Here is a 140,609-nt window from a genome sequence, read left to right on the forward strand (position 1 = left end):
AAGGAAAGAAATGACAGCACATCCCCTTGGAGTCATTGAACCAAGAGAGAGTCCAGATTTTAATTCTCTGCTTCATGCTCCCGGAGACCTCCATCCCTTGTCTGTCTACTGTATGCGTGTGAATATGGGCCTGCTTAGAGGCTGTCTTGTGACTCTGTCTGTCCCTGTGTCTGTTTGTCCCTGTGTGTGAGACTGTCTCTTCTGTGTCTGTGTGTTCAGTGTCGGTGTGTCTGTTGTTGGATGACTGTCTGTCTGTCCCTCACAAAGGGTTTCACTCTCTTTTTTGAGTTATTGAGCAGTATAGAAAGTATCATATGGGGGAAGAAACTGGATACATTACTGAGCATTACTGAAATCTTTTGTTGTTGTTTTGATTTTCTTTCTTTTTTTCCTTTTTTTTTTCTTTTTTCGTTTTGTTTTGTTTTTCGAGACAGGGTTTCTCTGTGGCTTTGGAGCCTGTCCTGGAACCAGCTCTTGTAGACCCTCAAACTCACAGATATCCGCCTGCCTCTGCCTCCAGAGTGCTGGGATTAAAGGTGTGCGCCACCACTGCCCAGCCTGTTTTGATTTTCAAGACAGGGTTTCTCTGTAGCTTTGGAGCCTGTATTGGAACTCTCTCTGTTCAAGGCTGGCCTCGAACTCACAGAAAGCTGCCTGTCTCTGCCTCCCAAGTGCTGGGATTAAAGGCATGTGCCACCACTGCCTGGCACATTACTGAAATCTTTAGCTGAGTTTTACAGGAGGCTGAGTATTTGGCGCCAATGGATTCCAACTGAATTCAGATAATAAACATCATTGTTTATCAACCAGTATCCATAAATGGATGCTCTCAACCTTGGTGTTAGATTTAGAAAGTTACTTTCTTTCTATCTATCTTTCATTTGTTTTTTGTTTGTTTGTTTCTGTTTTGTTTGCTTTGCTTTGCTTTGCTTTATTTTTGAGACAGGGCTTCTTTGTGTTGTCCTGGCTGTCCTGGAGCTCACCCTGTAGAACAGTCTGGCCTTGAACTCAGACATCTGATTCCTTCTGCCTCCTGAGTACTGGGATTCACCTGTTCCCCACACCCAGCTGGGCCTGAATCCTTCCTTATCTACTACGACCCAAAAGACTGACAACTTATCTGAACTATGGCTCTCTAAAGTCACTGGCAAGGACTTCAGTCCAGGTCTTAGGAGTTAAGGTCTAGAGGCTGGAGATGATCCAGTGGTTAAAAGCACATACTACTTTTGCAGAGGACCAGAGTGTGGTTTCCAGCACCCACATCATAGTTCCAGGTCCAGGGGATCTGACACCCTCTTCTTTCTCTGTGGGTACCTACAGAACATGAACATACACACATGAGTATACTCATCCACAGTTACACATAATTCAAAATAAATACATCTTTTTTACAAAACGATGTCCCACTAACACCTAGTCTGCGACAGCAAGGAAAGCCATATCCTAAGTAGGGGGAGAAGAGCCATCTTGCTGTTTCATCCTTTACCAGCAGGGAAGTAATGAAGTTCTAGAGATAGCTTTGAAATCAGATCATGGGGGGTTCAAAGCTTCATTTTGACACTCCGATGCTGTGTGTCTTGAGGCAAGCCACTTTAATTCTTTGAACCTCAGATTCCTCATTTGAAATAATGAGGCAGGTTTTCTAGGCTTTGGATTAAATAATAAAATGAAGGCACCTAAAGGTGCCTTGCCTATCTCTGTTTGCACCCTTCCTAAGACAGTCTTATCTTAAACCCATTCAGAAGACAGAGAAAATCCAAACCACATTATCTTGAGAGCAACTAATAATACATGTCAGTGTCAGACATGGTGGTGCAACACACCTTTTATCCCGGCACACAGGAGGCTGAGGCAGAAGGATTGCTATGAGTTAGAGCTATGAGAGTCTCAGCCTCATGAGATTCTGTCTCAATCCTCTACCCCAACAAAACAATGAAAATAAAGCAGGAGCTAGATAGATGGATGGCTCAGTGAGTAAGAGCACTTGCTCTGCACGCAAGAGGACCTGAGTTCAAATCCCCAGCATAACATCTTGTGGAAAACCAGTCACAGCCACACATGCCTGCAACCCCAGCACTGGAGGGTGGAGGCAAGCAGATACTAGAAGTTTGCTGAGCAGCCGGCCTAGCCTAAGTAGAGAATTTCAAGTTCAGTGAGAGGATCTGTTTCAAAAAAAAAAAAAATCCATGAGCTGGAGAGATGGCTCAGTGGTTAAGAGCATTGCCTGTTCTTCCAAAGGTCCTGAGTTCAATTCCCAGCAACCACAAGGTGGTTCATAACCATCTGCAATGAGGTCTACAGATCATCATCTGCAGGCATACATAGACAGAATGTTGTATACATAATAAATAAATAAATAAATATTTTTAAAAAATAAAATAAAAATAAAAAATCCTAGCACTCACGAAGCAGAAGCAGATGTGTCTCTGTGAGTTCAAGACCAACCTGGTCTTTAACAGTGAGTTTCAGGCCACCCAGGGCTACATAGTAAGACCCTATCTCAAACAAAACAAAGCAAGTATTAGGGGAGGAGCGATAGAAGAGGACACCCAAAGTCCTGCTTGGGCCTCTGCAACACGCATGCATGAACAGAACACACACACACACACGCACACACGCACATCTACTGCACACACTAGATAATTAATGAGTGAACATACCTCCCACCCATCCCAACAAAGCCTTCGTCCGGCACATTATCCTTTGCTCGGCACTGGATCCATCCAGTTCACACCTGGCCCTTCTCCTCAGCAAGCATGTTCTCTGTGTTGTGAAAATCTTCCCCCAAGATGCTGTGTCGCACACTGGGTATACATGTCTCATCTTGTCCCTCTAAGAGGCAGCTGTGAGCCTAGAGACCCACACAGCTCACCCCAGGCCATATAGCCAGCCGCAGCCTGGTCTAAGGCATTCACAATCTCAGCACACTTGGTGATGTGATTGGAGCATGACAAGTCCTTCATCGTGTGCCTTCGGGATGCCCAGCAGCCTCTCTGTTCTCTATCCTCAGCTACCAGTAGTATCTGTACCCAAGCCATGACAACCAAAAATGTCTGCAGGCATCATCAAGTGTCCCCAGTGGTTAAACCAGTCCACTGGAGAACCATTGGCCTGGAATGCTGTGTGCTCCCTAGGGTGGTTTAATATTTCCTTTTGAAAATGCAACTTCAAGATCAAGCAATATTATTCTTCCTCCCCTAACATACAGCACAGTCTCTTGAAAGCAAATAGAATCTACATCTCTGGTGTTGGTGTTTGGAGGTTGGGGGGCGTTGGTGAAAAAGTCTTGTGTAGCCCAGACTGGCCTCAAGTACAGGAGTCATGGATGATCTCAACTCCTGATCAACCTGCATCCACCTCCCCAGTGCTGGGATTCCAGGTGTGTGCTGGCACACTCAGCCCAAACCAGGCTTCCATTCCTGCCTTTGATATGTTTCTCGGTGTACTTCCATGATGATAGGTGAAAGGAAATGGAAAAAGAAATATTTGGATTCCAGCCCTTTATTCCACTGAACTTTGGGAAAATCTCCACCTTGCACACACTTCTTCCGTTTCTCCGGCTGATAAGTCCACTTATAAAAACGAAGCTTAGCTGGGACCAGACATACACACATCCACGGAAGCACCATGATCAGGACCTTGCTGCTATCCGCATTGGTGGCTGGAGGTAACTTCTGTCTGGTGAAACTGGGACCAGACACTCTTGCCTTGTCTTGAGCAGCTGTCCCCTCTCGGGTCGGTCCCTCAGTTATAGGAAGCTTGGAGCAGGGTGTAGGATGACACACTCCTACAACCCCAGCCATGGGGAGGCTGAGACAAGAGGACCACAAATTTAAAGCCCGCTTCAGTTACCTGACAAATTCAAAGACAAGTTGGGAACTGGGACGAAGTACCGACTCCCGGACCTATTAGATCTCCCCAAAGCAAGGGTTTCCCGCGGGGATTTGGGTATGTCCACAGACACCAACTGGTGCAATCCTCTCTCTTCACAGCTCTCAGCTGCGGGTACCCCGCTTATGAGGCCCAGCGACATGTGAGCAGAGTAGTTGGGGGTGAAGAGGCCACACCCAACAGCTGGCCCTGGCAGGTGAGTCAACCACACCGGTGGGTCTGATATTCAGGCAAACATGAGGACTGGCAGAAACACAGAGGGCAACCTGGGCAGTTTCACCAATACAATACATTCCTGCAGCCTCGGCCAGTTTGGAGGTTGAGAGACTTCAAAAAAGAGTGCCAGAGGCCCACTTCTCTGAGACACACATTTGCAATGCCTGCTGATCTAAAGTTAGATGCTCGCTGGCTCATGGGGTTACCCTGTGAGTCAGTAGACACCTCTCCTATGCTTGAAGGGAAGAGTCAGGGCTATTTATGTAAATTAACTCTTAATTACACTGTCACCAATGAAAATAACTGTTTCCTTACACTGATAGAATCATAGTGCTGTCAAAACTGAAATTTGGCGCAGGCACAAATGACCAGATCTTTCATAGGACATGTGTGACCTTTATAATGGGTATTTTAAAAAAAAAAGGGGGGGGTGCTGGAGAGATGGCTCAGAGGTTAAGAGAACTGACTGTTGTTCCAGAGGTCCTGAGTTCAATTCCCAGCAACCACATGGTGACTCACACCCATCCATATGAGATCTGGTGCCCAGAATACTATATACTATATATAAATAAATAATTTTTTTTAAAAACCTCTTACCTGGCATAATTTGCACTTAGTTAAAAAGTTGGCTGTAGAAGAGAAGTTTTGTTGCTGTTAATTGTTTCGAGACAGGCTCATAGGCTTGTAAGACCTGACGTAGAAAACCATACCCAACACCAAATACATGCTTTTATATGTATTGTTTTTGTGGGTCTTGGTTTCTCTGTGTAGCTCTGCCTGTCCTGGAACTCACTCTGTAGACCAGGCTGTCCTTTAACAGAGATCCACCTGCCTCTGCCTCCCAAATGCTGGGACTGAAGGCACATGCCGCCATTGTCCAGACTAGTTTACATTTTTTAAAAGATTTATTTATTTACTTTATTATGAGTGCTGCATGTACACCTTTATGCCAGAAGCAGGCATCAGATCTCGCTCGAGATGGTTGTGAGCCACCGTGTGCTTGCTGGGAATTGAACTCAGGTCCTCTGGAAGAGCAGCCAGTGCTCTTAACCATTGTGCCATCTCTCCAGCCCTGTTCTACCTTTTTTTTAAATGTCAGAACCACGTCTGTTTTAAAATAGCTTTCCTGGGAAGCTGGAGAGGAGGCTCCAAAGTGAAGAGTGCTTGCTACTCTTTCAGAGGACTCCAGTTCAGTTCCCAGCACCAACGGAGCAGCTCACAATCTAGAACTCCAGTTCCAGGGCATCCAGTGCCCTCTTCTGGCCTCAAAGGGCACTAGACAAAGCACATGGTGCATATACACACATGAAGGCAAACATTCACACACATAAAATAAAAACCAGTAAGCATTATCTTTTTATATTCAATTGCTTATTTATTTATTGTCTATTTAGATAGGGTCTTACCATGTAGCTCTGGCTGTCTTGGAACTCACAATGTAGACCAAATTGGCCTCAAACTCAGAGATCCACCTGAGCGCTGGGATTAAAGGCATGTGCCACCATTCCCATCCTAAGCGCTGTTTGTATGTGTGGAATAGGTAAGCTCTTTCCATAGGTCACATCAGAAAATTAATGGTCCTGCTGGCATTGCTGCACACAGCTGCCTTTGCTTGCTCACATGTAAAATGGGCATGATAAGTAGTAAATGGTACCCTGTGGACTCACAGGAGTGATGAGAAGTGACCCTTGTGCTCAGCTCAGAAAGATGTGTGACACACAGCAACGGCCACAGTATCTAAATACTGTTCTATTGGAATTATTAGTGATGCTGAGAGCCCTGTCCAAGTGGTTCCAGTTTTCCTGAAAAAGGAACTGGGACTCTGAGTGGTCACATAACAGCCCAAAGCCACCCTGTTAACTTGGGAAGAGTCAAGAATCAAATCTGATTCAGAGGTTGAGTACGTAGTTCAGTTGGCATTGACAGGAAGTTCTGGTTAGATCTGCATTGCCACATAAAACTCTGGACATGGCGGTGCATGAACGTAATCCTAGCATGTGGAAGGTGGAGGCAGGAAGAGAAGGAGCTCAGGGTCATCACCTTGGGATATGTAAAATTGCAAGCATTTTTTTAAAACAATTGATTTTTTTGGTTCCCTCCATGTTGTAGAAAGCTATTTCTTTTTTCTTCCTTCCTTCCTTTCTTTCTTTTGGTTTTTTGGTTTTGTTTGTTGTTGGTTTGTTTTTCGAGACAGGGTTTCTCTGTAGCTTTGGAGCCTGTCCTAGAACTCATTCTGTAAACAAGGCTGGCCTCAAACTCACAGAGATCCATCTGCCCCTGCCTCCCGAGTGCAGGGATTAAAGGTGTGCACCACCACTGACCAGCAGGAAGCTATTTCTTTACTTCTCGATAAATTTACCTTCAAAACTAAAAGCAATGTCTCAGTCCTGGCTTTTCTGCCCAAGGGAAAAAAGTTTCTATCCACAGGGAGATTTTGTGTATTTTAGATTGGAGCAGAATCCTTTTGAGTATCTTTCTTCATTTTATTTATTTTTTTAGTTATACTCTTTTATGTGCATTTGTGTTTTGCCCCCATGTATGTCTGAGTGAGGGTTCCCAGAACTGGAGTTACAGAGAGCTGTGAGCTGCCATGTGGACACTGGGAATTGAACCAGAACCTCTGGAAGAGTAGTCAGTGCTCTTAACTGCTGAGCCATCTCTCCGGCCCCTCATTTTGTTTCTTTTATTGCATTTATTTGCGGGGTAGGGACTCATGTCATGACACTCGTGGATGTCAGAGGACAGCCTGCAGAAGTCGGTCCTCTCCTTCCATGCGGGTCGGCGTGGGACTGCGCTCGAGCTGTCAGGGTTACTCCCTGAGCTCTCTCCCATCCTTCGTGTGTCTATCTCAACCACTGTCGCATTTGGGGCAGTACCAGGAACTTAATCCAGGGTGCTGCTTAGTGATTTCTCTTCCTGGCTTGCTCATGCTGCTTTATTGCACAACCCAGGACCAGCTGCCCTGAGGTGGCACCTGCCATGGTGGGTTGGGCCCTAAGTATCGATCAGGAAAATGCCCGTATCGATTTCTCTATAGGAAATCGGATGGAGGCACTTTCTCAGTGGAGGTTCCCTCCTCTTCCCAGATGGCACTAGCTTGTGTCAACTTGACATAATACTTGCCGGGACAGCACGCATGTGCATGTGTGCACTGTTCTGGATGGTGTTGTCATAGAAACTCCATGGAGAAGGTGGCAGCAAGCAGAGACCAGGAGGAAGTGGAGAAAGTTATGCTAACAGATCGCAAATTCAAAGCCCCGAGATTACGTAGCCACCTCCATGTCCTATTTAGCGAGTTTTTAAATCTATTTTGCTTATCGTGGATTTATGTTTATTTTTGTTGCAGTTTTGAGACAAGGTTTCAAGTAATCCAGGTTGTCCTGGAACTTGGTACAGAGCCAAGATTGTCCTTGATCCTCCTGCCCACACATCCCCAGAGCTGAGATTACAGGCATGAACAACCACAGTTTTGTGTTATTTCTTTTTCTATAAAGCATTAAAATGCTTTTACAGTAACTAGGTTTGGTGACACACACCTGCAGCCCCAGCACCCAGGAGGTGAAGGCAGGAGGATTAGGAGCTCTAGGTTTGGGGAGGAACACGGGTCTGAGGGAAGTGCCCTGCCCGCCTTACCTTCCTCCAGTGCCCTCCCACCCATGTGCCTGTGCTCCCCCCCAGGTCTCCCTGCAGTACCAGTCCTTGGGGAAGTGGTCCCACACCTGCGGAGGCACCCTGGTGGCCAACAACTGGGTCCTAACAGCTGCCCACTGCATCAGGTAACTGACCACTTTCCCCTGCTCACCCAGCTGCTCACCCTACCATCAAGTGACACTCAGCCCCAGAGCAAGGATCCCCAAGTGCCGGATCCACGTACTGTAAAAGAGCCTGAAGAACCACCTTAGCCTGGCTGAGGCATAGGTGCAAATCTATGTATGACTCAGTGTTGTTGAGTTCCCCAGTCCATACATGACACACTCTGAGTGCCTTAGGCCGGGAGGATGTAGAGGAGAGAAAAGGCCAGCAACTCCCTTCTCGGGAATACCAGTGGTGGTTCTGAACAGGGAACTGTTTCCTTCACGCTCTGCACTGGGGACACTCGTGGGGTGTCCTTGTTCACAGAGGCTAGTAAAAAGTGGTCACTGACCTGTCTTGCCTCTCTGCCCCTCACAGCTCTTCCAGGACCTACCGTGTGGTATTGGGCCGACACAGCCTCTCCACCGCGGAATCCGGCTCAGTGACTGTTCAGGTCACCAAGCTTGTGGTCCACGAGAAGTGGAACTCCAACAACGTTGCCAACGGGTATATTCTATCCCGTCTGGCGATCTCAGGGGTGGAGTTGGTAGTCACATGGAGAGGGGTCAACCCACCCGTCCTCTGCTCCTTCTTACGAAAGGGAAGGAACTCTCTCCTCCTAGAGATGGAGTCACCCCGTAGCTGCTGGGGCCCATATGGGAATGGTGGAGTTACCAGAGGAAGCAGAAGCAAAGGCTTGTGGGAGAGTCTGCTACCCTGCCTGTGGGGGTGGTGGGCAGCCTGGGATGGTACATGGGAAAATGACAAACAGGCAAGCAGGAATCGCCAACACCCCTGTTCTACCTTTCTTCTGACCCAGGTACGACATTGCCCTGATCAAACTGGCCAGCCCAGTGACCCTGACTAGCAAGATCCAGACCGCTTGCCTCCCAGCTGCTGGCACCATTCTTGCCAATAACTACCCATGCTATGTCACAGGCTGGGGCCGGCTGCAAAGTAAGTGAAAGCAAGCAGGCACCTCCAAGGCCTGGCAGGGAAAAGGGGGTGGTGTCACCTCTGTCACCAGGGTGTTTGCCTTTGAGGGGCAGGCTAGCAGAGACTGGAAAGGACTCCTGGTTCAAATCCCAGCTCTCCCACTATTAGCTATGTGATTCAGGCATGTTACTGAGCCTTTCTGGCGGCTTCCTCATCTGTAAAACCGACAGAGAACAGCAGGAGGAGGGAGGGAATGTGGGGTAGCGGCTGTACACTGTTAACGAGGTGACAGAAGGAAGTCCAGAGAAACACTCAAGACACGGTAACCCCTGTGCATGAGCTGTCGCTGTCACTATGGTGAGGCCAGAGAGGTGTACAGGTCACACTGTGTATCTTGTGTGGTCCCAGAGCTCAGAATAACATGTCCTCTGTGACCTCGTGCTTCTGGAGCTCCATGAATTACCCCCAGCCCTCAGCAGAACCTCTTCTCACTGGCTAAAGCTGGGCCAGATTTGATTGGTTAGTTTCTACTCACTGGTGATTGGTTCAGGAATGAGCACCTGACTCAAGCTAAGCCAATAGGAACTGGGACTAGGGAAGACTCTCTTCCAGACATTAGTGGCGGCCATTTTCTCCTCTGCAGAGGGGAATGAGGCCCAAACAGGGAAACTAAGAAGGAGAGGAAGGGAAGTAGCTCAAGCTTCTTGGCTGTACACGCCTAGTTCCTCATTGGTAAAGTGGAAAATGTGACAAAGATCAAAGATGTGTGTGAAATGCTCTGGACCCCGGAAAGTGTTAACCAAGGGTGCTAATTAGAGCAGTCTTGGGAAGACCCTTAAGTTCCGTGGCTTCCACGTCCTGTCTGTCGAAAAGGAGTAAATGCTGCCGTGAGGACAGCCTGTTTGGAGAGCCTGGCAAACTGCAGTTGAGGGGCACTGATGAGGGCTGGGGAACACCTCAGCTGGTAAATCGCTTGCTTTGCAAACATGGGACCTGAGTTCCATCCTCAGAAGCCATGTTAAGAAGCCAGGTGTGGCTCTGTGTACTTATAATGCCAGCTCTGGGAATGTAGAAACAGGCAGATCCCTGGGGTTCAGTGGCCAGCCAGCTGAGCCCCATTGAGTGAGCCCTAAGCTAATGATAGACCCTGACTCAAAAGAGGGATGGCCCTAAAGCGGCAGTTCTCAACTGTCACGGCCCCTTTCGGGGAGAGTCACATAGCAGATATCCTGCATACCAGATATTTACATTACAATTCATTATAGTAGCAAAATTACGGTTATGAATTAGCAATGAAAATAATGTTATGGTTGGGGGTCAGTACATGAGGAACTGTATTAAAGGGTCACAGCTTTAGGAAGGCTGAGAACCACTGCACTAGAGGAAGAGTCACACACACACACACACACACACACACACACACACAGAGAGAGAGAGAGAGAGAGAGCGCGAGAGAGAGAGAGCGCGAGAGAGAGAATGAAAATGAACTTTATCCTGGCCAACTGTGGCTGTGATGTAGGGCCATGAGGAAAATTACCTTCATGACAGAATTTTCTTTTCCCAGCTAAAAGGCTCCAGATGGCTCCCTGTCATAGTTAAGTAAGAGAAACGGAGCCCAAGTACTAGGTGTCGGGAACCTAGGTGTCAGGAACATTCCAGAACAAGGAATCTGAAGCTTGTAAGAAACCATAAGCTTGCCAGGCGGTGGTGGCGCACGCCTTTAATCCCAGTACTCGGGAGGTAGAGGCAGGCAGATCTCTGTGAGTTTGAGGCCAGCCTGGTCTATAGAGTGAGTTCCAGGACAAACTCCAAAGCTACACAGAGAAACCCTGTCTTGAAAAACAAAAACAAAACATAAGCTCTCCTTCAGAGAGTCTTTTCTGCCTCGTTGTTCTCCACTGTCTTAAAAAAAAAAAAATGGCCTCCACAGCCCACAGCTCTCTGGCTTTCATTTCTATGCCCATGCCCCAACCTCAGAGAAAGGAACCCATTGGCTTTAGCCTGAGTCAGGTGCTGACCCCTGAACCAATTACCAGTAGCCAGCATACCAACCAATTGAGAGCACAGTGCAAACTAACATGGCCACCTCCACTGCAACCTTGTGAGTGGGAGGAAGTGACATGGACCAGAAAAGAAGAGGCGGACAGAAATCTAGGTGGTGATGCTTACCCACCCACCCCAGCCCCATACTGTATGTACTGCTGGCAAGCTTCAGGGATCCTCCTGCCTCCGTCCCCACCCCCACGGCCACACTTGACTCTGTCCGTGAGCACCTGGGATCCGAACTCAGGTCCTCAGACTTTCATGGCAAGCACTTAACGGACAGTCCCACTGCCTCCCTTTTACTTGGAGTCTCTGCCCGCTCTCACCTTCTCTCTGGTCTCATTCAGCCAACGGGGCCCTTCCTGACGTCCTGCAGCAGGGTCGCCTGCTGGTTGTGGACTACGCCACCTGCTCCAAGTCTACCTGGTGGGGAAGCACCGTAAAGCAAAGCATGGTGTGCGCTGGCGGTGATGGTGTGATCTCCAGCTGCAATGTGAGTATCCACCACCAGGTGCCCCAGTCTACAACCAAACATGGCCGGGATGTGGCAGTGGTGGTGGGTGGGGTGGGTGAAGTGCTGGGGATCCATCTTCTCCCTCCCTCCTAGGCAGGGGCCTTGGAAACAGTTCTGGACCATTTCAGAACCTGACCTTTGTTCTCACTCCCCAGGAAAGATGGTTTAAGCTCCATCACCCTGTGGCGTCCTCTGCCTAACGGCTAGGAAGTCTTTAGTGTTTCCTTGGATCTCATTCAGGTCTCGTTACTGTCATCCCACTGTAATGGCCCAAGGTGGCCCCTTGGGTAGCTGCTATAGAAGTCTTCTTAAAGACTGTGGCACAAACCAAAGTACCTGCTACAGGCAGATTCTTCTGAGGGGGAAGGGGTCCCCACACCTACAGACGGTGCCTGACCTGCACAGACCCCTCACTCCATGGTCTCCTTCGGGCAAGTTTGAGCCTCTAACACTCAGGTGCCTTCTCCAGTGAACCTGAGAAATGCACGCTGGCCTCACAGGCTTAAAAAGGTGCTTAGCTGCAGCTTGGGACACATACCTATTGTCCCAGTACTAGGGAGGATGAGGCAGGGGGATTGCTGCACGTTTTAGCTCAGCCTGGACTACATGGAAAGAACCTGTCTGGGAGGAAAAGTGTGAGCCAAGCCGGAATGATAATCCACACCTGTAATGCCAGCATTTATGGGGCTGAAGCAGGAGAGCCACATAAAGGCTCATATGAGGCTGATCCCCACATAAAGATATGCCAACTCCCGTAGATAAGGTACCACAACCTGGGACCATAGGGCTGGCCTCAGAGAATGGTGATCAACACGAATATACTAAGAACTAGGCCCCCTTGAGCATTCTCTTCCTCCATTCACACCCGACTCTGGCTTCCCAGGGGGACTCCGGCGGACCACTGAACTGCCAGGCATCTAACGGCAAGTGGCAGGTGCATGGCATTGTGAGCTTCGGCTCCTCCCTGGGCTGCAACTACCCCCGCAAGCCATCCGTCTTCACCAGGGTCTCCAACTTCATTGACTGGATCAACACGGTAAGCACCACCAGCCCCAAGCCTGCAGTCTGCCATGAGGCCTGCAGGGGTTCCCAGGATCAGCAAGTGTTATTTCATTTCTTCTTATGAGTATATAGGTCCAGCCTTCACCCTCCAATGTAGTCAGTGGTCATATATATTTACAAAGTCCACACCCAAAGGTTTGAGACTCTACAGCCTTAGTTGTCAGCACTTCGTTCCCCTGAAGAGTGCTCCCCCATCCTTTCCTGGAAGCCCAATTTCCTTTTTACTATAACAAGCACAAATTATTAAAAGGATAGCAGGGGGAATGTAGGCAGTAAAGTGCATGCCTTTCGAGTACAAAGACCTGAGTTCAATACCCAGAATCCCTGTAAAAAGCCAAGCATGTATGGCAGCCCAGGCTTGTAATTCCAATGCAGGGGAGGCAGAGACAGGAGGATCCCTGAGACAAGCTGGCCAGCCAGAGCAGCCAAGGACAGGCAGCAATTGGGGGGAGCAGCCAGAACAGTGGGAAACCGGCATGCTCAAAGATGGAGGGAGCAGGGAGTCTGGAGAGGGATACTAGCGAGGGAGGAGTTTGGCCCACAGGGTGTATTTTAATTCACTCCTCTGTAGCCACCCCCTTGGTTTGTTTTTCTGTAAAATGGGATTTGAACTAAATGGACTTCTCAGCAGGAACAGCAAGGATGGTGGCACGGGTGGCAGAGCCCATAAAGTAGGGAAGTTGTCACTGTCTCATTACCTCCAGTTCAATCTGCAGGGAACCTTAAATTCAATTGGATTGTTAGAAAACCAGATATGAACTGGCAGCCATGCACACGGGGAGAGGGTGCTGTCCAAGCTAGCCTGAGGCTGCTTCCAGGTTTGCCCACTCATCCTCGCCAGCTTCTGTGTGCTGGTTCTGGTCGGCTCACACTAGACTTAGCCTCAGAGCATCCAAAAAAGATTGTTAGAGCTCAGAAATGGATCAAGGAGATAAAAGCTCTTGGTGAGAAATTTGACTGACAGCCTGAATTCAAAGTTGTATTTCAACTTCCAAACTTGTGCTGTGGTACATACACACACACACACACACACACACACACACACACACACACGCATGCACGCACAGACACACAAATACATGCTTCTTTTTTAAGTAAGCTAGAGAAAAAAACAGAAAATCAAGAGGGTTTTTTCCATTTTGGTTTGTTTTGATTGTGAACTGGGGGGAGAGCCATGTCTAAATTTTGGCAGAGGGAAATCTAAACTCAGTTTAGAGCATTTCAAAGGAGCCTCCATGACTGGACAGAAAGATGCTTATGGGTTTTGTCTTGGGCAAATCCTGGGATTTTTTGTGGTCCCAGCTGCTGCATCAGTCACTATGCAGCTGAGCCTGGCAGCACCCTTGGGACCTAAAGCATGACTTGTTGTCCCAGAACCTGCTGTTCCCAGCCACAGCCACAGGCAGACAGAGCAGGGCAGATGGCTGCGGGTGGGAGTGGGGGCAGTCAGGAAGCTCAAAAAGGGAAAGTAAACCTTGCTGGGCACCTGGGCAGAGCCCTCGCATTCTCAGAGCAGTCACTGTTGGGAGGCGGGGGTTGGGGATGGGGTCAGCAGGAATAAGGAGCTGAGGAGCCAGCTGTCCCCGAAGAGCAATGGGAGCCTCACATGGTCCCAGCCCAGGGCCACAGTGTGTGTGTGCATGCATGCAGCCTTGAGTCTCAAACAGCTGCACCTGTCTAGACAGCCTTAGGTGATGAGCCAAGGCCAGCAAGCGCCCAACAAAATGCACAAATGAGGCGATCAGGCAGCCCGAGGCATTCACCCTCTCAGCAGCTGTCCATTGGAAAATGTCAGCATGGGATGCTTCAGCAATCACAGCTTTATTGTTCTGTCCTGAAAGGAATACATTTCTTTATTTAAAATATTGTTTATAAAAAGAATATAGGAGTTATTAAGTAAGCAGTGAAGATCTCACTTTAACCTGTGTTCCCATTCTATAGAGGGAATCACTGTGAATTACATGCCATGTGCTCTTCTGGGTTTTGTGTGCATATAAGACAAAAGTATAAAACAAAACAAAAAAAACCGTGTATTGCCAGACATAATCAAAATATTTAGCCTGGAATGGTGGTGCACACCTTTAATGCCTACATTTTGGGAGGCAGAAGCAGGCAAATCTCTGTGAGTTCAAGTCCAGCTTGGTCTACAAAGTGAGTTCCAGGACAACCAGAGCTGTTACATATAGAAACCCTGCCTTGAAGAAGAAAAATGGCAAAAACAAACAAACAAACAAGGGATGTTTCATCTGTATTCCGTTTGAACGCCTGCACTGCTGCAGTGAGCAACCTTGGACAAGGATCCTTGTACTTTGCTCTGAGGGCCTGGGCTACAGCAACCAGCAGCTCCACTGAGTTAGGGAACCTGTGTGTTAGAATGTACAGGGAATCCCAGCACAGGGGGAGGTGGGAGGGTCAGGAATTCAAGGGCATCCCTGGCTACAAAGCAACTTTGAAGCCAGTGTGGGCTATGAGAAACCCTATCTAAAAAAAAAAAAAAAAAAAAAAAAAAAAAAGTCCCAAGGGCTATTGTGCAGCTCCATGGTAGAGCAGGTGTGAGACCCCAAATTCCAGCCCAGCACCAAAACCAGACACACACGAAAAAGTATTTGATCTGCTAATTGGTCTTGGAAACAAATTAGCATGGTATAGTGGTACACACCTTTAATTCCAGCACTGGGGAGGCAGAGAGGCAGTCAGCTCTGTGAATTCAAGGCCACTCTGGTCTACAGAATGACTTCCACAACAGCCAGAGCTACATAGTAAGACCCAGTCTCAGAAAAACAAAGAAAAAAATTGCACTCAAAGCCACACCAATCTGTACATTTGTCATGCACTCATTAGAGACTCATGGCCTCTGGTCCTGAGGCCCCAACAGGACTCCAGGCAAAGACCCCTCTTTACAGGTTGGGAAAGCCATGACCACGCCCTTTCTCTATGAGTCACTGAATTCGATGCTCAGCCATCAGGTTAACCTCATCTTCTCCTTTGTGTCCTGCAGGTGATTGAAAAGAACTAAGGGAAGATGATGACTCTGGGGCTGTCACCTTGGAAATGCACAAATGGAAAGCAGTAATAAAGTGACTCTAGGAATCACATCTTGGTATGATCTGTCTTATTAACCAGACGCCCTAGTCTCAGGGCCCGGAAAACAAAGCCCTGGAGGAGCGTGGTGCGATGGGGCACGCTACAATCCAGTGCTCAGGGGGCATCAGGATGGGCTACACAGTCAGAACCCAGCTCAGAGATAAACCATCTGAGCTCAAGTGGATGTTCACAGAGCAAAGACTATCAGAAAAAAAGGAAACTAAGTTAAAGTCAGGATAGCTATAAAGACCCCAGGGACAGCACCTTCTCCAGGGAAGGTTAGCATTTCACCTTTGCACGTCACTGCCATCAGGGGACAGGTTCACTTGGCAAGGAAGACACTGGGAGACAGCAGTGGGGACTCAGGATTGCTGAGCTCTGCCCAAGTGTCTCCAGAAGGGTAATCATGGTCCTTCAGACCATGATCCGTGGAGACTCCAGGCTCCCCCTGAAGTCACCTCCTGGACTCAAGCAGGGAACTTAGAAGATACGGAGAAATGCTCGGAAAAAAACCAAAGTCTCCTTTGTAGGGAAGAACAGACAATAGGAATGGGGATGACACAGGCAAAAGGAAGACCTTTGGCCTAATGTTTATTTTTTAAGAATAAATAATGCACTAAACGAAGAACGAACCCTTCTGAAAACTTCAGTGAGACTCAGAGGTCCAGGTATTCACACTGGGCCAGCTGGACTGTGTGGGTCTGAGCCCCAGACCTCTGTGGACAGTGGTCCTCCAGTGGGGGCTGTTATGTCCCCCAGGGCACATGTGACAATGTCTGAAGACATTTCTGGTTAGCAGAACTCAGGAAGGGTGATCCTGGCAGCCGGCAGGTAGAAACCAGAGATGGCGCAAAACACCCCGTAATACACAGGAAAATCCCATGACAGGATTACGCAGCCCCCTCCCCCCCCCCATGTCAGCCATTCAGCGGCAGAGAAGCCCTGCTCTAGAGAGGGCCTGGGGTCACAGGCCAGTCCCTAAGCACAGAGGAAGAGGCCAGGTGACATCCACAGCACGCTCTCCTTCTGCATCTCTCACCACCTGGAAGCTGCTAGGAACCTGTCCGCCACACAAGGGGAAAGAGCAGCCTGTCCCAGTTCCAAAACCCTGGCTTTGCAGGACAGTCCTGGCCTCAGCCACCTCCAGGCTACGAAGGTTTAGGGAAGAACAATGAGGCAATGAGCAGCCCCAGCCTCATTAAGTCCTGAAAAACAGTTTTTTCCGGAGGAAGTTAAAACAGCCAGGAATCTGCTTATAAATTCCTTTCTCAGAAACAGCATTGGCAACCTGCAAAACAGAACCACAGGGGGGAATCTATGAGTTCAGTGTCCTTGTCTGAGACCATAATTAAGGGGGAGGGCCACTGAAGGGGCCATCAGAAGGCCTCCTGGGGTGGGTTATAGAACAAACAACACAGCTACTGTAGAATGGAAAACTCAAGTTTTCCAATACAAAAACTCACAATTCCAATCAGACTGAAAGGCTAGGGGTAAGAAAGATGGTGGGGTGGTGGAGGGGGACATGGGACAGGGGATGGAGGGGAGAATGGGACCCAGAAGACCACATGTGCTGCTCAGCTGCCCCTGCCCTGTAGGGCCCCACTCAGGACCAGAAGTGACTCCTATACCCACCCCCCCCAGTGTGTGCCTGAGCAGAGCAGTGAAAACCCACAGGGGTGCTCGATGGTTGAAATATAACAGAGATGTGTTACATCTGTCGGAGCTGCATTTGTTTAACTATGTAAAGATGTGTTCCATTTGTTTCACCTAGACTGCCTAAGGCACAATTGATCTAACACAAAGCTGGCCGGGCAAAGCTAGGCAGGGGAGGGATAGGTGGGCCTGGCAGGCAGAGAAAATAAAAAAGGGGAAGAGAAGAGAATGAGGGAGGAAGAGGAGGGAAAATCAGCCAGCCAGACACAAGAAGCAGTGAAAGTAAGATACACAGATGGGAAGAAAAGTAAAAAGCTCCAAGGCAAAAGGTGGATAAAGAGAAACAGCTTAACTTAAGTTAAAAGAGCTAGCCAGAAAAAAGCCTAGCTGGGTCGAGTATTCAGAACTAATAAGAAGTCTCCACATCATGATCTGGGACCTGGTTGGTGACCCAAAAGAAAAAGTCTGGTACATTCGTGGGGAGCGAGTGCCCTGAGTTGGCTGCTGTGGAGCAAGGCACCGCCAAGCCCCTTCCCTGTGCATTCTCACTGAGTGGGGGAGCCCCCAGTGACTCTATTTCCATCTTGACTCAAGGTCAGAGAGTTCAAGCTTGTCAAAGCCAAATAATAGGGTGTCTGGTCAAAGGAGTGGCCACTACCTGTTTTGCTCCTCAAGGCCAAATAACAGGATGTTTGAGCAAAGGCATGGTTACTAGATGTTTGGAGAAATAAGGTGATTACACTTGTTTGTTCCTTGAACCAAGGGAAGGAAGTCTTGCCCTCCCCTTTTTGCTTTGGGTATAAAAGGGCATGAGTAATAAATTCGAGGCTACTCCAATATTTACTGAGAACCCTCCCGAATCTATCTTCTGTCTTTTTTCTTTCTTAATTCTCATACCCTGTTTCAGGCATTACTCGACAAGTCGGCTGGTCCCGACAATTAGGCCTCCAGGAAGGGGACACTCTGGGACAGAATCACAAAGCTTGATGGTCAAGAGTCAATGACATTAGGCTCTAGATGGGGACATTACTTGTCTAGCATGCATGATATCCTGGATCTCACCCATACCAATTGGGCGTGGTAGTGCACAGCTGTAATCCCAGCACTCGGGAGTAGAGGCAGGAGGATTACAAGTTCAAGTTCATTGCTCACTACACAGCAAGTTCTAGGCCAGCCCGGGCTACATGTGACTCTACCTAAAGAGGGCATGTTGGGGACTGCCACAGGGTTAAAGGAGAGGCACATGGTCGGGCTTCAGGGTACCATGCCCTTGCCACCGAGCCACCCCACCTGGCACTTAGGACACTGTCATCTGGGAACCAGGTGTCTGCCTGGGCACCTGTCTCTAAGGAGGCAGGGGAAGACAGAACTTCGCCATCAGGACGAATGCCATCGCCATGTTCACGTTCCTCATTTGAGAGGCAAAGTGCTCCCTGATTCTCAGCCAGGGCCCAGCCGCCTTTGCAGCTAGGGCCTGCTGCCCTGCTCTCCAGGCCACTGCGCCCCTCAGGAAGAAGGACTCACCCTGAGGAGGAGGGATTGCAGGTCTTCAGAGCAAGCCCACTGCTCCAGGACGCCGTCCAAGGTCTCAATATACCAGGAGCCACTCTTCTTGTCTCTCCAGGAGACAAAACCTACAGGAGAAAGCCGAACTCTGTCACCCAGCAGAGAGGCACACTCCATGGCAGGGTATACAGGCTACAGCGAGATCCATACTGTGGCTCACGGACAGGTGGCAAGAGCGGCCCCATCCCTGTGGCTCCCTGAGCAGCTGTGGCTCCCATCTTCTCCCATGGAAATCAAGGTTCTGGGAAGTCAGGGGTCTCAAGAAGGCCAAAGCATGCACCTGATCGCCCCCTTACCACCACATGGCCAACTGTGCTGAGGGAAGTGCCAGCCCCATCCCTTGTTTACTCTGCAGCAACCCCAAAAGGATCACTGTTCTGAAGTCTTGCCTGCTTCACCCTGAGAAGGGGCTCAGGAGAAGTGAAGTGACCTGCCAAGGATCCCGCAGGCTGTGCCCAGCATAAACAAGACTTCAGGACATAGCTGCCTCTGGGGCTAGCGGTGGGGGCACCCCTGGGAAGGCGGGATAGGATAAATGAGCTAGCTCACCTGGGAAGGTGGAATAGGATACAAGGATGTCACTGGGAGTGGGCAAACTTGACACGGCATCCAGCTGGTCACAGGTCCTTGGGCCTTCCTGGTATGGGACAGCATCTGGCTCAGAGTCACTGTCAGAAGCCTTGCCTTGAGAGGAAGTACAGGCCACCTCAAAGCCATGGTCTTTCTGCTCTGCAATAAGCAAAAACAGACACCCATTGTCACTACACCGTAGAAGCACTATAGCACAAGGTGCTTCTCCTGAGAAGGGAAAGGCCTGAACCTGAAGCCTTCACTCATGAGCTCTACTGATACTGGAAGGAAACGGAAGTTGGACATGGCGGAGCACACCTGCCTACCGCGCCAGCACGGTCTGGAACCACGAATCTCGGCGGAGGGTGTCCAGGTTGAATGAAATCCACAGAGCACGAGGTTGAGGTGAAACAGCAGCTCGTTTATTGTTCTGCTGGGGCTAGCTTTTATACCATGGCACCAAATGGGGAGGGGGCTGCGAAGGATCTGTCACCTGACTCAAGGAGGGACTCTCACCAGACCCCAGTAGGGGTCAAGGACTGATCACACGCACTCCACCTTCACCTGTTCCCAGTAGGGACTGTCACCTGACCCCAGCAGGGATCAAGGAATAATCACGTGCACTCAAACTTCCTCATCCAACTCCAGGAGCAGAGGGAAGTTCTGATTCTTTGCAGATAAGCACCTCAAATGGGGGCAGGAAAATATAACTCGGGGTAGCAATTCCCACACCTGCCTTGTTTCCAGAAAGGGTCTCGTTATGCAGCCCTGGCTATCCAGGAACTCACTATGCAGACCAGGCTGGCCTTGGACTCAGAGATCCATCTGCCTTGCCTCTGCCTCCCGCAGAGTATTTATTGTTAATTGTGTGTGGAGGTGAGTGCAGTACCCACAGCGGCCAGTAGAGAGTGTCAGATCACCTGGAGCTGCAGTTATAGGAAGCTGCCCAATGTGGTTGCTGGGAACTGAATTGGGTCCTCTGCAACAGTATAAGCTCTTAACTACGGACACATCTCTCCAGGCCCTGGCCTTGACTTCTGCTCACCCTGTTCAGGTTTCCCAAATAGCTAAATTACAGGTCTCTGCTGGCAGGCCCAACCGTTTGTCTTTTTTTAAACTACCCTAATCCTTTTATGGTTTCCCAAAGAGGAAATCCAAACTGTACCCAACAGGGGGACGACAAGATGGCTCAGTGAGTACAGGCACTCGCTACCAAGCCAGTCCCTTCATGGGTCCAGTCCCTTCATGGATACAGGAAGCCCTGATGAGAACCGACTCCAAGTTTCCTCTGATCGCCATGAACTTGCACAAGTGTAAACATACAAAGTTTTATGTGTGTATGCGTGTGTGTGTGCCAAATAGATTTAGATTTACACCATATTAAAACCTTTAACTACAACTTTGCAGCAAATGTATACCCCAAATAAAGAAAACAAGTCACAAGTACACCTCCTAAACCCACTATTTCCTAAGGAAATAATTCAGGTGCAGCCCATGGCCCACTGGAAACCCTGTGTAGTGTGAGCTGAAGGCCATCACCCAAACGGCCACTGTTGGGAAATTGACATGGGAAAGAGGAAAGATCAAGTCAGGGAGGGGCTCCAATCACATCTCTGTTCATGTGTTATCCTTAGTCTGCAGGTTACACACTGTACCCATGAAGGGACTGATCCCCTGTATATCACACAGCAGGAGGCAAGAGGTCCCCTCAGTGCAGAAGCCCTCAGCTGCTGTGGTCAATGGTGTCACACTGACAACACCGCACCAGTTAACGGCTTTGGGGGACTTTCTCAAGCCTGGTTCTGTGCTACCTCCTAACAAATGGGAGCTGACATTATGCCTTTTAAATTAGAATGGCAAATTTGAAAACAGTAACAGTAGAGTCACCAAAATCCTTGGCCTTATTTGCAGGTATGTGAACAGGACACCCAAACAGGCTAGGGACAGGGAAGTCACTGTTTCCGTTCTTAGGTGACACAGCACCACCAGGTGGCAAGAGCATTAAACAGCAGGTCATACTTTCTGGTGGGGACACAGCTAGACAAAGAAGGGAGGGTAAACAGGATCTTATGTAGCCCAGGTTAGCCTGAAACCATTTTTTGGACTCTCTATGTAGCTCTGGCTGCCCTGGAACTCACAGAGATCTGCCTGTCTCTGCCTCTGCCTCCCAAGTGCTGGGATTTACCTTGTCAAGGAAGGAGGGGCAAACTTAGGGAAGACTTCCTGGAGGCAATGACAATACATTGCAGCAGAGAAAAAGGAAGAGTTGGGGGCTGAAGGGATGGCTTGGTTGGTGGTAGCACCGGCTGCTTTTGTAGAGGGCCCAGGTGTGGTCCATATGGCAGCTCACAACCATCTCTAACTGCAGCTCCAGGGGATCTCATGCCCTCTTCTGGCCACCACTGACTTGTGGTACATAGAAATACATACATGCAAAATACCTACATACATAAGACTTAAAAAATAAAAATAAAAAAGTCGCTGGACACCAGTGGTGCACACCTCTAATCTCAGCACTTGGGATGCAGAGGCAGGAGGACCTCTGTGAGTTTGAGTCTAGCCTGGTCTACAGCGTGAGTTCCAGAAAAGCCAGGGCTATACAAAGAAACCCTGAGTCAAAGGAAAAGAAAATAAATAAAAGAAGTCTGAAGAGTAAGACCATTCACATATGTGGGACCACAATCCTACTTGCTACTGAAAAGGGTGAGATTGGGAGAAGTAAAAACCGTGGCTGTCCCAGAAGCTGGCCTCCCACTCAGCTCTGTTCCTAGATCCCTCTGTGTCTTTCAGGGGTCCGAGCTGGAGCATCATCGCACAACACCTTGGATCAGAAAAAGTGTAAACAAGAGAGCATCGTCATGACCCAGGAGCCCAGCACAGCTTCTCCCTCCATGTTGTCCATATTCTGATGAAAGAGTCCTGGCAGCAAGAGTGGGGCATGAGGTGACCCTGGGCCCTGAGGTAGGGTAGGGGGAGTGTGGGAAGGGAGGCCCTGGGACAGAACAGCCAGAGTTCCTAGTTGTCCTTATCTAGCCTAACACACTAAAAGACCAGTATTCTTTTGTTTTGTTTGCCAGTGTGAGCATGGCGCGCGCGTGCGTGCGTGCGTGTGTTTGAGTGCACATGTGAGCACATGCATGTGGGGACCAGAGGACAATATCAGTGTCCCCCTCAATCACTTCCCACCTTGTTTTTAGACACAAGGTCTCTTGCTGGACTGGCTGCCCAGACAGCCCAAGAGTCCTCCTGTCCCCACCTCCCGCACTAGAATTACAGGTGGGCACCGCTATGTCTGGCTTTTCTGTGGGTGCTGGGGCTCAGACTCAAGAGCGCCCTGTTTTCATGGCAGGCTAATATGGGTGGGATGTTCTTCTGTATATATGCTGCTTTCAGTATTTTTTTTTTATGTTGCTAATGAATAAAGTTGTTTTGGCCAACGGTAGGCAGGAAATCTGAACAGAGATAAAGAGAGAAAAGTAGGCAGCATCAAAGAGATGCATGTAGCTGCTGAAGGAGAGAGATGCTGGAAAACCGATACGCCACACCCTCATGGAGACACATAGATTAATAGAAATGGGTTAATTTCAAGATGTAAAAGCTAGCTAGAAATATGCCTAAGCTATTGCCAAGCAGTGTTGTAATTAATATAGTTTCTATGTGATTATTTGTGTCTGGGAGGCCGGGAACGAACGAGCAGTGTCTTCCTACAACAAGCATTTTACAGATGGAGCTATCTCCCCACCCCACTTTATTTGTTTTTACGGAAACTCTGAGGCTGAAGTCATCCAGGTCATATGAACCTGTGACACCACTGTGCCGAACTCCTCAGATGATGCTGGGCTCACAGCATCTAGGGGGAAGTCCTGCTATCCACTATTGTGTGTGGAGAACCCTCTGGATACAGTGAGCAGATGATGCTGGGCTTGCAGCATCTAGGGGGAAGTTCTGCTATCCACTACTGTGTGTGGAGAACCCTCTGGATACAGTGAGCAGATGATGCTGGGCTTGCAGCACCTAGGGGGAAGTCCTGCTATCCACTACTGTGTGAGGAGAACCCTCTGGATACAGTGAGCAGCTAGGGGGAAGTCCTGCTATCCACTACTGTGTGTGGAGAACCCTCTGGGTACAGTGAGCAGCTAGGGGGAAGACCTGCTATCCACTACTGTGTGTGGAGAACCCTCTGGATACAGTGAGCAGCTAGGGGGAAGACCTGCTATCCACTACTGTGTGTGGAGAACCCTCTGGATACAGTGAGCAGCTAGGGGGAAGTCCTGCTATACACTATTGTGTGTGGAGAACCCTCTGGATACAGTGAGCAGCTGGGTGAGGAAGGCAGCAGGCAATGGCCCCTTATCTGTGCTCCCGGGAAGCCAAGTGTCACTTACCGCCACCACAGGCCTGGATGAAGAACAACTTCGGCTTCCCTCCCAGGCTAGGGCAGCCAGTCCCATTGAAGATGTTCACAATTTTCTCGATGGACACGGCACATCCATCTGTGCCATAGACGGCACCCGGGAACTGCAGGTGGCTGGCCTAGAGGACAAGGCACCCTGGTTACAAAAACAAGATTCTGGTAGAAATCCAGAGGCCTCTCCCAAGGCTTTGTGTGGCTAGGTCAATATTCAGAAGGCCCTAGGTGGGGACACCCACTGACAGAGACGGAGCAGGACTACTGCAGGGACTGTCAAGGATCAAGAGGAGAAGCTTCCTACCTGGCACCCATGAGAGAGGATGACCACCACAAAGCAGTCCAGGGCACGGTGGTCCCGTTGTGCCATCTCCACCAAAGCCGCGACCATTTTCTATAAGGGAAGACAGCAGGTAAGATGGCCCCTGCAGGGTCCAGCCTGAGGCCATGACACAGCACTCTGCTCCCAATACAGAAATTGTGATAAACAGTCAGCAGACAGGTACCATTTGTAGGAAAAGATGCTATGCTTGGTCACCGACCATTTAATCCCCACGACAAGTCTATGAAAACAATTACTCTTGCTTCTAAACAGGGAAACTGAGGCGTAAGAGGTTAAGGGGTAGGCACTGAGAAAGCCAGGCCTCAGACTCTCTTTCTCTAAGTCTGATGCTACGCTCACCATGCCACTTCCACAGCCCTATGGACGGAGAGACTTGTCCGGGGAATGCCCCTCAGGGGACAGTGACTGTACCTTGGCAGTCAGGTCATTCTTCACCTCCACCATGAAATGCAGCCAGCGGAAGCGGTGCTGAAGCTTCTCGCAGTCCACGTTGGAGCCAGTGCGCGTACTGAGCCCCGAGGAATGGCGGAAGTTCACGTTGTTGATGATGAGGCAGTGGCCACAGGGGTCCGCATCCAGGATGTATGCCTGCACAATGACGGTTTTCAAAATCATGGACAGGGTTGTCTCAGTGCACTCCATAGGAGAGGTCACGACCCCTGGATCTCACTTATATGGTCGAGTCTGGAGTGTCAGCAAAGGACATGGGTGGGGTTTGTAACCCCCAGGGCCAGCTGGACAAGTACCAGGTGAGTCCCTGCATACCAGAGAGAACTGAATGCCATCTTACAATTCAGGGATGGAAAATCATAATCTAGCTAGGTGGCTCCTATACATAATCTCAGCCAGGATTGGTGGCACACACCTTTAATGCCAGCATTTGAGAGGCAGGGGTAGGCGGATCTCTGTGTTCAAGGTCAGCCTGGTCTGCACAGAGACTTTGTCTTAAAGGAACAAAACAAACCCAAAAAAAACAAAAACAAAAACAATAAAATACATGCAATTCCAACATCAGGGAAGTTGAGGAGGAAGATTGCCACATGTTTCAAGTGAATTGGGGGTTTTATATTGAGTTCTAGAATCTCTTGGGCTAAATAATAAACCCTTGCTTCAAAAATACAAAGACTGGGGGCTGGAGAGATGGCTCAGCAGTTAAGAGCACTGGCTGCTATTGCAGGGGACTGGGTTCAATTCCTAGTGCTATATGGTAGTTCAAGACTGTAACTCTGGTTTCAGGGGATGTGACACCCTTTTCTGGCTTCTGTGGGCACTGCACATATGTGATACATAGACATACATGTAGGTGGAACACACACACACAAAATAACAATTCCTTAAAAATACCAAAACAAAACAAAGCCCAACCCAGACACATTCACCCCAAAGGGACTTTAAACACCATGCAACTTGGTGGCACTGGCCCAGGGCTCCATGAGAGGTATATATCTGGTTCTGTCACAGCAGTCTCTGGCCAGGGCCCACCCTCTAATCTCCTAAAACAGCTTTTATCCCAGGTTCAGATCCTTGAATGCTGAGGGATAGCCCTTCTGTATGCTATTAATATATGTTGTTCTCATTGGTTAATAATAAAAGCTATTTGACCAACAGCCAGGCAGGATATGGTTGGGTGGAACAATCAAACTGAGGACTCAAATGAGGAGGGGCGGAGCAGGGAGTAACCCAAACAGCCACCCACGAATCAACATGCCAGTAGACTGGTAAAAGCCACAGACATGTGGCAATACATAGATTAATACAAATGGGCTAATGTGGGCTGGGAGGTGGTAGCTCACGCCTTTAATACCAGCACTTGGAAGACAGAGGCAGACGGATGGTGCGGGACAATTGTCTATATTCTGTCAATTATATTTTAAATAAATGCTGATTGGCCAGTAGCCAGGCAGGAAGTATAGGCGGGACAACCAGACAGAAAGTCGAGGTGTGGCAATGAGAACAGGAGTATTCTGGGAAGAAGAAAGCTTTTCCCACAGTCCTGTCCAGACATCGAAGAAGCAGGATGTGACCTGCCCCGCTGAAAAAGGTACTGAGCCATGTGGCTAACATATACTAGAATAATGGGCGAATATAAGTTATAAGAGCTAATACGAAGCCTGAGTTAATGGGCCAAGCAGTTTATCATTAATATAGACTCTCTGTATGATTTTCTTTGGGATTTATTGGCTGCGGGAACTGGGCAGGACAGAAACCCCAACAAGTAGGCCCTCATGTTACAGATGGATCTCTGTGAGTTCGAGGCCAGCCTGGTCTACAGGACCTAGTTCCAGACAGGCTCCAAAGCTACAGAGAAACTTTATCTCAAAAAAAACCAAACAAAACAAAAAATTGTAAAACTACACCAGTTCCATTCCGCGATCTACTCACTACGCACTACTGAAACTAGACTGAAAACTTAAAAACATACAAATACAGACAGACAGACAGGGCCATGGAGACATCCCTAAAGCAAGAATGCCAACTTTATTATGCTCAGGGCAGCTTTATATAGGGCTCTGGTCACACCCCACCAAAAATTACTCCCCTGTCATCAGGGTCTCGTGCTCAGAGCGGCTGCATGCTGCTCTGAGATTCAGGGTCTGATGGTCCACAGCCCCCAACAATTAATAAAATTTTTTTAAGAAAAATCTTTTGTTAATAGTTTAATTTGCACTTTATTGTAACATAATACACGTCTCCACTGCTAACACTACTATGACTTTATTTACATCTTCATTAGTATATGTTCACTTGTCTTTCATGTAATAACTAGAGAACAATTTGTAAAAATATTCCAAGTATCATTTTTTTTTGCAACAGAAATATTTTTTTTAAATCTTCCCCAATTTCTTTAACTAATTCAAGTGATATCAGAAAATCCTTCTTAACATGCTATGGTAAGCCATTAGTTGGAATTATGATGTATATATATATATAATAGAATGACCAGTTATGAATGAATATATATATATATATATATATATATATTGGTTTTTCAAGACAGGGGTTCTCTGTAGCTTTGGAGCCTGTTGTCCTGGAACTATTTTTTTTTTTTCAAAACAGGGTTTCTCTGTAGTTTTTGGTGCCTATCCTGGAACTAGCTCTTGTAGACCAGGCTGGTCTCGAACTTACAGAGATCAGCCTGCCTCCGCCTCTCGAGTGCTGGGATTAAAGGTGTGTACCATTGCTACCTAACATAGTTAAGTATATTTTTTAATATTTATTTTTTACATTTTTTAACATTTATTTATTTACTATGCATACAGTGTTCTGCCTGCATGCTGAAATGGGTTAATTTAGATATAAGAGCTAGTTAGTAAGAAGCCTGAACTATAGGCCAAACAGGTTGCAATTAATATAAGTTTCTGTGTGATTATTTGGGACTGTGCAGTCAGGACAAGAAGTGCCACCGCCATTTACACTTGAACTTCCTCTTCCATGACTGTCCATGGGTCTGACCTCTCTATCTGAATATTCCTCTGCCTGTCTTTTCTCTCTCTAGCACAAAGCTCTGCATGGTAAGTTGCCTTGTTCCCAACATGAAGAACTATGGCAGCACCCGGGAGTGTGTAGATGGGAAGGACAGTCTCAGTGGCTTGGCCTGGAGTGGACACCCAGAAGATGCAGCCCTTCTTTAGGTTTGAACTTTGATTTTACAGGGGCAGATGGGTGGGGTGGGTGGGACAGAGTGCTCCAGCTGGGGTCAGGAGCCACGGAGTGTGGTGACTGTAACCAGACGTCCCCAGCCAGGCAGGGTTCCTCAGCTCCTAGCTCAGCCACAGGGAAGGCGTAGAGAAAAGACAAACTCTAACTACATGAGGACTTACCATATCTGCATGACCCTTGATCTTTTCTAAAGCACCTGAAAAACAGGGAAGAAGAAATGTGGGTGTTGGGGTTCAGCTGGGAAAGGTCAAGGAGCTGTGAAGACAGCTCACAGCAGGACTTTGGAATAGAAGTCAAGGACACCGCCACCATGGAGATGTGTCCCAACAACATTAAACACACATTTCCACCCTTGAAAAGAGCCAAATGTTCACTAAGGTCTTACTCAAAAGCCTCAAACTGTGATTCAGCCACTGGTGGGGGAGAGGGGTATCCTAAAGAGAAGTCAACTAGTGACACACACAATGCCCTGGGTAACCCAGAGAGCAGGAGGCTACGTTAAAAACAAGCAAGTCAGCCACTGAAATACAGACCACATAATTCCACTCCTACATAAAAGGAGTAAGGGAGGAGGAGTAGAATAGAGAGACGGTTCAGCAGATAAGAGTAATGGTTGCTCTTGTGAAGGATCCAGGTTCAGATCCCAGCAAACACACAGCAGTTCACATTCATCCTTAACTCCAGTTTCAAGGAATCTGGCACCCTATTATGGCCTCTGTGGGCACCAGGTATGCATGCAATGCACATACATGCAAGCAAAACAGTCATATATATATATATATATATATATATATATATGTATGTATGTATATGTATGTATGTATGTATGTATATATATGTATGTATATATATATAAATAAAAATAACAAATAAATCTGTACAAGTTCCTGCTCCAAGTTCATGCCTTGTATTCCTGCCCTGATTAGTCTGGAACTCCAGGACCAGGGAATCTGATGCCCTCTTCTGGACTCTGATGGCACTGCATTCATGTGCACATACCCACATATAAGTACACATAACTTTAACTATAGAATAAAAATATAATCTTAAAGGAAGAATAACCTACTGGGCAGTGTTGGGGAACACCTTTAATCCCAGCACTCAGGAGGCAGAAGCAGGTGGATCTCTGTGTGCAAAGTTAGCCCAGTCTACAGAGTGAGTTCTAGGAAAGCTAGGGCCACACAGAGAAATCCTGTATCAAAAAAACCAAAATATCTGCTCTGATGGGTCCTGGATACAGTTCTCTGTATCCATATAGTGGTTCACAACCACCTGAAACTCTAGTTCCAGGGGATCTACTTCTGTGAGATTCTATACTCGTGTAGTACACATAAAACACACACACACACACACACACACACACACACACAGAATAAATGACTTCAGGTAATTCAGAACAGGAACTACTGCCACCGAGCAATAAAGAATGAACTGTATGTCTGCACACCACCACAAATGAAATGCAGATAAAATGGGCAAGAGATGTGGACTCAACAGAGCTCTAAGATACAATTTCATTTTCACTGATATACAAGGACAAGCAAAAGGGACAGATGTTGATGAAACCAGAACAGAAATTACCTCAGTTGCAGAAGTGGGTAGTGACTGGAGATAAGGTCTCCTAGGATACCAAAACACCCTGTAATGTGATGGTGTGGGTGGTGGCAAGCTGTGTGCACACGCATGCAGGAAGAAACCTTCCATCCTGGGTGTATGCATTTCCCTGCAAACTGCGATCTTGACATCTCTGGCAAATTATTTCACTTCTCTGCACCACTGTTTCCCTTGCTTACAGGGCTGAATCTAAAGGTACCCACCTTGCAGGGTTGCAGGGAAGTAGGAGTATACATTGTGTGTGTGTGTATGTATATGTATATGTCCTCATAGCCTCCCTACACCTCCTATCAGGCGTGGGTTTTTTCAGTCATCCACCAGAACCAAAGGCAAATCCTGAACAATAGCTCCTTCTGGAAACACTCGGAGAAACAAAGAGTATCCACAACAAACTCTTGCTCTAAAGATGGGCTGTCAAAATTGCATCTCCTATAGATTGATTGGAATATTCCACTCATCTCCTATGAGCATTCATTAGGACAATACTAGAGCTCTCCGGGCCTGGGCTTAGGTTCCAGAGATATGGCTACATGCACCAAGAAAGTCAGGATCGTTGGGAAATACAGCACCCGCTATAGTGCCTTCCTCTGGAAAATGGTGAAGAAAATTGAGATGAGACAGCATGTACACCAAGTACACTTCCTCGTTCTGTGGCAAGAACAAGATGAAGAGCCGCGCCTTTGGCATCTGGCACTGTGGTTCCTGCATGAAAACTGGCTGGTGGGCCTGGACCTACTTCACTTCTGCCATCAGAAGACCGAAGGAGTTGAAAGACCAGCACAAGTGCTACTGGTTGGGACCTCCCTAGCCTCTAGTAAATGAGTTAATTTACATAGAAAAGATAAGTACTAGAATTCTGAATCTCAATCCACCTATTTGTACCCAGAGTCACACCCCAATCACCGCATCGCACCAACCCACCAACCATTCTCTTGATACTTACAGACATCATGGCTTCTGTCAGAACCAATGTCCACTGGCCTGGGAGTTTCTGGTCTGAGAACCTCTGGTCTGAGCCGAGCAGGCCAGAGCTCTTCTGGCCCCAGCACCACGGGTGTGAGGTTTCCCTGGGCAGGCTGAGATGGGTCTAGCTTTACTACTCTCTGCTCCTTTGGTGTGAGTCCAATTGGTCCCAGAACCACAGGCACCAGGCGGTCTAGGGGTTTAACAGCCTCTGGATCCTGCTTGGCTGCTTGCCGGCTGGTTCGCAAGAATGAAGCCAGGGTGTCTTGGCCTGTGTCCTCTAAGCAGGAGATGAAGAGAGGAAGGGCCTGTCTCCCTCGGGTCTCAAGATCGGTGACCAGCTGCCTGGCTTGATCCCGCCGAGACCCAGAGCCTGCCCGCTGTTTGGATAGAAAAACCAGACACTCGTTATCCAGGGACATTCATTGGCTCTCATCCTGTCTCCCACTTCTCGTCCAGCGGTAAGGCTGGGGGCAGGTGGGCAGAAACTCACTCAGCAGTGCATGAACGCATGTCGCATGTCCCTCTACAGCCTTTGCTAGTCTAGCCATGGCAGTGCTTCAAAGACACCTACTGTGTGTCCAGCACTGTGCTGAGTGCTAATTAGTCCCACTAAAAGGAGGAAAACGGTGGCCGGTGGCTTGTATAAGGTACATAAATTTTTCTAAATTTGTTTTAATTACTTATTTTATTGCATTGGTGTTTTGCCTACAAGCATGTCTGTGTGAGGGTGTCACGTCTCCTGGAACTAGAGTTATACGCAGCTGTGAGCTGCTATGTGGTTGCTGGGAATTGAACCCAGGTCCTCTGGAAGAGCAGTCAGTGCTCTTAACAGCTGAGCCATCTCCAACCCCAAAAATCTTCTAAATTTGTTGCTAACATTTAAGTAAGTGAGGGAATTGAATACAGAAGTCAAGATTCCCAGCCTCTCCTTTTTGGAGGAAAGAGGTTTTGTTCGGAATGGGGGTGGGAAGCTTTCATTTTGGTTTGGGGGGAAGAAAAAGTTCTCAAGTAGCCAAGACTGGTTTTCAACTTTCTTGAACTTCGGACTCTCCTGCTCTTGCTTTGGTTTTGCTTTAAATATTTGTGTGTGTGTGTGTGTGTGTGTGTGTGTGTGTGTGTGTGTACACATACGCGTGCGTATATGCACCAATTTGTGCCAGGTGCTTGAGGAGGCTGGAAGAAAGTGTCAGATCCCCTGGAACTGGAGTTACAGACAGTTGAGCTGACATGTGGGTGCTGAAAACTGAACCCATGTGCTCTATAAAAATGTTCTTAACCACTGAGGTAGCTATCCAGCCCTTGCTCTTGATTTCTGAAGACTGGATCTCATGTAGCCAGGCTGGCCTCAAACCCCATCTATAGCCAAGGATGGCCTTGAACACCTGATCCTCCAGTCTCTACCCCCTGAGTGCTGGGATTCCAGGTGTGTGCCACCACCCCTGGAACCAGCCTTTCCTTTCAGTCTGTCACAGCTGACACTAGGCTAGGATACTGCTCTGATCACACTTAGCTGGAGAAAGGAACAAGGCGAAAAGCTGCTGGGGCCTCCCTGGGCAGTTCAGCGTATAGTCCCTCTTAATGTGTCTTGAAGGCTGGGACTTTCCCTTCAAACCACTTTCCTTGATCAGCAGTGTTCTTAAAAGAAGTTGCTCCTAATACTGATTTTATTTTTTGTTTATTTGTTTGTTTTTGTTTTTCAAGACAGGGTTTCTCTGTAGCTTTGGAGCCTGACCTGGAACTAACTCTTGTAGATCAGGCTGGCCTCAAACTCACAGAGATCTGCCTGCCTCTGCCTCCTGAGTGCTGGGATTAAAGGCATGAGTCACCACCGCCTGGCAGATTTTATTTTTTTATTTTAGTTTTTATTGTACTTATTAATTTATTGGGACAGGGTTTCTCTGTGTAAACCACCCTGGCTGTCCTGGTACTCGCTCTGTAAACCAGGCTGGTCTCGAACTCATAGAGATCTGCCTGCCTCTGCCCCCTGAATACTGGGACTAAAGGTCTACACCATCACTGCCAGGCTGGTTTTACTATTAGTTGGTAGTTAATCACATGACTCTGGACCACCTTCTTCTATTTCTCTTTCAGTGGACCAGACCAGGTTCCTGGATGATAATACAGATGCTGGAGACAGCATTCTAGGCAGTCCCCAAGAAAGAGCCTGCCACTCATAGCCTCTCAGAAAGAAATATTCCCTTTTCAACTGAGACAAAAGTGCTAAAGTATATTTTTTTCTTAGCTTTCTGAGACAGGGTTTCTCTATGTCCTGGAATTCACTCTGTAAACTAGGCTGGCCACGAACTCAGAGATCCACATGCCTTTGCAAGTGTATTTTTTTTAAAGATCAAATGTTTTATTTTATTCCTCTATGCTACCTACATCAAATCCCTTTTCCCCAAAAATCCTTTATACAATATGCACTTGATACATACAGGACTGACCAAACAGACAAAGCATGCTGCGTCCTGGTGCTGTGTCCTTCACCTCCGTTATCTCACTTGCTCTAGGATGACCACTATTATATTTCACAGTCCAGGAAACTGAGGCTCAAAGAGGGTAAATGACTGGTACAAGGAGCCAGTGCAAGGCTAAAGTGAGTACTTAGGACACTAGTAGTAGAGTCCGAAAAATACACGCCTATTTTCTCGAAACACGAATATTAACATAGTGTAGGTTACAGTCGCTTTAGCAAACACTCCGCAAGAGTTTTTCTATTTATTCTTCTGGACTCCATAAAAATCTGGATGATATGGGTGCTGAAGTCTGGAAAGGCTTTGAAAATGGAGTTACCACGCCGTGGTTTCCCAAGTTTGCGCAGGGTGCAAGGCGGGGAGAGGAGGGCGGGAGTTTGGGGGACGGCATCAGCGAATCTCTCCTCCGCCCTCGAGCCCCCACCTGCGCCGCGGGAAAAACTGGGAACGCAAGGAGGCGGGGCGCACCTGGATATCCTCGATCATGTCTCGCGTGAAGAGCTCTCGACTTAGCAGAGCGTCCCAGAGCTCGGCGACCTGCAGCTCGCCAACCAGACGCACCCGACATCGCCGCAGGAGCTGGCGGTCCGCTTCGTCCATGGCGGGCTGCTTGCGGGACCCCGGGTTCCGTCCGCTTCCGGCCCTCGGGTTCCGCCCCGGCACCCACGCCCCGCCCCCATACCACTCTAGCAAGGGATCCCGCCCCGAGGAGGCCCTGAGGGCCAGCAGTCTACTCGGCCTCGACACTCCGCCCTGCCCCAAGGCCGGTCCCCCGCGCACACTCGGCTCCGCCTCCCCAGCCACCCTCTCACCCCACCTCCCCGGGCTGCCCCATTCCTCCCTTCCTCCAACGAGCTCTCGGCCCCGCCCCGCCCCGACGCCTTCGCCACGCCTCCTTAAGCCCCGCCCCGACACTGTGCCTCACACCCTAAGACCCGCCTCGTACGATATTGCTCCTCCCCTAAGACTCGCCCCTACGTCGACGTCCCTACTAACACCCTAGACCTACACCCGAGCTCTACGTACTCCTTCGCCCCGCCCCTAGGCCCGCCCTCCAGCCCCGCCCCGCCCCTTGGATTCGCCCCCATTTCGCGATCAGGTCCTCCCCTGGTCACGCACTCAGGCCACACCCCCCATCTTTTTCTCCTTATGAAGCTAGGGTCGTGTACCTAGTCTAGCCCTCCAGCTCCCGTTCCTGCTCCCCGGCCCCGCCTCTATCAGCCACAACGTATCGTTGCTCCGCCCCCTTTGGCCATCCCCCCACGTGACTTTCCTCCCGCCTCCCACCCCTCCCTCCGCGTTCCTGTCACGCCCCCAGAACAAGCCTAGGGTTCTAGGTTCTGCGGTTTTGATTCCTTTCGCCTTTCGTCAAAGCAGTTGTGGGATCTTTTCCCCCCTCCCGCACGTAGCGATTGCTCTATCAAAATTTGCAACGACGCTACGTCTACAGACACTCAAAACGGTCACCTACTTACTGGCAAGAGGAAAAGAAAGCCATGGTAGAAGTCTGGCCCACATTATCGAAGACCCTTGCTGCTAGTGGCTTTTCTGTAAAGCACCATCCTTGCGGCTAATAAAACCTCCTTGCCCACTACTCCGGGTGTTGCTTAGGACTGTCGCGACTAACCCAACGAAGCCCACACAGACTTCGTCTCCCTCTCCTCTCCTTCCCTCCCTACAGCCTCCTCCAGAGAAACAGTCAGGAATCTAGTCCTCTGTTCTTCCAGTTTCGTACCGCTCATTTCACGTATCAGAAGTAATTTGAGCATTGTGCTTGCCACTTTATACTCCTTACGTTATTTGTGTTATTTATCCCTGCCACATTCCCGACGGGAAAACAACAGCAACAAAAAGCCTGCCATGAATGACTCCATATTGGTCTGTTGGGGTCTAGTGCAGGAGCTCAAGACAAAATAACCAACTACTTATAGGTCACTTGAGCAGCAAAACCTTGGACACGGAATGCAAGTAGAACTCTACCACTGAATTCCCCTTACGGGCAGTGGGTGTGGAGGTGGAGTAGGTTTTAGCTTCATTTTTTTTCCCACTTATTTTGCAAATATTCAAATATTCATTGGTAACTTGTTCAGACAGTGTGATAGCGCTGAACAAGACAGGTAAGAGACCCTACTATGGAAGCTGACATTTCTGGAAGAGCCAAGTGACAGATGATATGGAATAAATAAATAAGATACAGCTGGCATGGTAGTGCACACCTTTAATCCCAGCACTCAAGGAGCAGAAGTAGGTGACTCTCTGTAAGCTGGAGGCCTACTGGTCCACCTGGCGAGTTCCCGACCAGCCAAGGAAACACAGTGTGACCCCGTCTCAAAAACGAACAGCAAAAATAGTACGCGAGATTAAGTGATAAAAGCAAATGATTACATAAGATCTCAACACGAGGCATGGAATAGAAAATACATCCCCAAGAGACCTCGGTTGCGGGCCCAAAAAATTGTCAACCTTATTCAACAGACCCCCTTCCCAGAGCTTGTTTAAGTCCCATTCTAGAACATTGTTGCGTTGATAAACAGAATTTGAAGTCTTGAATTGTACGCTTTGGGCAAGTCTTTGGCCCGCACTGAGTCTTAGCGCATGGAGAGATGGACTAGAAAGCATCCCTAAGGTCGGTTCAAACTCTGACGCTCTAGGATTCTATGAATAGGGTTAAAGAGAACTGGGACCAGCGACTGCGTCCCCGTCCTAGCAACGGTTGCTAGACGTAGGCCACCTTCTGGCCACCAGTGGAAACCCCTCCCCGGTTCCCGGAGGTCTTCCTGGCATCCCGTGATGCATAGCGACTCCGCCTCGCTAGAAGGCACGTTTTGGCCTCGCTGGTCAAAATCTAGCCTTCGGACCCAGCCGAAGAGCGCGCTCCGTTCCTATAGCAACCACGTCACATCCACGTGCCTACGGTAAAGGGCAGAGGCCAAAAAGCTCGCCTAGTGCGCAGCCTAAACCTGGTCTTATGAGTGCATTCGGAGTACGATGTCTTTAACTGTCACGTGACCACCCGAACCTGGGCCCCGCCTCTTTCTCCTCCCCAGGTGCTCCGGTGTGGACTGGAAGCGCCGGCCCCGGCGGATTCACTGGAGCACGGACGCTGCGGCCGGTTGGGCCGGTGCCCTTTCCCGGTAACTCCTTCCCGACGTGACGCGCGGACGCGGCGGGGCCCGACAGGCTCGGTGATCTCCCGTCAGCTCCTCCGCGTCCTCAGCCCGCGCTGGGCCCTGGGGGACCGGGAAGCCGACAGGAACCGGGGCGGCGGGGGAGGGGGCCGCCTCCCGGAAGGTCGCGACCCGAGCGGGCACCCGAAGCGAGCTTGGTCCTGCGAGGACCTCCGGGAAGCCGCCGCCGCCGCCTGCCTTTGGGGGACACCGATGGCTACCTGTTGGCCAGTGCGTCCACTGCACAGAGGCCGGCCCTCCTGAAGCTGGAGAATGTCAGCCAAAGAGCTTCCCCACCGCACCCACGCCTTACCCACTTTACTCTTCCCGACCCCCGCCCGTGAAGATCCTTCTAGGTGCTAGTGTTCAATTCTACCCTATCAACAAGACCACAGGTTTAGGTCCTAGAGTGGTGATGGACAGCTCCCCTCCCCCCAGTCTAATCCCAAAGCCGGGTGAGCTCAGAACAGGTTGTTTTAAGGGAAAAACTGGCCTGCTTGTCGATTTTACTTCGCATGGGTGCAGTTCTAAACAGCGGCCTGCTGTCTGTGAAGACCCCCAACTTGCACTTGTCAAAATCCATCCTCCTGAGTAACATGCCAGACTGAACCTTAACACTGTGCGGTCAAGATCAGTGTGATCCATGAAAACAGTGTATGGTATAAAAGATCATAGCCTGTATGTGTTCCCAGTACTACACCATCTCATTAACCAAGGTTATTCGAAAACCCACATAGAACTCAACCCCTCAGCTGGGTTGGAGTTTAAACATTTCAAAGTCATACCTATTCAGGTCTTTCCTGTTCGTTGTCTTTAAGCAGAAAACTAAATTTTTTCTTAACCACTTTTTCATATCTGAAGTTTCCATGGTCAATTGCTAACCGAATTAAAGAACAACTTCTCATTTTCCTGTTTAAATGAACATGGTGAAAAAAATAATGTTCTAACTGAACATTACTGAACTCAGTTATTTTAAGGTGTTTTACATTCATTTTATTTAGTGCCCAGAAATGCCACAATGATCCCAGACTGTAATTTAGTACATGATAAATCGCATGATGAATTTATGAGTTTATTTAATACTTACTCAGTGAGCTACTCTGAAGCCATTAATTTTAAATTTATTGTCAGGATAGATGAAATTGTGCATTTGAGATGTGGTTTCTTAGTTATCCTTAATATGTTCTCACAGTTGCTACTTATTTTAGCTCCTTCATTTTCAGTTTTTTGTTTTGTTTTTCAAGAGAGGGTTTCTCAGTATATCCCTGGCTATCCTGGAACTCTCTCTGTAGACCAGACTAACCTTCAGCTCAGATATCTTCCCTGCCTCTACCTCCTGGGTGCTAGGATTAAAGGTGTGCGCCACCACTACTCAGCTTGTTTGTGGGTTTTTTGTGTGTTTGTTTTTAAGATCCGGTCAACTAGCTTGACACAGTCTCATTTTTTAAAAGTCTTTTTTAATTCTTACCATTATCTTTATCTCCTCACCTAAAAAAAGCAAGACTTTCCAGGATTCTGTCTCTGGAACTTACAGCTGCCTCTTAATCATTTCAGCTCTGGGAAGAAAGAGAGATGGAGGTTTCCTGCCGGTTCTGGATAGTTCTCTTTCTGACCCTGCAGGGTCTGTCGGCATTGGATTTTGACCCATACCGAGTCCTGGGGGTCAGCCGCACGGCCAGTCAGGCTGATATTAAAAAGGCGTATAAGAAGCTCGCCCGGGAATGGTATGTGAAACCAAGAACGGAAGTTTAACTTATGCTAAGCAGTCAGCAGGTGGTTTGTCTGTGTTCAGTAGATATAGTTGTCTAGATTATTGGTGTTCAGCTAGCGACCCATGTTCCATCAGTGCTAGTAATCACAAAGCTTGTGCTTACTTTGACACACACCCTTCAAGAATACTATGGCTTAGAGCATTGTCTTAGGTACTGTTAGAACATTATGTAATGTTAAAATAAGATGTAACTTAGAAACCAGGGATAGTGGTGTACTCCGTTAATCCCAGCACTTAGAGGCAGAGACAGGCAGATCTTTGTGAGTTCAAGGCCAGTCTGGTTTACAGAGTGAGTTCCAGGATAGCCAGGGCTACACAACCCTGTCTCGGAAAAAAAAAAAAAGAAAAGAAAAGAAAAAAAGAAGTAACTTTAATTTAAAAAAAAAAGTAATCAAACTGGACATGGTACCCTACACTTATGATCCCAGCACTTGGGAGGCAGAGGCAGGAGCCTCACCCACTTTGAGTTGAGGACAGCCTGGTCTTGGGCTTGCTGGTGAGTTCAAGTCCACTAGAGCAAATGAATCAGGAAAGGAAAGAAACCAACAGTGATGTAATCAGCAGCCATACGCTGCCCTTCTTGTCGTGTGATATTTATAGTAATTTTGTTGGTTTGGTTTGGTTTTTCTGAGACAGGGTTTCTCTGTTTTTTAAAAATATTATTTTGTATTCTTTGTATATATCAGAAGAGGCTGCCAAGTACCTGGAGCTGGAGTTACAGGCAGCTGTGAGTTGCTGATGTGGGTGCAGGGACTGAATCCAGGTCCTCTGCCTCTGTGAGAGCAGCAAGTGCTCTTAACCACTGAGCCATCCCTCCAGCCCCATAGAGCAATTCTTAATGGGTATAAATGCTACAGGGAACATTATACAGTTCTGTTCTCTAATTCTCTAAACTATAAAAAAGTTTAGAATAAGTACTTTGGCCTCCAATTTTAAGAGAAGATTTGAGAACTAAGTGTATTACTTTTAAAAAAAAATTTAAAAAGCTATCGGGTTTTTGTTTGTTTGTTTGTGTTTGTTTTTTAGGTTTTTTGTTGTTGTTGTTGTTGTTTGAGACAGGGCTCCTTCTATATAGCCTGCCTGGCCTAGAACTTGCTATGTAGACCAGGCTGGCCCTGAACTCACAGGGATTCCCTGCCTCTCGAGTGTTATGTGTACTCATGAGAACTATCAGTTTTATCTGTTGTTTTCAGGATTATCATTAGCATAGGAGCAGTAAGTGTTAAACTTTCTGGGGCAGTAAGTGTTAAACCTCTCTGAGGACAGCTTCAGCCCAGCCCAAGAGGCACAAATGTTAAGCAACTGCAGAGAGGGTGACAGGCCCGCCCGCTGTTACTGAGCACCTACTGCATGGTCACCTCCCGATTCTGTGTCTCATGGCCCCTGTTTGATTAGCCTGTGAAAGAGGTGTTTGAACCCGATAGACAAATGGAAAGGTCAAAGCTCAGAGTTGGTAAGCCTGTATTGCCTTTGGCTTTGCGATCACTTGCCCACCTGTGCATGAGTAAGGTTGAGCAGGTTAGAGCTTTGGCGGGAAGGAGTGTCCAGTTGGGCAGCCACAAAGCTGCCGAAGCAGATGAGTTTGTAATCAGGCCTGGCTCTGGCTGGCACCATTTTCCCTCACTAAACAGATTTAGCTTGATTTTAAACTAGTTGTGGTAAAGGTCAAAGGTCGTTTATAATGTTCTGAACATGTACTTGAGACTATACTCATGTCGTGAGGACTCTAGAATTGGATGCTGAAAGCAAAGCACATTGTCAAATAATGCATGACTTCTTTCCAGCAATTCTCTGCCAAATTGGCTTTTAGTAATATTTCAGGGCCATGCCTCTCTGTACTTAAAGCAAAATGACAACCCGCAGTTGTTTCAGAAATAGCAGCCTCTGGATGGGATGTCTAGCCTTGGCTGGGCAGAATGCTGGCCTAAGGATGTGGGACCTCCTGCAGTGGACAGCTGTGACTTTTCTGCCTGGTGCTGTAAAAGGTGTTGTGCTGTTGGCTAAATGAATTGTGTCCCTTCCTTCCTGCTGGAGTCTCCTGGAATAATTCATGGCTGTACAAATGAACAGGGCATTGAAATCGTATTTTACCTGCATGTTTGTACCATCCTCCTGTTCTCCGCCATTTGGGCCCTGGCAATGTTTTCTCACTTTATTCTGTGTTCCCTCTAGATGGTTTCATAGAAACACTGAAAGTGGCATCGTGGCCCCACTTCACTCCAGAATAACTTGAGGAAGAGGGAAATGGTTTCATAGCAACACCGAAAAGTGGCCTTAATGGCCCCATTTGACTTCCAGAAGAATCCTAGGCAGGGGAAGTGGTTAGCAGTCGACCATATTTTGCCAGGTGCTTTACTAAGTATTTCTTAGACCTCACAAAAATTGTTACTTGCTTGGTGAAACCATGTAAAGTGACTTTTTTTTGTCTTTTTCTTTTGTTGTTTGTTTGTTTGTTTTTCGAGACAGAGTTTCTCTGTAGCTTTGGAGCCTGTCCTGGAACTACTCTTGTAGTCCAGGCTGGTCTCGAACTCGCAGAGATCCACCTGCGACTGCCTCAAGTGCTGGAATTAAAGGCGTGCACCACCACCGCCTGGCGTAAAATGACTTTTTTCTGTCAGGAAAACCATAGTCTCACCCAAGAATTGTATTATCATGAGTACTTTTAGTTGCCATCCATGTTAGCAGAGTACCAAGGCCCCCCCAGGAGCAAATTGGCGGAACATGGTTTGCTCAGCCAAGGTGCATCAATCTGCCTCATTCTTAGCCGAAATTACTTCTTCCCATCGTCATTTTATTCCTTTAGAGGTCACGCTGACAGTTGCTTGAGCCCATGTGCAGTATTGTCTTCACTATGAAACGGAAAGTTTGCCTGGCGTGAGGCAGCTCGTGAGTCTGTCTCACTCCCTGAACTCAACAGTGGACAGTGCTCCCCTCAAGCTGAACTTTCCTGCTCCAAGTACTTGCAACTTTGAGAGGTCCCCCGCCTTCAGGAAAGCACTCTCTATCAGTGCAGTCTGCCTTCCGAGGGTCTCAGTTAACCTCCTGTCCAGCTGCCTCCCTCCGACACTGCCTGGGCCTCATGCAGAGCCCCTCCCCTTTCTGCCCTGGACAGCTCCGCTTTGCTCCTTGTAGCTCCTCGTGTCAAGTCATCATTTGCAGGCTCACACAGCTCTGTCCACTCATCCTCTAACTGGAATCTGAGCATTAAAAGCCTTTTATTCTGGTCAACCAGAAACATGCTTTGGAGCCCCCATCCCATCCCCTTAAGTCCTGCTGTTTTTGGTGTGCTTACCTGGCATTGACTTTTTAGCCTCAGTGATATTTATGCAAGGACTCAGTGGGTAAGGGCGAGTGGTATCCAAATTCTAGTCACTTGAGCTGGTGTTGGTGGCGCACACCTTTAATCCCAGCACTTGGGAGGCAGAGGCAGGTGGATCTCTGTGAGTTTGAGGCCAGCCTGGTCTACGAGAGCTAGTTCCAGGACAACCAAGGCTGTTATACAGAGAAACCCTGTCTTAAAAAAACAAATTCAAGTCACTTGAAGTTACTTGTTTTTAGAGTAAAATGGGATATAAGCCTGGCTGTGGTGGCTCATGCCTTTAAATCCCAGCACTCGGGAGGTAGATCTCTGTGAGCTTGAGGCTAGCATGATCTACAGAGTGAGTTCCAGGACAGCCAGGACTGTTTCATAGAGAAACCCTTGTTTCGAAATAAGAAAAAGAAAGAAAGGAAGGAAGAAAAAGAGAAAGGAGAGGAAAGAGGAGAAGAAAAAGAAGAGAAAAAGGAAAGGAAAGGAGAAAGAAGAATATGGGGTATAAAGAACTCAGACACTCCTGCTCGAATAAGCTGATTGAATTGTAGATGATTTATTCGGTACATTTGATGTTGTCAGTCTTTTCCACTTCCCTGTGAGTTGTTTTTCTTCTCAGAATATTTGCTAGAAGAAATTTCTTAAGACTAGTAGATGTGATTATATAAAGAGTGAATGGGTCCAGGCTTGGTGGCTCACGCCTTTAATTCCAGTACTTGGCGGGGGTGGAAGGACAGAAGCAGGTGATCTCAGTGAGTTTGAGGTCAGCTTGGTCCACCAAGAGAGTTCCAGGACAGCCAGGGCTACATAGAGGGACCCTGTCTCAGAACAACAGCAAAGAATAAATGGGACTGGGTGTGCTCGAACAGGCCTGTGGTCCCTGCTCTCACAATGCTGAGGGGTGAGGATGAGGGTGCGGATGTGTCACCTCTCCTCAGGAGCATGCTGCGGTGCTCTTTGGCGCTTTGAAAGTGTGCCCAGCTGGAGCATCTTGAGAGGAAATTGCCTGAGTTAAAGTTGTGTTTTTTATGGTCATGTGAAGCAACTGATTGTTTCTACCATTAGGAAGCAGTGCTAAGCAAACCACCTTCCCCTCACTTGTGATGTGAGCTGTGTGTGTAAGGTGATAAAATGAACGTGTGAGAACAATTCTCACCATCTGCCGTCTGCATTTCAGGCATCCTGACAAAAACAAAGACCCTGGCGCCGAGGACAAGTTCATTCAGATCAGCAAGGCCTATGAGGTACCGTGTCAGACATTCCATTGCCTCCATTAGTGCCTAAAAATGGGGTGGAGGGACTGGGGTGGTGGGAGGTCCAAAGTTCACATCTGCAGAACCCACACAAAGGCCTGATGGGCTTAGCAGGCCATCTGCAATTTCAGTGTTCAGAAGGCTGAGAAAGGTTCTCCGGGGCAGCTGGCCAGCTAGGCTCGCCTGTGCTGAGAGCTTTGGGTTCAGTTGAGAGACCCTGTCTCAGTGAGTAAGGCAGAGAGTAGCATCGGCTTTGGGCTTCCTCAGCCCATGTGTGCACACACATGCAAACAGAAAAGCAAACACACAGAGCAAAACAAAAGGAACACAGGTAGGGCATGTTCCCCATACCTGACCCGGTCTCCTCATGATAGAGAAAATGGCTTTGTCCCCCACCCACCACCACCATGTTGAAGCAGGTGCCTGAACATTTCAGCCCCTGAAAAACCTGACCCACTTTGAAAGCTTTAATTAGAATTGTGCAATTACTCAGGATAGATGTCTGCTATGATTGCAGAGGCTCAGGTTAAAGAGTCACACACCAGTTTGCCTGGTTACACAAGGTTACAAATAACTTTAAAACACATGATTTTTGGTAAGTCTCCAACATGTCACCTTAAATAACATGGCCTACAATACATGTGAACCGTGAGTCTCAGCCACCTGATTTGTTGGGTAATGTGCTCCAGCAAATAGTGCTGAGGCTGTATAGTGACTCATCATCCTAAAACATTAGCAAATTGGAGTCTTCAAAGTTAGGTTTCAGTAAAACAAAGTCAGTGGTAAAATGGCTCCATGGGTAAGGACACCTGCTACCAAGCCCAAAGCCCTGTGTTCAATCTCCGGGACCCCAATGCTGGAAAGAAAGAACTGACTCCTGCAAGTTGCCCTCTGACCTCCACACCGGTGTCCTAGCAGTCATTAGATAATCGTAAATACAAAAGCCGAAATCGGTTCATGCATAAGGCACTGGACTCTACTCTTTGTTACCTTTTAGTTGTCAAGCATACCATACCTTGGTCCAGATGACTTTAGCTGCAAAGATATAGCCAGGGTAATATTCTGTGATGGATGCTGGTAACGTCATTGTCGGGTCTTATTTGTTACTTCTTTACTAGTACTTACTGAGAAGGTTGGCAGCTTTAATATCAGCATGAGTGTGGAGAGCTCAACAAATGAAATTTGAGGTTCTAATGTTTCTGTTCGAGGTTTTATGTATGTGTGGTTTGTATTTTGTGAGCTTACATGTGTCACAGCATTCATGTAGTGCCCAGAGGAAAGCTTGCATGAGCTGGCTCTCCTGCCATGTGGATTCTAGGGATGGTAAGGTCATAATCTCCTCCTCTCTCCTTCCCTCCCGTGCCTCCTTGCTGGAGGTTGAACCCAGCATCCCTGTTATACATTTATTAGAAATGTACTTCTTCTGTCTTTCAGGCTGCTTATAGAGAAGTCACATGGGGCTGGGGTGTGGCTCAGCAGTAAAGGGTTTGCCAAGTGTGCCCAAGGCCTGACTTCAGTCCTCAGTCCTGAAAGAAGAGAAGAGAAAGGAAAGTCCTTTGATAAACCACTTCCTCCTTTAGACTCCTTGTCATCTTCTTGCTTATAGATTCTTTCCAATGAGGAGAAGAGGACGAACTACGACCACTACGGTGATGCTGGTGAGAACCAGGGCTACCAGAAGCAGCAGCGCGAGTATCGCTTCCGCCACTTCCATGAGAACTTTTATTTCGATGAGTCATTTTTCCACTTTCCTTTCAATTCGGAGCGGCGGGACTCCTTCGATGAGAAGTACCTGTTGCACTTTTCACACTATGTGAATGAAGTGGTTCCCGATAGCTTCAAGAAACCCTACCTCATTAAGATTACCTCGGATTGGTGCTTTAGCTGTATCCATATCGAGCCTGTCTGGAAAGAAGTGGTCCAGGAATTGGAAGGACTGGGTAAGTCGTTTCCTCATTAGGATACGTTTATACAGGAGGTGACGCTTGTCATGCTTTTTTTTCTTTTTAAGACTTACGTGTTTTGTGTATATGAGTGTTCACCCACATGTGTGTGTGTGCATTACATGCATGCAGTGCACATGGAGACCAGAAGAGGGTATTAAAGCCCCTGGAACTGGAGTTAGAGGTGGTTGTGAGCTGCCGTGTGTGCACTGGGAACTGAAGCCAGGTCCTCTGCAAGAGCAGCCAGTGCCCTTAACCGCAGAGCCATCTCCCCGCCCACCATCCTTAAATTTGGTGGGCTGTTGGAGAAAGGGAACAATTGGTGTACTTTTTTTTTTCCCCAAGTCCAGAATGATTGATTTTTGAGGGATGTTTATTGAGAGGGAGATATAGAAGCTACTTTTCTTTCTTTCTTTCTTTCTTTCTTTATTTATTTATTTATTTATTTGGTTTTTTCGAGATAGGGTTTCTCTGAAACTATGGAGGCTGTCCTGGAACTAGCTCTTGTAGACCAGGCTGGTCTCGGAACTCAGATCTGCGTGCCTCTGCCTCCCAAGTGCTGGGATTAAAGGCATACGCCACCACCGCCCCGCCAGCCACTCTTTTTATTTTTTAAATGTGTATGAATACTTTGCCTATACATATTTCTGTTCCCCGTTTGGATGTCCCATCCCTGAGGAGACCAGAAGAGGGTGTCAGAGTCCCTGGAACTTCAGTTACAGAAGGTTGTGAGCCTTCATGTGAGTACTGGGAATCAAACCCAGGCCCTCTGCAAGAGCATCAAGTACTCTTACCTACCAAGCCACGTCTCCAATCTCTGATTTCCTAAAGGCATGCACCACTATGCCAGACTCTTTATTATTATTATTATTATTATTATTATTATTTAGGCATCAGGGGAGAAGGCTGGTGCCATGGTGCTCATAGGGAGGTCAAAGGACAACTCTGAACAGTCAATCCTTTGTTTCTACCTTTATGTGGACCCTGAGGATTGAACTCAAGTTGGCAGTGTTACATAGCAAGCGCCTTTATTACTCAGCCATTTTGCTAGCCCACCACTGTCCTTTGCCTGATCGATTTGAAGCTTTATCTACATAGTATCCAAGTCCCTCGTTAGAAAGAGCAACTAGCTGAATGTCTCCATGCTAGCACAGGGATTGATAATAAAGCCAAGCTAATTTCCGGCCCATAAACTCAGGAACTAGGGGCTAGGACTGCTCCAAGCAGTCCTTACAGTGGCGAGGATCACTTATGAGAGATCCGAAAAGGGGAAAAAAAAAATCCAAACAGTGTGAAAGGACCACTCTAAGTGACCCAAAAAGAGAAAACAAAAATGTGGCGTGCCCCTTGACCAGCAAGGAAGAACAACCACGAAGTTGAGGATTCTTCTCAAATCACACTTTATTGGAGCCTCTTGGTTGAAGGGAGAGCGGGAAGCGAGAGAGAGCAAGAAATGAAAGAGAACTAGAAGAGAGAGAGAGAGAGAGAAAGCAAGAGAGAGAAAGCGAGAGAGAGCGAAGGCCAAGCAGCATCTGCTTATATAGGTTGAAGGGACTCGGGTACTGCCCTGATTGGTGAATACCAGTCTGCTGATGCCCGAAGCCTCGGGATTGGCCAGGGACAAGGCTCAATTGCGCATGTACAGGCAAAGGGCGCTCAGCCCCACGTGGCAATACCAAATAAGGACTTGTTTACCTCCAAGCTGCAGGACCGCCGGCGCCATCTTGTAATGGCAATAATCGGACGGCTCCTTACAGTTCCCCCTTTTATGTTTTTAAGAGCAATAAGGCAAAGAACTATTTCCCAATCAGGTCCCCACCTCATGATGTGTGGGTCGATCGAGGGAAAGGGATAAGCAAGATACACCCTCCCCGTGAAATGGGACAAATACTTCCCTGGGAGTGCAAGGGCTGTATCTACACACTCTCCTCTATGCATACCTTCCTCTGTGCAATGGGACTATCGGGTCCCTTGAGGGTGCAAAAGCTATGCATAGCATATTGCCTACGAGCGCTTTAAGGCTGAAAGCCAAACTTGGGGTGAGAAGCCACATTCCAAGGCAGCCAAGGCTTGTGCCACAATGACCTTATCCCTCCTCGTTTGGGCTCGCAGACGGCACACCAATCACATACCGCACATCCACCTAGGCAGCATGCCAAAAATATCCCTACTCCCACCCATTCCTTAAAGAAGGAAAAGGCAAAATAAAGCCAGTCAGAAAATTGCTCAAAGGTGAGAGGCTGCACACGGGTGCTGCTTAAGGTGATAATGTAGGCATACAGGGTGCACTCATGTCACAGGAGGTGGGAAATAATGTGGACAAATGGGATGAATTAACATGAACTGGTATCGGTATGGGCCATGCCCTTGTCACCGCCCAGAGGGTCATCCTTGCTGCTTCCGCATGAATCGTCCACAGTAGGGCATTCAGCATCCACTGGATCATCTTCATCCTTTGCAGCATCCTTCATTTCTCTGGTCAGTCTTGCTGGCACCCAGATTGGATCCTCTCGATTCTGGGGGAAAACACAAACAGCTCCCCTGGATCTGGTAATCACCAGATCCGGTCCGTACCATTTGTTATCCAGTACATCTTTCCACATGACCAAATCTTGCTTCGAAGAGCTTCCATGCAGGGCATGCCTGTCTGCTGCTGTTTTTCCAGCATTGTTTTGAATTAAAAAATTAAGTGTAAAGAGTGCAAGGGAGATCCTTTCCCTGGAGGACGCTGCTTCAGCTATTCCCCCTTTTTGTTTTTGTAGAATCTCCTTTAGGTTTCTATTTGCCCTTTCCACAATCCCTTGACTTTGCGGATTGTATGGTAGGCCAGTGGTGTGTTCAACTTGTAATTGCTTGCAAAAGGCTTTAAAGCCCTGTGAGGCATATGCCGGGCCATTGTCAGTCTTAAGACGGGTGGGCTTCCCCCAGGCCACCCAGGCCTCTAAACAATGGGTTTTTACATGAATTACTTTCTCCCCCGCTAGGGGTGTGGCATGAATTATCCCAGAGCATGTGTCCACTGACACATGAACATATTTTTGCCTGCCAAATTCCAAGATATGAGTCACGTCCATTTGCCAGAGTGAGTTTGGCTTCAACCCCCTGGGATTTACCCCAACATGTGGGGGATGTAGCATGGTCACACAGGATGGACAGGCTTTTACTATTCCTCTGGCATTGTCCCTGGAGATCTTAAACCTTAAGCGAAGTGTATTAGCTGGGACATGATAGAGCTGATGGAAATCTCTAGCTAGCTGGAGTGAATCTGCAGCCACAAGGGCTATAGCTCGTGTAGCATGATCAGCTTGAGCACTGACCTCTGCCATAGGTCCTGGCAAGAGGGAATGTGTTGGCTGCACTTTTCTGTGAATTCCCACACCCGAAACAGGCGCGTGCTTTCCTGAATCGAGCCCACAAGAATGGATGACTATCCTAAGGGTTGAAACACAAAGAGACCATGCTCATTCACCAAATAGTAAATGGCAACTTTATTAAACACGAGTCGGGTATATATACTAGGGGGCAAAGGGAAAATAGCCCCTTCCATCTGGAACAGGGGAAGAGGGTGCCAGGTGTTCAGCACCCAAGTCCAGACAGCAGCTGCGGTGGTAGACATATAGGGCCTACGGCGGGATCCTTGCTTGCAGGTGGAATTACCATAACAAAAGAGGGCCAAGTTCTTTCTGAGCTAAACCCTCAGGCTGGTGCAAGAGCAGAGAAGCCAGGAAGCCAGAGGTAAAACGGCCCTGCATAGCGCCACGAACAAAAGGGGAAGAAACCTGGGTACCTACAGGAATGGGCTCGAATATGAGCAATATAAAAGGGATTTTCTCTTTTTAAAATATGTTCTTGTATTTGTAAAAGAATATTGGACACTGTACTTGAGCAGCGAATTGAGGCTACAACCTCAAGAGAGGCTACAACATTGACCACATATTGCGAATCTGAAATTAAATTAAATGGTTCAAAAAACCTCTGGAACACCTCCAAAACTACCAAGCACTCAGTGACTTGGGGGGAATCGGGCCGAAATTGAAAAACCACCGGTTTAGCAGTTCCCGCCATCTTGTATGTTTATGCGCGCTTGGACCTGAGCTCTGTTCTGGAGAATGAACTTAAAATCCAGGAACTGCCCGACGGAAGAGCTGCTCTCACAATCTCTTGCCAGTCTGTGGACGTCAGCGCTTCTGTAGCAAGCCTTCTCAATAGTGTAATGGTATAACTGGCAGTTACTCCAAAATTTTTTGCAGTGTCAACCAAATCCTTAAGCTGTTTGTAAGGCACTGGCTCATACCATCTAGCATGAGTGTGCACATCTTCAAAAACAGGGAAGGCGGTCGCCAAGCGCGACCAAGTCTGCCTTCCTATAAAACTGCAGCCCTCTGTTGCCACCGGCAAGTACGTGGGTGTAGGGGCAGACGGGGGAGGGGCAGAAGCCATGGGCGCCACGGGTCTTCCGTTTCCCTTCTTAAACACGTCATCTTTGCCCCGCCTTTGGTCATACCATTCTTTCTCATATATAGCAGCTGCTTCCTCAAGATCCTCCTCCTCCTGAGGATCTAACTCCTCCTCTGATAAATCTAGATTTATAAACTCCTCCAGCACTAGACTTATGGGGTTTTTCTTCCCCTTTTCTTTTGTTACTATTTCCGGATCCTTTTCCTTTGATTTTTCCTTTTTTCTTTTAGGCCTATCCTTATCCTCCTCCTTATGATCTGATTCTGAAAGACTGTCCTGATGTTTCTGTAATGCCTTGCGACCCTCCTTTAATATCTCAGTATTACGTCCTTCCTTCAAGCAGTTCCGCACCAACCTCCAAAGAGGAAGTGTGCCCCTTCCAATCCTCTCTTCTTGTTTAGCTTGCTCTAGGTCTCTGCCTAACTTATCCCATGATGGCAAGATTAAGTCACCTGAAGCTGCAAACCAGGATGAGATCTTTTCGATATCCTTAACGATCATAGAGACCGTCCTGGAAGAGATCTTTAGACCGTGCTGTCGTAAAAGCACTTGGATCGGGCCGTAGATCTCACTGGGGCCCGAGGCAGTTCCATAAGAATTGCCCATGGTTCACACTTAACTACGTGTGACTTACCCCCTGGGCTAAAGAACCCCCCTTTTTATTTACAAGGGAGTTATGTTCTTAATAGAAAATGCCGCTCAGTCTACCGCGGACTTACTTTCACTTTTGACTAGACACGGTCACAGCAGCAAAGACACTCACGGCCTGGTTGATGGCAGCGCAGCCAAAAACAGCAGAGAAGGACAAACACAAACATCAATACTACCGCAAGGCCACTCTGGACCAACCCCAGCAATCAGCATACCTGGAGGATTTACCAACGTCGCCACTCCGTGTGTCGAGTTCTGAATCCTCTGCAGCCCTCTCGCTCGGTGACCGATACGTTGTCCGGCGTCCCAGGTTCTCGGCACCAGTTGTGGCGTGCCCCTTGACCAGCAAGGAAGAACAACCACGAAGTCGAGGATCCTTCTCACATCACACTTTATTGGAGCCTCTTGGTTGAAGGGAGAGTGGGAAGTGAGAGAGAGCAAGAAACGAAAGAGAACTAGAAGAGAGAGAGAGAGAGAGAGAGAGAGAGAGAAAGCAAGAGAGAGAGAAAAAGCAAGAGAGAGCGAAGGCCAAGCGGCATCTGCCTATATAGGTTGAAGGGACTCAGGTACTGCCCTGATTGGTGAATACCAGTCTGCTGATGCCCGAAGCCTCGGGATTGGCCAGGGACAAGGCTCAATTGCACATGTACAGGCAAAGGGCGCTCAGCCCCACGTGGCAATACCAAATAAGGACTTGTTTACCTCCAAGCTGCAGGACCGCCGGCACCATCTTGTAATGGCGATAATCGGACGGCTCCTTACACAAAAAAAACAAAAAAATCTGAACAGCTCAAGGATCACTCCGAGTGAGTGGTCTGTTCATATTTTTAGCTATGGGAAGCAACCAGAGGTGAATGTGAGCAAAAGCTGACTTGGAGAAGGGAACCTTACCATTTTCAGTGATGGAGCAGGCAGAGAATGTTGGAAAGTGGACGTGTCCTCAGCTGGCCCACCCGTGGGCTGGAGGGAACATGGAGAGAGCCTGGGCGAGTCACTCACCAATGTTATTCTGTTTTAAGATAGGTGTGGGGTCCCATAAGGGGCCCAAGGTTTGGGCTGGTCCTGCTTGCAGCAGGTGGAGTGGGGGTGGGGCTTGTCTCTTAAAGGGACAGGGTACCCAGGTGACAGGCCAGGCCAGTAGATCATAACATTCAGTATGCTCAGGACCCTGGATGCAGTCGCCTGGAACCACTGTGCTGGAAACAGTAAGCTGTGGAGAAAGAGAAAGTGAATGGGGTTCAAGGAATGCTGGGGTGCAGGGAACAACACACACAACACAGCTTTAATATGGGCTAATGTAAACCTTCTGAGAAGGAGTCAATGAAGGTGTTAGCTACAGAGACACCAGTGGGCCAGGACCAGGGCCAAGACCCCAGAACTGTAGCATCCTTGTTTAGTCTGGGCTGGAGCAAGCTAAGAACAAGGAGGAGGAGAAAAAGGAGATGGGACCAGGGACCACATCATGAGTCCCATTGTCATTTTGTAGACTGTGGTTTGATTCCAAGTAGAGGGAGTAGGTCTTTGCAGGGTTTGTACAGAGGCGTGGTGTGATTCACATAAAAGGTACAATCTGGTGATTATTTTAAGAACAGGAAAGACCACTTTGGAGGCCGTTGTAGCTGCCAACCAAGAGGGATGAGGAAGCTGTGTGCTGTGGTGCACACCTGTGATCCAGGCACCTGGGGAGCCAGAGGCAAGAGGATGGGGTGTTCCAGGTCAGCCTTGGCTACAAAGTGAGATGGGAAGAGGGGGTAGAGGAATGCTGCCTTGACATCTTCTGAAGAGAGACCCAGAAAGCTGGCTGGAAGATTCGGTGTGGGTGTAAGGGATGAGAAGGATGGCTGTGTGGTGGGAGGAATGGAGCTGCCCTGTTTGCAATGGCGGAGGCAGTGGTGAAGCTCTGTGGGAGGAGACCAGGAGTTCAGTTTCAGGTGCTTGACACTCAAGTCTCCCAGACACCCCAAAAATGTCTCCTTACTGCCTGTTAATCTTGCACTTAGAGTAGCTGGCCCTCCAAATATACGGTTAAATGAAAGAACAAGGAAGACAGGTATTAAGTGAAACAAGTGTTGAGTGAAAAACCTTATTATTGCCTGTTTCTTCCTGCAAACACGGGGGAAGAATGAGCAGCAGAACACCAACCACTACAGGGTTCATATGGCAGACGGGCTCTTGAATGATGTTAACTTAATTTTGTTAGCTTTTTTAAAAGTTGGTTGTCTTTTTTCTTATTTTGTAGATGTATTTGTGTCTAACTTGTGTATGTGAAATGCCAGAGCATGTATGGAGTGGCAGAGAAAAATTCTGGAAATCAGTTCTTACTTCACACCTTGTTTTAAGGCAAGGTCTCTCTTGGTTCTACCATGCTGTGCTCCAGGATAGCTGGCCCACCGGGGTTTGCTGACTACCACATCCAGTACTTCCCCTAGGTGCTGCGGATCTGAACTCGCGTCACTAGGCTTATGTGGCAAGCTTTATTACCCACCAAGCCATCTCTTGGTGCCTTCTTTCACTTGGTAAAGAATTTGTAGCCATGATGGTAACACATACCTGTAGTTCCAGCATTCAGGAGGCAGAGACAGGGAGGTCAATTTGAGGCCAACCTGGTCTACATAAAATATTTTAGGTCAGTTAAGGCTGCATAGTAGGGCCATGTCTCAAAAAAAAAAAAGAAAAAATGTATTCTTAGAATTCTTTCAAATTATTATCTTATATTAATAGGTATTTTCCCCTGCATGTATATCTGGGTTTTATTTTTTATTTATTTGAAAAAGGTTGTCAAGGTTTGAATAAGAATGCCACACATTGCCAGACAATGGTAATAGCACTTGGGAAGCAGAGGCAGGTGGAACTCTGCAAGTTTGAGGCCAGCATGGTCTACAGAGCTAGTACCAACACAGCAAAGCTACACAAAGAAACCTTGTTTCAAAAAAAAAGAATGCCACCCATCGGCTTATATATTTGAATACTTAGTCATCAAGGAGTGGCCTTGCTGGAGTAGGCGTGACCTTGTTGGAAGAAGTGTGCCACTTATGGGTGGAGATTTTAGAAGGCCAACTCCGGCCCAGGGGCTCTCAATGGATTCAAATGTAGAACTCTCAACTTCTCCAGCACCATGTCTGCTTGCATGCTGCCATGCTCCCTGCCATGACTACAGTGAACTAAACCTCTGCACTGTAAGCCAGCCCCAGTTAAATACTTTTCTTGTGTAAGAGTTGCTGTGTCGTGGTGTCTCTGCACAGCAACCGAACAGTGACTAAGGGTCTCTCTCTATAGTCTTGGCTGGTATGGAACTTGACATTTAGACCAGGCTGGGATTAAAGGTGTGTGTCATCACACCCAGCCAAGTGTGTACGTCTGTCTATGCACCATATGTGTACCTGGTGTCTGAGGAGACCAGAGAGGGTGTCTGGTCCTCTGGAACTGGAGTGATAGATAGCTGTGGGAATTGAACCTAGCTCCCAATGCAGCCAGTGCTCTTAACTTCTGAACCATCTCTCCAGCTCAAGAATCTGTATTTCTTTTTTTTTTAAGATCTATTTATTTATTATGTATACAATGTTCTGTCTGTATGTATGCTTGCTGGCCGGAAGAGGGCACCAGATCTCACTACAGATGGCTGTGAGCCACCATGTGGTTGCTGGGAATTGAACTCAGGACCTCTGGAAGAGCAGTCAGTGTTCTTAACCCCTGATCCATCTCTCCAGCCCATGAATCTATATTTCTTAAATCATTCCTAATTGTATTGGAGGGGATACATATGCAACAGCAAGGATGTGGAGGTCAGAGACAGCTCTGTGGAGGTGGTTAAGTAATGTATATAAAAGGGAAATGTATTCCCAGCAGTAAGAAGATGTGCCCTTCTCCTGTTGATAAGTCATAGGCCATGGTGCTGAGTGGGATACTGTAGCTGAGTCATTAGCCCCTTAACTTGTTCATACATGTTTGTTTATGGGTAGAAACATGGTGTACCAATTCTTATCTCTCTTACATTTACTTATTTAGTAAGTGTGCATGCATGTGTGCGTTCATGTGTATGTGCCAAAAGTGTTCAGAGGTCAGAGAGCAACCTGCCAGAGTCAATTCTCCTTTTATCTTGTGGGTTCCAGGGATGGACCTCAGGCTTGGCAGCAAGCTCCTTTATCCCCTGATCCATCTCTCTGGCCCTCTTTGTTTCTTTTAAAGCATTTTCTCATGACCTGTTCCCAAAATTAGAAAAAAAAAAAAACAGGCTTAAAAGATGTTCCGGTTTGCAACTGTTTGTAAATATTACCAGATTGTTCTGTAGAAAAACTGACCAATCTAGAATTCTAACAGTGAAAGAATGCTAAACAAGCTATTAGAAAATTATCTACTCCAGCCCAGTTGGGTTTCACTTCCCACTGTAGAGGACTCTTCTCAGAAAGACTTCATGGAGTTCTTCCATGCTTTTCAGGTGTGGGGATTGGTGTCGTCCATGCTGGCTATGAAAGACGCCTGGCCCATCACCTGGGAGCACACAGCACCCCCTCCATCCTAGGAATCATCAATGGGAAAATCTCCTTCTTCCACAATGCAGTGGTTCATGAGAACCTACGGCAGTTCGTGGAGAGTCTTCTTCCAGGGAACTTGGTGGAGAAGGTGAGTGTCCGCTGAGAACGGGCTGCCAGCCGGAACCTCCTGGTCTTCACTCTGAACAGCCAGGCATTTACCATTTCATTACACCTAATCATATTGATAAAACCCGGGGGACTGAAGGCTAAAGCAGGGCTACAGAGCCAGAGAAAGGTCACTCTATTAATAACCAGCTCACAAGTGTTATCCCAGGAGCCTGATCTCATGCCAGGGTCGTGTTTCCGAAACAACAACACAGTTAGATCGCATGATAAGATTTATGGCTCATGCGTTTGTTCATGTGTGTGTATTCTGTAAAAATACTCAAGTCAGATTTCATTGAAAAAAGATGAATTACATTTGGTTTTTATATATTTAAGGATCATAGCTACCAAAACTACCAGACTCATTAAACCAAATATTACTTCTGGAACTTTAGAACCTGGTGAGGAACCAATGGTGTGTCTTGCATCTTTAATCCCAGCCCTTGGGAAGCAGAGGCAGGTGGCTTTGAGTTTGAGGCCATCCTGGTCTATATAGTAACTCTGAGTTTGAGACTATCTTGGTCTACATAGCGAGTTTCAAGACAAGTTTTCTCTACAGCGGGGAAAACTTGTCTTAAAAACAAAACAAAAAGTAAAATCTCAGTGAGAGCCAGAGCCAGCTCAGAAGGCAAAAGTGCTCTCTGCAAGTCTGACAACCTGAGTTGATGCCTGAGGACCTACATGGTGAAGGAGAGAGCCCGCTTCTGCAGGTTGTCCTCTGACCAACACATGCATGCATAGCTCATGTACCTACATGTACACAAGGTAATTAAGTGTAATTTTGTTGTTGTTATTATTTGAGACTTGGGTACTCTTCTATAGCTGCAAGCATCTCTCTCTAGCCATTTTTACAGGGCCCATGCTGCATGCCTTCTGTAGGAGTACAACTCTGAAGGGCTGATGGTAATGCCCTGGGTTGAATCCCCAGTGGTAGAAGAACCAAGTCACCCTGTAATGAAACAAAGACAAGACTTGGGTATAGCTGAATGGTAGAGCACTCACCTAACCTGCTGAGGCTGTAGGTTCAATCCTCAGTACTCCTCCCAAAACAAACAGAGAAGGAACCAACTCTAAAAGTGATTATGATATGGTCAGTATTCTGTCACTCAGTGTGGTTATTGTAATCTGTAAGAGTTTATAAACAAATGGTAGCTATATCTCCATTCTTCTAGTGGTTTTGTCTAATTAAGACAAAACAGTTAGTGACAAAGACAGGCAAATCTCTGTAAGTTCGAGGCCAGTGTGGTCTAAATAGCAAGTTCTAGGACAGCCGGGGCTACATACACCCTATCTCAAAAAGACAAGTCGAGTAGTTATCTGCATTTTTTAAATAAACAACCTCTTTATATGTATTTAATTGGTCTCCTGACAGCATTATAATACAGTTGTTAAGAATTAAGTATTGAGGCCATATAATTGCCTCAGAAGTTAAGAGCACTGGCTATTCTTCCAGAGGACTTGGATTTGGTTCCTAGCACCCACATGGCAGCTCACACCCATTGGAACTCTGGTTCCAGGGATTTGATTTCCACTTCTGACCTTTGTGGGCACCAGATCTGTGTGTGGTACACGTGCATACATACAGGCAAAGCATTTATGTACGGAAGAAAAATAAATCTTTTTTAAAAAATTAAATACTGCAACTAACCTTCTATTTCCAATTTAAGGTTACAAATAAAAATTACGTGCGATTCCTCTCTGGCTGGCAGCAGGAGAATAAGCCTCACGCCCTCCTGTTCGGCCAGACGCCAGCGGTGCCGCTGATGTACAAGGTACTCCTCTACTTCGTGTTCCTGTCCAGGAACCATAGCCCGTTGCTTGCTTGTCTTTCGTATAATTACATGTGGAGCATCTCTAATTTAAGAATCCCAAATCAGGGGGCTGGAGAGATGGCTCAGCGGTTAAGAGCACTCACTGCTCTTCCAGAGGTCCTGAGTTCAATTCCCAGCAACCACATGGTGGCTCCACAACCATCTGTAATGAGATCTGGTGCCCTCTTCTGGCATGCGGGCATACATGGAGGCAGAATGTTGTATACATAATAAATAAATAAATCTTTAAAAAAAAATTTAAAAAATAAAACTAGTAGTTGCTTTAAAAAAGAATCCCAAATCAGAAACTCTTGAACATCAACTCGATGCCACCCACATGCAGGAAATTCCACCCCTGACCTCATGTGGCAGGTCATAGTCAAAACAAAAGCCCACAATTATCTTCATGCTGATTGGATAAGATGTGTGTGGACCATACAGACTGTTTTATGTTTAAGTTTGGTGATGTCCCCAAATATACTTCATTGTAGATATGCTAATATTTCAAACTGGATAAGTCTGGACCATTTCTGGTCACAAGTGTTTCAGATAAGGCTGCTCAGCATGTGATAGTTTATAGACACACACACACACACACACACACACAGAGGCAAGATTTCAGCATAATGATTATTTTGTTTTATCTCTTGAGGAAATGAGTTGTGTTTATCTTTGCTCGGTTTTTGTGCATAGAATAAATACCTGAAGTGAATGTTTGAGGCTGAGAAAGACCTCGTGGGGATCCGTGTGCTGACAGCTCATCCCCGCCACTGGCATACACGGGGCCCACTTGCTGTATAAGCTGGATGCCTTACTGTTCACTCATTCCCTTCCTCTCCTGTGCCCTCACAGTTGACGGCTTTTGCGTACAAAGATTATGTGTCGTTCGGTTACGTGTACATCGGCTTGAGAGGCGTGGAAGACATGACCAGGCAGTACAACATCAATGTCCATGCCCCTGCCATGCTGATCTTTAAAGAGCACATCAACAAGCCTGCTGATGTCATCCAGGTTCGTGAGAACCCCCTCCTGTCAAGACCGCCTTCACCGTACCTCAGCCTAGTGTGAATAAGCTTTATAGTCCCAGCGGGGAAGGATCATTCTCAACTACATAATAAGTCTGAGGCTAGCCTGAGCTACAATGAGACTTTGTCTCAGAGAGAGAGGAAGGAAAGGGGAGGGGTGGGTGGAAGTGCCTAGCCTGGTTGCCTGAGTTCTCCCCTGGGCCCCATGTGGCGGAAGGGGAAAACCAACTCCTAGAGGTCATCCTTTGACCTCTGCATGTGCTCAGGGACACCTAGGTCCCACACTCAGGAATAAATCAGAGAAAGACAAAATTGAACAAAACGGCGGAAAAAAAGGAGGAACTCATTTGCCATTTCATTGTACTGATGCACTACATTTTGCTGGTTATTTTATATGACACAGTGATGTTTGGATTTAAAAAAAATCATTTTATCTCAGATGGCATATACCTGAAATTGCAGTGCTCTGAAGGCTGAGGCAGGGGAATTGCTGGTTTGAGAGAAAAGGTGTTTGTTGGTTTGGGGGGTTTGTTTTTTATTTTATTTATTTATTTATTTATTTATTTTGGTTTTTCGAGACAGGGTTTGTCTGTAGTTTTGGAGCCTATCCTGGAACTAGCTCTTGTAGACCGGATTGGCCTCGAACTCACAGAGAGTCCACCTGCCTCTGCTTCCCAAGTGCTGCGATTAAAGGCATGCACCACCACCGCCCACCTTAAAAGAATGTTTTATTTGCTCACCTGCCTGCTGTGCAGTGAATGCGGTGCTGGCTGGAGCATGCAGCGCTGTTAGACTGTACCTAATGTGCTTCAGTCGGCGTGAACAAACCTAAAGGCGGTCTCCAGTCTTGTAGAATAGCGGTGTGCGACACTGGAAATCAGGAAGGTCTCTCTGAGGGGTAGACCCAGATGGGAAATGGCTAATAGGGACCTAAGAGAACGAGTTCGTCTTAAGGTATGCTGAATTAGAGCTGCCTGTAGCAAAGACTGGCGGAGCTGACCCTTACACAGGTGGACAGGGACAGCTTAGGAAAGAGGAGAAAGCTGGGCTGGATGGCAGTGTTTAAAATCTCAGCACTTTGGAGCCAGAGAAAATGAGAATTCAGAGCTAACGTAGGCGGCAGTAGAAGGGTGCTATTGCAGTAGCTTAGGTAGCTTGTTAGGTGCTTGCCTGGCAGACACAGAGCCCCAGGCCGGACCCCAGCACTGTAGAGGCCAGGCAGGGAGTGCAGGCCTGTGATCCCAGCACTCAGGAGGTAGAAGCAAGAGGAAGGAAGTTCAAGGACATCCTCACCTAAGGTAGGGAATTCCAGGCCAGCCTGAGTTACTTAACACCCAATCTCAAAATTCTTTGAAGAGGTAGGAGGGCAGCAGATACAGCATGGAAGGTTGTGAGTGTGTCAGTGAGTGGTTGGTTTTTGAAGACTAAAACCTTTTTTAAATTTACATTTATTTATTTTTGTATATCTGTTCATACTCGTGTATGTGTGGAGGTAAAAGGACAGCTTGTGGAAGTCCTTCCACCCTGTGGGTTTGGGAAATCAAACTCAGTTCGTCAGGCTTGGCAGCAAGCCCCCTTACCCACTGAGCCCTCTCACTGGCCCAGAATCTACCTGTCAGTTCACCCTTCTTCATCCTTGTGAGACAGCATCTGTTACACTTTGTCTCTGCTGATAGAAGGAACACAGTTGGTCTCAGTACTGACTTTGTATCATCCAGCAGCTTTGCAAGTGTGTTGGTAGTCAGTCATCCATCTGTCTTCAGCATTTGCTAGCTACACAGTAGTCACCTGAGGCTGGTGGCAGTTTTGCTGCTCCTGTGTCGTGTCTCCTAAACCACGCGACAGAGTGATCAGTGTGCAGTTTTGTGGTCAGCCTCTTCATTCTTAGTAAGTGTGCAGAGGGCTAGGATGTCACTGAGTGGGAGCGCTTTCCTAGAGCACACGAAGCCCCACGTTCACCCATCCTGGCTCCACACAAAGTATGTGCCTGAAATCCCAGCACTAAGAAGGTAGGCGGGAGGATCAGCAGTCCACAACTGTCCTCAGCTACAGAACGAGCTGGGCTCCAGCCTGGGCTCCAGGAGACCGTGTCTCAGTGAGGAGTGGGGGATGGGCATGGGCATAGTAGCACATTGATTTAATCCTAGCCCAGAGGCAGACAGATGGATCTTTGTGACTTGGAGGCCATTCTGGTCTACATAGCAAATTCCAGGCCAGCCAAGATGAATAGTAAGACCCTGTCTCAAAAAAAGAACTAGAGGTGGGTATTTTGTTTCATTTTGTCTATCTTGAGGTCCGTATTTCTGCATATTTGACCAGTATTCTACCACTGAGCCACTTCCCTAGTCCTGGGATTTATTTTGAATTGTTAAGTTTGCTACAGATCCTGAATGGAAATATATTAGTATAAAATTGAAATGATAGACTTCTCTGAGCTGTTGGTCTAAATGGTATGCAGTCACAGAGTAGAAACCTCTTGCTTTCCCCCTGAGCATGACCTCCACCTGAGTTATCCAACATCTCCGCACGTTTCTTGCCTGGTGATGTTGCCGTAGTCAGGGTCTTCATTGGCAGTAAAGCCCATTGGCAGTGTGAAAACTGAGTGCTTGTTGGTGTTTCTCCAGGCTCGAGGGCTGAAGAAGCAGGTCATTGAGGACTTCATCGCCCAGAACAAGTACCTGCTGGCAGCACGGCTCACCAGCCAGAGGCTGTTCCATGAACTCTGCCCTGTGAAGCGGTCTCACCGACAGAGGAAGTACGAACTCCTCCGGGCTCTCCCTCTCGCTGAAGTGGGAGGGAGCAGTGGTGTCTTCCTGCAGGGCAGTTAAACTATGGTGGGGTGAGGTGCTTTAGTCCAGGGTACCCATACTGAAATAGTAGGCATGGGCCACCCTATCTAGCAGATCTCTGGAGGACCAGCAGGATGACTCAGCAGGTACAGGCACTTGCTGTCAAGCCTGGCCTCCTGGGTTTGCTCTCTGAGATCCATGTGACAGAAGGAGAGAATTGATCCACATGCCCAGACACATACATTTTAATCTGCCTGGCATCTCATTATTTTATCATGGCCACTCTTGAGCAGGCCCCCACCATGTCCCATAGGGTCTCTGCTCCCATCCATTCCTTTATTCTTCTGTCCGTTCTCCACACATCTACCATTATTCTCTCCAAACCCAGGCCACATCAAGTTGCTCCACCCTCTTTTCCTCTCCTATAGCACTTCATTCAAGTCTGCTCAAACATCAGGTGGCATTTCCTGGTCTGCGTGAGCACGACTTCCACCCCATACCAGCCTCTTCTGTCCTCTTTTTCTCACTGCGCTTATCAGTACCCATTATGTATGTGTCCATGTGTCTGGTGTCAGATTTCTCCACTAGAACAAGGTAGGAATGTTGCCTGGAAGCTCAAGCTCAGTAAATGTTCGGAGAATGAATAAATTAATGCTAGGCTCCCATCAGAATTTTGCAGAGGCAGCCCCTTCAGAAGGAGGTTTGGTCACCTCTGCCCTAAGATAGATTCAGCCACCCCTCCATGGAAGAGGAGAACAGGACATATGGCTTCTAAAAACTTTCTCACATAGACAGGTCTCCTCTTTCCTTAGCAGCCCTTGCCAGGCCTGACCCTGCCTGGGGATTGGTTCTAGGACCTCCTCTCTTTTTCCTGTGCAGGTACTGTGTGGTTTTGCTGACAGCCGAGGCTAGCAAGCCAAGCAAACCCTTTGAAGCCTTCCTGTCATTCGCATTGGCAAACACTCAAGACACGGTGCGGTTCGTGCATGTCTACAGCAACCGGCAGCAGGAGTTTGCCAGCACATTGCTACCAGACAGCGAGGCGTTCCAAGGACAGTCAGGGGTAAGCCAGGGCCCCCCAACCCTCACCCACATTCCTCCTGTCTTGGGAGTGCTGAATACAGAGTGCAAACATCTGGAAACCTCTGAGACCAGACTGGAGTCTCCATCTTTCACTTAGCCACATCCCTATGTGGGCTCCAGTCCTCCCTGGAAAGCAGTCTTCCTCTGGTCTGGCGCCATCCCAACTGAGCCATCTCGGCCACTTGCCGTGAGGGAAGGTTGAGGTGTGTCAGCCTTTTCCAACAACTTTTCCCAGCGTCAGGTGTGGAAGTGTAGAACTCTAGAGGCCCCGTTCTCCAACTCTCAGGCCCCTGCTAGCATGCTTGGAAACCTCTCTGTCCTCACATGCTCTGCAGGCGTCATCACCCCCCATCCCAGAAGCCTACGGTTCTTTCTGAAGTGAGGATTGGAATTTGGTGATAGTGTTTGCCCGAAATACGCGAGAGCCTACGTTTTATCCCAGCACACAGAAAGGAAAGAAATGACCACCTTCTCTGTTGTCATTCGGTTGTCATAGAAATGCTCTCTGCAAAGCCAAGGCTCCTTAACTGTAACATTGTGTCAGATGCTTCCCTACAAAATCTGTTGAAAGACAAAAGGTTTAGAAATTTGACAGAGGCTTTGGAAAGTCACCTTAAGAACCGTTAGTCTTGCCATGTGCAGCGCCTGTAATCCTAGCACTCAGGAGGCAGAGGCAGGATAACAAAATTTCAGGCCATCCTGGGCTACAGGAGATCCTGTCTCAAAACAATAAAAAAAATAAAAAACATAAAAAAATAAAACAAGCAAAAATTAGACTGGGAGGTCGGTCCATGGATAAGAATACTGTCTGGGGCTGGAGAGATGGCTCAGAAGTTAAGAGCACTGACTGTTCTTCCAGAGGTCCTGAGTTCAATTCCCATCAACCACATGGTGGCTCACAACCATCTGTAATGAGATCTGGTACCCTCTTCTGACCTGAAGGCAGACGTGCAGGAAGAACCTTGCATACATAATTAATAAATAAGTCTTTTAAAAAAAAAAAAATAAAAGAATACTGACTATTCTCAGAGAAGACCTGGGTTCTATTTCCAGCACCCACATGGAGGCTCACAGTTACCTATAACTCCAGTTTCAGGGGATCTGGGGTGTTCTTCTGGCCTCTGAGGGTTCCTGAACGCACATGGTACACATAAACTCATACAGGCACACACACAGACACATACAAATAATGCATATATTTTTTATACTATTTTTGAGCTTATTTAATTACATTTCTCTCTTCCCTTTCCTCCCTCCAAACCCTTTCATATACCCCTTGCCACTCTGCTTCAAATCCATGGCCTTTTTTTAAATTGGTTGCTATTTCAGATATATTTGTATATACATATATTCCTAAATATGACCAGTTCGCATAATACTACCTTTATATTACATTTTCAGAGCTGACTGTTGGGCACTGCACAACCAATTGGTGTGTTCTTCCCTGGGGAAGGCCACCTCTCCCATTCTATGAATAGATTTTTTTTAAGATTATTTATTATGAATACAGTGTTCTGTCTGCATGTATGCTATAGGCCAGAAGAGGGCACCAGATCTCATTACAGATGGTAGTGAGCCACCATGTGGTTTCTGGGAATTGAACTCAAGACCTCTGGAAGAACAGCCAGTGCTCTTAATTGCTGAGCCATCTCTCCAGTCCCATGAATAAATTTTCTAAACAAGCAAAAATTAATTAAACTATTGTAAGAAGACCAAAGTTTGAGATATCTTGAGCCTAGGAAATTAAGGCCAACCTAGGCAACATAATGAGACCTCATCTCAAACAATATTAATTACTGCACTAAGGATGTGGTTCAGTTGGTAAAGTGCCATCTGGCGTGCACAAGGCCCTGGGCTCCCTGCCTACCGCAGTTTAGTCGGGGATGCTGGTGAGAGAGAGGTAAACAAGTCAAGGGGCGTCCTCACAAGAGCACAGTGAATTCGGAAAGTAATGGTGCTTCTTGTCAGAACGCAGGGTCTCTTACAAATTACTGTAAACATGGGGCTGGAAAGATGGCTCAGCAGTTAAGAACACTGACTGCTCTTCCAGAGGGCCCATGTTCAATTCCCAGTATCTACATAGCAGCTCACAACTGTCTATTAATCCAGTTCCAGGGAATCTGACACCTTCATAACAGTGCACATAAAATAAATTTAAATAAATTATAAAAAAATACCATAAACATATCAGTATTTGCATTTTTGCCTAAGTACTGATCTTGTGAGACCCTTTGTCCATCTCTGGAAAAAAGTGCAGGCACACGCCTTTAATCCCAGCACACAGGAGGCAGAGGAGGCAGATCTCTGAGTTCGAGGTCATCCTGGTCTACAGAGTGAGTTCCAGAACAGCCAGGGCTACACAGAGAAATTCCGCCTTGGAAAAAATAAAAATAAAAAAATAAACCACTGGCAAGTGCATCTTATATTTTTTTATGTATAAGATCTAGGTGTGTAAGTCCATACTGGGCTAAACTCTCAATCCTCCTGTCTCAGCTTCCCGGGGGCTGGGATTCCTGGTGTGATTCTATCCTGATACTCTTGAGACTCCAGATGGTTCTTCTCCTTTTCTCCCAGGTGTCCATCCTGGAGAGGCGAAACACAGCGGGAAGGGTGGTGTTTAAAACCCTGGAAGACCCCTGGACGGGCAGTGAGAGCGACAAGTTCATCCTTTTGGGTTATCTTGACCAGCTTCGGAAAGATCCGGCCTTTCTCTCCTCTGAAGCTGTCCTTCCTGACCTGGCTGATGAACTTGCCCCTGTGAGCATCACGGTTGGGAAAGATGGGCCATCAGGAGGGGCAGGGTGGACAGAGCAGGGATCCAAAGAAGCACTGTTGGGCAGTGTGGGGCCTCCCTCTGGGCCCGGTCCTGACCACTGCCCGTTTCCTCTCTGGCAGGTGTTTCTTCTCCGCTGGCTCTACTCTGCTTCTGATTCCCTCTCGGACTGGTGGGAGAGCCTGCTCCACAGTAATTGGTAGGAGCCTCTGGGGTTTTGTTTTTCTTGTCAAAGCAGCCTTGACCATTCAGAAGGCCAGTCTGTGCCTGCTGTCAGCTGTCAGAGCCAGCCTTGAAGCTCTGGGAAGAACTGGTCTTGGATCTTGGTGTGCACTTGCTGCTGGAAATGGGAGAGTTCCCTTGTTCCCAATGACAGTTTCCTTTTTGTTGCTTTACTTTTTAGTATTTACTGACTGGCACCTCTTGCTGGGAAGGAAGGACCACCCCAGCTGTCCTCCCTGTCAGCAGAGCTGATACTGGTCTTTTTTTCATGCCATGTCTGCCACTCAGCGCAGGGCCTGACACATAGAGTCCAGTGTGTACATTCACAGATATATCCATCCATGACCAAAACAAACTTGGGGAGGAAACAGCTTATTTTGGCTTATGAGCAAAGGCAGGAACTAAAGCTGAGACCACAGAGGAGCACTGCTTACTGGCTTGCTCAGCTATTTTTCTTCCCCAGGTCTGCTTGCCTGCAGGTGGCACCACCCACTGTGGGCTGGGCCCTCCCCTGTCAATTAGTATTCAAGACACGCCCACTGTCCAGTCTGATGGAGGCAGCTCTCCTGCTGAGGTTCCCTCTTTCTGGGTGACTCTCGTTTATGTCAAGTTGACAACTGAAGCTTACTGTGACACCCCCTGTTCTTTTTTTTTTAAGATTTATTTATTATTATTTATCATACATACAGTGTTCAGCCTGTATGTTTGCCTGCACGCCACAAGAGGGCATTGGATCTCTTTGTAGATGGTTGTGAGCCACCATGTGGATGCTGGGAATTGAACTTGGGACCTCTGGAAGAGCAGCCAGTGCTCTTACCCTCTGAGCCATCTCTCCAGCTCCCAATTTAAGTTCTTCATCTCCTGCAGAATGTTTTAGACATAGTCTAAAGCTACCTTCCAGAAGGCAGTCTCTCCCTCCCCCACCCCAGAAACAACCTGTCCTGTGGTTGCGTTTCCTGATGAAAGGCTCTTGGTGTGGGACTTTCCTCCTGAGACAGCGGCTGGGCAGCTAACACAGCTGCCTTTGCTTTCAGGCGAGAGATGATGCCGCTGCTGTCCCTCATCTTCTCAGCCCTCTTCATACTCTTTGGCACTGTCATTGTCCAGGCTTTCAGGTAAGTCTAGGGATTGTCAGTGGGAGCCCCAATCTGCCATGGTCATTTATACCCCTAAAAAGAAGAAAGAAAAATAACTTCTGTTTTCATTCTTTAGCGACTCAAATGAAGAAAGAGAGTCACAGCCTCCAGATAAAGAAGAGGTCCCTGAGAAGGCCGGGAAGACTGAGCCAACTTTCACCAAAGAGAACAGCAGGTTCTTCCCATAGACCACACGCTTGCTTTTGGTTTCAAAGAGTGTGTAGGATAGGTAGTGTAGAGAGTCAAGAGAGGGGTCGCAGTGCTTGGGGTCAACCATGAGCTAGACAAGTGCTCTCACTGAGCAACGTCCTAGCCCCCAAAGTATGAAACTCAGTGGCCAGCAGCATAAGGCCACACGTAGAGTGTTCTGTGGCAGCCAGTCATGGTGGCACACACCTTTAATTACAGCACCTGGGAGACAGAGGCGGGCAGATCACTGAGTTTTATATAGTGGGTTCCAGGCCAGCAGGACCACATATTGCGATCTCATCGGAAAAGGAGAAAACAGTTCTGTGCCTCGTCGGGGAGTCAGGCCAGCTTCAGGCTGAGGTGTATGCACAGACGTAGATGTCTCTCGTACCTCATCGTATGTTTGCACATCTTATAAAATGGGAGGGGGAATCTAAAAATCCAAAACATTCTTATTCTCAGGCATTCTGTGACTGTGTGTGGGTGTGTGTGTAGGGTATGTGGGGGGGGGTGTGGGGGTGTGTGTGGGGTGTGTGGGGGTGTGTGTAGGGTGTGTATAGGTTTGGACCCTTAGGGACCAGAACTATCAGATCCTTAGAGCTGGAGTTGGAGGCTGTTGTGAAGTCTCTGGAAGAACAGTAGTGCACACTCGTAACCCCAAGCAGTCTCCTTGGCCCTTTCCCAGACATCCCGAATAAGGGAAAAAGCCACTGCTGCCCATGGTTCACACGTATAGATACAGGACTGACAGACTGAGTGCCGTGTGATTTCAGATTCACCATCCCAGCGTCCGTAATGGAAACAGGAAGAGATAGGAGACCTTGCAAGGGAGGTGGTAAATGAGCCAGAGGCTGGGGGTAGCCTGTCTCATGATTCATAACTGCTGATGTAACCAGGAAAGAACCAGTCTAAGTTAACAACTTCGCTCTGACATACAGCTGCCTTTGCACCATTGGAAAGCTACATGGAAAGGGCTGCTGCGAGCCAGGCCATCCGTGGAGCAGGGCCACCCTGTGCAGCCAGCAGGGTGGTCAGCGCTAAGCCGGGAGGCGCTGTGCTCCACTGCTCTTGTTGTTTCGTTCAGGCTTATGGAGGAGTTTGAATGTTCGTTCTCAGCCCAGGCTGTCCTCGGACTCGGCACACAGTTGAGGCTTGCCTCTCATCCTGCCTCTACTGCCTAGCTGCTAGGATCACAGCATGCGCTACCATGCCTGGCTTCCACTGGTTTCCACTCCGCCGTCCTGATAACCTCCAGCTCCTTTGTATTTCTCCACAGCAAGATTCCTAAAAAAGGCTTTGTAGAAGTGACTGAACTCACAGATGTGACATACACCAGCAACTTGGTACGCCTGAGGCCAGGCCACATGAATGTGGTCCTCATCCTGTCCAATTCCACCAAGACAAGCCTGCTGCAGAAATTTGCTTTAGAGGTCTACACATTCACCGGGTAAGTAGGGTGCATGTGTGTGCACTCAATTGTATGTTGTGTGATTTATGTGTGTGTACATCTTTTAGAATGTGGGTTGTGTGCCTAAAAAGAAAAGATACTCCACTTGGGATAAAAGATATTGGAAGACAGTCTCTCATTTCCCACTTGTGGGGCAGGATTTTATGTCCTTCCCAAGCCAGACATCTGCCATCATTGGGGACCTTCTCTTGACTTTTGTTTGGTTGGTTTTTATTTATTTATTTTTGTTTTTTGAGACAGGGTCTCTCTGCTAGCCTTGGGTGTCCGGGAACTATAGCCCAGGCTGGCCTCAAACTCCACAGATCCGCCTGCCTCTGCCTCCCAAGTGTTGGGATTAAAGGTGAGCGCCACCATACCCGATTTGATCTGGTTCTTTCTGTGTAGCTCTGGATGTTCTCAAACTCAGAACAATTCTTCTGCCTCTACCTTCCAAGTGCTAGGATTCCAAGCACTCCTCTCCCCTCTCCGCTCTCTCCATGTCTTCCTGGTTCTGAGCAGAGGAGCGTGAGCATCCCCCCACCACACACCACCACCCCAGCTCCGCAGAAATGCCTGCACAAGCCTTTCCTGGCTGTTCAACCCTGTCCAGAGTGCTGCCACTCCCCCAGCAGCCTGCAGCTACGCTCCCTTCCTGAAGCCCGGTCTCTCCACAGGAGCAGCAGCCTGCACTTCTCCTTCCTCACTCTGGACAAGCACCGCGAGTGGCTGGAGTACTTGCTGGAGTTTGCTCAGGACGCAGCCCCGATCCCAAACCAGTATGACAAGCACTTCATGGAGCGGGACTACACTGGCTACGTGCTGGCCCTGAACGGCCACAAGAAGTATTTCTGCCTTTTCAAGCCCCTAAAGACAGTGGACGAGGAGGCTGTGGGCTCCTGCGACCCTGACTCCTCCAGAGGGAAACCCTGTGGCCTTGGGCCCAAGCCCCTCAAGGGCAAGCTAAGCAAGTTGTCCTTGTGGATGGAGCGCCTGCTGGAAGGTTCCTTGCAAAGGTTTTACATCCCATCGTGGCCTGAGCTAGACTGAGACATGGACTCTTCAGGTTTTTAACATGCCCCAGGAACAGGGATTTTCAGGGGAGTCTAGGTTTTAGATTTCTCTTCTTGAGCAATGGCTAGAAGACCTTTCCTTTGTCACCTAGGAGTAAAACACGTCGCAGGTTTGATTCCCTAGATGACACTCTTTCCTTTGGGTTTTCTCATCCCGTATGAATGCCGCACTATTTAATAGACCGCTCATCCCCTCTTCTTTGCTGTCCCTGTAACATGCTCACACCACCCTGTCTCTAGGTTGGAGAAACCCAGGGCTTGACCTTGAGTCATGCCTGAACAAACCTCAGGATCCTCAAGAACCTGTCGTGCAGGGTGGGTCACTCTACTCCCAACCCCCTCCCCTGTAGGCTCCTGACCTGGCCCCTGCCATGCTTCTGCCAAGGCGACAGGCCACCACAGTTTCTAGGTCCTGCATCTTCAAAAAAGGCCTAGTTCTAAGCAATTTTACATGTGACCGTCTTCTGGGAGCAAGCATTGAGAAGTATATTTTGGGGGTATCCCCCACAACAGTTGGCCAGTCAGACTTTGAAAGGAAAGGGCTGAGCAGTGGATGGGGGTGTAACATTTCCATTTGGTCTTCCCCACCAAGAGAATGGAGGGTTGAACACTGACTGGAGTCACATAGCCCTGTGGTCCTTCGTGAGCATCCCTTGTTCCTCATCTCTGTCCCCTCTACACTCCCATGTAAGCACCATCATAGCCCGGACAGTCTGCCTAGCCAGAAGCACTGTAATGACTGAGCCACTGACCTGTCTCCAGATGCCTTTCTGCCTCTGTGGATTTTAGAGTTTGGATACTAGGAGCCATAACCTGTGGTCTTATTCTCTGAGCGTAGATAAGCTGCTATAGAGCCAATAGATTTAAGATGACGCCAAGAGCCAGGTACAGGAGCCTTCCTGCCTGACTTGCTTTCGAGTGAAATGCCGGGCGTGTCTTCGTACCAAGAAACCTGACCTCTCTGACAATTGCATTTTGAACATTGCTGTCCCCAAAGTGCTGAATTTTCAAGTTGTCTCTTGTGACTGTGAGCCGAGACTTGTTCCAGATTCCTGTCTGGCAGGCAGCTAGCTTCCTACTTCTGGGCTGCATTTTGGTGTATCGGCTTAATCGTTTCCTCCTTCCCTTATTGCTGCTTCCTGCTGCCAGATCAGACCCATCAAATCCAGCTTGCCTGGCTCCACGCACCGCAGGCTCAGGGCCGGATCATGTTCGCCCATTCAACATACCCTTTGTTTTTAGGGCCAAACCACGGCCACACGTGGTGTGTTCTGCTGTCAAGCAAGTGCCCTTTTGCAAAGTGAAGGGCACAGATCAGGGACAGGACATTCACTCAGTTAGTATTCTCTAATCATATTGCTTTGAACCAAGCACCTCGGATCCTGACTACTTTAAACACTGAGCTCCAGTGATAAGTGATAAACTCTGAGCCCAGGACCCTCTGTAGTTTTCAAAGAATCTTTAGCTTTATTAAAAAATAAAGAAATCACTGCCAGGATTCATTCTTCATCCGGCCTCTAGAAGTGCACACTGGCTCCATGCCGCTTCTCCTGCACCTGGCCCAGCTAGAAAGCGGGAAGGGATCATTTGGCTCCTCAGTGCCCAGTCCTCAGAGTGCATTTCTGGAGGCTGGGGGTGAGCTGGGGTAGAACACGTGCCTAGCATGTGCAAGGCCTGAGTTCCATCCCTAGTATCACATACACAAATGTGTTTGGTTTGGATTTGTTTTTTGGTTTTGTTCCGTTTTGGTTTTTTTTTCCCCCTTTATTTTTACGGTGGGGCTCCTCTCGTGAGTTGTAACTCATTGATAGATTTTTGTCTTTATAATTTTGGAACTGATAAAGTTCCTTGATGTGTAATTTCTGAAAGCCAAAAAACTCCCCAGATATTTGTTCTTTTTTCAAAACTGTACCAGGAAGATAAAGGTCCCTACCATTGGGGGTGACAGGGAGTGGTAATGGGATCGATGCTGTTCCTGGCAAATTTGAGTTCAGAATGCCTGCAGATCTGGTAGGGGGTGGTGTCACCAAGGGTGCCACGGAGCTTTGGTTTGGTTGCTTGCTTGTTTTGAGACAGACTGTCTCACTATGTAGCCCAGGCTGGCCTCCAACTCAAGGCCTTCCTGCCTCAGCCTCCCAAGTCCTGGGGTTACAGGCATGCACCACAAGTCTACCTGTGACCGATCCAAGCCTTTCTTCCTGAATGCTGTTCCCCATGAATTGTTTATTTTTGTGTCAAATATGAGCTGCTTTTATGCTCAGCCAAATGCCAAGGTTTTTCGTCCTAATGAATGTCGTATCACAGGACCCAATTTCAGTTGAGATATTGCTGTTTGAGGAGGTGGGCGTGTGCCCGAGACCGCCTGCAAATCATGTTCAGTAGATGGGGCGTAGCAGCCTCCTTAGTCGGTCTCTGTGGAAGACTTCCTGCCACTCAGGGACGGCTGCCGTTTGTCATGCTGCTCTCCCTGCCCACCCTAAAGAATTTGCTTGTTTTCAGATGGGCGAGTCTCCTCGTTCACAGCCTTTTACGTAGTGCTGAGTCGTTTGCAGCCACCACCGTGTGTTTCCCTGGCATTAAAATAAAATAAATGGGTCTGACCCACTCACTTCGGTTGGGCTAGGGATTGGAAGCAAGCACTCGGCTCTGTTTTGTTTTCAAAGTGGAATTCCATATTGGGGCCGGAGTTCAGTGGGAAAGCATTTGTCTAGCACATGTGAGCCTCTTGGTTCTGATCCCCAGTGGTGAGGGAGGAAAGTCAGGCAGCATCCCTTAAATATTGTTGCAAGGAGCCAGGTGTGGTGGCAGACGCCTGTAATCCCAGCACTGAGGAAGCAGAGGCAGGTAGGAGGATTGGGAGCTCAGGGTCATCCTTAGCATGAGCAGGTGGAACCAGCTTGAGCCGAGACCTTGACCCAGCAACAAGTGCTGCCAGGTTGGGGTGTGACACAGAGGCCAGAATGTTTCTGTAGTGCACACGAGGCCCTGAGCACCACAAAGTAAATAGACAAGCAGATAGCGGAAGAAGGAGAGGATGAAGATGAGTTGCAGATTGTGTCCGTGCGTCTGGCATCATGCTGGGAAACAGGCAGCATGGCAGCGCCGCCTCTGCCGTGTCTGCTAGGAGAGATGGCTGCACCTGGGAGATGCCTGAGAGGAAGGGGAAGGTTTTGCACTTTGATACTATTCCGAACAAATAACTTATTTGGCAAATTGTGTCTTTTTATGTTTTGTGTTTTTATTTTTCAGTTTTGTTTGTTTTCGGTTTTTGGTTTTGTATTGTGAACAGGCACTAAAGCTAATGTTATTTTGTTTTAAGAATATTACAGATTGGAAACAAATAAACTATTTTGATGTGTGATGGCTCTGGGGCACCTCTGGAATTGCAAGATGATTCCATCATGGACACGCTGCTGCCTTTCAGGCACAGCAGGCTTGGGAGGTGGCTTGGAAAAAAAATTAAGGGTGGAAGGCTCATCAGTTGAGAGTGCTTACATTGCAGAGGACTTGGGTTCGGTTCCCAGCACCCACTAGTGGCTCACAGCTGCCTGTAACTCCAGTTCCAAAGGATTCTACACCTTCTTCTGAACTCCACAGGCTCCTGCACACATGTGGTACACGTACACACGCTCAGGCACACTCAAAGTTAAATAAATGTTTTAATGTTAAAACGGAAAGAAACACAGGCTGTTTGGGTTGACCTTCTGAATTGTCCTCATTTGCAGCCAGTGGCGACACATCACAGAAACGTCCTTTAGTCCGTGCACTGCTTGCTCGCAAAGCTTGAGGCTTTGCCATGACACAGTCTGTTTTGTCTTGAACACAGACTCAGACAGTTGTCACTTTGGGGAGAGCACACAGCATCTCAAACAGTAGGTTAGCTGCTAGGAGGGCCGTGTTTCCTAGGAAGGAGGAAAAAAATGCTCTGAAGACTGCACGCCTCCCTGAAGCCCAGTCTCCAGGACCCTAGCCTGCTTCTGAGCCATGGCTTCTGAGCGCTGGGTGCTGGGTGCCTGTGAACAGGCCTTTGCCCCCGTCAAGTATCATTTGGAGACAATGAGAATTCTGAGGGATGGCTATACTGGTGCAGGTGCTGCTCACAGCCCACCCTCAGGCCAGCAGATCTGACTGGAAGGATTGCTTGTTTCTTTGTTTTTGTTTCAGTTAGAATTAGAGGGATGACATCTGCTTTGCCCAGGTGTCAGCTGTGGCAACTCTACTTCCTGTAAAACATGCTTTGCAAATTCACTTCTCAGTGAAATATCAAAGAGAGATGTGACCGAGCCACCCTGTCACTAAACAGCAGGCTGTTGGCTTCCTCTCCACTAATAACACCTGGCACTTCCCAGGGGTTTTGTTTGGTTCATTAGCTCACACTTCTCACATTTGTGGTAACTGGCTTCCCTCTTGCCTCTGGACATTGATTCTCCTCAGGGTCCCTGAAGTAAACCTGGAGACCTAACTCACCAGGTGAATCTGATTTAGACCAACAGCTGCCTGTAGATATGCTTGTCTCGGCACTCACCTGAGAGGTCATACGGTGGGGAGACTTCCACAAGATCGCAGCCCACCACGTTCAGGCCTTGACAGCCCCTGATGATTTCCAGGGCCTGTCCACAGTGGAAGTGACAGTCATTGCCAACGCAGAGCAACCGACAGCGGCATAGATAGATAACCCTCCCCTGCCCGAGACATGTGCTCTCAACAGCCACGCTGGCTGGTGGGCCTCCCGGGGACACAGCTCGCATCACACAGTCCCTCCCAAGGGCCTCCTGGTGTGATGGTGCTGGAGTCAAACAAGCTAGGCAATGTCACGTTTCCAAACCCTTGAGACAAGCAGCCTACAGGACACAGTCTGAGTGGGGGAAGGCTTCCCGTGGTACAGACGCTTCAAGGGACTGGCAGAAGAGATGACTAAGCATTCTGGGCAGAGACACAGGAAAGGCACAGGCACAAGAAAGGCACAAGTAGATGGATATGGCCCAGGGTGGCATTAGGAGCAGTCACAAAGGCAGTTGCCTTGTCTAAAGTTTCCATCCTGAGCGTGAAAAGCTCCAGAAAAGCTTCTAACGGGACAGGGAATGGCCGTGGGCGACGTTGTCGTGAGCATCCTCCTTTCTTAGAAGATGCAGATGCGTGCAATTCACTTACACCTTGGACGACCTGCTGCTCATACCCTGGGCTCCAAGGAAAGGTCCTGTTCCCTCCCTGTCAGTCTCAGCCTAGCTCATCAGGCTTGACTCCAACATGCTCCAGCCACCCGGAGCCGGTCTCCACGTGCACACTTGATTAACTTAGCCCTAAGCAGCTCGGTGCATTGTGTTTTGTCTTGGCGCTTGGAATAGCATGTAAAGCTTTGTTCACGCTAAGCCTACATGCCGCTACCGAGCTACACCACCAGCCCCAAAGTTCAGTGTTCTTAAGAGGGGACATTACAAAATGCTCCCCATGAATTGACTATAGACAAACCAGAGGCAGAATAATAGAGGATTCTCAGAGCTCTCAGGAAGGTTCCATAGCTCAGGGGTAGAGCACTTGCTTAGCATGTGTGAGGCCTAGGTTTAGTCCCTAGCTACAAAACAAGGAATTCGAAAGACACAGACAAGCAGTCTGTCCACTGCAGCCAGCCCTGAGAACATCCTCTGGCCTGCCAACCTCATGACACTGTAAAATGAGGTTATGGTCCACAGATTTCACGCTCAAGAACAACACAGTCCAGTTTTGGTTTTTTAATCTCTTAATGTTTTAAGTAAATTTACAATTTTGTGTTGGGCACTATCCACAGCTATCCTCAGCCAAATTGGGCATGCAGCCCCTAGGCCATAGGTTGTACGCATCCAGGTGCTGTGTCTTTAAAATCCTACCCTAGTGGTGTGAGCCCTTAGTGAGAAGTCAAGTTAGAGGCCTACCTGGGCTATATAATTCAAGGCAAGACTGAACCCCACAGTCTTGGGTGAGCTAGCCGAGGCAGTGCTGGAGAGGTCACCCAGGTGGTGAGGATGCAGGAGAGCAGGCAGGCTGACCAACTCAGCTACCACCCAGGTTCCAACCCAGGGCTGTGAGTTGGCCCACCCCAACATCCATCCTATCTATAAACTGCAGGAGCACGTGAAGGGGCTGGTCCTGCAGATCCGAAGCTGCAGGACCTCTGCAGGACAGGGCAGCAATGAGATTGTCCAAGAGGAGTACCAGTGAGGGTCCAGTATTGACAGTGTAGCAGGAGCTGGAGGGCTTGACCCAGACCAGTGATTCATCGCAGTGAACATTTGCAAGTTAAGATATGTGGGCTAAAGGATGTGCTGTGTGACTCACTGGGACACAGTGCAGCTTCCATGAGATTTGTGGTGGTAGGAAGGGGCTGTAAGGGCAGAGGGCAGCTGTGATGACAGGGAGATGAGAGGAGTGGGGTTGGGGTACATGGTGTGAAACTGACAAAGAATTACTAAAAAGTTAAAAATAAAACATACTCTCTAGGGTTGGGAGGGAGGCTCAAGTGGCTAAGCGGAGAATCCAAGTTTGGTTCCCAACACCAACATTAGGTGGCTTACAACTACCTGTAAATCCAGCTCAAGGAGGATCTAGTGTTCTTTCTGACCTCTGGGAACCTGCACACACACACACACACACACACAGAGAGAGAGAGAGAGAGAGAGAGAGAGAGAGAGAGAGAGAGAGAGAGAGAGAGGCATGGACAAGGGGGCAGGCATATACATAAAAAGAATACCCACTGACCAAACCCACTTACCTGACTAGGGGTGAGCCCAGCAATTTCCGGTGTGCCTGTTCCTGGGGCATAGGCAGGATCCAAGGCATCTATGCCAAAGCTGATATAAAGAGGCTTGTCTGCCATCTGTTGCCTGATCTCCGCCATCAGGGGAACCAATGACTTCATCCAGCAGTCTTCAGCCAGAACCACACGGAAGCCCTGAGGAGGGGAGAGCCAAAGAGCTGGATATCATAGCTGACCTCATGCTCAGCTTTTCACATGCATATATCACATCTGACCTTAATTTCTAGGAGGGGAATTCTACTGATGAAGTTAGGGAGCAAGGTCAGAGCTGTCAGGATCAGAAAAGAGCTTCGCTAAGACCAAGCCTGAGACACTTGTCACTAAAGACTCTAGGGCAGTGGTTTTCGACCTTCCTGTGACCCTTTAATACAGTTCCTCATGTTGTGGTGACCCTCAATCATAACTTTTTTCATTGCTAGTTCATAACTGTAATTTTGATACTGTTATGAATTGTAATGTAAATATCTGATATGTGACCCCTGTGAAAAGGTTGTTTGAAAGGAGTCACTATCCACAGATTGAGAATCACTGTTCTAGATGCTTATGTCCAGAACCTTAGTCTTGACATACCCTAAAATCAAGGGATAAGACAGTTGAGACAGCTCAGCTCGGGTTAAAACCCTTGCTACCAAGCCTAATGACCTGAACTCAATCCCCAGGACCCACACAGCGGAAGGGAACCAACTCCACCACTTGTCCTCTGGCCTCTGCTCTCCTGCCTTGGCACTCATGCGCGCACATATACAATTAAATAAATGAAATTAAGAGTAATGTAAAATACCTGGGCACGGTGACACATGCCTTTAACATTTGGGAGGCAGAAGCAGGTGGATCTCTGTGCATTCAAGGCCAGCCTGGTTTACAAAGTGAGTCCCAGGACAGCCAAGGCTACACAGAGAAACCCTGTCTTGAAAAAAAAAAAAAAAAAAGAAGGACTAGATGCTGTAATACACACCTTTAATCCCAGTGCTCAGAAGTAGAGGCAGGCTGATTTCTGTAAGTTCAAAGGTAGCCTGGTCTACAAAGCAAGTTTCAAGACAACCAGGGCTACATCATGAGATCCTGTCTCAAAATAAAAGAAAGGGACTGGGGTGTTTGTGTGGGAGCCTTGCACTGTGTTCAGACCAGAGCCTTCTGTCTTCTGGATGTTAGAATAAACATTAAGAAGGGGTGTCTTGCCTAGACTCAGGTTCACAACCCCATGTCTTCTAAGCCAGCAGCCTCCAGGGGTTTAACTTCCTACTTCATTCTGCTGGGCAGCAGCAGGCCACTTCTGCCTCATCAATGTCTCTCTGAGCCAGGCACAGTGGTTCACACCTCCAATAGCTCAGGAGGCTGAGGCAGGAGGATCACCGTGAGTTGCAGGCCAGCCTAAGCTACAGAATAAGACCCTGTATCAAAACAAAAGCAGAAATTAAGTCTCAGGACTCTTGCCACATGACTCGATGCCAGCTCGGCCTTTTGTCTCTCCTGGTGCACGTGTGGAGGTTGGAGGTCGGAGGTCAGAGCACGCGCTTCCAGCGTCGCTTCTCTCCTTCCACCATCTGGGTCCCAGGGATTCAAACTCAGGCCATCAGACTTAGGGGCAATCACCTTTACCTGATGGAGCCCTCGTGCCAGCCCGTATTTGTTTCTTTCCTCAGAGGAGGTCTCACGCAGCCCGGGCTTGCCGAGAACTCAATGGGAAGCTGAGGATGATGTTGGATTCTCGTTCCTTGAAGATTGGGATCACGGGCCTGTGCTGCCACATCTAGCCCCAGCCCCACTTTCTGAACTCTGGTCAAGCCGCTGTGGAATCCCTCTTTTGACAATGGAGAAGACGCTTTGGGGGAAGAAAGAATACCCAGTCCATCACCTGGCTCCGACTGTACCGGTAGGGGTCCAAGGTCACGGAAGAGCCCCGGATGCCGATCTGCACCACCCGCTTACAGTCCAGCAGTCCCTCGTCCACGCTTCGGCGGAAAGCTGTCCGATGATGGACCTTCTCCCCCAGAGTTTTGTCAGCTGTGTTGGTGTGGGCACCCACGTGCACTAGACCCACAGGGCCATGCCTGATGGCAAAACAGCAGCTCAGAGGTCAAGGGCCCTGGCATCAGTTACCTGCCTTGCATCTCTTTTCTGGGTTCAGCTCATTTAGCGGAAACCAGGTGGAAGCCGATATGACTGGCCTGCCACCCAGAATTTCAGAGAGAAGGACAATGGCACAGGATGGAACTTAGCGAAGGCTGAACCAGAGCCACCTTCTCTCTGGCTAAGGCCCCAACAGGATGTTCAAAGCCTGCTCCTCTCCATCAGCTCTCCCAGACACCCCAAATGAATACAGTTCACACAAGTGGGATGCTAGGGCAGCTTGAGAGGAGACTGACCCCACCCACCTCCAGTCAGGTTGCTACCCACATGCCTTCCCACCCAAGTGAGAATGCTGCCCACGTGCCTTCCCACCCTACCCCAGTCAGGATGCTACCATGTGCCTTCCCACCCTGCTCAGGATGCTACCCACATGCCTTCCTGTTGGGACAATCTTTTGCACACTGTGTGAAGATGTGTCTCTTTCTGTTCTTCCTCGCCTGCCTAAGGCACCTTCTGATTGGTTTAATAAAGAGCTGAATGGCCAATATTTAGGCAGGAGAGGCTAGGCGGGACTTCCAGGAAGGGATAGGAACTCTAGTAAAGAATCTGAGGCTGGAGATTCACCAGTCAGATGTGGAGGAAGTACATACGGAACTGAGGAGAGGTAATGAGCCACGTGGAAGAATGTAGATGAATATAAACAGGTTAATTTAAGTTTTTAAGAGCTAGTTTGATACAAGCCTAAGCTAAGGTCAAGCTTTCATACTTAATAAGAAATCTCCAGGAGCTGGTGATACAGTTACACCTTCCCACCCCGGTCAGGATGCTACCCTACTTACCTTCCCCCAAACAAATTCTGAAGCTCCCACCCACCACTTCTGCCCTTCTCGCTTCTTCCAACTGAATCAGTCAAAGCTAACCGATATGCACAGACTTGCATCTACTGAAAAATGTAGTTTTTGTTGTCCAAGCAAGGAGGGGAGGCATATGGGGGGGCGTGGGGAACAGGACCCCCTGTCAATATTTGTATTTGGATAGCAAGGCAAAACAAACAGAAGGTAGCTGGGGTTGTCTATCTCACTAGAGATTTATTTTCCAAATCAGGGGCCAACTGAGACTGCAGAGTGTGTGTACCACAGCAGATCTAGGTCAAGTGAAAGGGCTCCAAACTGATGACTGACAGACACAGCTGGAGTCCAGCCTTAGTCCATAGAAACAACCCAGTGGGGAATTTCCAGTCACCCCTGCATCTGAGCCCCAAGCGGTCACATGATGCCACCTAATAGCCACTGAATCTTAACTCCCAAATGTTGAAACCCTGGGACTTACTTTTTTGCCACTGCTTGCAGTATGGGATAAGTGATTGTGTGGTCTCCACCTGCAGAGAGAAAGGAGGCCACATCTACACATGCCACAGTCCCCAAGTCACCCGACACTGCCACCCTTTCAGGTATGCTGTAGAACTGCATCCACAGCTAAATGGCCATGGGTGTCATTTTCAAAGGAAAACGCCTCCCCCTGCCGTTTAAAGGCAGAGGCTGGAGCTGGAGGGAGGACTCCGTGGCTGAGAGCATGGAGGGAAGACTCCGTGGCTGAGAGCACGTGGTGCTCATCACTCAGGCAGCTTACAGACCTAGAACGGCAGCCCCAGGGTACCCCAGCTCTGGCCCTCGCTGACACCTGCACTCCCTGGCACACACCCACACCCAAACACATAACGGATTGCATAAATCAAAGCTTATAAGTTGTTCAGCAAGACAACTCTGACCCACAGACCTCCCTGTGACGGTGTGAATGGCCTACGCCTGTACTGTCCGAGATGGTAGCTGAGGAGTTGAAGATCCTGTTTCTATTTGCGTGCGTGTGTGTGTGTGTGTGTGTGTGTTATGTATGACGGATGACCTGTGTATGGGGATCAGAGAACAACTTGGAAGAGTCAGTTCCCTCCTACAGTAATGGTCCAGGGGTCAAGCTGAGGTCATCAGGCTTACATGGTGAGAACTTTCACCCCCTGAGCCATCTCTGCGGCTGAAATATTTTAATTTTTAATGAAGATTTGTTTATTTTTATGTATCTGTTTTGCTTGTGCATCTGTGTCTCTGCATTGTGTTTATGCCTTGTGCCCTCAGAAGTCAGAAGAGGGTGTCAGGTCCTCTGGGACTGGAATCACAGACAGTTGTGAGCTGCCTTGTGGGTGCTGGGACTTGAATCCAAGTCCTCTGCAAGAACAGCCAGTGCTCTCGAGCCCTCTGTCCAGCCCCTAGTACTTACTCATTCATTTTCACACAGGGGATTGAACTCAGGGCCCCACGCGTGCTAGGCAAGTGCTCTGCCACATTAATCTCATCTTTTTTTAAGAAATAATTTTGAGGGCCGGCTGACATGGGTACGGGGAACTGAACTCAGGTCCTCTGGAAGAGCATTAGCTTTCAACCACGGAGCCGTCTCTGCAGACTCAGACAGAAACGGTTCTGGTTGTCTTCATCTCCCAGTCTCTCTGCAACCTGCCTTTCCAGCACATTCTCCTCCTCCTCTTTTTGTGTCTTTTTTTTTTTTTTTAATCTTACCACATTTAGTGTCAGGTCCAAAGGAAACTCCACTTCCCCAACTTCTGGGGGTTAGACAAAAGCTAGCCTTCCTCAAGAACTTGTGAAACTGGTTCCCCTCTACCAAAAGGAGCCATTTTCCTTATCACTGGCAGAAGGGACACGTGGCTATCGGTGGCGCCTATTCGCGCACCAAGCACGTGCTGGTCTCCAGACTCCCTCAGTAGCACACACACCTGTTACACATTTCAGCCTCCGTGCTGGCAAACCGGCTCTTCTCACCTGATCCCCATCCCAGGCTTCTCCCGCTCATTAGCCATTAGCTTCCCTCCACCCAGCTCCTTGTTCTCCTCATAGCCCTGCTGTTTCTTTGGCTCTGGTCCCTCTCTCTTGCTTGCTCTCTTTGTTTTCCTCTCTGAATCTCTCTCTCTGTCTCTCTCCGTCTCTCTCTCTCTCTCTTCTGTTTCCCTCCTCTCCCCTTTTCTCTGCAGGCCACATTTTATCTCTGCTCTGGACTCCTCCCAATGCCTCTGGCTGTCCTCTCTTCTCTACAATAAAAACCCTTTCCCTTAATCATTCGTGTAGCAGCCATGGCATCAGTTTCTATATTTAGCGTTGCTTGTACGTACTTAGGTACGGAAGAATGGTGTTCTTCGCTGGTGCTGTCTTATTTGTTTACTTATTTTGAATCTTGTGACTGTGTCTCCTAAACTGCCCAGGCTAGATTTGAACTCATTCTGCAGTCCTGGCTTTGAACCTGTGGTTCTCCCCGTCTTAGTCTCAGGAGTAGCTAAGATTGCAGACTATCCTATCGAGCAGTTCAGGCCTCCGGCAAGGATTAATATTGATAGCTATTGATAATAACAATAGCAGAGTTTTGTGGAAGCTTCGAATAGTAGAAGCCCAGTAACGAGCTGGCTAACTGCATAGCCCACCCACAGTGCAGTGAGATCGGCGCGTTGTCGCGCTCCCTGTTGACAGATGAAGCCAAGCACCTAGCAGCACAGTCCATGAAGCAGCTGCAAGCTGGGCTGAGATGTCCAACACCAGCATCCCTACTGCTGCCAAATCCGGTAACTAGGCCGTCCGAATTGGCAAAAATAAATGGGGACCAAAAAATTAAAAAAAAAAAAAAGACCACTCACGTTGTTTCAATTCGTGAACCAAAGAAGTAGAGTCGCGCAGTGGACCACTGCCGACTGAAGCAAACCCCGAGCCGCCCAGATACATCCTCTGGAGGGCAGGCAAGATGGCTCAGCGCGTAAAGGCGCCTGCTGCCAAGCCTGATGTTTGTGTTTGATCCCCAGGACCCACACGGTGAAAGGAGAACACAGACTCCCCAAAGTTGGATTTTCACTTGTATGTGCAAACTGTGACCGTGTGGGTACACGGACACACACTAAATAAATGTAAGAAGAAAAACCTGTAACGCCAACACCAATTCTCCTAGTCAAACTGGGGCTGGAAGCGAAAGCAGGGGATAGGTCACTTACCCTACGTTATCGATCTGGACTGTTGGTTGTTTTTTCAAATGCCCCACCGGCCTTGTCCTAGCTAACCACTCCTTTTTTTTTCCCCAGAGACAGGGTCTTACTCTGTTAGCTTTCGTGCCAGTTCTCCCAAAATATCAAATATCCTCTCCCCTAGGATTAAAACGAGTGAATTTGAATGCTCACTTTCCTTCTTTGTCCGTCTTCATAGTAGCTTCCCTTGGAGAACAGCTGCTCACGGACCTATATTGGATAACCTCCCTCCCCAGACTACCGTGAAAAGCTACAGCTCCCTTGCTAGCAGCCATTACCCAAGGTCAGAGGAATGCAGCCAGCTGCTAGGACGTTCTGATAGACCTCTCGAATTAGCCGGCAGCTGTCCTGGAGGTTGTAAAGATTGACATTCACGTTGCCTAGGTCTGCAACCCTGAGGGACTGGAAAGGGAGGGCTCCCGTGCTGGGGTTGACAGCCCCCAGCATCACCGATTCCTCTCGGATGCGACGGGGTCCAAACCTAGAGAAGACGAATCATCGACACGTCAGCTGCTGCAGAGCTCTGACCGCTGCTCGCTATAACTAAAAGGTGCTTCTCTGTCTCCTGACTTTTGGGACAGGAGACACTGTGCTGTGGGATAGAGTCTGTCACCACTGGCAACCAGGAGCACCTCTTCCCTGAACCTGCACCAAGTAAAAGTATGTCTGGATGTTAGCAGACATCACTGGGTATAAAACAGACCCCACTGAGAGCCATTAATCTATGTATGTTTGGAGGGTTTTTTTTTTCCCCCGTTGTTTGATTTGACAGGGTCTTGCTATGTTACCCAAGCTGGCACGAAACTCATTGTAGCCCAAGATTGCCTCAAATTCTCAATCCTCCTGCCTCAGTCTCCTGAGTGCTGTGATTACAAGTATGTGTGTATGTATGTCTACCATGGCAGACGAACAGAATTTCTGATCATATTCAGTTTATCAGTTTTGCCCTGATGTAACACAGTATTTGAGACTGATTTAGCTGTTTGTTGGTTTTAGTACAAAGATGGCTCAGTCAGGAAAGCACTTACCATGTAAGTGGAAGGACCCAGGTCTGATTCCCAGACCTGGAATGTATGCCTGCAAGGTGTGGTGGCAACCACTTGAAAACCCAGCACTGGGGATCAGGACAGGAGGGTCAGAAGGGGGCTCCCTGGCTACCAGTCTAGCTTGGCCACCAGTCTAAGCCCACTCAGTGAGCTCAGGGTCAGTGAGAGACCCTGTCTTGAACAAGGTGGACTGTGAGACTCAGTGGGCTGTCCTCCAGCCCCTACCCACACGCATGCGCATGAGCACATACATGAACTAACTTATTTAAGGAGCTGTAGAGATGGCTCACGAGTCAGGAGCCCTGGCCGCCCTTGCAGAAGACCTGGGGTTGGTTTCTGGCATCCACATGGCAGCTCACAACTGTCCGTAACTCCAGTTCTTGGGGGACCCAACCCTGTCCCCTTCTGGCTATTTAGCACCAGGCAGAGATGTGGTGCATACACATTCCTGCAGGCATGAACATGTGTGCACATCAAATAAAAATAAGTATTTATAAAAGTTAAGGGCCAGCATGTGATGCACATTCCACTTTGTTTTTTGCCTGTTTTGTCTTTTCATTGCTGGGGATCAATCCAGGGACCTCAAAAGCTGAGTGAGAGCTTTGTTACTCCACCACACCCCTTCATCCCTAGACTCAAGAGCCCACCCACCACCAATTTATTATACAGCATTAGACAATTAACCTGAGTTTCTGTTTCCTGATCTTTAAAATAATGATGCTGTTATTTATTCCACGGCATGGTTGTAAGAATTAGACACAGTCAACTTTGCAAAGTGTCCTGGGTTCGTTGACATTTAATAAATGACAGCTATTAAAATTCAGATGGATACAGTCAGATGTACTGAGCTGAAGCAAAAACTGTTGATGTTTGTTAATTAAGAAAACATTCTTTGTGTCTCTTTGACTTTGATAGCTAGTGGTTTTGGGAAGAGACAACCAATTCCATTCTCAAATCAATGGTCCTTGGGATGGAATTAGGGTATGCACACCTACCATACCAGCAAGGCTGGGGTTCTAGAAACTCCTGGCTTGCTAAATTGCTCCAACTGGTCTTTCTGAGCTGCCTCACTTCTTGGGATTACAGGAGTACACAGAAGCCTCTCTTGACCACTGATGACCCCGGGATATCAGAACTGACCTTCCAATCCTGTGTTAAGCCCTTGGCATTGCTTACGGAAGGAGGGAGTCGCCCTCCCTGACTTCAAAATGCCTGGGTGAAAAAAATGTAAGCCCACGTGCCTTCTACACTCCTGCCTACTAAGCCCAACCTCATTTCCCAGGGCCCGTGCGCACCTGCCTTACCTTGCCCCGGGCCGGTTGGAAGTCCCTATGTCCAGAGGCACACCGATGAAGGCAGCATCCAGCCCGTCAGGAGACGACCGCAAGGGTAGGTGCATCATAGAGCAGATGCCCACCAGCTGCACCAGTGACTCGGCGCTGGGGGACTGGTGATGTGGAGCATCTGAGACATCTGAAGCCTGGCGGATCCTGGCGTGCCCAGGAGAGAGGAGCCCCACAGAGGGACGCCACGTGACCACCCCAGACCCCAGGACCCGGGCACAACTGGAGGTGAGCAGTCGCAGCATGCCGCCTATCGAGGAGCCCAATCCGGCCAGTGTGCCAGCCCCCAGTTGCAGGGCTCAAAGGTCAGGGAAGCTCTGGGATCAATGGGGCAGGGAGGGCCCCAGAGCCCAAGCGTTTCTCCACCTGCCCCACTCCGAACTTCAGCCCCTGTATGGATTGGTCTATGAGCCAGGCTGGGGCTCCCCATTCATGCCCACCTGCCCCATCCCAGGTTTGTCGTGCAGGGAGCTACCACACACACACACACACACACAACTGGCCTTTGACTGTCTCTCCTATTCAGAGAAATTTTTTTTTTTGCTTTGTTTGTTGTTATTGTGTTGTTTGTTAACAAATGGTCTCACTCTGCAGCCCAGGCTAGTCAGGAACAGGTGTATCTAAGTTGTATCTTAGCACTAAAGAGTGCTAAGATAAAAATGCTTAACCAAAGTAACATTGTGTTGTTATTGTTTGTTGGTTTTTATTATAATTTATTTATTTATTTTACAAACCAATCCCAGGACCCCCTTCCTCCTCTCCTCCCTCTCCCCCTACCTTTCTCCCACCCCACCTCCCCATGCGCTCCTCAGAGAGGGTAAGGCCTCCCCTGGGAAATCAACTAAGTCGGTCCTATTATCTCACTGAGGCAGGACCAAGCCCCCACACACACACACCTAAGCTGCAAGTTATCTCTCTGTAAACGGAGACTGCTCGTTCAGTTCCAGGTTGCCCAGACCCAAATAATCACAGGGACTAATGGGAGCTCACTGACTCCTAACTGACAACCGGGGAACCTGCATAGGACTGAACTAGGCCTTGTGAAGGGAGGTGAATGTCTGGGCTTGGGCAGTGTGTGGCAGTAGGACTGGGATCTAACTCCAGTGCATGAACTGACTTTGTGGAGTCCATTCTCTATGGAGAGATGATGTGGGACGTCCTTCTGTTTATGTGTTGCTTTTATTGGCTAACGAATAAAGCTGTTTTTGGTCGATGGCTTAGCAGAACAAAGCCAGGTGGGAAAACCGAACAGAGATAGAGAGAGTAGGCAGAGTCAAAGGGATGCCATGTAGCTGCCAAAGGAGAAAGATGCTCAGAACTTTACCTGGGAAGCCACAACCTGGCGTCTATACACATATTAGAAGAAATGGGTTAATTTAAGATATAAGAGCTAGCTAGGAATATGCTTGAGTCATCGGACAAACAGCGTTGTAATCAATATAGTTTCTGTGTGATTATGTGGGTCTGAGTGGCCGGGAAAGCAACGTGCAGTCTTCACCTACACCTCGAACTCACAGAGATCCCCCTACCTCTGCCTTCTGAGTGCTAGGATTAAAGGCGTGCGTCACCACCGCTCTGTCCTATAACTTTTTTTTAACACGAAGTTTATTTAAATAACAAGATGCTTGACTTGAAGGGAAAACTACCTAGGATCATTTTGTTCAAGAGTGATTTATCCCTACTGAAAGACAGATTGCCCTGCATGTAACAGCTATGTACAAAAAAGTTATAAAATTGTCCTTGGTTTTACAATGGTAAATGAAAAACATTAAAATTCTCCAATCGAACAAGGTGTGCAAGGATTTTGTGGTTTTGTTCTTTTGTTAAAACATTGAGAGCAGGGCTGGAGAGATGGCTCAGAGGTTAAGAGCATTGCCTGCTCTTCCAAAGGTCCTGAGTTCAATTCCCAGCAACCACATGGTGGCTCACAACCATCTGTAATGGGGTCTGGTGCCCTCTTCTGGTCTTCAGGCATACACACAGACAGAATATTGAATACATAATAAACAAATAAATAAATAAATAAATACATTGAGAGCAAAATAACTTCCTGGAATATAAAGACAAGAGCTGAACAAGCATGCCACTAATGGAGAAGGGGGTATTTTCACAGAACCGTACTTTCCCCCACCACCTCCATCTGATGCCAATCAAAACAGAACATTGGCCATTTAGTTTTAAAAAGAAAAAAGCGCAATATGCCTGTGCACATACACCAGTTACTTTATGTACAATAAAGAAATGGGGACAGGGAAATGAAAGAATAGGGAAAACTATTCTGTAGTAGTCAGGATGTGGTGGGACCAAATTGCGGCTTTCTAATTGCGAACGTATTCTTGGTCTATAACAAAATTCTGGAGTAAAGTAGCAGGTTCCCTTTTAGTAGACACCTCCTGTCCGCTGCTGGAACACATCAATTGTATCTTCATCCTCCATTTCCAACTGTGCAGGTGTCTATTTCATTGACTGCTTGCCCATCAAACCAGAATCTGATCTGCCTCACTGACAAACCCTGTCGTTCACGATAGGCTTTCATTAGTTTACTAAGTGGTGTATGCCTCTTCATCTTAAACTGCACCACACAGCCATCCTTCCCTGCCACCTTCAAATTAATATGATCGTTGTTCTCGGTCTTGACTCCTTCCTTGGGTTTCCCGTCGGCCATGGCGAGCGCCGGAGTCTCCTCAGCTTCCGCTTCACAAAAGAGACCCCAGGTCTGCACTGAAGGAGCACACGGGCAGCACCAGGAGCGGCAGAAGGAGGCTGCAGCTGCTGGTGAGGCGGTGCGCCCCCCTATCTGCGCTGCCCCCATAACTTTTTTAAGGCTAGCAGGGGCAGAACATTTGCATTATATCTGCAAACACCTTCAGTTTTCTTCAGTAAAGAAAATAATATAAAATAAAAATGCATTACAGTATACATGATGATATTAGGATGATGATACTGGTATTTAATCCAAGAACTCAGGAGGCAGAGGCAGGAGGGTCTCTGAGTTTGAAGTCAGTCTGATTTACATGGGGAATACTGGGCTAGCAAGAGCCACATAGTGACATCGACATCCTGTTAAAGCAATCAAACAAAAAAAATCCCACACAGCTTTTAAATGCATTACAAAGAATTTAGTAATGCATTTAGATGTAAAGGCACAGCACCAGTAATCCTGCTAACTGTTGTCCTCCCCTCAGCTCTAAAAGAGACCAGCAAGATGAGCCAGTTGGTAAAGGCATCAGCTGACAAGCCTAATGAATTGAGTTTGATTCCTGCCACCCAGAACAGAGCTGACTCCTGAAAGCTGTCCTCTGACCTCCGCAGGAACGTTGTGGCGCACATGCACGTGCATACAAAAATAAATGTTAAAAATCAAAAAGCCACAAGCAGAGATGCAACATGTGAGCCGCTTGGTGGTTTTTGGTGCTTTCTCCTGTGATTGAGATTGAATGAGAAAGAAGTGTGACTTGGCACACAGTCTCCCTGCAAAGGCCACACATGACACTACACAACACTCCAGGATGCACCCCGGGGCACAGGGTAAAGTTCTCTGAGGTCAGTAATGAAGTTTGATATTAGAAGAGGCTTCAAGGCCTGCCTGGCTACTTTCCAGAACAAATGCAACAGTCTGTTCCTCTTAACACCCAATTTCTAACACGATTTCTTTTTTTTTTTTTTAAATAACTTTATGTGCATTGGTGTAAAGGTGTCAGATCCCCTGAAACTGGGGTTACAGACAGTTGTGAGCTGCCATGTTGGTACTGGGAATTGAACTCAGGTCCTCTGGAAGAGCAGCCAGTGCTCTTGACCACCGAGCCATCTCTCCAGTCCCCTCTAACAAGATTTCTTCTCACCGCTTGTCCTTGAACACGTCATGTTCTCATGACTGGTTTTCTTTACCAGCTTGTAAATGTTTAATGGGTGCCCACTATGCATCAGGCACTGGGTACCCATGCCTGGGGAACACTCCCTCCTTGTGCTTGAAAGGGCCCTCCGAATGAATGCTCTGAGTTTCTCTGCCTCGCTGCTCCCGCCAAGATGATCCCTTCTCAGGGGTGATGCTTTTCTTCTGCAGATGGACAATTCCTTATGAGGAAGTCTCTCCAATCTGATGCCCTGCCCTGTCACCTCCACAAGGAGGCACCAGCTTAGTAGGATATCACCTCCGAGGCCAAGTGAAAGTGGAAAGTGGACAGAGGCCCATGTGGGAGAGTCCCGGTCCGGGCCAGGACCCTGGCGCAACTGTTAAGAGTGCTGACTGCTCTTGTAGAGGACCCCGAGTTTGGTTCCCAGCCCCAGGTCAGTGGCTCCCAGCTGTAACTCCAGCTCCAGGCAATCAGATGCCTCTTCTGCCTCCTCAGACACCGCCCCATACACATAATAAAAATAAAGGGACTAGAGATGACTCAGTTAAAGCACTTGTTGCTCTACCAGTGCACCCGGGCTCAGTCCTCAGCACCCACATGGTGGTGCACAACCATCTGTAACTCTATCTCCAGGTATCTGACACCCTCTTTGGGCCTCCACTAGAACTAAGAATGTACGAAGGGCACATGCAGGCAGGCAAGCAAAACCTTCATATGCATAAAAATAAATTACAAATAAACTTAAACCAGGCGGTGGTGGCACACGCCTTTAATCCCGGCACTTGGGAGGCAGAGGCAGGCAGATCTTTGTGAGTTCAAGGCCAACCTGGCCTACGGAGCAAATTCCAGAACAGGCTCCAAAGCTACACAGAGAATCAAAAATAAACAAAAAATTTGAAAAAGAAGTCCACTTCAAGGTGCTTATCAACATTTAAAATAAACAAAAATAACTCTTCCCCCCCCCAAAAAAATAGATGAGAATGTGTAGCCAGAAAGCAGCTGGTGGGGGTAACAGGCACCCATACTGGCCAGAGGTTCTGGTCAGATCAGCTCTGGCAGTTGATCCTAGTCTGTGTTCCCCCATGTCTGTTCATATCCAACTGCAGAGACATTTTGGGCAGAGTTCAAGCTAATTGTGGATGAATGCCTCAGTAGCACAAGGGCAGGGTAATATAGCACATATTTAATGTCTGAGACACACAGACATTGGCCAGGGCCAGTGCCATCAGCATATACCAAGTGGTCATCAGCCTGGAAGAAAAATATGTTTAAATCAGAGTTTCAAAATAAAGAATATAAAGTTTTCTTTGAATCTATGGCTCTCTCCCACCACCGTCCCCAAGTTTGCTTTGGTGGACTGTTAAATAGAAGAAACTGAACCTTTCCCACCCTCCGCTGCTGGGATGGCACATGTCACTCTTCCAGCGAACCATACATGGAGCCTTGTGTAGTTTTCTTTATGAACCAGGACATTAAGGTGGGGAAGTCACTGTCCCAGTAAACTCCAGGCTCCAGTACAGGCTTCATGTTCTGGGCTGGCCTCCAAACGCTGCTTTGAACCTTGTCCGGACCATGTAAGAAATGTTCTGTGAGTGAGTGAATGATTGGAAAGATCTGGAGTTCTTGGGGCGGTGCTCACTTTAGGGAAACAAACATCCCAGAGTCTGAGCGGGAGCAAACGGCAGTGCGATTCAGCCACCTGTGTAGACCCTCACCTGTCCCGGGATGGGGGTTCTCTAGGAGTCAGCACTTCCAACTTGTCTCTGCTCGTGGAAGTTAAGATACGATGTCACAGCAATGCCAGCAAGATGAGCAGCTCGGGACACGATGCTCTTCTCACGGGGCTGTTTCACCAACATCTCCTGGACTTTCAGCCCTTCTGTTTTGCTTTGTTTTTTTTTTTTTTTCTACTTAGGCCAGGCTGGTTTCCAACTCTCAATCCTCCTGCATCAGTTTCATCCATGTTCCAATGACAGGCATGTAGTGCCATGCCAGGCTAATGCCTTTTGTGGGGAGGTGGGGGGATCGAGACAAGGTTTCTCTGTATAGTCCTGGCTGTCCATGAACTAGTTCTGTAGACCAGGCTGGCCTCAAACTCAGAGATCTGCCTGCCTCTGCCTCCCCAGTTCTGGGATTAAAGGTCTATGCCACCATCTGTAGCTCCCAATAACCTTTTTAAAACCATGCTTAGCGTATTAGTCCTCTTTCTGCCGCTATAACAAAGCAGCACAGCACAAATCCAGGTCTGGTGCCTTGTTCCAATAACGGCAGCATTTAAGAGGTAACAAGGGGAAGATCCAAAGTTCAAGGTCAGCCTGGGCTACAGAGTTTGGGGGTAGCCTGGGATACATGAGACCTCAAGAGGGAGGAAAAGGAAGAAGACACAAAGAGGAAGAACAGGAGAGGGTTGTTTATTTGATACCGTTTTGGAGTCTGAAGGTCCAAAATTGGACCACACTATCAGTGTCAGTGTTTTAAAGAAGGCTTTGTGATGGAAGCATCCAGTGTCAGGCAACATATGGGAGGAATCAACTGGGAAGCCAGAGGGAGAGTGAGGAAAGACAGGCTGGCTCCTTTTCTAACATCTTATTCTCCTGGGAGCGAACCAGCATGCCCTGAGAAGGAGTCTGATCTCTTCATGGACGATACCGCCCAAAATGACTTAATCAAATCCCATTAGACCCGTGCCTCTCAGATTTATTTATTTATTATACACTGGGGTTTTGCCTGCATAAATGTCTGTGTGACAGTGTCAGATCCCCTGGCACTGGGGTTATAGACAGCTGGAAACTGCCATGTGGGTGCTGGGAATTGAACTTGGGTTCTTTGGAAGAGCAGTCAGCGCCCTTAACCGCTGAGCCATCTCTCCAGCCTCTCAAGGCAAGACTTTAAGCAGGAAGTTGAAAGCAAGCCTGCTTGCTATTCCACCCATCACCTCCAATAGACAAACAACCACAGCCAAGGAGCTGGCTCACTCAGGCCTGTGCTTTCCTGTAGAGCACAGGCACATCTATCTGCCTAGGGATGGTGCCGCCCAAAATGGGCTGGGCCCTCCCACATTAGTTATCAATGAAGGCAATTCCCCACAGACTTGCCCACAGGCCAACAAAACCTGAGGAATTTCCCAGCTGAGACTCCTTTCTCAGGTGAGTCTAGGCTGTCTCAAGTTGGAAGTAAAGACTAAATAGGACATAAGGCCGAAATTGACCTAACAATATTCTTGCAGAAGGGTGGGTGATAATGACATCACAGCAGGATGATGGAGGAGGAGGAACTAAGCAGGCACTGAGGGTGATCAGACACCCAAGGTGGAAAGTTCCTGCTACAACTTGACCTTTGCATCTGTAGTCCCAGACTATGGCAGGAGGATCAGGACTTTCAGGAAAAGCCTACAAACAAGAAAGGGGAGTTGCCTTGGTTTTGTAGGTGGTAGCGGTTTCATTTGGTTGGAGTTTTGTTTGTTTTTTGAGACACAGTCCCAGCTGGCCTGGAATTTTCTATACAGACCAGGGACCAGGATTACCTCAAACTCACAGAGAACCACCTGCCTCCATTTCCCAACTGCTGGCAGTAAAGGCGTACACCACCACGCCTGACCAATCCAACCAACCACTTTATCCGGACACCACGTATTGGCCTCCCCTCTTCCCTGTCTAATCTAAAATGAGCTTTCTAGGGAGTGAGAAAATGAGGGAGCATGAATTTACATACAGGAAAGACCCAACCAGTGATGGGGAAAGACCACCATGGTCAAACATTGTTGCAGTCACAATGGGAGGGGTTACAAACGTTTCTGCACTGGTGATCTAACAGAGAAGAGAAAGGTGGACTCGGCAGTGGAGACAGAAGAGCTCTCCTTCAACCTTTAGATCACATGGCATGGGTCGTGTTACTGCCAGGACAGTTTATGTATGAACCTTTCAATCAGCTGCCCGAGGAAGCCAGAGACGCAGCTCAGTGGGAGAGCATTTGCCAACCACCCTCACACCCTAGCTTCTATCTCCAGCGTTGTGAAAAATAAACAAAACAAAAAACTTCTTATCAGAGGTAACAGATCCTGTTCCTGAGCCGACTTCTGGAAAGCCCCTACAGTTGGGAGCTGGCAGCCTCCCAAACCACCCAAAAAGAGCTGAGTCACCTGATTTCATCCGGTCACCCAAATACCGAACTTCTGGCGTTACCGTCTTTGACATGGAATCTCTCTACAATGAACACATTTATCTGGAATTCCTGGGCTCAAGCAATTCTCCTGTGTAGCTGGTGCCCCTCATCTGGCTGAAATAAAATTGTTCTGTATGTTTTGTGATGCTGGGGGGGGGGCGGGGAATCAACCAGGGGCTTTGTTCGTGTAGGGCAAGCTCGCTAGCTCTGAACTGTAAAGGTGCATCTTCATAGCTAATTTAGGCATGAGTTACAAGGCTCAGGAGTGGCCATTTTGCCTGGCTTACATTTGCTGCGGCCAGGCAAGTAGTAGACTGTTAACAAACGCTGGAGGAAAACGCCAGAAGCTGCTCAACAGCTGTTTGCTCTAAATAGCCTACCCATCCAGGCCAGTTTCCGTGGCTACACGTCAGCCGAGGGCCAGGTGCTGGTTAAGTCTGCTGGGGACAGGAAGCAGGGTAATAGCTGTCTCCCAGGGAGTGACTGGCTGTAAGCTCACCAAGATGTAGTCTAACTTGAAAGGGGTTTTCAAGCTTTATTTAGTCATTTATGTGTATGAACAGTTTGCCTGTATGTTTGTCTATAAATACCTTTGTGCCTGATACCCGAGAAGGCCAAAAGAGGGCACTGGATCTCCTGGAACTGGAATGACAAACAGTAAGTAGTTAGTCACCACGTAGCGGCTGGGAACTGAACTTGGGTCTTCTGTAAGAACAACCAGTGCTCTTGACCCCTGAAGAATGTCTCCAGCCCCAGAAGAATTCTAATAGCCATACAGGGTGGTAAAAATGGTCTTAAATAAGTGTAATATTTGGACTTCTGCTTCCAGAAATCTAGATAGGGAGAGAGATTTGGATTGGGCACAGTGGTGGATGCCTTTAATCCCAACACTGGGGAGGCAGAGGTTGGTGAGTCTCATTCTAGGCCTTGTGAGATCCTGTGGGGGGAGACAGTGTGTGGTGATTTGCTTTTAGTTCCCTTTTGCCTTGAACAACCAAATATGGTCAAGACATTGGCCATTAGGCCACAAAGGACAGCAACATTTGGGAAATGGGCAAAGAGGAGGATCCTTTTTATTACCCCAGTTTACTGTCTTCAGGGTTTCCAGGCTAGACCACAGAGAAGGAAAACTGAGGTAAAACCCAACAGAATCCCTTGGATCAGTGGTTCTCAACCTTTGGGGGTGTTGAACGACATTTTCACAAGGGTCACCTATGACCATCTGCATAGCAGATATTTACATTACAATTCATAGCAGTAGCTGGGCAGTGGTAGCATACCCCCTTAGCGTACTCTACACTTGGAGAGGCAGAGGCAAGCAGATCTCTGAGAGTTCAAGGTCAGCCTGGTCTACAGAGCTAATTCTAGAACAGCCAGGGTTGTTACACAGAGAAACCCTGTCTCAAAGAGCCAAGCCAAAAAAAAACAAAAAAACAAAAAAAACCCCAAAAACAAACAACAGTAACAACAAAAACAATTCATAACAGTAGCACAATTACAGTTATAAAGCAGCAACAAGAACACCACAGCATAAGGAACTACATTAAAGGTCATTGAGAACCACTGCCATAGATAAATAGACAGCTGAGAAGCCTGAGAGAGAAAGGCAGCTCGAGTTCAAAGGACAAAATGGCAGGTAACAGAGAGAAGACACCAGAGACCTATAAAAGATTCTCTTTTAGCGAGAAGCACCTATCTGAGAGAAAACCAGCAGTTCCAGCTACTTGGGAGGCAGATTTTTTTTAAAATTTTGTATTGTATGTGTGTGTGTGTGTGTGTGTGTGTGTGTGTGTGTGTGTACCTGTGTGAGATTATGTGCACCATGTACACAAAGGTGTCTTTGCAGGGTCACCTGATGGAGGTCCTGGAAACTGAGCCTAGGTCCTCTGAGCAATGGAGAAATTGCTAAGCCATCTCTCCAGTCCCCATTGGTTTGAGGTTTTATCTGTTATCGTGCTTATTTCTTGAAACAGGGTCTCTCTATATAGCTCTGTCTGTCCTCGAACTCACTATGGCTGACTTCAAACTCACAAGAGATCTGTCTCGGGAGTGCGTCATCACAACCTACTTGTTGGTTTTTTGAGAGAGGACCTCACGTAACCCAGGGCAGCCCCAAATTGGCTAAGTAGCCGAGGGTGACCTTGAGTGTCTACAGCTGCCCTCAGAATAGTAAATTTACAGGCATATACCACAATGCCCAGTTTTTGGTGTGCTAGGGATCGAACCCGGGATCTTCTGCATGCTAGGTAAGCACTGTAGCAATGGAGCTACCTCTTCAGCCTTTGAGGAAGGGTACTTGAGTCCAAGAGTTGTAGCACTGGATTCAATTGCAGCAGTTGGCATGTTAGAGCATGCCTGTAATCCCAACACCTGCCTCAAAAGGTGCAAAAAAAAAATTAAGTATTTAAGTTTTTTCCTTCTGAAGTCTTTTGCTGTTGCTGGAGATCCAACCTAGGGACATAGAGAACTCTAGACAAGTGTTCTATCATTGAGCTACACACCTCAGCACCTTGGCTCTGTCTTTTTAAATCGAAATATTCTTGCATTAGTTATCCTTCATAACAACCATTCATGACAAAACCGGAGTTGGACAAGCGGCCTTATAGAGTTCCTACCGCACATTTCCTTTGGGCCTCAGCAACCAGCCCTGACTAAAGCCGCAAGGAAGCTTCAGGAAGCTACACCCAGGACTCCACCTCATCCCTGCACCACGTGCGATCTGACTCTTTTTCTGAAGCAGGAGAGAAAAGTCCCTAAGTGGATCCAGTCTAGCCACACCCCGGCTGCGTCCCTCAAGATCCAGAGCTTTCCAGACCGCGGAGGGCGGGACGCGTGGGATCCGCGCCTTAGACAAGCAGCAGCGTAGCAAAGCGGCGCCCCGCAGAGCTGAGGCTGGGTCGTTACCTCCGCAGCATCGCCCCCCCCCCACTGGCCGCGGTCACCTAGCAACCGCAGCCACTTACTCCCAGACACTAGGCATTGGCCGGAGAATCACGTGAGTAGATGGACCCACCCATTACGCGCCTGCGCGGCAGACTGGTGCTGCCGCGCAGGCGCAGTGTGGGCGAAGACCGCTGCGGACAGATGTGACAACAGGGAGGTCCACGTGCGGTTCAAAGGCTTTTTGTGAGTCTGCGTGTGGAAGCGTTTCTTTTCTTTATTTGTTTTGCTTTGTTTTGAGACAGGTTTTCTCTGTGTTGCTTTGGAGCCAGCCCCGGAACTAGCTCTTGTAGACCAGGCTGGCCTCGAATTCAAAGAGATCCGCCTGCCTCTGTCTCCCGAATGCTGGAATTAAAAGCCTGCACCACCATTGCCCGGCTGGAAGCGTTTCTTTAGGAGAAAACATGGCAAGTTTTAAAATATGTCTTCCCCCAGGAAAAGAAACTTCTCAGCATCCGGTTTGCCGCCAAAGGAATTTTGTGGCAAAGGGTGAACTTTAAGGATGCAGATTGCTTCTGCCAGGAAAAACGCCTGTATCCGGCCTAGAGCCTACTGGGACAGTTGCTGCATTTCAGAAGCTTACTTCTGGATCATGTTTTTTTTATTTATTTGAGACAGGGCCTTTGAATGTAACCCAGACTGCCTTCAGACCCCGGAGATCCTCCTGCTACGGCCTCCACAGTGGCTTCCACAGTGCTGCCGCATCCTTGTCACACCACATCCTTGGATAGTTTATGACTATCCTAACCTGACTGTCTGATATTCTGCAAGCCAACATACATAGTGACTAATATGAAAAGGATTTAAGGTGATTGGGGTGGGGCAATCTTTTTTGTTTTGTTTTTCGAGACAGAGTTTCTCTGTAGCTTTGGAGCTTGTCTTGGAACTAACTCTTGTTGACTAGGCTGGCCTTGAATCACAATAACAGAGACCCACCCTGCCTCTGCCTCCTGAGTGTTGGGATTAAAGGCTTGAGCCCACCCCCCAACCCCGGCTGGATGGGGCAATCTTTTCCAAACTCACACACTGTCAGGATCATTTAGCCCAGAGCTCCTGAGCTTTCTGCCTTCCGTTTTCCAATTCTGGGATTATATTCTTGTTCCACAACACTAGGCCAATAACATTCTTTCTGATACACTTCCCTCCAGCAAGTGGAGACATGGACTCATGCAAGCAGACAGTAAATTAATCCTTGTTGAAAAAATGAATAAATGTTCTACTTTTAACAGATTCTAGGCAAGAGCAGAAGTGGGGCCATACCTGTAATCCCGGAACTCAGGAGGTTGAGGCAGGAAGTGTGCCATGATTTCAGTGCCAACCCAGGCTGGTTATGTAGTGAGTAACAGGCCAGTCAAGACTACAAGGCAAGACCCTGCCTCAAAAACATACAGTCTGGGATGCAGCTCAGTTGATGGTGTGCTTGTTTAGCACGCAAAAGCCTCGAGTCAATTCCTAGAATAAATTATGCAGATGTGGTAAATCATACCTATAATCCCAGCGTGGGGGAAGTGGAGGAGGAGAATGACAAATTCAAGGCTGTTCTGTACTTGGTGCTGAATTTGAAGCCTGCTGAAAAAACAAGCAAAAAAAAAAACCCAAAACAAACAAACACCAAACAAACAAAAAACAGACAAAACAACCTCACAGTAACAACAAAACAGTTCTATTTTATTAAGTTCACCAGTGACACAAACCTTGGATTGTACCCAAAATATTGGTATTGCCCATTCAGGAGACTTTGTAACCACTTTGTATCTTTAAAGTTGTGTCTTTAGACTCTTTGTTTTAAACAGTTTGGCTTTATAGACAAAGGTCTCACTTGGTAGTCCAGGATGGCTTGGAACTCATTTTGGAGCCCAGACTAGCCTCGAACTCATGTACCATCAGCCTGCCTCTGCCTTCTGAGTGCTGGAATGACACGTCTGAGTGATCCCATTGACCTTCTTTGTGTTCTTAGCCTTGAGATTCCTTCAGCCTGTGACGGGCACAGGTATTACCACCCCTTCTTGTCTTTGTTTTCTGAGATACTGTTTAACTGTAGCTCCTGGAACTTTGTAACTTGAAACCAGGTTGGTTTCAAATTTATGACCCTCCTGCCTCCCTCTGTCCCTTCAATGCTGGGATTACCAGCATGTGCCATACCACACCTTGTAGGAAGTGTTTCTTGAAGAGAAAGAAAAATAGAATCTTAAGTTTTTATAACAAGGTGGGGATCTTGAAGTAGGCATGTCGAGGAAAGGTCAACAAATTCCTACTCAGATGGCAACAGTAATTCCTTTCATCCCAGAAGTTTCCTCAGAGCCTACCCAGAGATCTTCAGCCCACAACTGAAAACTTTTACTCCCTATCCAAACTCAAACAACTTGAAAAAAACAAAATTTCCAGCAGCCATAAAGATATTAGGGTTAGTTCAGATCTGTTCCAAAGAGAAAGTTGACTGTTTTTGTTTGGTTTTGAGGCAGGGTCTCTGTGTAGCCCCAATTGTCCTGAAACTCTCTATGTAGACCAGGCTGGCTTCAAACTCATCCAGATCACTCTGCGTCTTCCTCCCTGTTAAAAATAATCCTGAAAAAGAACCTCTCGGCTGACACACACAAAAAAATTTCTAAACCAGTTTGGACTGAATCAAAAATGCCCACATTTAATAAATGCCACACTCCCAGGTGGACTGGGACACAGCATGGCTGGGAGAGGAGCCCATGCAAACCCCCAGAGACCACAGTGTTCCTAAATACCCTGTGGGTGTGGTCCTGACCCTCCCAGGGGAGGCGTCAGCACTTGGCAGGCTGGGAGTTGGAGTCTAAGCACTTGGCAGACTGGGAATTGGAGTCCAGACCAGGGCAATTTCCAGGACAGGGGCTGGGGTGACACTTCCAACTCAATATTACATTTCAGACTCTTTGGATATAGGGGTGTTAGAGGGCTGAGGTCTCACTTTTGACCAAATACTCCCAAGTGCTAGGATTAAAGGTGTGTGCCACCACCACCACTGAGCAAGAGCAGGTTTTGATCAAAACAAAACAAAAAAAAAACACTTAAGATTATTGGAGAACAAGGAGGGGCAAGTGAGGAGAGTCCAGGAGTAGAGTAAGGAGCAAGGAGGTTGAGTTTTCCACAGACCAACTTTGACCCATTTTGTAGCTTTGCCCAAGGGTGATTCTTGCATTTAAAATACCAATCTCTAGCCCCAAATATGGGAATTGGGCAAATGATGGCACCAGCTATCAGAGGGGAGCAAAGTTCATACTAATCCAGAGTACAGGTGCCCTGGGGCGGAGGCCGCTCTAAATGGGATGGGACTAGAAGTCTGCCAAGGGAGCTGCGGGTGCCTTACCCAAGTGCACGTGATCTTAGCCAAAGAAATAGGAAGTGCATGAGGCAGGTGGTTCTCTGCAAGTTCAAGGCCAGCCTGGTCTACACAGTAGGTTTGAGGATCTACACAGTGAGACCCTGTCTCAAAAACAACTATAAAAATCAACACTAATCAGTAACTGAATAAAATGAAGCTCTGTGTACTCTCATTTGACGAGCTAGAAGAGGAATGTGGGTCTATAGGAAACCTAGTCAGGATACAGTTAGGAAGTGTGACATGGCCTTGAAGTGCAGCTTCAAGGACACATTTTTTTTAATTTTATTGATATTTATTGAGCTCTACATTTTTCTCTGCTCCCCTCCCTGCCTCTCCCCACCCCTCTTCAATCCTCCCTCAAGGTCTCCATGCTCCCAATTTACTCAGGAGATCTTGTCTTTTTCTACTTTCTACTTCCCATGTAGATTAGATCTATGTAAGTCTCTCTTAGGGTCCTCATTGTTGTCTAAATTCTCTGGGATTATGGCTTGTAGGCTGGCTTTTTTTGCTTTATGTTTAAAGACCACCTATGAGTGAGTACATGTGATAATTGTCTTTCTGTGTCTTGGTTATCTCACTCAAAATAATGTTTTCTAGTTCCATCCATTTTCCTGCAAAATTCAAGCTGTCGTTATTTTTTTCATTCTTAGACGAGAGGCTAACTGTCTCTGTCCCTCCACGTCTTCTGTACAATGGAGGTAATACCTCATGGGTATTCCTCAGGGCTCAGTGACTCAACACAAAGTGCTCAGAAGAGTTCTTGGCACACAGTGAGCATTCGGTAAATGGTAGCCATCCTTTGAAAGGTGCGTGACGGCAGCGATCAATTAATGGGACCCATTTTTGGTAAGCCGTGATATTCTGGAGCAGGACTCCAGGTTCTGAGACTCCCTCTCCTAAACCTTCAGCTCACTCCAGCCTAAATTAGGGTCGAGGACTGAGCTGTCGTTTGTGGTGACAGGTGACAGGCGTGCAAAGTCTGTCTGGTAGGGTGATAAACTAGAGTCCACATTCTGAATCAGATCCCAAGAGGCAGTTGACTGGAGTCTAAACAGGTGAGGTAGGAGAGGGACTGAGATGACTGAAGAAGCAGGACCAGGGTCCAGGCCATTTGAGCAGTGAGCAGAGCTGTGGGCAGACGTAGGAGCTCGGTAGCTCTACCCCATGCTTCAGGTGGCAGCCAGCTGGAACATAAAAGCAGTTTTATTAAAGTATCATGTACTTCATGCACCAATCACAGCCCAGTAAGGTTGTTGTTGTTGAGACAGGGTCTCTCTGTTATACAGCTCTGTCTGTCTTGGATCTCCCACAGATCACCTGCCTCTGCCCCTGGAGTGCTGGGATTTAAAGACGTGCACTCCTATGCCCAGCTGAGTCAAGGTTTTACAATAGATGCAGGCTGGCCTTGAATTTGCCATCTTCCTGCTTTAGCCTCTTGTGTGCTGGGATTACAGGTGTGCACCACCATGCCGGCTCAGCTTTATTGGGTTATATGATGTTCACCACAGTCAACATCAGGCTTTATTTATTTGTTTGTTTGTTTGTTTGTTCTTCTAGACAGGGTTTCTCTGTATAACAGTCCTAGCTGTCCTGGAACTAGCTCTTGAAGACCAGGCTCAACACCAGGCTTTAAGAAGTCAACTTTTGTTGCTGTGAACAGTTACCTGGAGATGTCAATGAAAAGGAGGAACACTTCACTTTGGCTCATGGTTAAAAGGACTTTGGTCCAGGGTTCATTTATTCCATTGTCATGGGGATGTGGTCAAGCAGAACACAGAGACAGAAGCATGTGACAGAGAAAGCTGTTCCCCTCTTAGAAGAAGAAAGAAATAGAGAGCCTGGGAGGGGGAAGGGAAAGGGAGGGAGACCAACCTGGGACCTTCAAAGGCGTGATATCACCAACCCTCTTCATCCAACCAGGCCCCACTTTCTACCATAGTCACCGTCTTCCAGGGGCCCATTTAACTGTGAGTCCAGCAGTGGATGACTCCACGGATGATGTCATCACTCTCATGTTCCAATCACTTCCCCTGAAGTCCACCACTGAACACGAACGAGCCTTTAACATGCCTTGAAAATCCCCTCTGCCCTCATCTGTACTTGCCACCACAGCCACCGTAGTGAGTGGTATCGATTTTACGGTTTTAACTCATAATTGCGTTTTATTATGATCAACGGATTCTGGGAACCAGGAATTCAGAGAGTACAGTGTACCCAGGAATTGGCTCCGAGCTGTCTGGAACCTTGGCTGCAAAGTCCCAAAGGTGGCCAATGACTCAGTGCCTAGGGCTAAGTTCATGTGGAAGGCTTTAAACTCAGGCACCTGCTAGGTTTTCCTGGTGAGCAGCTTTGTCCTCAGTGAAGCAGTTGCCTGGAATAGCTATGTGTGTTTCTCCATGGTGGTCTCACTTCGAGAGAGAATTTGGGCAGCCTCACTGGATCCCAAAAGCTAATTGTCTACGAGAATCAGGTTAAATGCCATGGAGACAGACGTAAGCTCAGAAGCCATCCAATGTCACTTGCACAGAGTCGGTCTACACCAAAATTCAAATGTAGGGACTTTTTTTTTTAACTTCTAAGCCACACTGGTCTCAACCTCTCTTTTTAGCTGAGAATGGTCTTGATCTTCCGCTTGTCCTGCTTCTACCTCCAGAGTCTGGGCTCACAGGCATGTGTGCTCATGTTTCATTGTGTGCAATGCAGGAGGGTGAAGCCAGAGCTTCAAGCGTGCCAGGGGAGCACTCTAGCAGCTGAACCACATCTTGCTGCATCTGCCTATTTAAACCCTAATTTAAACCTGCTTTGCTTTAGAAAGCATCGTGCATGTTTTACCTGAGACCATCCTCATTCCCCTTTCCCAGGCAGTGTTCGTCAAAGCTTGTCGAAAACGCTAAACGTCTGCTTTCCTAGCCTCCCTTGTAGCCACTTGACACAGGTCTGCACAGTAAGACACCAGCCATAATCTGCTGATAGGCTGCTAGGCAAGCTCCATCCCTGGACAAGAAAATGACCCATGGTGTGGAGACTCCAGCTACACTACCATCTTTGGGGAAAGGCCAAAAGAATGGTTACATCCTTAGAGGTAGGTGAAAGTACTGGTCCTTGTACCATTGAACCACTGAACTGGAGTGGCCGCCTGTCCAGGCCCTTAGCCTGTGAGAAAATAAACCCTTATTTGGTAAAGCCCCGATAACATCTATCAGTCCAAATCTGGAAAACTAAAGGACTTTGTAGCATGAGGGGGCCGGCTTGTTGGGATTTCTGTCCCGCCCGGTACCCCACAGCCGGCAAATCTCAAAGAAAAATCACACACAGGACTCCATAAGGTTATAAACTGATTGGCCCATTAGGTCAGGCTACTTATTAGCTCTTATAACTTATGTTACACCATTATCCTTATCTACGTTAGCACATGGCTCAGTACCTTTTCCAGCGGGGCAGCTTACATCTTTCCTCTCTGGTGGTCTGGGCAGCCCTGGCAGAGGGAGGTTCCTAGAATACTCCCAGTCTCTTTGCTCCACCTCTACTTCCTGTCTAGGAACCTTCCTGCTTCCCAGAATTCTCCTGTCCTCATTGCATCACCTCTACTTCCTGTCTGGCTTTCCTGCCTATACTGCCTGCCTGGCCAATCAGCGTTTTATTAAAATATGATTGACAGAATACAGATAATTCTCCCACACCAGGACTTCCTTTGGAGTTGTAGAAATCACACCTGAGGTGTAACAGGTTCATAGAATACAGAATCAGTGTTGCAGACAAGGAAGTGGGGTGTCCCGCGCTACCGTCTCGCCCGCAAGAATGATGCGGGACACTTAGGATCCTTCTGCAGCAAAGCTTTAATGCCTCTTGAGAGGGAGCGCATAAGCTTACATTGCGGAGACCCAGAATGAGGGGCACCCAGCCCTTATAAAGGAAACAGTCCTCGCTTCTGACGTGTCACTCTTGGATTGGTCCACTGCCCATTATCCCAGATGATGCCTCGGGAGTAGGCAGGGACACAGCGGTAGAGAGTTACCAAGCACGTGCGCTGGGATTAAAGGTGTGTGCTAGGACACCTTGAACTCACAGAGATCTGCCTGTCTCTGCCTCCCAGGCATTGGGACCAAAGGCGTGTACTACCACACCTTGAGGTCACAGAGGTCAATCTGCCTCTGCCTCCCAGGCATCAGGACTAAAGGCGTGTACCACCACACCTTGAGGTCACAGAGGTCAATCTCTACCTTCGTCCCTTGAAGCAATGGAGAATGTGGTTGCGGCCCTCCACAGTGGGGGGTGAGAATTTGAACTGAAATGGATGAGTAGAGAAATTCCATTGAAATTGGGAAAGCACTGGCGTTGTATGAAAGGCTCTACATCACTGATTCATTCAAGCCAGTATGGTAGTGCATTCCTTTGATCCTAGCACTTGGGAGACAGAAGCAGGTGGATCTCTGCAAGTTCAAGACCAGCCTGGCCTACCTAGCAAGTTCCAGGGCTACATAGTGAGCCCCTCTCTCAAAAAAGGGTGGGGGTCTGCTAAAGGCATGGCTCAGTAGAGTACCAGCTGCTCTTCCAGAGGCTAGGCTAGAAGTTTGATTCCCAGAACCCACGTCATTTCAGACCTGTCAGTGATTCTATCCCGGGGAATCTGACACCCTACCTCCTCAACAGCACAGATGTACACACAGGCAAAGCACCCACACATATAAAAATAAAAAAAAATTCTTTTGCTTTTTGAGACAAGGTTTCTCTGTGTAGCCTTGACTGTCCTGGAACTCGCTCTGTAGACCAGGTTGACTTTGAATTCAGAGATCCTCCTGCCTCTGCCTCCTGAGTGCTGAGATTAGAGGCGTCTGCCACAACTACCTGGCAAAATTTAATTTTTTTTCAAGAAATGATTCATCCAACAATAAGATCTTGATGTCCATATAAAGTCTAGGCACAAGTTAATCATCTCCTTCAGATGACACAATCCAAGTGTGAAGGTGATGAGAGCTCCCATCCTGTGGGCACCTGGCGTCCTCAGAAATCTTGTGTCCCAACTCCATGTTGAAAGGCTCTTTGCAACTTGACTTTAATTTGCCCTGTGGTTGGCCTTTCTGTCACCCAGTCCTTGATAGCAGCACAAGTCTGTCTTCTCTGCAAACAAACTGAAGCTCTTGCGGCATCCGCAGCCATCCATCCTGCTTCCTATTTCTTTCCTGTTATGCTAGAGAAGGCTGCCTGTTCACTGTGGAGCCAGGAGTGGGAAAACTTTTATTTGCTGTAATCCTCCAGGCTCTGCTCCTGAGTGCTGAAATTACAAATGTGGGCCACCCTAGTGTTCCTGGAGGAGATTTTGGATTTCTGCCATTCTTTTTTTTGTTTGTTTGTTTTTTGTTTTTCGAGACAGGGTTTCTCTGTGTATCTTTGACTAGCCTGGAACTCACTTTGTAGACCAGGCTGGCCTCAAGACTCCCAGAGATCCACTTGCCTCTGCCTCCCAAGTGCTGGGGTTAAAGGAGTGTGCCACCACGCCAGCCCGGCATGGATTTTTACCATTCTTGTGCCTTCCTCTCTATATCCCCGTATGAACTGGGTGGTCTTAAATAGGGCATTAAAATAGCAAGTATCTAACAAGTTCTTTCTTTTTGTAGGTTGGGATTGCCCAGTTAGTGTCCACAGCTGGATAGTGGATTTGCCCAGGCTGAGGGTGAGGTAACTAAGGGAGAAGGGAACCGAGTGGTGCTGCCAGCACAGAAGTGGGCCCAAGCACAGTAAAGTGAGTTCTAGGGATCAGACAAACTAAGGATTTGGGTTTCCGTCTTACATTTAATTACCAAGGCGAAAAGTTAATATTATAATGCCAATTTCCATTTTGAAAAATCTGTGTTAGAAAGATCTGCTTGGTTGAGTCTCCCATAGCAGATGGAGAGTTAAGGCTGAGGATTCGTGGCTTTCCTCCATTTTTATGTCCGCACTAAGTGCACAGTAGGTGCCTGTTGGCTGAATAACTGAGATCGTGGAGTACTCCGGATTCAGTTATTAAATCAACCAATAGTGGGTTTCCCCCACCTCCGCATTCCTCCCCACGGCTTCTCCCCCCCCCCCTCCAGCCCCGCCCCACACGCCGCGTGTCGCGAAGGCGGCCGCAGCCAGGAGCGCTTTACGGCAGCCGCGTTGCAGCGGGGCGGGGCGCCGGGCGGCCCGCGCTTGACGGCAGTGGTGGGAGGCTGGCCGGCTGGCAGACGGCCTCGCAGGCGGGTGGCGGCGGCAGTGCTGGCTGCAGAGGGCGGGAGCGAGTGAGTCACTGCGCGCGTGTGAGGGAGGGAAGGAGCGAGGGAGCGAGCAGCCCGCGCCCGCCGCTCTCCCGCAGCTCCCGGCAGCCACCCCCCACCCCCCGCCACCGCCTGCCCTCCGCCCAGTGCCCAGGCCGGGCCGAGCCTAGCCGGGTCGGGCCCGGGCCATGCTGCTCACCGTGTACTGTGTGCGGAGGGACCTCTCCGAGGTGACCTTTTCCCTCCAGGTCGACGCCGACTTCGAGCTGCATAACTTCCGCGCGCTGTGCGAGCTGGAGTCCGGCATCCCCGCCGCCGAGAGCCAGGTACGCCAGGGGCAGCGAGCGGGGCCTCCAGCCGCTGCGGCCGGGGAGTTGGGGGGGGGGGACTGGGGCCGAGTCCTGCAGTCGCCCGGAGATGCACCCACTGCAGCGAGGGGGACACGTGCACGGGTGGGCACCCCTCCCCACCTTCTGGCCCTCCGGAGCCCTGGATCCTCATCATGTACCTCCTGCTTCTCCGACCAGAAATACCAGTTTGGATCACTGGGAGATAGACACTGGTCTGGGATTTGCTTATTTGTACCGAGTTCCTCCTTCAATATGCGCAGTTTACCTGGGAACACACATATCTGGAGTTGAAAGTGAGGGAAAAAGTTTGAGACTCGCTCTGCCTCTGCCTTTGACGTCGCTAGAAATGCATGCGTTTCTGCTTAATTTATTATTATTTTTTAAAGCGGTGGTTAGGTCAACTCAGTCTATTTGCTTCTTAGGCCAAAACCCTCCTCTTCTCTGGTCCCCGTTCAGTTGGGTCAGTTCAAAAAAGCTTAGTGCTTTCGAAGGATATCTGCTTGAAAATAACCTACTGCCTGAAGACCTCCGTGGGACTCGGTGGCAAGGCGTTCAGCCCCTCTTATGTTTTAACAAGAAAATATACTCGCAGTAGCCTTCGTCAAACAGAATAATAGGTGGACTGCTCTGTAGCCTTTGCACTAAAACTCTTAAGATTCTACCCAAAGTGAGCCTTGTTGGGCGTAGTTCAAACATTAGAAAATTGTAGAGGACTCCCAAGGCCTCAGAATGTAAATCTGGATTTCCTTCTGCAGTTATGAAATAGTTCCAGAAACTATTGCCCAACTACTGCTTGTTCTGCCCTGACTTATGGCAAACGTGTCAATATTTTGTTCAGAGATATGATTCCTTTGCACAATGTGAACTTTAGAACCTTGGCATACAACTTTTTCTGGAAGGATCTGTTTTAGGGAACAAGGTGTCACATATGCAGTCTGACAAAAGGTGGGGATTAAACGGTTCCCCCAATTTCTATAGAAAAATTAACCCACAAAAACCTAGGACCTCAGTTCCTGTTGGTCAGCCTCATACTCGTGGAAGTGGCAAACTAAGACCAAAGAGATTGGGTGGGGGGGGGGATATCAGCCTTTTAGAGGATTGATTGATTGATTGATTTTTGATGGGGATTTCAAGACAGGGTTTCTCTGTGTTGCCCTGGAAATTGCTCTGTAGACCAGGCTGGCCTTGAGCTCACACACTTCCACCTGCCTCTGCCTCCTGAGTGCTGGAATTAAAGATGTGCACCACCACCACCCAGCGATTGGTTGATTTTTGAGGCAGGGTCTCACTGTATGAATCATTGGCTCCCAATTAAACTCATACACATCCCTCTTGACTCTGTGTCCCAGGCCAGAGCTATCACAACCAGCTGTTTTGTTTTTTGAGACAAGGTCTCAATTAAGGGGCCAAGGCTGACCTCAGACAACACTCATCCTGCCCCAGGCTCCTGGACTGCTGGATCACACACAAGTGTGCACTACCATGCCCGGTCTAGCCTTTTCAGTTTTTGAAGGTTTTTTTTCCCCCCTCAATCGTTCTTTTATGTGGCTGTTTGATTACCCAAATTATAATTGCAAGCTGATTGGGAATAATTTTAAGTTGAATTTGTTAGTAGGACTTGAGAGTGAACAGAGGTTGACACTGTTTCTTTTTCCACAGCGAGCACATGCACTGTGTGTGTGAGAGAGAGAGAGAGAGAGAGAGAGAGAGAGAGAGAGAGAGAGAGAGAGAGAGAGAAGCATTCTACCCCTGGTTTATATGTGCATTCCCACTCCCAGCCTGTGGCACTCAGATGTCAGTATCAGATTGAAAGATAATTGTAGGGTTAAAGAGGGCACTGTCATCTGCCACTTGGGGACTTTAGGGGTACTTCTTGAACAATTGGGCTAGCAGTTCCAAATTCTTCCACTGCTTGCATCAACAATTGGTATTTACTTTCTTCCCAACACAAATTAGTGTGCTCCAACTAGTGTTAAGCCTGTATTAAGTAGCTGTAAACAGTGCCCTGTTTTTCAAGTTAGTGCTGTCGGCTCTATGTAACCTGACAACGTAGTGTCTATTTTAAGAGCGGATTTTTAAGCGCTCTGGGGGTCGCTTGTCTGGTTTGCTGGCAAGCCCCCTTAGGCAGGAACAGGATCCACCCCAGACATTGAAGTCACTTCCTTTCGTCGGATCTTAAACATTATCATTTTTTTGTTTGGTTTGGTTTTTGTTTTATTTTCCCCAGTCATTTTTAATTTGCGCTCCCCGACCAGTTTTTCTAACTTGTCCCTTCCTCTCAGATTTCTTTCCGGCTGTTTACTTCATTGGGCTTTAGTTTTTTTTTTTCCATCCCATTCCTTCACCTGTTTCTGACTCCACGCCACGGGTGTCCAAACATGTATGAACTTTACAGAGCTGCTTGGCTACCGAGTCACACTTGCACTGAGATAGAATGTGTTTCACTTTAATCACATGTACAGGTAGAGATGGTTTCTGTTCCGAATTTATTATCCTCATGTAATAGTTTGTATCTCCATAAGTAAAGTGGTTCAGATCATGCTCACAGTACCTTGTACATAAATTACAAAAGTGGCTGTTTTAGGTACTATACACGTATATATTCTCTTGTGGGGTACATAGCAGTTACAGCTAACAGTTATATATGTGCATATACTCTACATCAGTTACGTTGTGTACATATATACATTGAGTAATGTGCATTATAAACATGCAGAATAGAACTCAAGGATAAAATAAGGGGGGAGTGTTGACCCATGCCTTTAATGCCAGAACTTGGGAGGCAGAGGCAGGTGGATCTCTATGACTTCCAGGCTAATCTGCTCTACAGAGCGAGTTTCAAGACATCAAGGACTACACAGAGAAACCCTGTCTCAATCCCCCACCCCTCCAAAAGAATAAACAAGACTACATGGAAATGGGACTAAAGAGGCAGTTACCAACTAAGAGCACTTGCCCTTACAGAGGCTTGATTCCCAGCACCCACGTCCATCTGTAACTCCAGTTCCATGGGATCCAACACTCTCTTCTGACCTCTGGGCATTAGACAATACATGTAGGCAAAGTACACATACATAAGTCAAAATTAAAAAACAAAAAGTAAATAGAAATAAGAGTTCTCAGGCTTGGGCTGGAGAGATGGCTCAGAGGTTAAGAGCACTGACTCCTCTTCCAGAGGTCTTGAGTTCAATTTCCAGCAACCACATGGTGGGTCACAGCCATCTGTAATGAGGTCTGGTCCCTCTTCTGGTCAGCAATCATACAGACGGACAAACACTGTATACATAATAAATAAATCTTTTTTTTTTCTTTAAAGAGTTCTCAGGCAATACCTGTACTCTGGAGTTGTCTTGCGTGCCTGTCTCACCCAGGGAGCACTGTTTGGAGCTCCACCTTTCATCAGCATCATTTGTGCACGAGACACTGGGAAAAGTGTTCATTTCTAACAGCTCTGATCTCATTATAGTAGTTCTAATGCAGTGACAATAAATTTAGAATAGAAGCTGTCTCTACTTGTGCGTGATTAAAGCAGGACATGTTCTCCCGCGGTGCAAGTGTGGGCTTGGCAGCCAGGCAGGCTCAGGGTTATGCTTTGATGCAGACTTGACTGGGCTGACCTCAAACAATTATCAGAACTTACCTTCACGATAAATGTCTGGGTGGTTTTGAAACTAATTTACTTCTATAGGTGGTATGGAGTACAAGCCTGTACAGAATGGAAGGCCCCTCAATGAAAACCATGTTTAAGTGGCAGCTAGCAACAGTAACTGTGACCCTGGAAATGCCACTTTCATACAGCTTACGTGGTTTACAAAAATGCTATTTTAATCCATGGAAACTGAAAGTTTCTATTGTGGCTAGTCTTGGTGTTTTATTTCCTTAAGTAATTCATAGTCTCCCCGCGGGCCCCCTCCCTCTGCTTCTGGTAAATGCTGAATAGTCGTGATAGAAAGGTTGTAACACAGAAAAGAATAAAGAGCACAGCCACTCGCTTATTCCTCATAACCCATAACTCGTAACTGCAGTTTGGGTGTTAGTTTGTTTGGTTAGGTTTTTTTTTGTTTTGTTTTGTTTTTTTTGTTTGTTTTTTTGTTAATGTTATTTGAAACTCACAATTCAAGGCCAGCCTGGTCTTGATTGTGGGTTTCAGGCCAGCCAAGGCTACATGTTGAGAACCTGTCTCAAAAAAGCAATAGTTGTTGGGGTGCTGAGTGTGGTGGTTCACACCTTTAATCCTGGCACTTGTGAAGCAGGCAGACATGGGTGGATCTGTGAGTTCTAGGATAGCCTGGTCTACATAGGAAGTAGTGAGACCTTGTTTCAAATAAATAAATAAATAAATAGATAGATAGATAAAAAGGTCTACTGGATTGGGGATAGATGGCTCTGGTAGAGTGCTTGCCTACTGCACATTGCCAGCACTGTAGGAAAGAAAGAATAGAAGTGACATCCCACCCACTCCATTAATTGAAGGCTCCCTTTCAGAGACCAGAAAACATTTGGTGTCATGCTTAAAGGTTTTCGAGTTGTATTATTGAGCTTGTAGCTAGGTGTTAAGGTTGGAATCTCGTCTGAGAGTTGGATTTTAACACTCCCTGGTCTGCTGCATCAGGTCTGCAGATTTACACCTAAAAGTGTAGACTTCTGTTGTGCCCTCTCCTGACTGGCAGGGCAGGGCTCGGACTCAGGTTTTTCCATATTAGTTTCTGAAGTGGGGGACAGATGTGGTAGAGCGCTGTGCTCGTGCCATTACCAACTTGCCTTTGTTTGACTGATGGAGACTTGAAGTTGTTGATCCGGTCATACTCATGTGTCCTCTTGCCTCTGCCACTCAAGTGCTGGGATTACAGACTGTACCATCATGCCTGGCCTGTATAGGGTGATTTACTTAAGGACTTAACATGTAAAATAACCGCATTTCTTAGACTTTTTTGAGCTAGGGTTTCAATAGCTCAGGCTGCCCTTAGCCCCAGCCTTCCTTGTTTATCTTTGTAGGTCCTGGGATTTCATTCTTGTGGATATTTGCTCTCTACCCAGTGTGATGGCTAATTTTGTTGTTAGCACAACTGAATTAGGCTTCCTGGGGGATTAGTGAAGCACATCTCCAAATGTGTCTATGATGGCGTTTTTCAGAGACAGTTTCATCCTGGGGCTCTGACCTAACCTATGGATTAGCTAATGCTTTGATGAATCCGTAATATGATGGAATTATTGGGAGGTGGTAAAAGGTAGTGGGGTCTAGTTGGAAGCATGTTCTTAGGACGTATCTTCCTGTATCCTCTTCTGCTTTGAAACCAGGACCAAACAAACAGACGTCAATGCCCAAGTAACTAACCCACCCATTTTTGAGGAAATGGAATCAGAGATTCCATAACTTGTATGCATTGTACATGCCTGATGTCAGTGACTATTAGAGCTTGAGTCATAGCGCCATCCCTTTTCTTCTCTCTCTCACCCTCCCTCCCCCCTCTTTTAGATTGTTTTTGAGATAGGATTTCTCTAAATAACTTGGGCTGTCCTGTAATTCTGTGTAGAACAGGCTAACCTCAAACTCAGAAAGGTACAGAGATCTGCTTGTCTCTGCCTCCCCAGGCTGGGATTACCACCTCTTTTGGCTTCTGTTGCCATCCTTTTAAAAATTAGAAACTGGAGCTGGAGAGATGGCTCAGTGGTTAAGGTGCACTGGCTGCTCTTTGCAGAGGACTGGGTTCAGTTCTTAGCACCCACATGATGGCTCACAAATATTTATGATTCTAGTTTTACAGAATCAGACACTTCTGGCCTCTAGGCACCAGGCATGCAAGCAATAGACTTAGGCACATGAAAGTTAAACGCTCATACTCATAAAAAAATCAAAAAATAAAAAAATGAAAAAAAAGGCCAATTAATAAGACACTAGACATTGTAGTATTTTCCTGTCCTTTGTAGACATCTCCCAACCCCAGTATTACTTGATGTTTAGAATAAGGACAGTTATGTGTGTATCCCGTACCCCATACTCAGACTTGAACCCAGGGGCTTCACATAGCAGTCAGGCCTCGCCAGTAGAGGTTTAGATCCTTAGCAGGGAAGACTGGCTTAGAAGCCATTTCCCAAGGCTACGTTGGGGTGCTAGAAAAGAATTCTATTTTTTTTTTTTGAAACGCTTCACGAATTTGCGTGTCATCCTTGCGCAGGGGCCATGCTGATCTTCTTTGTATCGTTCCAGTTTTAGTATATGTGCTGCTGAAGCGAGCACAAGAATTCTATTTTTAATGTCAAGCACATAGAACGTCATGTCTCTTAATAGCTGTGTGGCCTCTGTGTCTTCTGATCCATAAAATTGGATGAATGATCCTTGTTAAAATGATTGTGACACTTGGTGAGACAGTGTGAGGGTTAAGAGGGAGAAGGGGAACTGGACTTGTTAGCCTAGGAGAGTTTCACTCAGTGGTAGCAGGGTGCTCTTTAAGTTTGGGTTTTGATATTATGCCCCACTGGAAGAGAATTCAGTAGTCTTACGCTGAGCTTTTCCATGCCAGGCATCCACTTTCCTACTGAACCAAGCCTTATCCTCTAAACTGTTCTCATCTTCCTGAGTTTGGTTCTTTATACATGAATACATTTTCTAGTAAGTGTGTCTTCCTGGGGAGACGAGTCGTGAGTCTTTAAATACATTACAGCTGACTCACTGAACCTGAGACGCTAGGGTAGGCAGCCATGGGCTATTGGTGACCTCATCACAGTGGCTTAGTTGTGTGATGCCACCTAGTACATCTCAACCTGTGACCCTGGTTTATGGTTGTTTTCCACTCACCCCACAAATTATGTGTGGTACAGTTCTCCATTGTATTACCAAAAAGAAAGAAGAATCAGTTTGAGATACACACTTAGATGAGTGTCATGATGAGGTGGCAGTAATGGTTGCAGTCATTTTTAGTAGTGTATAAAACTTGTAAAATTGGTTGGGCCGTGGTGGAACACACCTTCAATCCCAGCACTCAGGACGCAGAGGCAGAGACAGGCGGATCTCTGTGAGTTCGAGCCCATCCTGGTCTATAAGAGCTAGTTCCAGGCCAGGCTCCAAAGCTACAGAGAAACCCTGTCTTGAGAGACAAAACAAACAAACAAACAAACAAGCGTGTAAAATTTGACAGTCAAGTTCTGCTTTCTTGTTTCCAGAAGGATTCCATTTTGGAGGATTATTTTTTTTGCCCATATCACCATGAGATTAGGAGCAGAATGGCAGCATATGCTCAGAATGACCGGTGTGAATGATGTTTGTCTGTTCTGTGGACAGGCGCAGGAAGGCTGTGGTAGACAAATTGCCTAGTAGGTACAAGGCCCTGGGTTCAGCCCCCAGCATGGAAAAAGAACTGGAAGGAATATCTGCTATGATCAGTCCTGGTGGCCTGCTGGACATAAGACATTTAACTCCTGGCCCATCTAGTGACAGGCCCCTCGTAGAGTTCCTGGCAGAGTTAGTAACCAGCTCAAGTTGCTCAGTTTGTTTGTGGCCCAGAACAGAGCAAACACTTAGGGAGCAAAATGTGCCAAGTGTGCCACAGCGTGTCCCATGGAGTACATGAGAACATAGGGACCGTGTTTCCACCCTCACTCCTGTGTATTCCATTCTTCCCTCACAGTACACTCTGCTTCTGTGTTGGACCCATTGAAAGTATTTCTGTTAATAGGAGTTAGCTCAGCTAACTTACTAACTAACTAACTAACATGTTTTTCTTTCATGTTAGTTTTCTCTCATAAACATGAGAGCAATAAAACTTGGAGGACGGGGTAGAAGAAAGGCCTGCTAGTGTGCAGACTCACTGCTGACTGTACTCTGTGTTCCCGTCAGTTACTATAGTCACACAATTCTCTTTCATCCTGAATTTCTTTTTTGTTTTTTCTTATTTTGCTTTTTGTTTTCAAGATAGGGTTTCTCTGTATAATAGCCTTGGCTGTCCTGAAACTTGCTTTGTAGACCAGGCTGGCCTTGAACTCAGAGATCCACCTGCCTCTGCCTCCCAATCGCTGGGACTAAAGGTGTACACCACTGGTACTGGCTCTGAATTTTTTTTCTTTTCTGTTCTTTTCTTGTCTGTCTGTCTGTCTCCCTTTGTTTCTTTAATGATTTATTTTTATTTTATGTACATTGGTGTTTCACCTGCATGTATGTCTGTGTGTGAGTGTCAGATCTTGGAGTTACAGACAGTTGTAGAGCTGTCATGTGGGTGATGGGACTTGAACCCAGGTTCTCTAGAAGAGCAGTCAGTGCTCTTAACCATTGTACCATCTCTTTAGCCCCCTGAATTTCTTAGCCATCTCTTTCTCAGATTTTTAAACCATGTTTTGTTTTTTAAACTTTTTATTTACTTTTTTGAGAACTTGATCCTTGAGTACTATGCTTGCATCATTTCCACACACACCCCATTCATGGCTTGTTTTGTGATTATTGTTGATACATATATAATGGGTTTTAGTTTTGTGGTCTTTTTCGAGACACTATCTCACTGTAGCCCTGGCTGACCTGGTACTCGAGGTAGTTTTTTTGCCTTGGCTTCCTAGTGTTGGAATTACAGGCATGTGCTACCATGCCTAGATAGCTAAAAGTGTACATTATTTGCCTTGTAGCAGACATAGCCAGAATATGTCATCCCTACTTCCCTGGGCCGTCGTTATATACTAGGCTTTGTCCTAAGCTGATGGGCAGCTGAACAAGATCAATGTGTAGCATATTAGTGAGGAAAGTAGTTTATTTCAAAATATATTGTGTTGTTAGGGATAGAACCCAGGGCCTTGTGGGTGTGAGAGAAATGCTATGTCATTGAGCTCCACCCACAGCCTATGTCCGGGGTTCATTTTAAGTGTGGCTTTAGGGAAGAGTACTGAAATAATGTTTGATCAGAGACCTAAACCAAGTGACAGGAGGAAGAATGGTCCTCAGGTAGGGAAAGAAGCAAAGAGCTTGAGGGGAAGGTGGTGTGTGTCATTCGGACAGCAGTAGGATGAGGTCGGAAGTGGTCATTCGCCAAATCCTTTGGGCCTAGTCGGACACAGGCAGGACTTTAGGTTTCCTTCTAGGAATGATGGGAACGCATGGGAGGGTCTTGAGCAGGGAACATGATGAAGAAGTGGAAAGTGGTACCATGTTGCTTCTCTGCACTTTATACCACCGATCTTCCTTTGCAGATTGTCTATGCAGAAAGACCTCTCACTGACAACCACAGATCCCTGGCTTCTTATGGCTTGAAAGATGGCGATGTTGTGATTTTACGGCAGAAGGAGAATGCAGACCCTCGCCCTCCAGTGCAGTTCTCAAGTAAGACCAATGCTCATCACCTTCTAATTCAGTGTCACACTAAGGGGGTGTATGCTGCCTGCCTGCTGCAATAACCTTGGGCAGGTCATTGGGTTTCTAAATCAGTCATCTCTTTAGCAAGGTAGGTGTCATAATTAACCCAGCTTTACCTCATCAAGAGATGAGATGCGGGCTTAAGTGATGTCATCACAGTCACGTAGCTAGTAAGTAAAAAGTGATTGAAGTGGTGCTTTTTCTGTTGCTCCAAACCTGACAGATTTAAGTGGTTGGAATCAGGTTTGGATTAGTCTTGACGGTGCTATTAGTCTTGATGTTCCATTCAGAATGGGGAATTTTTTTCCCTTTGTAAATGTTTTTGTGGGTTTTTTGTTGTTTGTTTGTTTGCTTGCTTGCTTGTTATTGTTTTTCGAGTTAAGATTTTTCTGTGTAACAGCCCTGGCTCTCCTGGAACTCACTCTGTAGACCAGGCTGGCCTTGAACTTAAAGAGAGCCAACTGCTTCTGCCTCCCCAATGCTGAGAGTAAAGATTTGCACAGCCACAACCCTGCCATAAAGAATTTTTGGGGGGTGGGGGAAGGGTTGGTTTTTCAAGACAGGATTTCTCTGTAGCTTAAGAACCTGTCCTGGAACTCGCTGTGTAGAGCAGATCCACCTGTCTCTGCATCCCGAGTGCTGGGATTAAAGGCATGCACAACCACTGCCTGACTTTAATGATATATTTTTATATGTATGCATGGGTATTTTACCTCTTTGTATGTATGCTATTGCATGCAGTTCCTGTAGAGGCCAGAGGAGGATGTCAGATCTTCTGGAACTGGGTTTATTATTTTTAATTTAGTGTGCGTGTGTGTGTGGAGGGGTTATACACCTGAATACAGATGCCCACAGAGATTAGAGGCATTAGAGCCCCCAGAACTGTAATTTAGCTACCTTACATGTGTGCTTGGAGCCATCAAAAATCTCTTAACCTCTGAACTATGGCTCCAGACCCCGTGGCTTTTTGTTTTGTTTCAAACCCAGAACAGCCATGGAACTTTCTGTGTGACTCAGGCTGGCCTCCAGACTCCAGAGGGCTGAAATTACAGGCGTGCACCCACACATCCAGCCAGCTTGCTGTTCATCGTCTGGAGCCTGCATTTAGGTTTCTGTGTCTAAAATATGCAGGACTGTGTGGGAACGGGCACATATGTGCTCGATGCTGAGAGGGCCTGTAGCTTCCTTCAGCTGCTCTCATGACTCAGTTCCCAAGCCCTGATGTGGGCTATGTGATGAAATGTGACTTCTTTTCCCTGCTGCCTGCCATATTTTGGTGAAAAATTTCAGATGGTATTTAGCTTTCAGGTCTCCTGCCTTTAAAGGGTGTGGTACTAGATTGACAGGTGTGTTAGGTGTCAGCCGACTGCAGCGTGGAGCACAGTGCTTCATTCAGATTCCTAGACTGTCTTCAGGTACCTGCTGTACCAGTTCCGGATTTTAATCCGTCCCTTGGGCTCCTCCTGCGTTAGGAAGAATAGCAATTGGAGTTTGCTAGTCGGTAAAAACCAGATCTTCCCTTGGGTACTTTGTGAGGTGGTCCGTACTAGAGAGTCGCCAGAGTAGTTTTGTTTGTATGTGGACAGCATTGCAGTCAGGCTGCTGTGAGGCGAGGGGGGCGGATACGTGGAGATCTGGGTTATGAAGTGGACAAGTTTTTCGGAGTTGTGAAGGGAATGGACTGGCAAGTGGAGATAAGTTTCTCCAGCTGCAGAGGTGGCCCCACCCATGTGATTTGGTGGTTGGTAAGAACAGCAGTTCCCCAGGGAGTCTGCCATTCTCTAACCTTTCCATTGCTTAAATGTTTTCTCCCACATGACTCTCTTTTCAACACACACTGACTGACTGACAACTGGCCTCTGTTTTAAGAAAGTGACTAGTTGAACCCACATGTGAGGCTGAAACCTTATACGTGAGTTTAAGCTTTCCCTTTTTGTAGTTGATACACAAAGGGCTTCAGGACAGTTCAGACTCTGGACAAGACTGGTCATTAAATAAGTTTTAGGGTTGAACATAATGTGGACTTTTTTTTCAGGACCATTGTCTTCATTTTGGCTCTAGTTTGTTTTAGTTTGCCTCTTTTTTGGAGACAGGCTTGCCTCAAACTCCCAGTCCTCTGTCTCCACCTCTAGCTGGGTTACAGGCATAAGCTACCAGAGCTGTTGCCTTTCTTTTACTTAGCAGCTTTATTGAAATGAAGTCCACACAGCCATGATTCCCCCTTCAGAGCCACAGTTGGGTGGCTGTGATGACTCACAGAGCTGTGTGGCTGTAGTCCCTGTTGAGCTCATCCATCATCTGAATCCTAGTGATTCACGGCTTCCCTTACACACCAAAGTGTGCTTCCTAACCTTGTGTACTGCTCTGGTATTTCATGGCAGCAGAGCCTGACATTGTGTGGACTCCTGTGTGAAGGTAAAGCTCTAGAACAGTCTAGAACCTGGGATGAAAAACTCCTTTATTTCTTCAGTCCTGTAAAACAATTATGCCCACTTACTCCCCAGAACCTTGTTTGTCTGGGATGCACAGATGAAATTGTAAATTCAAAGAGGTACAGAGAACCTCCTCAGACTTCCTCAGGCAGTGCTTAGATGTTCAGAATCTGACATGAAATGTTTGTGCTGTTCATTTGGTTCATACAGTTTTCTTTCTCCAAGTGTCCAGACTTTTCAACAGATCAGCATATCAGGGGCTAGAGAGATGGCTTTGAGGTCAAGAGCATTGGCTGCTCTTCCAGGGACCTAGGTTCAGTCCCAGTACCAACATGGCAGCTGACAACTGTCCGTAATTCTAATTCTAGGATCTAGAGTAAATATATGCACCACATGTGCCTGCACAGGACTGCAGAGGAGGACGTCAGAGCTCTTCAAATGGAGTTAGGCATGGTTGAGAGCTACCATGTTGGTGCTGGGAATTGAACTCAGGATCTCTGGAAGAACAGCCAGTGCTCTTAACCGCACTGAGGCATCTCTCCAGCCCTGGGTATCTATTAAGAACCTTATGTAGAGCCGTGAAGTGGTAGCACACATCTTTAAGCCCAGAACTCGAGAGGCAGAGGCAGGCAGATCTCTGTGAGTTCAATGCCAGTTTGGTCTGCAAAGTGAGTTCCAGGACAGGCTCCAGAGCTACACAGAGAAACCTTGTCTCAAAAAAACAAAAACAAACAAAACAAAAGAACCATATGTAGGGCCAGGCCAGTAAGATGCCTCAGAGGGTAAAGGCACTTCCTGTACAAGCCTGGCAACCTGAGTTTAACCCAAGAACCCACATTAAGGTGGCATAAGATAACTTATTGGGTGGTTTGAATATAAATGGCCCCTATAGGTTCAATATTTGAATGTTTATCCAGGGAGTAGAACTATTTGAAAGGATTAGAAGGATTAGGATTTGTGACCTTTTAAAGGAAGTGTGTTACTGGGGATAGGCTTTGAGGTTTCATAAAGCCCTGGCCAAGCCCAAAGTCTCTCCCTCAGCATATGGATCAGGATGTAGCTCTCAGCTACTGTTCTAACATCCCGCCATGCTCCCTGCCATGATGGTAATGGACTAAACCTCTCACACTATAAGCAAGTCTCCAATTAAATGTTCTCTTTTGTAAGAATTGGCATGGTCATGGTGTCTCTTTACAGTAATAGAACAGTGACTAAGACGGCGGGTGTGCACTGGGACATATGCCCACATCTTTAATTAATTAGTAATATTTATTTATTTATTTAGGGAGAGTATTTCTTTATATGGTCCTGGCTGTCTATCCTAGAATTCACTGTATAGATCAGGCTGGCCTCAGAGTCACAAAGATAAACCCTACCTCTGCTTCCTGAGTGTTGGGATTAAAAGCCCACACCACCATGCCTACAGTAAAATTGTTTTAGAAGAGCATATTTAGAATAGGCAGCTGCAGTTACTGAGACAGGCATAAGTTTGTATAGTTTACCTGGTTGAGACAGACTCGTATACCCAAGGTGGACAGAAATCTACTATGTATCTTGAATTTGTAGTCCTTTTGCTTCACCTCATGTGTGGTGCTGGGGAATGGGCCCAGGACTTTGGCATGTTGAACCTGATTCTGAAATTCTCTCTCTCTCCCTCTCCCTCTCTCTGTCTCTCTCTCTGTTTGTTTTGTTGGTTTTTGTTTTGTTTTGTTTAGATTTTTGATTTTTTGAGACAGTGTTTCTCTGTAGCTTTGGAGCCTGTCCTGGAACTCACTCTGTAGACCAGGCTGGCCTCTAACTCACAGAGATCCACTTATTTCTGCCTCCCAAGTGCTGGGATTAAAGATGTACACCACCATGCCTGCCTCTTTTTTAGTTTTTTAACCTTTTTTTTTTTTAATAATGTGTGTGACTGTTTTGTCTGCACATATGTATGTGCACCATGTGTGTGCCTGACCTCATGGAGGTCAGAAGAGGATGTAGGCTGTTCCTAGGACCCAAGTTGCAGGTCATCTTGACCCACCATGTGGGTTCTGGAAACTGAACTGTGGTCTTCTACAAGAGTAACCAGTACCCTAACCTCTGAGTGCTCTCTCCAGTGAGCCCTTCCCCTCTCATATTTTTCCCTATTAATTTACTCTTATAGCACCTTCTTGGAGGAAGGGCAAGGGGAAAGACATAGAGCGTTAACAGTTACCACTTGCTGATGTTGTCAATGACGAATACCTCTTTTGTTGTTTCCTTCAACACTTGTTTTTATGGCACGCATCATTTGGGTAAACTTGACTGATTGCTCTCAACAGACTTGCCCCGGATTGACTTCAGTAGTATAGCTGTGCCTGGCACATCAAACCCCCAACAGCGCCAGCTGCCCAGAGCGCAGGCTCAGCACTCATCTCCTGGGGAGACAGCATCGTCACCTCAAGGCTTAGACAACCCAGCCCTGCTCCGAGACATGCTGCTGGCCAACCCGCACGAGCTGTCCTTACTGAAGGAGCGTAACCCACCCCTGGCAGAAGCTCTACTCAGTGGAGATCTTGGTAAGCGCCCTTGTGTGTCAGTAGTTGTGCCAGAACAAATGTGTAAGGAGACTGTTTGAATCCATTGGCTGTCTGCTGTGAGTCTTGAGCAGGCCACTTGTTGATGAGAGGTGATTAATGTTTGTATTTAATTGAAATCATCTTGAGCCTTAGGGCAGTCTCTCTCTTTTTTTTAAAAAAATTATTTATTATATATACAGTGTTCTGCCTGCATGTATGCCTGCAGGCCAGAAGAGAGCACCAGATCTCATTGCAGATGGTTGTGAGCCACCATGTGGTTGCTGGGAGTTGAAACCAGTACCCTTAGGAAGAGCAAGTAGTGAGTGCTCTTAACCACAAAGCCATATCTCCAGTCCCCTAGGGTGGTCTCTTTATCCACCTGGGCCTCTGCCTCCATGGTGTTGTGATTAAAGATGTGTGCTACTGTGCTCAGCTTCATCTTTTTTTGTTTGTTTTCCAAGACAGGGTTTCTCTGTGTAGCTAGCTTTGGAGCCTGTCCTCGAACTCACTCTGACCAGGCTGGCCTTGAACTCAGAGATCCACCTGCCTCTGCCTCCCCCAAGGGCCAGCCTGATCTACAGAGTGAGTTCCAGGGCTATACAAAAAAGACTATGTCTTGGGGCTGGAGAGTTGGCTCAGAGGTTAAGAGTACTGCCTGCTCTTCCAAAGGTCCTGAGTTCAATTCCCAGCAACCACATGGTGGCTCACAACCATCTGTAATGAGATCTTGTGCCCCCTTCTAGCCTGCAGGCAGACATGCAGGCAGAGTACTGAATACTGTATGCATAATAAATAAATAAATCTTTTTTTTTTTTTTTAAAAAAAAGACTGTCTTGGGGAAAAAGATGTTTTGTTTTTTTAAATTATATTTGTGTGGCCACAGCTGGCATATGGATGTCAAGGACAGCCTTGGTTGTCAGTCCTCACCTTCCACCTTGTTTTTGAGAGCAGGGTCTCTGCTGTTTGTCACTGCATGGTATACAATAAGCCAGTTGGTCTGTGAGCTTCTGGGGGATTTCTTCACCACAGAAGCCCTGGCATGTGGATTGTACGGCTGCACCAGCTTTTATGTTGGTTCTGGGGGGTCTGAACTCAGGTTTCATCTTGAATAGGTGTCACAGCACACGCCACAGCCATAGTAGAGGGCAGTTCTCAAGAGTTGGTTCTCCTGGGGGAGACAGGGATTAAATTCAGATAACCAGACTGGCCCACAAACTTCTGCCACACCTGGCTTGTTTTTAGTCATTTTAAAGTGGGATTGCATATGTAGACTTGGGGGAAAGCTCAGATATCATCCTTAAGAATATGATCCACCTTCTGTGCAGCAGGGTCTCTCCTTGGCTTTTTAGCAGGTGGGCCAGGGCCTCAGGAAGCCTCTTGTCTCTGCTCGGGCACTGGGACTCAAGTGCACACCATCACTTCCTGCAGTTTTGTGTGGGTTCTGGGTCCTCATGTTTACAAGTTGAGCACATTACCCACTGAAGCCATTTTCAGCTAGAAAGGTCCACTGTGTCCCTTCTATTCACTTTCCTCTTGAATAGGCTGGTACTGTTCTGATATGTGATTTGTTTTGTCTGTTTTCAAACTTAATGTATTTGGAATTGTAGAGTACACTCTTTGGGGTTTTCTTTTTCTTTATTATTGGTTTTTCAGGATAGGGTTTCTCTGTGTAGTTCTGGCTGTCCTGAAACTTGTTCTGCAGACCAGGGTGACTTTGAACTCACAGAGATAGCATGCTTTCTAAGTGCAGGTATTAAAAGCTTGTACCAACACTGCTAAAATGAAATAAAAACTTTTTTTAAATAAAAAGTAGCTGGGTAATGGTGCTGCACACCTTTTCCCAGCCTTGGGGAGGTCGAGGCAGGCAGATCTCTGAGTTTAAGGTTGGTCTGGTCTATGGAGTGAGTTCCGGGACAGCCAGGACTACACAGAGAAACCCTGTCTTGTGAAAACCAGAAGAAAGAAAGAAAATGTAGAGTTGAACATGTCCCTCCCTTATTTTTGTAGAGAAATTTTCTAGAGTCCTGATAGAGCAGCAGCAGGACCGAGCTCGGAGAGAACAAGAAAGGATTCGTCTGTTTTCTGCTGACCCCTTTGATCTTGAAGCTCAGGCAAAGATAGAAGAAGATATAAGGTAAGATTCATCTACCTAGTGAGCAAGCTCACAGCATCCAGGTCTTCAGGCATTAACTAGACACCTGCTTGCAGACGACTTCCCCATCTCCAGGTTGAGATAATAACCTCAGTCTGTCTAGGTAACTCTCTCCTTCATAGTCCTCACGTTTTGATCCAGTGTTTGGAAGTGCTCTCAAATTTTGTGAGCACTTCCTGATTAGCAGACAAAACAGCATCATTAAAGCAAGGTAGTTGACCCAAGGATGACTGAGGAGAAACCCCATCTGCTGAGATCAGTAGACTTTCTCTGAAGGCTGATTTCAATCCTGATTAAGTCAGATCTTTAAGGCGGTTGGATTAGAGAACTGTGCATAAGTGGAGTCTTGCAGTCTTCTGTCTTCTTTCCACTGCCCCTTGCTGGCTCCCTGCCTGACACTCTGCCAACCCCGAGTCTGTTGCAGCGGCTCTCTGCTGGGGCTGTATTAAAGCATGCAGTAAGGTTTTCAGATTGTAGATGCTTGAGTCTTCTCTCTATTCTGATGAGTCAGGATCTTCAGGAGTGACGCTCTGACAGGTACAGAGATGCTAAAGGCTAGTCACAAGCTAGATGCTGTCTGAATAAAATGACCATCTGCTCCCCAAACCCAATTCAATTTTTGTTGCCAATGGTGAAAATTCTCCTGTAACTAAGAGGAACAAATCTAATGATACTCCCATTACACTGAATAGCAGGGGAGCTGTAGTTGCCCAACTTGCTTGCTTTATTATACCCATAGGCTCTCCCCACCCTTTGCCTACACTGGACCCTCACATATTCGTACTCAATAGACTAGTCCTTTATTACCAGGCTGTATCTAGGACACTCTGACTATTCTCGAAATTGAAGAAATAAATCATACTTAGAACTTATTGACAGCCCTAAGCTATTTGCTCATGTTCTGTTTGTTAAGTGTTCTCTTTACATGTATCAGATAATGGCGAATTTCCCCCTCTCTTACGCAGTTAAACAAGTGTTCTGCCACTGGGTCACATTCCTCATCTCTGCTTTTATTTTTTATTTCTCTGCTTGTCAACAATCTCACTAAGTTGACAAGCTAGCCTTAAATTTAACGTCCTGCCTCGGCTTCTCCACCAGCTGGAAGGCCTGTGCAGCTGTACTTCAATCAGATATTAGTGAGTGTCCATGGACATAGCTTGACTAGCTGAGTCAGCCCAGAGAAATAAACCATTTATATTCTCAGATTGAGACTCTAAGGGAGTCTGACATTGATTTCAGGCGTAGTTGCATTTATCCTAGGTAGTGGAGGTGGGAAGGCGCCGTAGACAAACCCTGGAAATGGAGTGTATCGAATTGAAACAGATTGTTTCCCATAGGGGTGGGGTAAAGGAAACTGGGTGATGTAGGGAAAGGAGATTACCAGATTACTCAGAGTGCCCAAGCTGGCCTGTCACTTCTGTGCATCTGGGGCTGCCCTGAAACTCTTTGTGTTTGGTTGACTTGGTTGACTGGTTCGTTGAATTGTGTTGTCTTGAGCTAGCCTTGAGCTCAGGTCTACCTGCTTTTGTGTGTTCTACCACATGTTGTGAATACTTTAATTTTATTGGTGTGTGTCTGCACGTACACATATATGAGCCACAGAAGTGTAATGAGTCTGTTGGATAATTTGGAGCTAGAAGTAAAGGCAGGTGTGAACTGTTTGACATGGGTGCTGATAACCAAACTTGGGTCCTTTGGAAAAACAGTAAGCTTTCTTACTACCAAGTCATCTCTCCAGCCCAAGAAATGTGGTCAAAGCTGCCTAGAGTTTAAGCATTTTTATTATTTATCAGTATGGATGTCCATGCGGTGATACATGTGTGTCAATCAGAAGATAGAGTGCGGGAATTATATCTGGTTTTCTCCTTCCACCATGTGTCATAGAGATCAAACTTAAATTGTCAGATTGGTGACAAGACAACCCCACATTCAGAGGAGACTTTGCACTTCTGAAGCTCTTCGGTTGTGACCTTCAGAGCCGCAGCAGATTGGTTGTATTATTTCAAAGGATTAATTTTTCTGAGATTTTTTTGGGCTTTTCCTCAGCAGCACTCACTTCATTCATTCATTCATTCATTCACTCACTCATTTATTTATTTGAAGCGACTTTTCTTGCTGAACCTGGAGCTCACAGGTTTAGGTAGGTTTACTGGCTGGCCAGTGAGCTCCAGGGACCCTCGTGTATACCTCCCCACCACTGTAATTAGATACTGCCAGGTCCCCTTGTGTTTGAATAGTAAACATATTGCAACTGAGCCATCTCCCTAGCCCCACATACTCTTTTTCTTTTTCTCTCCTGAAACGTAACTTGGATTAGAACAACATCAGGGGTTATATAATTATTTGTATGTAATTTCTAAATTTATAATGTGCCATTACATAAAGGTATTTAATTTTATCAAATATGTTTTAAAATTTCTGCTTGTCACATGCCAGCATTATACATGGGCATGTGTACACCAAGGTGTAGTAAGTAGCTTCCCTGTTTGCCAGACTAAATTAAACAAGGATGCCTGGGCTTGCTAAGAAGTGTTACCATCAGTTCAGTGAACCAGGGTGTTAAGGAAAGCGCAGGCAATGGCGTTCAGAGCATGGGTCTGCAGACTTTCTGTAAAGCTAGGTAGTTAGCTGTTTTAGGTTTTGTAGACCATGTGATCTATTTCAGTTCTGTGCCTGCCATGTAAATCAGCAGTAACATTGGACAGCATGTTAGTTACTTATCTACTTGCTGTGACAAGAAACTTAAGGCAAGGAGAGTTTATTAATTATTTATTCTGTTTAAGGCCCTAGTCCATGATGGCAGGGAAGGCATGGTGACAGGAACATGTCTCCTTTTTATTCAGTTTTGGACCCCAGCCTGTGAAATGGTGATGCCCACATTCAGAGTTTCCTCAGTTAACCCTTTTTAACCCTTTTCAGAAGCACCCTCCGTGACAAATCTAGACTGGCATTTCTGTGCAGATTTTAAATCCAGTGTAGCTGATAACTGGATTTAACATCAGATGGTATGTAGACAGTGCCTCTGTGTTCTTATGACATGTGCACATGTATTGGAATGTGGTCTTAGCCGTCCTTAGTTCACAGTGAACTTTACCTCAAATTATAGACCGAGTTCACTATTTCCAGCCTAAAGGTATACGGTCTAGCCAGTCAGTATGTGTATCTCAGGCTGGTCTTAAATGTAGCCAAGGGTGACCATAAAGTTCTGATCCTCCTGCCTTTAGTTCTCAGATGCTGGAGGTACAGGTGTGCACCACCACACCTGGAGTATATGATTCTGGGGCCCCTGCTTTCGTGCATACTGTGAAGGACTCATCCAACTAAGCTACATCTCCAGATAGATGCAACATTTGAAGCTCTGCTCTTGACTTACTTAGCACCATAAGCTAAATTCTGTAAGGCTGTTCATCAGCGTTGTAATGGGAAGGAATTGTGGGTTTTTTCATTTTTCAGATTAGAAAAGCCAGTTGTGGAGATGAAGCAGCCTACACAGCACAGACAGGTGGAATACCTGTGATTCTGGTCGCAGACTAGTAAGGCTGATGTACTGGGGTGATACTCAAATGCCCAGGACATCCTCGGTTAAAACAGCATGGGGTTGGAGAGATGCTCGGAGACCAAGAGCACTGGATGCTCTTCCAGACTTCCTGAGTTCAATTCCCAGCAACCATATGGTGGCTTGCAGTCATCTATAATGAGATCTGGTGCCCTCTTTTGGCAAGCATACACGCAGGCAGAATGCTGTATTCATAATAAATAAACTTTTTTTTTTTTTTTTTAAGGAGCATAGGACTGGCATAGCAACACATTCCTTTATTACCAGTATTTGGAAGGCAGGGCAGCGGCCAGGGCTACACAGAGAAACCATGTTTCAAAAAGATCCAAATCTAAATAACAAAAAACTAAAAATATAGGAACATGGTGCTCACATTATAATTCCAACACTAGAGAGGCTGAGATGAGAGGGTCACAAGTTCAAGTCCAACCTGTGCTATGCAGTAAAAACCTGTCATAAGTATTACTAATGAAATTTCAATGTTTGGTAAGATCAAAAGGGCCTGGGGCCTTGCTTTCTATGAGTTTTTCCATCTGTGAGCTTTTAGGGGGACATGATCATTTTAGAGGAGGATGGTTTTTATGCCTGTCTTAGGTCTTCTGCCAGCTCTGTCTCTCATCACCTCCTGTTGAGTCACCTGTGGGGAACACAGAACCAATTTCCATTCAGTGACTCAGCTGCTCCAGTTAGGGCAAAACCGTTTACAAATGTGTTTGTGGTGTTCTTTCCGGAAACGGAGTTTTCAGTGTGCTTCTCTGACTTGCCGCAGGCAGCAGAACATCGAGGAGAACATGACGATAGCTATGGAGGAGGCCCCGGAGAGCTTCGGCCAGGTCGCCATGCTCTACATCAACTGCAGAGTGAACGGGCATCCTGTGAAAGCCTTTGTTGACTCAGGTGGGGATGGAGCGGAGGCACTGGTCCTGTGCTCTGCTTGCTGGTGCCTAGAAGTTACATTTTCACTTTTCAGTCTTTGTGTTAGTGATAGATTTCTTTTCCCAGTCGTTTCTTACCTGATTTTGTGTTTGCCGTGCCTCAACTGGTAGTAAGGGCCCAGGGGGTGTTTCTAGGTTCTTGTCCACTTAACCAGAGAACTGAAAAATAGAGGCTAGCACAGGGAGACATAGTTGCGATTGACCGGGGGCAGAGAGGGATCAGCAGTTAAGTTAGTGCTGCTCTTGGAGAAGATGTGGGTTCAGTTTCCAGCACCCAGATCACATAGTTCACAAACACCCATAACTCCACCCCTCTTCTGGCTTCCTGGCCACCTGTACTCACTTTGAACCCCCTCACACACATGTACATGTAATTAAAATAGAATAAAATCTTAAAAAGAAGAAGGTTGGCAGGTTAACCTTGGGCCAAATGGGTAACAGTCAGTATTTAGGGCCCCAGTTATTTGGAACTGCTTTTTGTGGGACTCAAAAAAAGGAAGGGTTGGTTACTAAGGAGGTGGTTTGAGTAGTTCTCTGTTTTGATTGATAAATTAGGTCATATGTTCATTTTTCTTACTGTATCAGATTTTAGTTATATGTGCACTCAGTTATACCTAGACACAAGACTGTAAATAAGGGATTCCCCCTAAAAGGTCACGAGGTGGCGCTCGTTTCCCTTATTGTGCACCCCAAACTGCATGCATTGGCTGAGTGCTTAGTGGTAAGGCTTCCTGTCAGGAGCTGCAGGACATATGAGAGAGAGAAATGTGTAGCTCCCCAGTGCACATTAAATGCTTCCTGTACACCAGGCTCTGCGCTTGATGCTTAGTACATCTTACTGCGTCCATCATATTTCAGCCTCAGACATCTCTATGAGCCATGGTGTGTCCCTGCTTTACAGATAAGGAAGCCAAGTCTCTGTCCCAGGTAGAGAGTTGGTGAATTCAGCCTCAGCTTGATGCCAGAGACTCCTTCGTCACTGAGCTAAAGCAGATGCACATTGGGTGGGTGTGCTGGATGTAGAGACCAGTTTCCCTAACTGGAGTACATGGGTGAGTCTCTCGGAGTGACCGTTAAACTGCTGCACAAGTAGGAACTGGGGTTATGAACTAAGTCAGCTTCTCCCACATTAGTTTGTGGAGACGAGGACAGAATTCCTTCCAGACTTCCTAGACTCTTTCTGGGCCTTTTGAATCTTAGTTTCCTCATAGATATTTTGATTTTTGTTTTTTTGTGTGGTCAGAGTGGAATCCAGGGCCTTGCCTGCTAAGCAAACATGACCACCACTGTGTAATATCCTAGTTACCATTGTCACCTTTCTCATGCCCACGATCTGCTAGTACCCACAAAGAATGGGTGCTTTTAATGCCCACCGATGCACACACAGTGAATTGAGACAACAGGATTGGTTGGTGAGTCTGCAGCCAGGCATAAGCAAAGGTAAGACTCATATAAATGAGAACAGGGAAAGGATCCTTTGTGTGTGTGTGTGTGTGTGTGTGTTTTAAACTTTTTTTTTAAAAAATATTTGTTTATTAAGTAAACAATGTTCTTTCTGTGTGTATGCCCGCAGGCCAGAAGAGGGCACCAGATCCCCTTACAGATGGTTGTGAGCCACCATGTGGTTGCTGGGAATTGAACTCAGGACCTTGGGAAGAGCAGGCAATGCTCTTAACCTCTGAGCCATCTCTCCAGCCCCGTGTTTTAAACTTTTAATGATATAAACAAAAATATACCTAAAAGTGAAGCTTCTGGAAAAACCATTTGTTCTTCCCTATCTTGTATCATTCCTCAAATTTGACCTTATCTTGCGTTTCAGGGCTGGGTCCCTAAAGACATCCTTGTTGAGGAAAGGATCCTTTATAGGAGGCCAGAGTAAACAGGAGACACATTGCTCCCACTTTGAAATGCTTCTAGGTGTAGTGAGAGTGGAGCTGGGGTACTGGGAGAGAGGGCCTGGGTTAGATCCAGCAATCTATAAATTGAGCATGGTGGCACAGACCTTAATCCCACCATTTGGGAGGTAGAGGCAGGAGAATTAGAAATCTAAGGCCATCAACAGCTCTATAATGAGTTTGAAGCTGGGTTTATGAGGGTTATGTTTTATCTCTCTGAAACAGGAGGTAGGAGAATGTAAGGCTATAGATCAACAGGATGCAGTGGGCCTGACTCTGGGCATTGTGACTTACACAGTCTTATAAAAAGTGGGAACCTTAGCTGGGCACACACCTGTAATTCCAGCACTCAGGAGGCAGAGGCATGTGGATCTCTGAGTTCAAGGCCAGCCTGGTCTACAGAGTGAGTTCCAGGACAGCTAGGGCTGTTACACAGAGAAACCTTGTATCAAAAAATTAAAAAGGTGGGACCTTTAAGGGTTATTGAATAAGTAAAGAAATGACTTTAAGGAGGTTATAGTTTGGGATGAGTACAAGCAGAATCAACTGGAAAAATTCTTTAACTTCGAGGGTCATATTTGCTTTAAATTATGTATGCATGGCACAGGTTCAAAGCCAGAGAAGAATCTACTCAGGAGGGAGGTGGCTGCGAGCCAGACTAGTAGCTATGGTAGGAAGGAAGGAGGTCAGAAAAGCAGGCATTTCAGAGACCTTATTTGTGGGGTCAGGACAGTTGTAAGGGCACAGTGAAGGCAGCAGGAGTCAACATTATAGTATGCCATAGCTGTAAGAAGGTGAGAAGGCCATGTCACTGGCAACGATAGAGAAATTCAAAGTGAGGTTTGGGATGAGCTAGAGATTTCCAGTACACAGGTGTATGAAGCCAGGATTCAAGGGAGGGGCTAGGGCTAGACAAAGATTATAGAAGTGTCTGTCTGAGATAGAAAATACCCTGAGGTCAGGCTAGGGATGTGCCCTAGGTGATGACATGCTGCTTGTGTAGCTTACTCAGAGCCCTCAGTGTGGTACCCAGCACTGCATCATAGAACATGTTTGTTACATAGAGTTACATAGAACATGTAATCCTAGAAATCTTCCTGCTTCTGACTCCTGAGTGCTGGGATTAAAAGTATGTGCTGGTGGGGCTGGAAAGATGGCTCAGTGGTTAAGAGCAAGTCAAGACTGTTCTTTCAGAGGGTCCAGGTTCAATTCTCAGCACCTCACATGGCATGCTCACACCTGTCTATAACTCTAGTTCTAGGGGAACCAACACCCATGACAACACCAATGCACATAAAATTTAAGAAAGAAAAAAGTATATGCCACTGTGTCCAACTTTTCTAAAGTGGCTCTGGGATCAAACCATGCTAGGCAGGCACTCTCCCACTGGGCTGTACTCCTAGCTGCAGGCTCTATTAGCTCATGAGCCATAGTGTCCCACTGCTTTAAATAAAAATCACTTGAGTCTGTGTGCTGAAGTACACACTTGTAATCCCAGAAGGCTGAATCAGGAGGATTACATATTCAAGACTAATTTTGGACTACATAGGAAGTGAGACCCTAACTCAAAAACAAAACAAAACAAAAGCAAACAACAACACAAAATGATGACATGTTCTAAGTGTAAAGTGCTGCTTAACTTAACACTGCTGTCTATGGACAGCAGCATTTGAAGTTTAGGTCGCTTCCAGACGCGCTTGTTTTCTGCAGGTAAAGTTTTTAGTGTCATTCTGGTACTCCATTAAAAACACACTCCTGCTGGGTGGAGGCGGCACAAGCCTTTAATCCCAGAACTCAGGAGAACAGAGACAGGCAAATCTCTGAGTTTGAGGCCAGCGTGATCTACAGAACGAGTTCCAGGACAGGCTCCAAAGCCACAGAGAAACCCTGTCTTGAAAAATTGCAAACAAAAAAAACAAAACAAAACAAAAAAAAAACCCAACAAAAAACTCTTGGGTTTCTGTACTGGTTTAGATTCTGGTACGGAAATTGAATTAAGCAGGGGTGTCGGTGCACATCTGCAATCCTAGATCGTGGAGGTTGAGGCAGGAGGAACATCAAGAGTTTTCAAGAATAAATAAAAGAGCGGCTAGGCAGGGAGGTGTGTGTTATAATTTCTACAGTTTGATATCTCTCTCCCTCCAGGTGCCCAGATGACTATTATGAGCCAGGCTTGTGCAGAAAGGTGTAACATCATGAGACTGGTGGACCGTCGTTGGGCTGGCATAGCCAAAGGCGTAGGCACACAGAAGATTATTGGAAGGGTGCATCTAGGTGAGTGAAGGCAGGCAGACGCTTGCTGCTTTCTGGTAGGGAATTTTTAGGGTGGTTGAGTTTTAAGGTTCTTTCATAATCACCTCTGGTTGATGTGACCATAAACATGCAAATAAGCAGGTGTAGCTCAAATTCTGATTGGTCTTAATAATAAAAACCCAGAGTCAGGTATTGGGGGTAAAAGCTGAAAGATCAGAGATGCAGAGCAGCCAGCCACTAGTTCTTACTGCTGTGAAATCCTCAGATAGAGTGGGGTATTCTGATTCTACAAGTCCTCAGACTAAATGCCTGAATGAATTGAACTCTTATCTCCTCCCACCTTATATTCCTCTCTCTGCCCAGCCATATCCCTTCCTGTTTCCACCTCCCTCGCTCTGGGATTAAAGGTGTGAGGCGACACCGCCTGGCTCTTTCTCTTTTAGACTGGATGAACCCTGTACAACCCAAGGTGACCTTGAACTCACAGAGTCTCCCAAATGCTAGGATTCAAGGTGTGCTATCACTGCCTGGCCTCTGTGACTAATTAGTGGGTAGTTCTGCATTCTGATCTTCAGACAAGCTTTATTTGTTAGATCACAAACAAAATATCACCACAAGTGGGTGTGTTTCTGTAGATACACCTGCTCCTGTGCAGGTCAGAGGTCAACTTTGGGAGACTTCCACTCTTCCATGGTCCCTGGACTTGAATTCAGGTTGTCAGGCTTCTGTGGCTAACAGTTTACTTGCTGAAACATCTTGCTGACCCTAGAGTGTGTGTTCTTCCCTCTAGTCAGAAGTCATTTCCCTAGAATCATGATCAGTGTTGCTGTGGGAATGTTGAATGCCCTTGGGAAGTATGGTCCCTTTCTTCTTTTAGTCCCCCTTAGGGTATTTTCATATACTTGAGTGTCTTCCTTTCCTTTCTTGTACTTGTGTGTTACTGGCTTTTTAAGTCTGGGGATGCATGCTTCAGTTCCATGATGGAGCCCAGTGCACATGATAAGCACACCCCACAGCCAAGCTGTCCTCTGTCCTGCCCCTTGATGTGTTCTGATGGTGATCTCTCTTCCTGTTGCTCAGTCAGTGGTCTCCTGTGCCAGACTCATCCTCCATATTCTTAGTGTTTTGTTTTTTATTTTTATTTTGTGTGTGTATATAGAAGTGAGAGGGGGCAAAATATTAATGGATCCTAGAATGGTCATTCTGTCAGTTAAATCTTTCTAGAGAAACACTGTAGCAAATGTATCTAGAGGTATGTTTCCATAGATAGTCTAGATCCTATCAAGTTGGCTATCAAGATTAACTTCATAGGCCCTTTATTTCATGAACTGTCAAGACATCATAGCAAGGGTTTCCAGCACACAGACTGCACATGTGGAAGGGTAGTTAGGAATGGAATATTTAAGATGTGTGTGTGGGGGGGGGGGTTCTTGCTGCTTTTGTTTGTTGTAACTCAGTTTTGTGGGTTTTGTTTTTTAAAGATTTATTTGTTATATTTTATGTATAAGTGGTTTTGTCTTCTGTGTCTCTCTGGTGCCCTTGGAGTTTAGAAGAGGATATCAGCTCCTCTGGAGTCTTAGAGATGGGTGTGAGCCTCCATGTGAGTGCTAAGAACCTAAGTTGGGTCCTCTGCAAGAACAGCAAATGTTTAACCTCTGAGCCATCTCTCCAGCCCCAATTGTGTGCTTCTGGGTCATGGATTTTATAGTAGTAGTGTCAAAAACTGGACCCTATGCAGGTCTCAATTAGTTTCTCGTTTTGGCTATCATCACCAAGGGGTTATCTGCACTCTAGATGTCTGTGGGAATCTTAGAGCAAGAGAGAAGGTGAAGGTGTTCTGGGATAGCTGCATGTCCGTGTAGAGAGAGGAACCAGACCAGCTTCACAATGCCCATATATAATTGTCCAGGTGGATTACAGCTCAAGTATGGGTTAGAAAATGCTTGAGTTGGCAAAATGCTTGCTACACAAGTGTGAGACCCTGGATCTCAGCCTGTAAAAGCAAGGTGTGATGGCACCTGTCTGCAGCCTCAATACTGGGAACACAAACCAGCTAATCTGGGTACTGGTAAGCCATCCAACCCTGTCAAAATGGGTGAGACTCTATTTCACAAACTACAGTGGAGAGCAATTGTAGTGATAATTTTATTTATGTTTTAATAGATAAAGCTTGCCTAGATGGGCAAAACTAAGTCACTAGGAGTCAGGCAGTGGTGGCACCTTCCTTTAATCCCAGGATTTGGGAGACAGAGACAGATGGTTCTCTGTGCGTTCAAGGCCACTCTGAGCTACACAAGATCCATGCAGAAACAGGTCCAGGTGGTGGTGCCTCACACCTTTAATCCCAGTCCTAGGGAGTCATACACCTTTAATCCCAGCACTAGAGGGAGTATAAAATGGGAGGAGAGAGAGGCTTAGTCTGAGGTTGCTTAGCATTGGTAGAGGTAAGACTTCTCTAGTGGCTTAGCTGCCTTGCTTTTCTGGTTTTCAGGTTGAACCCCAATATCTGTCTTTGGGTTTTTATTATTCATGCTACAGGCAATAGAGGAAAAGGCACTTAGCATCACACTGCAGTCTCCACATGTTCACACCTGAACCTGAGTACACCACATGTGCTTAGAGATTGTGGTGTCGCATACACTTGTAAGCTAAGCATTTGGCAGGTGGAGGCTGGACTACATGACACTCGTAAAACTGAATATGAAGAAGATAATAAAGAAAACAAGGGAAAAGAGACAGTCTCTCTATAGCCCTGACTAACCCTGGAATTCATTATGTAAGCCAGGCTGGCTTTGAGCTCACACATCTGCCTGCCTCTGCCTCTGGATTATTAAAAGTAAACTCTATGCTGAGCAAGATTAAAAAGTTTGTCATGAGAGCTGGGCGTGGTGGCACATGCCTTTAATCTAATCTCAGCACCCAGAAAGCAGAGGCAAGCAGATCCCTGAGTTCCAGGACATCCAGGGCCACACAGAGAAACCCTGGCGAGGGGGTTCCTTGAGCACATGTGGTATTGTACATCTATAGTTCTAGTACTTGAAAAGATAAATAATACTTTAATAAAATAGACACAGTGTTGGCTATAATAATATAAGATAGAAATATGTATAATACTATCTAAAGATTGAGGAAAAGCTAAAAATGATTAACACAGATCTAAGATAGTTGGGAGATTTGGAGGAGACAGATAAGAGGAATATAGGAAACATATCACTTTGGTTCTCTTTCTTTTTAAGATTTGTTTTTATTTATGTGCATATGTCTAGGTGAGTGTGTGTCCCATTTATGTGCACAGGCTAACTGGAGTTACAGGCATTGTGAACTGCCAGCATGGGTCCTGAAACTGAATTCAGTTCGTTAGGAAGAGCAGCAAGCACTCTTAACCACTGAGGCAGTCTCACACTTTGGTTTTCTATTTCTTCATCTGGAAGCTAAGTGCGTGGTTGTTTAGTATACTTTATATTGGACACACAGCTCACACTCTGTTTGCCTTGCTTCTTAATAGTAGCAAAGTAATTTAATGCCTTTTTAAAAAATGTTTACGGGTGTTTGCCTCCATTCACATCTGTGCTATGGAAACCAGAAGAGGGCATAGGACACCTATATCTGGAGTTATTGGTGATTTTTGAGCTGTCTGTTGGTGCTGGGAATTGAACCTGGGTCCTCTGCAAAAGTAGCCAATACTCTTAACTGCTGAGTCGTCCCTTCTTCCCCTAGTAAAATAACCTTTTTTGTTTCATGTGCATTGGTGTTTTGCCTGAATGTATGTCTGTATGAGGCTGGAACAGAACTTAAATGAGATGCCATGTCAGTGCTGGAATTGGATCTGGGTCCTCTGAAAGAGCAGCCAGTACTCTTAACTGCTGGGCCGTCTCTCCAGCTCCTAGTAAAATAAATTTTAACCTGAGAAGTAAGAGACAAAAGCAAAGCCAGACTTTACTTGTGTCTCTGATTTGGCTCTAACAGGCAATGAGAAGCCTTGTCTTGTGTGAAGGTTGATTTTAAAAGATTGCAGATCTGCTGGTTCTGTTGCTCTCTAAGAAACACTTAGGCAAAATGTGTCAGAGTGGTGTGGCTTGGGCTCTAGCAACCATGTACATAGTGTACTCACAAATACCCAGTAAACCATTTATAAGTATATAGAAAGCCGTTGGTTAATACCAGAGAGCTGATTTCACTGTTACTGTCGTGTGTGTGTGTGTGTGTGTGTGTTAATCTTTTTAATGCTTGCTTTCATCACCTGCTGAGCATGGGTCCTGATAGTGGTCCATGAAAAGCCAGGTATTCAAAACAGTAGCTCTACTCTGAAAACTTCATTTGCTTCCCAGCCTGTTTCATTGTTGTGCCCTCCTTGGCTTGACTGATCCCAGGAAGCCCAGTGCAGGGGATGGGTTCCTCCACTGCTGCCCCAGTGGCTTGCTGGCTTGTGCAGCAACCTCAGTAATGTCTCCTCTTCTTGTGCTTTAGCTCAGGTTCAGATTGAAGGTGATTTCCTGGCATGTTCCTTCTCCATACTCGAAGAGCAGCCTATGGACATGCTTCTGGGACTGGACATGCTTAAACGACATCAGGTAATTAAGAGCTTTTGTATGTGTGTGTACATGCATGAGCACACATAAGTGCGTGGAGGCTAGAGGTTGACAGCAGATCTCCTTGGTCTGTTTCACTTTGTTTATTTTAGCTGGTGTCTCTCACTAAACCCAGAGCTCACCAATTTGACTAGACTGGTAAGACAACAGCTCCAGGGATCCCCCTGTGCCCACTCTCCAGTGCTGAGGTTATAGGTGTGTGATGTTGCACCACGGTTATGGGTTTTGTTGTGTAGCCCTGATAGGCCCAGAGCTCACTGTATAAGGAAACCTGCCTTGAACGTGCATGTTCTTGCACCTGCCTCTTGATCCTGGATCATAGGCATGTACCATCATACCTGAGCCATCTGCTTTTGCTATGTGTCTCTGGTATTTATATCAATTCTGCTAGTGGCATAGATTTACAAACCAAGAAACATGTTTTTCAAACATGGAAATGCCTTTGGTAGATTCTGTTGTATAGAGTTGAGATGACTGTCATTACAAATAGAGTCTGTCAGTTGGGTGTGGTAGTGCACGCCTTTGATCCTATCACTTAGATCAGATCCTAGCACCTAGAACAGAGAGGTAAGCCAAGTATCTGTGAGGCCTGAGCTGAATAGTGAGACCCTGTCTCAAAATAGCAGCACAGATCTCTACTTGTAGGACCTCTAGGGATAAGCTAAATCTTGTCTGTTTTGACATTATAATAGCAATTTTATTTATTATTTTAACCTTAAAATTTTTTTTAGACTTAGCTTTATCTTATGTGCTTTGTTCACAAGAATGTTTGCACCACATGCATGTGTGGTGCACTTAAAGAGGAGCTGGACAGATGGCTCAGTGGTTGAGAGCACTGCCTGCTCTTCCAAAGGTCCTGAGTTCAATTCCCAGCAAGCACGTGGTGGCTCACAACTAATCCGTAATGGGTTCTGGTGCCTTCTGGATTGCAGGCATACATGTGTAACATGAGGAGCGGGCTGCTTGTCCTTCCGGCTGCCTGGCTATCTTATACCCGAAATAATCACACAGAAATTGTATTACTTAAATCACTGCGTGGCCCATTATCTCTAGCCTCTTATTGGCTAACTCTTACATCTTGATTTAACCCATTTCTAATAATCTGTATATCACCTCGAGGTAGTGACTTACCGGGAAAGATTTAGCATGTCTGACCTGGTGCCTCCATGGCGGCTCTCTGACTCTGCTTCCTTCCTCCCAGAATTCAGTTCTGTCTTCTCCGCCTATCTAAGTTCCGCCCTATCAGGCCAAGCAGTTTCTTACAACACATAAACAGAAGGACCTCCTAAACCATACATGCAGGCAAAACACTGTATACTTAATAAATAAATAAAAATTTTTTAAAGAAGTAGGAAGAGAGCATTGGATCCCCTGGAAGTACAGTTGAGATGCTTAGGAGCCACCGTTTGGGTACTGGAAGCAGAAGGTCCTCTGCGGGAACAGCTGCTCCTTTGCCTTTCTTCCTCACATTGAAATAGATTTTTTTTTTCCCCCTCGCATGATGGTATCTGGTTATGGTTTCCCCTCCCTCTATTCCTCCCAGTTCCTCCCATCCAGTTCCACCTTTCTATCTCATTAGCAAACAAACAGGCTTCTGTGATATGGTATGAGAAAATAAAACACACAGAATTGGACAAAGCAATCAGAAGGAAAAGAGCCCAAGAGAAGGCATAAGAAACAGACTTCCGTGTTCCCACTCAGGAATCCAATAAAAACAGTACAGTGGAAGCCAGAATGTATGCACAGAGGACCTGTACATACCTATGTGGGCCCTGTGCGTGCTGCCTCCTCTGGAGTTCACATGAGCTTGGATTATGGTGATTTGGAGCACCTTGTTTTCTTGACGTCATCATCCTCTGTCTTCTCTTTTTCGGGGGTTTCCCTGCTCCCTAAGGGGAGGGATGGAGACATCTCATTAGAGGGCTGTGTACAGGTACTCCTAACCACTGAGCTCTCTCTCCAGCCTCAGCAGGTTTTTGTTTTGTTTTGTTTTGTTTTGTTTTTCGAGACAGGGTTTCTCTGTAGCTTTGGAGGCTGTCTTGGAAGGAGTTTTTGTAGACCAGGCTGGCCTCGATCCACCTACCTCTGCCTCCTGAATGCTGGGATTAAAGGCATGCGCCACCACCACCCGGCATCAGCAGTTTTATTAAGTTGTATAATTTTAAGATTCTGATTAGAAATCAAGAGGGTTTTATTTTTTTTAATGATTTTCTGCAGGTGTTTAGTACATACTTCTCTTGGGTGTTAATTAAACAGTAGACAGAACATTGAGATTAAAAGAGTAGAGAATGGAAATGCTTTGTTCATACAGGGAGAATTATCTGACAACACGTTAATTTGTCATGATGCTTTATTCCTCGTCTAAAGCCTAAGATCCGCCATGCTCCTTGCAGAACATTGGTAGTGTCTGCTGGGTAACAGACACCACAGTAGTTCATGTTGTTTGTTTTGCTAAGCAAATGCTGTACCACTGAGTATAGCCTGAATCCCACTGTGGGTTTTTAAATAAAGTCAGTGCATTCACACCACTGTATTTTTAATATTCCACCTGAGAACGTAAGTCAGCAAGAGAGCACTTGCGTAGTGTATGAAAGACTCTCTAGTTCCAGGCCCCCTAAAATCAAAAAGCCCTAAAAAATAATGTATATTATATTAATTTAGCATTTTAGATAGGAGCAGTGAATATGTTTGGATAGATGAAAGCTGGGTTGTTTATTTGTCAGTTTTTTGTTATCTTTTAGCGTACACGGGTATTTTCTAACTTTACAGACATAAATCAAACATGGGCAACTGTCCAATTTTAAGTAGAAATAAAAACCACACAGGGAGCCAGGCGGTGGTGGCACATACTTTTAATCCCAGCATTTGGGAGACAGAGGCAGATGAATCTGTGAGTTTGAGGCCACCCTGGTCTACAGAGTGAGTTCTAGGCTCCAAAGCTACACAGAGAAAACCTGTCTTGGGAGGGCAGGGGGAAAGAAGGCCACACAGAAAAGGATAAAGTGAAGTGGCTGTAGTGGGTATTACATCTATAATCCTACCACTGCTCTCAGGCAGATGGATCAAGATGTCAAGGAAGGTCCAGATTATAGATGCTTTCTCAAAAAATAAAAAACAAAGGACAGGGAGATGACTTGGTTATAACGCTAGCTGCAGTGGCTGTGCAAGCTTGTTGACCCAGGCTTGATCCCCAGAGCCCTTGATGGGTGTGGTGGCATCTGTAGTCTCAGTGCTCCTACCCCAAGATAGGACATGGAGGCAGACCTGCCTAGAAGCTCACGAGCTTGCTGGCCTGAAGTATGCAATGCAGCAACAGAAACAGGAGACCAAATAGAGACAAGGACTAGGAGTTGGAGGCCAGCCTCCACTACATGCTGGGTTCAAGGGCCTATTTAAATCAGTAACGATCTAGGAAGATGTAGAGGCACACAGGCAGGAAGGTGAGTTGGAGGCTGTTAGACTACAGCATGAATCGAGGTCATTCTGGATTACATAATAAGACTTTGTCTCCCAAACCAGCTGTAAAACATTGCTGCTTTCAGGTATATAGTAAGGGTGTCTTTGTGTTTCTGTTTAAGCCTTCTCTTTTCCTGATCGTGTTCTTCATTGGTTGAATGTGGGGCTAAGACTTGATTCATTTACTGCTTTTCTTTGCTTTTCTTCTTCCAAAGTGTTCGATTGACTTGAAGAAAAACGTACTGGTAATTGGCACCACAGGCTCACAGACCACCTTCCTTCCTGAGGGGGAACTCCCAGAGTGTGCCCGCTTAGCATATGGAACTGGGCGAGAGGACATACGGCCAGAGGAGATTGCAGACCAAGAATTAGCAGAAGCCATTCAAAAATCAGCTGAGGATGCAGGTATTGGACTGACCATCTGAATAGTGCTGTTGTTAGTGGGGTGAAGGCCTTCCTAGGAATGAGCCTCGTTATTGAGCAGTAGTTGTGTTCTCTGTCTTCTTACTCCTCTTTCCATCTCTTAATACTGTGGAGAGAAGAAAGCTCCTGGGGCTGGAAAGTAGAGCACTGGCCCAGCGCATGTGAAGCCCTGGGCTCAGTCCCCAGTACCACATAAAGTGGATGAGGTGGTACACACCTGGAATTCTAGCACTCAGGAGGTCAAGGTGGGATAGTCGGTGCAAGGCTAGCTTGGCTATCTGAGACCCTGTCTCACCAAGGAGGAGAGAGGGTGGACAGGCTTTTCATTGCTATAGCTCAGCAGGTAAAGACACTCGCCACGGAAAGCTACAAACCAGAGCCCATGTAAAGGTTGAAGGAAAGCATTGACTCCACAGTTCTGCTCTGACCTGTGCATGCCCACCCATAGGTGCCATCATAATAAAAGGACTCCTATTTCAACAGATCAAGAAAAAAGAACCTAGGTAGCTGGGTGTGATGGCACACACCTTTTATCCTTGTACTCCCGGAAACAGAGGCAGGTGGATCTCTGTGAGTTGGAGGCCATCCTGGTCTACAGAGCAAGTTCCAGGATAGCTCTGACTGTTGCACAGAGAAACCTATCTTGGAAAACCGAAAAGAGAAAAAAGAATTTAGGTATAATAGCATATACCTGTAATAGTAGCAGTCCAAGACTGAGGCAGAAGAGTCAAAAGTTCAGGTCAAAACAACAACAACTAGAGAAGCCTTAATCCCAGCCCAGCACTCAGGAAGCAAAGCTGATCTCTACCTCTGTGAGTTCAGGCCAAGTTGGAACCAGGATCCAGTGCCGTGTTCGAGGTTAGGTCATTCTTTGCTTGCATGCTTCTAAAGCATCCTGTTTTGTTCATAAAGAAAGTTCTACAGTAAGCATACATTTTCAGGATCAGCAGTATCCCTGGAAATGCATCTCATTTTCTCAGCCCATTTATTGGTTTGAAGGAAGGCATTATCACTATGACTAAACAGTGAAGATGTTTACCAAAAGTGCTGCCTCCAAAGAAGAACCAGTGACGAGTGTAATCTTACTTTAATCAGTTGTAGTACTTATGCTGTCTGAGGTCTCAGAGTAAGGCCACATAGCAGTGCTTTGAAACCAGGCGCCCCTAACGCCTTCTGAATGTGAAGAAAGATCAGTCTTCTGAGGAAAATGGATCAAGACAACTTCCCTGAAATTCCCCATCTATTAACAGTACAGTGACTCATGTGCATTTTCCAGAAACTGAAAAGATTTAACTTTTAAGTGAATTGTCTTGATGTCTTAGGTTAGGATTGTTTATCAATGTGACCATCTCACACCTCGCTCTTTCTGGTAGAGTGCGTGAGAATTATGACCTCATGGAATAACTTTCTGCTCAAGTCAGAGATAATGTTTGAAAATCTTTGTTATGTAGACGGGCAGTGTTGGCACATGCCTATAATCCCAGCACTCGGGAGGCAGAGATAGGTGGATCTCTGAGTTCGAGGCCAGCCTGGTCTACAAGAGCTAGTTCCAAGACAGGCTCTAAAGGTACACAGAGAAACCTTGTCTCGACAAACCAAAAGTGAGTTACCAGCAATCATTTTACTCTTCCTAGAGGGTCAGTGCCAGTGAGCTCATCCACCTCCTTAGCCTATGGACGGCAATTTGGCAATTTTGACGAGCTGCTGACATTTTAAGATAGTGTTTCCCCATACAGCCATGTGCCGTAATTAGAGAAACACTAACTGATGGCAGCAGTGTTTCTAACCCAGTCAGTAACATTTAGCCTTCTGAAGTGTGCATCATATTCAGGGTACTAAAGTAGTGCCACCTTTTCAGGATCAGCAAAGAAAAACACAGACCAGTTTTAGAAACCACCAATCCATGGAACCCTTGCTACTAACACACGTGACCTTTGTGGATTTTTGTAGTGTTCTAATGGTGTGATTCTGCAAAGTTAGACTTGATTTATTAGGAGAATCAACTGCTTGGGATCATTAAAATCATGATTCTTTACATGATATGTGGAAGTATTTCCAGAAAGTTATTTATTTACAGAAAATTATCAGGGTATCTTTACTCTCTGTATCTATCTATAGACTTTAGGAACTGTCTAGCATGTCTGTATGCTGGTTAACTGTGAAGAAGGCAGCATCAGGGACTTAGCCACTCTTGGTTTGTCTTCAGAAAATGAATGAGAACCAGGTGTGCTGGCACCTGCCTATAAGCCCCATGCTTGGGATGTCAAATTCTAGGCCAGTCTGGGCTACATGGCCATACCTTGTCTCAAAACTCAAAAATAGAACTGTTGAGCGGTTGGAACGCTTCTACCCTTCCCACTGACCCTTCCAGGTGGCCGTCAAGCAGCTCTTTTGATGGATCAACTTTGCCGTAGCGCATTTGCCTCCTACATCTGTGCAGAGCTGTGAAATAATTTCTTTCCAAGTACAGTTAAAAATCTGTTGATGTAGAAACCTTGTTGGTTGTATTTGGAGAGAATTGAAGCAACCAGCAAGTCTTTGGGATGCCCAAGCTGTGGAAACATCCCTCAACATGGACTCCTCGCTCCTCATTTTAAGGATGGGAAGGATTGAAGACTACAGCCCTGCATGCTGTGTGGTTCTGCGTTCTTAACCCACGTTTGCTTGTCTGTTTCCTAATCCAAACAGAGCGTCAGAAGCCATGATGCATGTAGTGTGTGTGTGCTGCAGCTGGAGTGGGCCCCAGACCAGGTATTTATAGACGCCACGTTACCTTTCATCCAGTTGTCCTGTGCTCTGAACAGTCTCTGTCTGGAACCATTTTGGAAACTCAAGACTTGCCATCTCTGTTTCTCCCTGTTCAATCTGGTTACAACTAGCCTGTATATACACTTTTATGTGTGTTGGCATATGTACATGTAGGCATAAATTCTTGTTTAGAACATTACAGTCCAGGGGAGTCTTAGTGAAGGTACTATGTACCCAGCACCTCTGACAGTTGAGGACACTGAGTCAAGACTGTCGGCATTACAGCAGTTTGTTGCAGGTGGTTTGTTAGATGTCTCAAGCCATTTTGCTTTGAAAAGCTGGAAGTTCTTGTACATTGGAAGTTTATAGAAGGACAGCGTTTTCATCTTATTGAGCAGAAATGGAAACTTGAGCTGGATGACTTACCCAGAATCATAGTAATGGGTGGGCTGGGCGTGGTAGTGCCTCCAGCCATTCCCTTCTTGGGAAGTTGAGACAAGAGGATCCAAGGCTTAAGACCAAGAAGCCCGAACTGGGTAGTGAACTTACTTGGGAGGAAAATTG

General features: G+C 47.0%; 5 protein-coding genes, 2 long non-coding RNA genes, 1 other non-coding gene and 2 pseudogenes across 12 annotated transcripts in view; 4 read left to right on the forward strand and 6 right to left on the reverse strand.

The window, feature by feature from the left end:
* Window positions 1-3,526: 3,526 nt before the first annotated feature.
* LOC125395315 (chymotrypsin-like elastase family member 2A) lies at window positions 3,527-15,549 on the forward strand. Its single transcript, XM_048426639.3, has 8 exons — window positions 3,527-3,667; window positions 3,993-4,087; window positions 7,786-7,883; window positions 8,278-8,406; window positions 8,720-8,856; window positions 11,226-11,371; window positions 12,276-12,428; window positions 15,453-15,549. Exons 1-8 carry the CDS (start codon window positions 3,628-3,630, stop codon window positions 15,468-15,470), a joined length of 816 nt encoding a protein of 271 aa, XP_048282596.1. The 5' UTR covers window positions 3,527-3,627; the 3' UTR covers window positions 15,471-15,549.
* Window positions 15,550-16,088: 539 nt separating this feature from the next.
* Window positions 16,089-33,540, reverse strand: Casp9 (caspase 9). Its single transcript, XM_048426637.3, has 9 exons — window positions 33,261-33,540; window positions 30,296-30,695; window positions 27,900-27,934; window positions 24,490-24,666; window positions 24,040-24,129; window positions 23,713-23,860; window positions 19,307-19,486; window positions 18,716-18,825; window positions 16,089-16,826 (listed from the first exon to the last, which is right to left on the reverse strand). Exons 1-9 carry the CDS (start codon window positions 33,390-33,392, stop codon window positions 16,737-16,739), a joined length of 1,362 nt encoding a protein of 453 aa, XP_048282594.2. The 5' UTR covers window positions 33,393-33,540; the 3' UTR covers window positions 16,089-16,736.
* Window positions 29,869-30,187, forward strand: LOC125395316 (large ribosomal subunit protein eL43 pseudogene; annotated as a pseudogene).
* Window positions 33,541-35,785: 2,245 nt separating the features above from the next.
* On the forward strand, window positions 35,786-70,888 carry Dnajc16 (DnaJ heat shock protein family (Hsp40) member C16). Its single transcript, XM_048426714.3, has 15 exons — window positions 35,786-35,926; window positions 37,514-37,683; window positions 42,218-42,284; window positions 43,900-44,233; window positions 53,781-53,965; window positions 55,650-55,754; window positions 56,646-56,804; window positions 59,443-59,573; window positions 60,487-60,670; window positions 63,265-63,447; window positions 63,586-63,662; window positions 64,720-64,800; window positions 64,898-64,996; window positions 66,287-66,457; window positions 67,132-70,888. The coding sequence occupies exons 2-15, from the start codon at window positions 37,532-37,534 to the stop codon at window positions 67,502-67,504; spliced, it is 2,301 nt and encodes a 766-aa protein (XP_048282671.2). The 5' UTR covers window positions 35,786-35,926; window positions 37,514-37,531; the 3' UTR covers window positions 67,505-70,888.
* Window positions 45,613-50,102, reverse strand: LOC148121645 (uncharacterized). The gene is made up of 2 exons (XR_015738035.1): window positions 49,561-50,102; window positions 45,613-46,752 (listed from the first exon to the last, which is right to left on the reverse strand). It is a non-coding gene; the product is annotated as an uncharacterized LOC148121645 (long non-coding RNA).
* A 279-nt stretch (window positions 70,889-71,167) lies between the features above and the next one.
* Agmat (agmatinase (putative)) lies at window positions 71,168-83,143 on the reverse strand. 3 transcript variants are annotated; one of them, XM_048426715.3, is made up of 7 exons: window positions 82,807-83,132; window positions 80,735-80,937; window positions 77,717-77,765; window positions 76,173-76,368; window positions 74,273-74,452; window positions 72,053-72,137; window positions 71,168-71,429 (listed from the first exon to the last, which is right to left on the reverse strand). In XM_048426715.3, the coding sequence occupies exons 1-7, from the start codon at window positions 83,088-83,090 to the stop codon at window positions 71,356-71,358; spliced, it is 1,071 nt and encodes a 356-aa protein (XP_048282672.3). In that variant the 5' UTR covers window positions 83,091-83,132; the 3' UTR covers window positions 71,168-71,355. The 3 variants fall into 3 exon arrangements, 2 of the variants coding, with proteins under 2 accessions (XP_048282672.3, XP_085546447.2); XR_007230525.3 differs by lacking the exons at window positions 71,168-71,429; window positions 72,053-72,137 and adding exons at window positions 75,273-75,708; window positions 75,917-76,139 and having other exon boundaries at window positions 74,316-74,452; window positions 76,247-76,368; window positions 82,807-83,143; XM_085690321.2 differs by lacking the exons at window positions 71,168-71,429; window positions 72,053-72,137 and adding an exon at window positions 75,917-76,139 and having other exon boundaries at window positions 74,281-74,452; window positions 76,247-76,368; window positions 82,807-83,142.
* Window positions 83,144-85,054: 1,911 nt separating this feature from the next.
* Window positions 85,055-85,544, reverse strand: LOC125395344 (small ubiquitin-related modifier 2 pseudogene; annotated as a pseudogene).
* Window positions 85,545-95,446: 9,902 nt separating this feature from the next.
* On the reverse strand, window positions 95,447-103,723 carry LOC146894089 (uncharacterized). The gene is made up of 2 exons (XR_015002174.2): window positions 103,585-103,723; window positions 95,447-98,333 (listed from the first exon to the last, which is right to left on the reverse strand). It is a non-coding gene; the product is annotated as an uncharacterized LOC146894089 (long non-coding RNA).
* Window positions 103,406-140,609, forward strand: part of LOC125395308 (regulatory solute carrier protein family 1 member 1) — a 41,490-nt gene continuing 4,286 nt past the window's right edge. The window contains exons 1-8 of one of the 3 annotated variants that reach the window (XM_048426622.3): window positions 103,406-103,711; window positions 112,904-113,033; window positions 117,802-118,038; window positions 120,046-120,172; window positions 124,516-124,643; window positions 128,722-128,850; window positions 133,297-133,400; window positions 137,090-137,279. In XM_048426622.3, coding sequence (XP_048282579.3) covers window positions 103,574-103,711; window positions 112,904-113,033; window positions 117,802-118,038; window positions 120,046-120,172; window positions 124,516-124,643; window positions 128,722-128,850; window positions 133,297-133,400; window positions 137,090-137,279 — 1,183 coding nt within the window. In that variant the 5' untranslated portion in view covers window positions 103,406-103,573. Of the gene's footprint in view, window positions 103,712-112,573; window positions 112,659-112,903; window positions 113,034-117,801; window positions 118,039-120,045; window positions 120,173-124,515; window positions 124,644-128,721; window positions 128,851-133,296; window positions 133,401-137,089; window positions 137,280-139,985; window positions 140,049-140,609 lie in introns of those variants that run through there. The other 2 variants (XM_048426623.3, XM_048426624.3) reach the window with 2 other exon arrangements.
* Window positions 109,867-109,973, reverse strand: LOC125395366 (U6 spliceosomal RNA). Its single transcript, XR_007230529.3, has one exon. It is a non-coding gene; the product is annotated as a U6 spliceosomal RNA (small nuclear RNA).

The sequence above is a fragment of the Myodes glareolus genome, chromosome 6 (assembly GCF_982192425.1).
Source record: "Myodes glareolus chromosome 6, mMyoGla1.1, whole genome shotgun sequence".
NCBI classification, from domain to species: Eukaryota; Metazoa; Chordata; class Mammalia; order Rodentia; family Cricetidae; genus Myodes; species Myodes glareolus.

Coding starts and splice junctions, on each gene's coding strand:
- Dnajc16 (XM_048426714.3), top strand. CDS start 37,532: ATGGAGGTTTCCTGCCGGTTCTGGATAGTTCTCTTTCTGACCCTGCAG. Junction 55,755..56,645: donor CGGTGCCGCTGATGTACAAG/GTACTCCTCTAC, acceptor GTGCCCTCACAG/TTGACGGCTTTTGCGTACAA. Junction 66,458..67,131: donor GAGGTCTACACATTCACCGG/GTAAGTAGGGTG, acceptor GTCTCTCCACAG/GAGCAGCAGCCTGCACTTCT.
- LOC125395315 (XM_048426639.3), top strand. CDS start 3,628: ATGATCAGGACCTTGCTGCTATCCGCATTGGTGGCTGGAG. Junction 4,088..7,785: donor CCAACAGCTGGCCCTGGCAG/GTGAGTCAACCA, acceptor GCTCCCCCCCAG/GTCTCCCTGCAGTACCAGTC. Junction 8,407..8,719: donor TCCAACAACGTTGCCAACGG/GTATATTCTATC, acceptor CTTCTGACCCAG/GTACGACATTGCCCTGATCA.
- Agmat (XM_048426715.3), bottom strand. CDS start 83,090: ATGCTGCGACTGCTCACCTCCAGTTGTGCCCGGGTCCTGGGGTCTGGG. Junction 76,369..77,716: donor CTGCAAGCAGTGGCAAAAAA/GTAAGTCCCAGG, acceptor TTTTGCCATCAG/GCATGGCCCTGTGGGTCTAG. Junction 74,453..76,172: donor ACCGGTACAGTCGGAGCCAG/GTGATGGACTGG, acceptor TCCCCTCCTCAG/GGCTTCCGTGTGGTTCTGGC.
- Casp9 (XM_048426637.3), bottom strand. CDS start 33,392: ATGGACGAAGCGGACCGCCAGCTCCTGCGGCGATGTCGGGTGCGTCTG. Junction 27,935..30,295: donor TGACAGAAGCCATGATGTCT/GTAAGTATCAAG, acceptor CCTGTTTTTCAG/GTGCTTTAGAAAAGATCAAG. Junction 18,826..19,306: donor ATCCTATTCCACCTTCCCAG/GTGAGCTAGCTC, acceptor TTTCTCCTGTAG/GTTTTGTCTCCTGGAGAGAC.